Genomic DNA, 144,179 nt, shown 5'->3' on the forward strand with positions numbered 1-144,179 from the left:
AGTAGTGCAGAACAGAGGGAGCTGATGGAATGAAGATAACAGTCAGAAAGTCAAAGTTGAGTTTATTAACATCTGCACTAGTGCACATACACATAGGCACACAACAAATCAAGCATCAACTTTACTACCACACACATTTACATGCATTAGGAATTTGCTGTGGTGTGTTGGTCAGGGTGCAACATGCAACAAAAACAGCAACAGTCAACAGTTATAAAGAATCAATAATTCTATATGTAAAAGTTGGAGATTAAAGTACGGATATGGAATAAAATGTGTATAAACACATAAATGCCAGCATGTAAGTAACACTATGAAAAGTGGTTTCATGTGTTTATAGTACAGTGCAGTGAGGGGGGTAATGGATAGAGGGAGTGTAGGGGGCTAACTAGAATGGTTGATCAGATTAAATGTCTGGGGGAAGAAACTTTTATGATGGTGTGAAGCTTTTGTTTTAATAGCCCTACAGCTCTTTCTAGAAGGAAGCTTTTGGAAAAGGCAGTTTGCAGGTTGGGTATTGTCTGCAATGAATTTACATACCCGCTTCTGTGTCCTGGACAAATACATAAATTGTACAAAATATTATTCACAAGGACATAAAGAGCTATCATGCTCAATCTTCCTTCCTTTCTCCTCCAATTACTCCAGAAGAGTCGATACCTTAATCAACATGCCTTCAGGGAATGCCCTTTGAGAACCATTAGTTTGGCCACTTGACGTGAGGGGGCAAAGTTTCCAAAGTCTGAGGTTTAGCTGTTTTAACTTGAAATTCATATTGCGGTCCATTCTACATCATAGACTCCAATTTACAAAGGGAACTTGGACGCACGCCTCTGCCTTCACAGCCAGATTCTTGGCAGTGAACAAGAGGATGAGCAACGAAATGTAAACAACATGAGGCAAACATTGGATGTGTTTCTAGAGAGATGGCGGTTAGGCTTGTCCAGGCCTTTGGGGGATGCGGAGGATATGGGCTGTAAGAACGTCAAAGATGATTGGCATGGAGTATTCCGAAGCTGCTGGAGAAGATACCCTTAGAACCCAGAGGGTGGCTATTTCAGAATGCATAATAATTAATTCTAATAGAGGAAAATGGTTCCCCGCTAGAGGGTCAGTGATAAAAAGGTATTAAACTGGGTCATTGTGTAAAGAGCCAGAAGAGAAGAAAATATTTTTACAAGGGTAAATGCACTCAGTGGCCACTTTATTAGGTAACCTATACACCTGCTCGTTAATGCAAATATCTAATCAGCCAATCATGTTGCAGCAACACAATGCATAAAAGCATGCAGACATGGTCAAGAGGTTCAGTTGTTGTTCAGACCAAACAACAGAATGGAGAAGAAATGTGATCTAAGTGACTTTGACCATAGAATGATTGTTGGTGCCAGATGGGGTGGTTTGAGTATCTCAGAAACTGCTGATCTCCTGGGGTTTTAACACAGATTGGTCTCTAGAGTTTACAGAGAATGGTGAATTTTTTAAAAAAAAACATCCAGTGAGCAGCAGTTCTGTGCGTGTAAGCACCCAGTTATTGAGGGAGGTCAGAAGAGACTGGTTCAAGCTGACAGGAATGGTACAGTAACTCGGATAACCACGTGTTACAACAGCGGTGTGCAGAAGAGCAGATCTGAATGCACAACACATCAAACCATGAAGTGGATGGGCTACAGCAGCAATAGACCATGAACGTACACTCAGTGGTCCAGGAGGTATCTAATAAAGTGGCCACTCAGTGTAGTTGCTGCAGTGTAAAGAAAGATCACCAAACTGGGGCAAATTTGAAAGTTCTTCCAAACTGGGGCTAAATCAAAAGCTCCTTCAAAAACAGTAGCATGGACACTGTGGCTGACACCCAGATACCTCAGCTTCCCTACTAGTCACAGAGTCAGGGATGGTGGAACACAACAAAATTCCTTCCATCAAATGCTTCCATGAAGACTCATTGTCATCATGTGCCGTGTTGTATGACATGGACAATCATGGTCTTTCCATCACCATGATAGTTCTTGGCAAATTTTTCTACAGAAGTGGTTTGCCATTGCCTTCTTCTGGGCAGTGTCTTTACAAGATGGGTGAGCCCAGCCATTATCAATACCGTTCAGAGATTGTCTGCCTGGCGTCAGTGGTCACATAACCAGGACTTGTGATCTGCACCAGCTGCTCATACGACTGTCCACCATCCACTCCCGTGGCTTCATGTGACCCTGATTGGGGGCTAAGCAGGTGCTACACCTTGCCTAAGGGTGACCTGCAGGCTAGCGGAGAGAAGGAGTGCCCTACACCTCCTTTGGAGAGAGATCTCCACCCCACCACCAATGCCATGAAGACTATTGAACATTAATAAAAACTGATATTCTATTTTATATGTCTAGTGTAGGCCTCTGTTAGTCTCAATAGACCATGGATTTGCACCTTGGAAAGTTTCCAGGGGGCAAGCCTGGGCAAGGTTTTTTTTATGTTGCCCGAGCTGCAAGTCACCCCTCTCCACACCACCGATGTTGTCCAAGGGAAGGGCATTAAGGACCCATACAGCTTGGCACTGGTGTCGTCGCAGAGCAATGTGTGGTTAAGTGCCTTGATCAAGGACACACATACAGACTCAGCCAAGGCTCGAACTAGCGACCTTCAGATCACTAGACGAACGTCTTAACCACTTGGCCATACGCCAACACTCTACTTTATATAAACAGATGCTGGAAATCTAGACCACCACACACACACACACACACACACACACACACACACACACACACACACACACACACACACACACACACACACACACACACACACACACACACACACACACACACACACACAATGTTGGAGGAACTCAGCAGTTCAGGCAGTATTTATGGAAATGAATAAACAGTCGACGTTTTGGACCGAGACCCTCCTTCAGGAATCTATTTTACACTTTGTTTAGAGCTATAGCACAGTAATAGTTCCAGCCCAAAGAGTCCGTGCTGCCCTATTCCACCCACGTGACCAATTAACTTACTAACCCGTACATCTTCGGACCGTGGGAGGAAACTGAAGCACTCAGAAGAAAGCCACGCAGTCATGGGGAGAATGTAAAAACTGCTTACAGACATTAGTGGCATCGAACCTGGCTCACTGGTGCTGTAACAGCATTACACTAACTGTTACACTACCAAGCCGCCCCATCTGCTTGTCCATCATCTTCACTTCCAAATACAACTCACTCCCTATCCATGTCTCCAGCGTCAATCTGAATCCAAATGAGACTGCTGACAATCTTGGTGTTACATCCAGTCCAAACATTCTCTCTCCTCTCCTGTCAGGCAGACGATACAAAAGCCTGAATGCCCATACTACCAGGCTCAAGAAAAGCTTCTAGCCCACTGTTACCAGACTCTTGAACAGGCCTCTTGTACAATAAGATGGACTCCTGGCCTTATGTTGATCATTATGAAGTTACACTTGATCGTTTACCTTCCCTGCACTTTTTTGGTCGTTTTTACACTTCATTCCGGCTTTGTTATTGTTTTACCTTGTTCTAGCTCAGTGCTCAGTGCAATGATTTGATCCGTATGAACAATGTACAAGACAAGCTTTTCACTGGATCGTGGCCCAAGCAACAATAACCAAACAATTCCACTCCCATTAGCTGCAAAAATGATGGATCTCAGCACGCCCCAGCACATCCTTCTCTGTTGACTGCTGACGCAAAACAACGCATTTCTCTGTATGCTTCGATGTAGCTGTGACAAATAAAGCTAACCTTTAATCTTTAATATAGAAAGAAAAGAACTGCTGTGGCCTAAAGTCTAGATCTTCTTTTCTTCCGACGAGCAGAGACTGTGTAGGCTGCTGAATGGAAAATGACACATTTCACGTAATGTTTCTGTATTTTGATGTACGTGATATCTAAATCTAATTTTTGATGGTTTATTGCTTTTATAATCATACATGCCCAGGGTATAAATGCCACAAGAATTAGCTTTCTGCAGCAGCAGCAGCACAGTACTTTACAAACATGAATTGACATCAACTTAAATTAACATAAATTACACGAAACTGTATAATGAGATTCCTGACTCCGTGATAGCCTACACATGCACAATGATAACAAACTAAACATAATCACACAGGTGGAAGGATGAAAGAGTGTAAAAGAAATGTAGTCAGAAGTAGTGTTCAGGGTTTTCTGGGGGGGGTGGGTGGGAAGAGAGTGATGGTTCTCTTTGAACAGGTTCCATGGTGCTTCTTTGTTTTGTGGCTGTCTGTAAGGAGGATGAATCTCAGAGTTGCCTGCTTTGATAAGAAATGTACTTTGTAACTGTGGGCGAATCTTTGGATGCCAGTAGGGAAGAAGATGTTGTTGAACCTCAAGTTATGGGTCTTCGGGCTCCTGAACCTCCAGCCCGATGGCAGCATGGGGAAGAGAGCACGGTCCCGACGGTGGGGGTCCCTGATAATTGGTGCTGCCTTCCTCAGGCGTTGCCTCTTGTAGAGGTCCTTGACCATGGAGGGAGCTGCACCCATGATAGAACCGGCTCAGTCCCACTATTCTCAGCTTCCCCTTTGCATCATGTGCATTGGAGCCCTATTGCGGGCCGCCATGCAATACATCCCGTTGTGTTTGGATTAGATTAGCTTTATGTGTCATACACACGTTAAAATATACGGCACTGTGCAAAAGCCTTAGGCACATATAGGGTATCTAGGACTTGGGCACAGTTCTGTATTTGTCATCGAGGGGTGCAGAACAAGTTTCTAAATCTGGCGGGAGCAAAAGATGCAAAGAATGTTGGGAATGGTGAGGATGGAGCACTGCAGGAGGGGTGTGGACAGGTGGCAGAGAAGGAGTGCCTGGGGCCGGGGGGTGGGAGGGGGCAGAATGGCACAGGCACAGATACACCCAGCCCTGAGACACCAGGCAAGGACGTTTGATTCCAAATTATTGGTTTATTGATCTTTACAGAATGTTGAAAGAACTAAATAAGGTGGCTGTAGAGAGCATGTTTTTTTATGGTGAGAGTATCCAGAACTAGAGGGCACAGCCTCAAGAGTGAGGGGCGACCCTTTAGAACAGAGGTAAGGAGAAACTTTTTCAGCCAGAAAGTGGTGTATCTGTGGAATGCTTGGCCACAGACTGCGGTGAAGTGCAAGTCTGCGGGCACATTTAAAGCAGAAGTTGATTGTTTCCTGATCGATCAGGGCATCGAAGGATATGGCGAGAAGGCAGGTGTTTGGGGTTGAGTGGGGTCCGAGATCAGCCATGATGGAAAGGCAGGGCAGACTCGATAGGAGCCAAATTCTGCTCCTATTTCTTATGGTTATGTGGTCTTCCTGGTGCTTCCTGCTCCCTCCCCTCTCTTCCCCTTTTCCAAACCATGATTCCCCCTTCCCTCTCTCAGTCCACAACAGAGACCTGTATCAGAATCAGGTTTATCATCACTCTCGTATGTCATGAAATTTGTTTATTTTTGTGGCAGCAGTACAGTGCAATACATAAAATTACTACAGTACTGTGCAAAAGTCTTAGAAACCCTAGATATATATGTCTGCCTAAGGCTTTGCGCAGTACCGTACAGTGAAAGGCCTCACTCTGTTAACAACCTACTCAGTCTGGGGGTGTGCTGGGGGCAGCCTACAAGTGTCACCAAGCTTCTAGCAACAACAGAGCATGCCCACACTCACTAAACCCGAAGCCGTATATCTTTGGAAGGTCAGAGGAGACCTGTGACCTTTACAGACAGCAGCGGGTTTGAACCCGGCTCACTAGTGTTACGCTAACCATTATCATGCCATCACCATCATCATTATGTGCCATGCCATATGACATGGGTGATCACAGTCTCTCCATGACCATGATTGTTCTTGGCATATTTTTATACAGAACTGGTTTGCCATTGCCTTCTTCTGGGCAGTGCCTTTACAAGATGGGTGACCCCAGCCATTATCAATACTCTTCAGAGATTGTCTGCCTGGCGTCAATGGTCACATAACCAGGACTTGTGATATGCACCGGCTGCTCATACGACCATCCACCCCCTGCTCCCATGGCTTCACATGACCCTGATTGGGGGCTAAGCAGGTGCTACACCTTGCCCAAGGGTGACCTGCTGGCTAGCGGAGGGAAGGAGTGCCTTACACCTCCTTTTGGTAGAGACGTATCTCCACCCGACACCCACCACAATGCCACCCTACACTGAACTCCTGTCTCTCTTGACTTTGAATGTCAGGGGAAATTTAGTGAATGTGTAGAAGCAAATGCTTAGAATACAGATACTTATCAATTTTGATATAAATGTTAACACTTGGAAAAAAATCAGTAAAAATTAGTTTTTAAAAATCTCTTTCCAATGAAGGTAAGCCAAACGGATGTTTTTCTTTATTCCTGTTCTCTGAACTGGAAGGGTATTTGCACCACTAAGTACATTTTTTTTTTCCTTTTTATATTTGTGATGCTTGTGCTAGGTTTTTAAATGATGTGTCAGACGTGACGGCACTGAAGTGCTGACTGCATCTCACTTGGAGAATGATTATCTCAGTTACATCAGCTCAGAATTAACCATCCATGGAGATATTACCTGTAATAGGACTGACCCTGGTGTCAGCTCATGCTCTGTATTTGCTGCAGAGAACCCTGGTCAGTTGCTTCCTTCTCCCCAACTGCCCGTGACCAGAGATTGATTCACCTGAGACTTCACGCACTGGAATTCAGGATGAGAGGAGATCTGATGGAACCACATAAAATTATGAAAGGGGTAGATAAGGCAGAAGGATGGTGAGGTGGAGATACGTCTCTACCAAAGTGGGTGTAAGGTGCCCCTTCCCTCTGTTAGCCTGCAGGTCACCCTTGGGCAAGGTGTAGCACCTGCTTAGCCCCCGATCAGGGTCATGTGAAGCCATGGGAGCAGGTGGTGGATGGTCGTATGAGCAGCTGGTGCAGATCACAAATCCTGGTTATGTGACCACTGACACCAGGCTGACAATCTCTGAAGAGTATTGATATTGGCTGGGCTCACCCATCTTGTAAAGACACTGCCCAGAAGAAGGCAATGGTAAACCACTTCCGTAGAAAAAATTGCCAAGAACAATCATGGTGATGGCAAGATGGAGGCTGAATGGAGAACATCTTTCCCCAGCTCACCTCCATCCCACAGGGTGGTGCAGTAGTGTAGTGGTTAGTGTAATGCTATTTTAGTACCAGTGGCTCACACAAAATGCTGGGGAACACAGCAGGCCAGGCAGCATCTATAGGGAGAAGCACTGTCGACATTTCCGGACGTCAGGACGAAGGGTCTCAGCCCGAAACGTCGACAGTGCTTCTCCCTATAGATGCTGCCTGGCCTGCTGTGTTACACCAGCATTTTGTGTGAGTTGTTTGAATTTCCAGCATCTGCAGATTTCCTTGTGTTTAGTACCAGTGGTATGGGTTCAAATCCTGCTGATGTCTGTAAGGAGTTTGTACGCTCTCCCCATGATTGTGTGGGATTCCTCCAGGGGCTCCCACATTCCAAAGGTGTATGGGCCAGTAAAGGATACTAAGTGGTGAGCATGTATGTTGGCACTGGAAGCTTAGCGACATTTGTGTCTGCCTCAGCACATCCTCAGTCTCTGTTGTTTGCTGACACATTACACTATGTGCTTTAATGCTTCAGTGTAAAAGTGACAAATAAAGCCAATTTTTCTTTTAAACCTGACACATGTGCGCTGGGGTGGTGCTCAGAACCCTGCTAACCTTGTCACTCTGCAGACGTTCCGTGGAGAGCGTTCTGCCCTCCGCTCTGGAGGCAGAAATCTCCGGAGAGAGCGTTCTGCCCTCTGCTCTGGAGATAGTAATCTCCGGAGAGAGCGTTCTGCCCTCTGCTCTGGAGGTAGTAATCTCCAGAGAGAGCGTTCTGCCCTCTGCTCTGGATGCAGTAATCTCCAGAGTGGACAAAGCTGTAGAGCGTTGTAGACACAGCCAGCTCCACCACAGACACAAACCTCCTCACCATCAAGGACACCTTCAAAATGCGATGCCTCCGTCTTTACAGGTGCCCTCCTCCCGGGCTGTGCCCTCCTCTCGTTACTAGCAGGGTGAGGAAGTACAGGAGACTAAAGACCAACGTGAAACAATTCTGGAACAACTTTCTCTCCTTCTGCCATCAGACTTCTGATCGGTCCGTAAACCTCTGAACACTACTTCGTTATTCCTTTCTGTGCGTTGTTTCTTTAATTTGTAATCTATATAGTAACTTCTATGCTTTGCTCCATTCTGCTGCCACACTGCCTTAGCGTAGCGTTATTACAGCGCCAGCGACCCGGGTCCAGTTCCACCGATGTCTTCAAGGAGTTTGTAAGTTCTCCCAGTGACTGTGTGGTTTCCTCCGGCTGTTCTGGTTTCCTCCCACATTCCAAAGATGCGAGTTTATTGGTTGTAATTGGGGTGTACGCGCTCTTGGGCCAGAAGGGCTTGTAACCATGCTGTATCTCTAAAGAAAACAACTCATTCCGTGATAATAAATCTGACTCTGACCATTCCAAAAATGGTCCTGTCCTAAAGCTTGAACTACTCTCTGTCCTGAAACACATTGCCTTGGCAATGTAATGAGTATTCCAGTGTGAAGTAAGGAGGTTTGCATTTCTGGTATATCCATAAGACATAAAAGCAGAATTAGTCCATTCAGCCCATCGACTGTGCTGATTTAATATCCCTCTCAACCCCATTCTCCTGCCATCTCCCTGTAGCACCCTGACTAATCAAGAACCTGTCAACCTCCGCTTTAAATATGACTTGGCCTCCACAACTGTCTGTGGCAATGAATTCCACAGATTCACCACCCTCTGGCTAAAGAAATTCCTCCTCATCTCTGTTCTAAATGGATGTCTCTTTATTCTGAGGCTGTGCCCTCTATTCCTAGGCCCACCACCGCCCACACACCATAGGAAACATCCTCTCCATGTCCACTCTACCTACAATACACTCCACAATAGGTTTCAATGAGCTACCCCTTCATTCTTCTAAACTCCAGCGAGTACAGGCCCAGAGCCATCAACTATCCACTCAGCTAGTTTACAGAGTAATACGTTTCTTCATGGCCAGAGAGAGCAGCATTAGTGAAAAGCAAAAATAAAGAATGCAGGTTGGTAAATTGTCATGAACTGAGGTATAATGACAAACTTTGTTTTGCATGCCATCCATACAGATATTAATCACAACAGTGCATTGAGGAAGTACCAGGGAAAACAATAACAAAATACAGAATAAAGTGTTACAAAGAAAGTGTAGTACACTGAGGTTTCAGGCTTTTGTATATTCTGCCCAATGAGAGAAGGGAGAAGAGAGAATGACCAAGTTGGGTGGGGTCTTTGATGATGCCGCCTGCGTTAGACAGAGTCCATGGAGGGGAGGCTGGTTTCTGTGAGTTGCTGAGGTGTGTCCCCAACCCTCCGCAGTTCCCTGTGGTCTCGGGCAGAGCAGTTGTCACATCAAGCTGTGATGTGTTATGATAGGAGATGGGAAATAAAAGCAAAGAATTCCTGTAGAGTCCAGTCCTGATGAAAGGCCCCTGACCCAGAGATTAATTCTCTCTCTCTCTCTCTCTCTCTCTCTCTCTCTCTCTCTCTCTCTCTCTCTCTCTCTCTCTCTCTCTCTCTCTCTCTCTCTCTCTGTCCCTGTTGCTGTCTCTATCTCTCTGTATCTCTGGCTATCTATCTCTGTCTCCCTCTCTCTGTATCTCTGTCTCTGTATCTCTCTCTGTGTATCTGCCTCTCTCTCCCCCTCTCTCTCTGTCTCTGGCTGTCTGTCTCTGTCTCCCTCTCTCTGTCTCTGTCTCTGTCTCTGTCTCTCTCTCTCTCTCTCTCTCTCTCTCTCTCTCTCTCTCTCTCTCTCTCTCTCGCTCTCTCTCTCTCACTCGCTCTCTCTCCCCCCCTCTCTCTCTGTCTCTGGCTGTCTGTCTTTGTCTCCCTCTCTCTGTCTGTCTCTCTCTGGTTTTCTCTCACAACAGACTCTGCCTGATTTGCTGATTTCCAACATTTTCCATTGGGTCTGATGCTGTGCTGTTCCAATCTTCATTATCAGTGACCAAATACCTTTCCAGCCGCGAGCTGTATTTTATCCAGAGTAAACAGGAAGACAGGTGTCTTTGACCTTGCTTGCTTTCTGTGCACTTCAGTCATATCAATGTCTCCTGCAGACTATGTGACAACTCCTCAATAACCCTGAAGCTGTCACTTTTGATTGTCCATGGAGTATTATCCACTCCGTGGATGCATTTGCCAGAGGCAGTCCTGTGGACATTAAAATTAAATATATGGCCATTACCTATCATAAAATTGGAGTTCATAAAACACATCAAATAATAAGACATTTATAAGGGGAAGAAAAATAGAGACACTGCACCTGTATCCAAGCAGGAGATAAAATTGTGGATTAAATGAAACACGTAGAAAGAAAAAAACAGTAATGATGAAATTACTCCAAGGAAAAAAGAAACCAATCACAGAGCGCTGATTTCTCCAGTGTCTGGTAATTACTCCCTCCTCCCCCTTCTCTCTTTTTCCATTCCCCTTTCTGGCTCCCCTCTCCTCCAGCCCTTCTCTTCTCCTTACCTGCCCATCACCTTCGTCCTTCCATTTCTCCATGGTCAACTCTCCTCTCCAGTCAGAATCCTTCTTCTTCAGCCCTTTACCCCTTCCACCTCTCACCTCCCAGCTTCTCACCTCATCCCCCCCTTCTGCCTCACCTGGTTTGACCTATCACCTGACAGTTCATACTCCTTGTCCTTCTCCTTATTCAGACTTCCTGTCCCTTCCTTTCCAGTCCCTGCTTACCTAAGTGTCTATCTGAGCACATCTTCAGAGCAGTAATTGTGAGTGATTCCACCACCTCTGAGAGTACGTTCCGGATGAGAACCCTGATCCGTGAGGTAGTCATGGACTGAGTGCCGATGAAGGGTCTCGGCCCAAAGCATCAGCACTTTATTCCTGTCCATTGATGCTGCCAGACCTGTTGAATTCCTCCAATATTTTGTCTGTGTTAGTCCTCAGGGTCCTCTTTAGAACTCTTACCCCTCACCTTAAATCTATCCACCATTGTTACAATACACCTACTTTCAGGAAAGTTCTGACTAACTGCCTCACATGATCTTAGGACATAAGAACATAATAAATAGGAGCAGGAGTAGGCCACCTGCTGCACCATTCAATAAGATTGAGTCTGATCTGTCCATGGACTCATCTCTACCTACCTGCCTTTCCCCATAACCTTTAACTCCCCTACTATGCAAAAATCTATCCGACCTTTTCTAAAATATATTTCCTGAGGTAACCTCCACTGTTTCATAGGCAAAACAATTCCACAGATTCACCACTCTCTGGGAAAAGCAGTTCCTCCTCATCTCCATCCTAAATCTATTCCCCCGAATCTTGAGGCTATGTCCCCTGGTTCTAGCACTAGGACCATAAGACATAGGAGCTGAATTAGGTCAACCAGCCTAATGAGTCTGCTCTGCCATCTGATCCATTTCCCTCTCAACCCCATTCTCCCTGAAACCTTTCATGCCCTGATTTAACAATTGACCTCTGCCTTAAATACACCCAATGACCTGGCCTGTAGCAACAAATCCCACATAGACATTCCTCTATTCTGTGTCTGTGTCCTCTGGTCCTAGACTTCCCCACTGTAAGAAACATCCTCTCCATGTATACTATAGCGAGACCTTTCCATATTCAATCACAAACAAGAGAAAATCTGCAGATGCTGGAAATCCAAGCAATGCACACAAAATGCTGGGGGAACTCAGCAGGTCAGACAGTGTCTATGGACAGAGTAACACACACAAAATGCTGGAGGAACTCAGCAGGTCAGACAGTGTCTATGGACAGAGTAACACACACAAAATGCTGGAGGAACTCGGCAGGTCAGACAGTGTCTATGGACAGAGTAACACACACAAAATGCTGGAGGAACTCAGCAGGTCAGACAGTGTCTATGGACAGAGCAACACACACAAAATGCTGGAGGAACTCAGCAGGTCAGGCAGTGTCTATGGACAGAGTAACACACACAAAATGCTGGAGGAACTCAGCAGGTCAGACAGCGTCTATGGACAGAGCAACACACACAAAATGCTGGGGGAACTCAGCAGGTCAGACAGTGTCTATGGACAGAGTAACACACACAAAATGCTGGAGGAACTCAGCAGGTCGGGCAGCATCCATGGAAGAGAGTCAGCTGAGCTTTTTTTTTCCATAGATGCTGCCTGGTGTGCTGAGTTCCTCCAGCATTTTGTGTGTGTTGCCTTTCAATATTCGACAAGTTTCAATGGGTTCCCCCCTCATTCTTGTGAATTCCAGTGAGTACAGACCCAGAGCCATCAGACGTTCCTCGTATGATAACCCTTTCATTCCTGGAATGATTCTTGTGAAGCTCCTCTGAACCACCACCAGTGTCAGCACATCCTTTCTTAGATAAGGGGCCCAGAACTGCTCACAATCCTCCATCAGTGCCGTATGAAGCCTCAGCATTACATCCTTGCTTTTATATTCTAGTCCTCTTGAAATGGATGCTAAAAATGCATTTGTCTTCCTCACCACTGATTCAACTTGCAAGTTAACCTTCAGGGAATGCTGCACAAGGTCACCCAGGTCCCTTTGCTCCTCAGATTTTAAATCTTTTCCCCGGTTAGAAAAATAGTCTACCCTTTTATTTCTTCTACCAAAGTTCATGACCGTACACTTCCCGACGCTGTATTCTACCTACCAATTCTTTGCCCATTCTGCTAATCTGTCTAATTCTTCTCACTCTTTGCCTCCTGCCAATCAGCCATTGATAATCCATGCTAGAATCTTTCCTGTAATACCATGGGCTCGTAGCTTGTTAAGCAGCCTCGTGTGTGACACCTTATCAAAGGCCTTCTGGAAATGCAAGTACACAACATCCACCAATTCTCCTTTGTCTATTCTGCCTTTTATTTCTTCAAAGAGTTCCAACAGATTTGTCAGGCAAGATTATTCCTTAAGGAAACCATGCTGACTGCGGCCTATTTTACCACGTGCCTCCAAGCACCCTGAAACCTCATCCTTAACGATCAGCTACAACATCTTCCCAACCACTGAGGTCAGGCTAACTGGCCTAGAATTTCCTTTCTTCTGCCTCCCTCCTTTCTTGAAGGGCAGACTGACGTTTGCAATTTTTCAGTCCTCGGGAACAATGCCAGAATCTAGTGATTCTTGAAAGACAATTATTAATGGCTCTACTATCTCTTCAGCTACCTCTTTCAGAACCCTGGAGTGCAGTCCATCTGGTCAAAGTGACTTATCTACCTTCAGACCTATTAGTTTCCCAAGCACCTTCTCCCTAGTCATAGCAATTGCACTCATTTTTGACCCCTGGCACTCTTGAATTTCTGGCACACTGCTAGTGTCATCAATAGTGAGGACTGATGCAAAATACTTCTTCAGTGTGTCTGCCATTTGCTTGCCCTCCATTGCTACCTCTCCAGTGTCATTTTCCAGTGCTCTGATATCTACTCTTTCCTCCCTTTTACTCTTTGTACACCTGAAGAAAGACTATGGCATCCTCTTTGATATTATCGGCTAGGTTACATTCATATTTTATTCCCCCCCCCCCCATGGCTTTTTAGTTGCCTTCTGTTGGTTTTTAAAAGCCTCCCAATCCCCTAATTTCCCTCTAATTTTTGCTCTATTATATGCCCTCTCCTTTGCTTTAATGTTAGCTTTGACTTGTCAGCCACAGTTGTGTCATCCCGCCTTTAGAATCCCTCTCCTTCTTTGGGTTGTATCTATCCTACACCTTCCAAATTGTTCCCAGCAAAGGCAGCTATTGCCGCTTTGCCATTATCCCTGCTAATGTCCCCTTCCAATCAACTCCTCTGTAATTCCCTTTACTCCACTGTAATACTGATACATCAGACTTTAGCTTCTCCCTCTCAAATTCCAGGGTGAATTCTATCGTATTTTGATCACTGCCTCCTAAAGATTCCCTCATCTTGGGCTCCCTAATCATTGCACAACACCCAATCCAGAATGGCTGACCCCCTAGTGGGTTCGACCACAGGCTGCCCTGAAAAGCCACCTCACAGGCATTCTACAAATGCTCCCTCTTGGGATCCGGCACCAACCTGATTTTCACAATCTACCTATATATTGAAATCCCTCATGACTATTGTAACACTGTCCTTTTGACATACCTTTACTGTCTCCCATTGTAATTTGTAACCCACATCCTGGCTACTGTTAGAGATCTGTATATAATTACTATCAGAGCCTTTTTCCCTTTGCAGCTTCTTAACTCTATCCACAAGGACTCTACATCTTCTGCTCCCATGGCATCTCTTTCTAAGGGGTTGATTCATTTTTTACCAACAGAGCCACCCCACCCCCTCTGCCTACCTGCCTGTCCTTTCGATACAACGTGTATCCTTGGATGTTCAGCTCCCAACCATCATCATCTTTCAGACATGACTCAGAGATGCCCACAACGTCATACCTGTCAATCCCTAACGGCGCCTCAAGATCATCTACCTTATTCTGTATTCTGTGTGCATTCAAATATAACCCCTTCAGTCCTGTATTCATCACCCTTTTCAATTATGTCCCCCTGTTACACTGCATCTTACTCCACTGACGGCGTTTGCCCTATCATCTGCCTGTCCTCCCTGACAGTCTCACTACATTCTGAATCAAGTTGGAAACCATCATCCCAGCACTCCGGTTCCCATTCGATTACCAAATTAGTTTAAACCCTCCCCACCAGTTCTAGCCAACCTGCCCACACGGACATTGGTCCTCCTTGGGTTCAGGTGCAACCCGTCCCTTTTGTACAGGTCATACCTTCCCCAGAAGAGATCCCAATGATCCAGAAAGCTGAGACCCTTCCTCCTGCACTAGTTCATCCGTGACACATTCATCTACTTAAATAAATCATCCCATTCCTATCCTCACTGGCAGCGGTCAGAGATTGCTACTTTCTCACTGGCTGCGGTCAGAGATTGCTACTTTCTCACTGGCAGCGGTCAGAGATTGCTACTTTCTCACTGGCTGCGGTCAGAGATTGCTACTTTCTCACTGGCAGCGGTCAGAGATTGCTACTTTCTCACTGGCTGCGGTCAGAGATTGCTACTTTCTCACTGACAGCGGTCAGAGATTGCTACTTTCTCACTGGCAGCGGTCAGAGATTGCTACTTTCTCACTGGTAGCGGTCAGAGATTGCTACTTTCTCACTGGCTGCGGTCAGAGATTGCTACTTTCTCACTGGCTGCGGTCACAGATTGCTACTTTCTCACTGGCTGCGGTCACAGATTGCTACTTTCTCACTGGCTGCGGTCAGAGATTGCTACTTTCTCACTGGCTGCGGTCACAGATTGCTACTTTCTCACTGGCTGCGGTCAGAGATTGCTACTTTCTCACTGGCTGCGGTCAGAGATTGCTACTTTCTCACTGGCAGCGGTCAGAGATTGCTACTTTCTCACTGGTAGCGGTCAGAGATTGCTACTTTCTCACTGGCTGCGGTCAGAGATTGCTACTTTCTCACTGGCTGCGGTCACAGATTGCTACTTTCTCACTGGCTGCGGTCACAGATTGCTACTTTCTCACTGGCTGCGGTCAGAGATTGCTACTTTCTCACTGGCTGCGGTCAGAGATTGCTACTTTCTCACTGGCTGCGGTCAGAGATTGCTACTTTCTCACTGGCTGCGGTCAGAGATTGCTACTTTCTCACTGGCTGCGGTCAGAGATTGCTACTTTCTCACTGGCTGCGGTCAGAGATTGCTACTTTCTCACTGGCTGCGGTCACAGATTGCTACTTTCTCACTGGCTGCGGTCAGAGATTGCTACTTTCTCACTGGCTGCGGTCACAGATTGCTACTTTCTCACTGGCTGCGGTCAGAGATTGCTACTTTCTCACTGGCTGCGGTCAGAGATTGCTACTTTCTCACTGGCTGCAGTCAGAGATTGCTACTTTCTCACTGGCTGCGGTCACAGATTGCTACTTTCTCACTGGCTGCAGTCAGAGATTGCTACTTTCTCACTGGTAGCGGTCAGAGATTGCTACTTTCTCACTGGCTGCGGTCAGAGATTGCTACTTTCTCACTGGCTGCGGTCACAGATTGCTACTTTCTCACTGGCTGCGGTCAGAGATTGCTACTTTCTCACTGGCTGCAGTCACAGATTGCTACTTTCTCACTGGCTGCAGTCAGAGATTGTTACTTTCTCACTGGCTGCAGTGAGAGATTGCTACTTTCTCACTGACAGCGGTCAGAGATTGCTACTTTCTCACTGGCTGCGGTCAGAGATTGCTACTTTCTCACTGGCTGCGGTCAGAGATTGCTACTTTCTCACTGGCTGCGGTCAGAGATTGCTACTTTCTCACTGGCTGCGGTCAGAGATTGCTACTTTCTCACTGACAGCGGTCAGAGATTGCTACTTTCTCACTGACAGCGGTCAGAGATTGCTACTTTCTCACTGGCTGCAGTCAGAGATTGCTACTTTCTCACTGACAGCGGTCAGAGATTGCTACTTTCTCACTGGCTGCGGTCAGAGATTGCTACTTTCTCACTGGCTGCGGTCAGAGATTGCTACTTTCTCACTGGCTGCGGTCAGAGATTGCTACTTTCTCACTGGCTGCGGTCAGAGATTGCTACTTTCTCACTGACAGCGGTCAGAGATTGCTACTTTCTCACTGGCTGCAGTCAGAGATTGCTACTTTCTCACTGGCTGCGGTCAGAGATTGCTACTTTCTCACTGGCTGCGGTCAGAGATTGCTACTTTCTCACTGGTAGCGGTCAGAGATTGCTACTTTCTCACTGGCTGCGGTCAGAGATTGCTACTCTGAAGGTCCTGCTTTTCAGCTTTCTACCGAACTCCCTATCTTTTCTCTCAGGACCTCCTCCCTTTTCCGACCTACGTCATTGGTGCCAATATGTCCCAAGACTTCTGGCTGCTCACCCTCCCCCTTTAGAATGCCATGGACTTGGCCCCTGGGAGGCAACATACCATCTGGGTGTCTCTATCACAGCCACAGAACCTGTGATAAAGTATGGAATCCCCAATCACTAACTCAGTCCTCTTCTCCCTGCTTCCCTGGTGAGGCACAGCACGACACTCAGTCCCAGTGGGTCATTCTCCCCCAGCAGTATGCAAAGTAGGAACAGCCTCAGGGGTACTTAGCACATGCTGCCCATTTCCTCTCCCTCTCCTGACAGTCACCGAGGTACTTGCCTCCTACAACTTAGAGGTGACTACCCCCCTGTAGCTCCTATCTATCATTCCTCATTCTCACGTATGAGCTGAAGATGATCAAGCTGCAGCTTCAGTTCCTTAATACGTTCTCCGAGGAGCTTCAGCTCAGTGCACCTGGTGCAAGTGTGGTTATACTGGAGGACTCTGGGAATTCCCACATCCCATACAAAGAACACAACACAGGCCCTGGAGCCACCCTCAATGATCTAACTGTGTATTGACAGATGAAGAAGGAAGAAGGAAGAAGAAGCTTACCAGATACTTACCGCACCCAAATCTGTTGAGCCAAACCCTTCCCCACTCTAACACTGGTCCACTCACACAATGGCCACTCCAGCAATGGCTGCTCTGCTTATCCCTGCCATATTTTTATTTGCCATTGCAAATGAATCTTATGTACCTCCATCTGGTTATCCCCGAACCTCCTTTGTTCCAAGGAAAACAAGCCCAGCCTCTCTAAACTCTCCCCAAATGTAAAGTCCTTCATTCCAAGCGAATCTCATCTGCACTCTCTCCAGCACAGTCACATTCTCCCTTTACTGTGGCAGCCACAGATGCACACTATACTGCAAGTGCAGCTGAACCAGTGCTTGGTAAAGATACAACTTCTATGTTCCAGGGAAGCTGGAAAGTAAGGATCACTTGACTGAAATAAAGAATTCATGAGGCTTAATAGAGTCGACCTTCATGGAGAAATGCTTTGAATGGGAATGTTGAGACTGAGGTTTGGATTAAGTTAGTGGGACCATGCCGACAGTATTTAGGAGAATATAATTTTCCAGAAAGAAAGTAATTCAAGATTCAAGGTTGGTTTGTTTTTTGTCATTCTTCAGTACTCGAGTGTAAAGGAGAACAAGATAATTGTTACTCTGGATCTCCTGCAGCATAAAAACACAATAAGCATAAAGAACACAATTAAAAAAACACAACCAATATAATGAAAAAGGGATCCTATAAAACACAGTGTACAAGTAATTGTTACAACTGATTGTATGCACATAAAGTGACGCTAGGTGATGTGGATGTAGTGGGGGTGTGGAGAGGTGGGTTAGTGGGTGGAGGTGCTTGGGGAAATGAACTGCTTTTGAGTCTGGTGGTTCTGGTGTGGATGTTATGTAACCTCTTCCCCAATGAAAGTGGGACAAACAGTCCATGATCAGTGAGGGTGGGATTCATCATAATGTTACTGGCCTTTTTCAGACAATATTCTGTATATATGTTGTTTTTAGCCTGTAGACTAGTGCCGGTGATGTGTTTGGCTGTTTCGACTACCCATTGTAGAGCCCTCCTGTCTGCCACAGTACCACACAGTGACACGACTCTCAGGTGCACATTTGTAGATGTGAGTATTGATATGCATCGTCCAGCTCTCTTCAGCCTCATCAGAATGTAGAGGCGCTGGAGAGCTCTCTTGACTGGGGAGAACGTGTTCTGGGACCACTGGAGACCGTGTGAGATGCACCCTCCTAGGAGTTTGAAACTGCTCACGGTTTCTACTGCTGAGCTGCCAATGCAGAGAACCTAACACAGGCTACTTTGTAAAGGTGGTCACATTTACGAAGTGTATTGGGTGAGTTAAAGTGGATCAGAGTTCAAGAGTGCCTACTGTGCTATCCCACGCCCTCACTTCGGGAAGTCCGATCACCTGGCTGTACTTCCACTCCCTGAGTACAGGCAGAGACTGAAGACTACAGCACCGGTAGTGAGGACCAGCAATATACATTTGGACCAGGAGGCATAGGAGCACTTACAAGACTGCTTTGAATCGGTGGACTGGGCTGTATTCAGAGCCTGGATGAGTATGCCACGGTTGTCACTGACTCCATCAAGACCATGAGTGTGTGCCTATGAAAACTTACTGTACATTCCCAAACCAAAAGCCATGGATGAACCAGGAGCTTCGTAGCCTGTTACTCCAGATCAAAGGCAGCACAAAACAAACCCAATAAAATAAAGGACATAATAATTAAAAACAGTAAGTATAAATACATAACGATAGCTTATAAACATTGATTGTATGTCCATAAAGTGACACTAGGCACAGGAGTGTCTGTACATAAAGTGACTGACAGGAAATGATAGAGTAGTGGTGGTTGGGGGTGGGTTAGTGGGTGGAGGTGTTGATCAGCCTCACTGCTTGGGGATGGTAATTGTTTTTGAGTCAGTGGATGCTACGTAGCCTCTTCCCTGATGGGAGTGGGACAAACAGGGTGGATGAGATCCTTCGTGATATTGCTGGCCAGTTTCTGCATATAAGTTCTTGGTGGTGGGTAGGCTGGTGCTGGCAATGCACTGGGCAGTTTTGTTTACCCATTGTAGAGCCCTCCTATCCGTCCCGGGAAAGACTGAATGCCCTAGGTTAAATCCTGTTAAACACAGATATGTTCTTTTCATTTAAGGGAAGAATGTTTCTACCAAAGTGTAAAAGGCCTCAATGTTTAGATATTAAAAACGATTGCAGTGAGGGCATTTAGAAAGTTAACGAGAGAGTGTAAGGTGATGATTAACTGGGTGGGTGCCACAGTAGTAATACAGTTAGCTCGGGGCATCGGAGTTCAGAGTACAGTCCTGGCATCCCCTGCAAGGAGTCTCTGTACGACTTCCCTGTGGGCGCATGGTTTGCTCCAGGTCCGCCATTTTACTCCCACAGTCCAAAAACGTACCAGGTGGTCGTCTGTGGGTAAGTTAGGGTTAAATTGGGGTTGTCAGGGGTTGCTGGGCGACACGGCTGGAAGGATGGGAAGAACTTATTCCACGCTGTACCTCTAAATAAATCGATCAATAAATAAATAACTGTAGGCTTTAACAAGATTATTGTACACGTATATGGAGCTTGTGAGTAAAGTCATGGGACTGGCTTGAGAAGCTCTGTGGTCAACATGGACAATGCGGACCGAAGAGCCTGATTCCACGCTGTATGACTCAATGACTCTAAAACAGGTTTCAATATTATGTCATCCAAGAGTACGGTACGGTAAAGTGGCACGCCGGCTAGCGAAACGCTTTACAGCACCAACTATCAGTATCCAATTACAGCCGCTGTCTGTAAGGAGTTTGTCACTTTCCCCCGTGACCATGTGGGTTTCTGCCAGTTCCTGCCACATTCCAAGGACGTACGGGTTAGGGTTAGAGAGTCGGGCATGTTGGCACAAAATGCTGCCCCCAGAACATACTCGGACTGTATTGATCATTGACGCAAACAAACGTGTTTCACTGTACGTTCCAAAGTTCAAAGTAAACTTTATTATCAAAGTACATATATGTTACTATATACAATCCTGATGCTCATTTTCTTGGGGCATATTCAATATATCTATAGAATAGTAACTATAACAGAATTAATGAAAGACTATCCAACCAGGACGCTCAACCGGATTGCAGAAGACAACACTGTGCAAATGCAAAAAGCAGAAACAACAATATAAAGAAAGAAGCAATAAATATTGAGAACATGAGACAAAGAGTCTTTGAAAACGAGTCCATAGCTTGTAGGAACATTTCAACGAAGGGGCAAGTGAAGTTGAGTGAAGTTATCCCCTTTGGTTCAAGAGCCTGATGTTTGAGAGGTAATAACTGTTCCTGAACCTGGTGGTTTGGGACCTGATGGTTAAGGGGTAATAACTGTCCCTGAACCTGATGGTGTGGGACCTAATGGTTGAGGGGTAATAACTGTTTCTGAACCTGGTGGTGTGGGACCAGATGGTTAAGGGGTAATAACTGTTTCTGAACCTGGTGGTGTGGGACCAGATGGTTAAGGGGTAATAACTGTCCCTGAACCTGATGGTGTGGGACCTGACAGTTGAGGGGTAATAACTGTTCCTGAACCTGGTGGTGTGGGACCTGATGGTTGAAGGGTAATAACTGTTCCTGAACCTGGTGGTGTGGGACCTGATGGTTGAGGGGTAATAACTGTTCCTGAACCTGGTGGTGTGGGACCTGATGGTTGAGGGGTAATAACTGTTCCTGAACCTGGTGGTGTGGGACCTGATGGTTGAGGGGTAATAACTGTTCCTGAACCTGGTGGTGTGGGACCTGATGGTTGAGGGGTAATAACTGTTCCTGAACCTGGTGGTGTGGGTCCTGATGGTTGAGGGGTAATAACTGTTCCTGAACCTGGTGGTGTGGGACCTGATGGTTGAGGGGTAATAACTGTTCCTGAACCTGGTGGTGTGGGACCTGATGGTTGAGGGGTAATAACTGTTCCCAAACCTAGTGGTGTGGGTCTTGAGACTCCTGTACCTTCTTCCTGATGTAGCATTAAGAAGAGAGCATGTCCTGGGTGGTGGGATCTCTAATGATGGACGCTGCTTTCCTACAACAGTGTTTTGTGTAGATGTGCTCAATGGTGGGGAGGGCTTTACCCGTGATGGGCCAAATCCGCTGCTTTCTGTAGGATTTTGTAGGATTTGTTTCGATGCATATGCAACACATAAAACAGATTAAGGCAGATGAATTTAAAACAGAAAGAGCTGAAAATTCTCATCAGGTCAGGCAGCATCCTTGGAAACGGAAACATTTGCTAAGAATTGATGAAAGGTCATTGACTTGAAACACTACTTGTGGTTTCCCTTCTATGGCTGCTGCCTGATTTCTAATGTATTTCTAACACTTTTCGTTCCTCTTTCACCTGTTCATAACTTGTTCACAGAGATGCTGCACCTTTTACTTTTCACAATTGTTTCCAATCGCCCTAATGCAGGATTCCTGTAAAATCTTTCTCCTGTATGGAAGCACTGAGAGGTTCAAGCCCATAAGACATAGGAGCAGAATTAGGCCATTCAGCCCATCGAGTCTGCTCCTCCATTTCATCATGGCTGATTTATTTTCCCTGGTAACCCCATTCTCCTGCATTCTCCCCGTAACCTTTGAAGCCCTTACTAATTAAGAACCTATCAACTTCTGCTTTAAATAACCCAATGACTTCACCTCCACAGATATCGGTGACAGATTCACCACCTTCTGGTTAGAAAAATTCCTCTTCATCTCTGTTCTAAAGGGACATCCTTGTATTCTGAGGCTGTGACCTGTGGTCCTAGTCTGGATCGGAGGCCTCTGTCAGTTAGGATTGTCCATGGATGTTGCATTGTGGTAGAGATTGATGCAGTTTGGCGTGATCAGTGTTGCAGAAGATGGTCAGCATTAAACTCAACATGGAACTGCCTGAGGGCCTCCAGCTCTGAATCTTTCCCCGGGGTTTACTCCTGAAGCCTTCTCCATGAGCAGGTACAGCCGCAATGCAGCAGACATTTGAAATCAGAGTTTTCCTTCTCCTAGATGAGCTGCCAACCACGGCTAATGAGCCCCATCTGCCTGAAGCAACTGGTTTTAAGGTGCCTGTAACCTGCCTTTGCGTCTTGTCCTGTCAGTAGAAACCATTCTGCTGAGCTTAGTAACACACGTCAAGGCCAGGAGCTGGACTTGGTTAGCAGAAGCTATTTGGGATGGACGACATTGGGAGCATTTAATAGGTAGTGGGAGCTTATCCCCACCACCACCTCCAGCTATGACAACCTTAAGGAACCTAGAGAACCCCACTATATATTTAAAGGTTTCTCCAGCATTTGAAGTTCTTTGTGTCTCTGTTCGGTTAATGTCTCTGCCCTCTCCTTTTCTGTTCATTTCCTCCCTGTCTGTGCTTGCAGAAGATTCACACTTAGAACCATAGAACCACAGAAACAGGCCTTTTGGCCCTTCTTGGCTGTGCCGAACAATTTTTCTGCCTGGTCCCACTGACCTGCAACTGACCCGTATCCCTCCATACACCTCTCATCCATGTACCTGTCCAAGTTTTTCTTAAACGTTAAAAGTGAGCCCGCATTTACCACTTCATCTGGCAGCTCATTCCACACGCCCACCACTCTCTGTGTGAAGAAACCCCCCCCCCAAATGTTCCCTTTAAACTTTTCCCCCTTCACCCTTAACCCATGTCCTCTAGTTTTTTTTTTCTCCCTTAGCCTCAGTGGAAAAAGCCTGCTTGCATTCACTCTATCTATACCCATTATAATTTTATACACCTCTATCAAATCTCCCCTCTTACACTCCAGGGAATAAAGTCCTAACCTATTTAACCTTTTTCTACAACTCAGCTTCTCAAGTCCCAGCAACATCCTTGTAAACCTTCTCTGCACTCTTTCAACTTTATTAATATCCTTCCTGTAATTTGGTGATCAAAACTGCACACAATACTCCAAATTCAGCCTCACCAATATCTTATACAACCTCACCAATGTCTTATACAACCTCACCATAACATTCCAACTCTTATACTCAATACTTTGATTTATAAAGGCCAATGTACCAAAAGCTCTCTTTACTACCCCATCTACCTGTGACGCCACTTTTAGGGAATTATGTATCTGTATTCCTAGATCCCTTTGTTCTAATGCACTCCTCAGTGCCCTACCATTTACCTTGTATGTTCTACCTTGGTTTTCCTTCCAAAGTCAATACCTCACGCTTGTCCTCATTAAACTCCATCTGCCATTTTTCTGCCCATTTTTCCAGCTGGTCCAAATCCCTCTGTAAGCTTTGAAAACCTTCCGCACTGTCCACTACACCTCCAATCTTTGTATCATCAGCAAATTTGCTGATCCAATTTACCACATTATCATCCAGATCATTGATATAGATGACAAATAACAATGGACCCAGCACTGATCCCCATGGCACACCACTAGTCACAGGCCTCCACTCAGAGTAGCAATCCTCCACTACCACTCTCTGGCTTCTCCCATTGAGCCAATGTCTAATCCAATTTACTACCTCACCATGTATACCTACCGACTGAATCTTCCTAACTAACCTCCCATGTGGGACCTTGTCAAAGGCCTTACTGAAGTCCATGTAGACAACATCCACTACCTTCCCTTCATCCACTTTCCTTGTAACCGCCTCGAAAAACTCTAACAGATTTGTTGAACATGACCTACCATGCACAAAGCCATGTGGACTCTTCATACTAAGTCCCTGTCTATCTAAATTCTTGTAGATCTTATCTCTTAGTACTCCTTCCAATAATTTACCTATTACTGACATCAAATTTACCAGTCTATAATTTCCCGGATTACTTTTAGAGCCATTTTTAAACAACGGAACAACATGAGCTATCCTCCTATCCTCCGGCACCTCACCCGTCGATACCAACATTTTAAATATATCTGCAATTTCAACACTAGTCTCCTTCAAGGTCCAAGGGAATACCCTGTCAGGTCCTGGGGATTTATCTACTCTGATTTGCCTTAAGACAGCAAGCACCTCCTCCTCTTCAATCTGTATAGGTTCCATGACCTCACTACTTGTTTGTCTTATTTCCATTGACTTAGTTTCCTTAGTAAATACAGACACAAAACCCACTTAAGATCTCCTCAATTTCTTTTGGTTCCACACATAACCGTCCACTCTGATCTTCAAGAGGACCAATTTTATCCCTTACTGTCCTTTTGCTCTTAATATACCTGTAGAAGCTCTTTGGAATATCCTTTACATTGATTGCCAAAGCAACTTCATGTCTTCTTTTAGCCCTCCTGATTTCTTTCTTAAGGATTTTTTTGCACTTTTTGTACTCCTCAAGCACCTTACTTGCTCCCTTTTTCCCATACATGTTATACATCTCTCTCTTCTTCTTTATCAGAGTTCCAATATCCCTCGAGAACCAAGGTTCCTTATTCTTATTCACTTTGCCTTTAACCCTGACTGAAACATACAAACTCTGCACTCTCAAAATTTCTCCTTTGAAGGCCTTCCACTTACCAATCACATCCTTGCCAGAGAACAACCTGTCCCAATCCACGCTTTTTAGATCCTTTCTCATTTCTTCAAATTTGGCCTTTTTCCAGTTTAGAACCTCAACCCAAGGACCAGATCTATCTTTATCCATGATCAAGTTGAAACTAATGGTGTTATGATCACTGGAACCTGTTACGTATTCAGGCAACAATAAATATATATGAGTTAGGCAAGGGTTTTTATAACAAATAACACATTTATTAAACACTGAAAACAAACCCCCCAAAAGTAAACAAACACTAGTGTAACCGGAAAACAGCTGCTGTGCTGCAGATTCACAGTTCGTAATAGCGTTGCAGTTCAAACAGTTCTTAAAGCGGTATTGAAAAAAAACAGTTCTTTAAAGCGGTATGCCGAAAGTTCAAAAGCTCACAGTCCATTTAAAAGGAGAGACTTTTTAAGGCGATTTAAATTCTCTTCCACGTCGTTGTCCTTCGATCCCCGGCGTCGAACTCTTCCCACGTCGAATTTTTATGAAACGTAATGGTTTAATGGCACTAACCTCTTCTTCCACACTCTGTCCTCAATCTCCCGCTATCCCAACAGAGATTAACACGAGAACAGTCAACGAAATCCTTCCGAATGAGGATCAAATAAGGTCGAAACCAATCCACCGTCGAAAATCGATTCTCCTCGATCTTTATCTTCCAAATTCTTATCTTCACTCTCCACCAGCAAAGAAACTGCTGGCAATGACCTTTTAAACTTTAGGCATTATATAAAACTTCATTTTTCAACTAAACTGCGTCATCACATTAAATCACGCAGTGACATGAAGTCAGCTTGGCAAACCCAGCCACGAACTGCCCCACCTGACAGGGTGGGTCTTCCTTTTATACCCTGTAAAAAAAACCTGTCACATGACCTCTACTGGCGGGAAAATGACGTCACTCCACCATCACAAGACCATTACCTCAAGTCCAGTATAGCTTCAACCCCAGTCACGTGACAAGGGTACCACTGTCACGTGTCACGGGTACGTAACAAACCAAAGTGTTCCCCTACACACACTTCCGTCACCTGCCCTAACTCATTTCCTAATAGGAGATCCAATATTGCATCCTCTCTAGTCGGTACCTCTATACATTGATTTAGAAAACTTTCCTGAACACATTTTACAAACTCTAACCCATCTAGACCTTTAACAGTATGGGAGTCCCAATCAATATGTGGAAAATTAAAATCCCCTACTATCACAACTTTATGTTTCCTGCAGATGTCTGCTATCTCTCTGCAGATTTGCTCCTCCAATTCTCACTGACTACTGGGTGGTCTATAATACAACCCCAGTAATGTGGTCATACCTTTCCTGTTTCTCAGCTCATTACTTAACTTCATTAATCTTATTGTTTCTATTATTGGACACTCTCCTCATGATGTATTTATTTCTTAAAGGATTTACCGTGAATTTCTTCAAGGGTCAAGGATCAACTTTATTCACCATATACTTTTACATGTATTAGAAATCTGCTGTGGTGTGTTGGTCGGGGGGTGGGTGACATGCAACAAAAAACAACAACATTCAACAATTATAAAGAATAAAGAATTATATAAAAAATAAAGTTAGAAGTACAGATATAGAATAAAATATGCAAAAAACATAAATACCAGCATGCATTTACAAAAAGTGGTTTGAAGGGTTTGCAGTGCAGTGACTGAGATGATAGATAGAGGGGGTGATGGGGGGGCAATTAAAATGGTCAATCAGATTAACTGCCTGGGGAAAGAAACTTTTAAGGTGGCGTGAAGTTTTTGTTTTAATAGAAATTTCCAGAAGGGATCTTTGGGAAAAGGCAGTTTTCAGGATGGGTAGTTAGTGCCCGCAATGATTTTCCCTCCCGCTCCTTTGTCCTGGACACATACAAGTCCTACAGTAATGGTAGGCTGCAGACAATGACCTTTCCTGCCACTGGCATTCAGATAATATTAGCTAATTTAATAATATAAGCTACAGTATATGATAAATATTAGTTTTTCTGCCTAGCTACCTTGGCAGAAAATTGTTTGATCTATGATTGAGAACATTGTTGGCTTGTTCGAATTATCGCTAGTCTAATACTTCCATGAATCACTCCCTAAACATTCTCCACTGCCTGTGTGGAGTTACTACACTCTCCCAGTGACCGTGTGGCTTTCCTCCAGATGCTCCAGTTTCTTCCCACAGTCCAAAGATGTAGCAGTTGGTAGTTTAATTGGTCATTGTAAATTGTCCCATGATTTGGCTAGGGTTAAATGGGGGAATTGCTGGCCGGCATGGCTCAGAGGGCCAGAGGCCTTCTCTGTGCTTTATGTCAATAAATAAATATTATACCTGTATATTCTTCAGCCCATTTAGCTCTGTCTCTCTCTCTCTCTCTCTCTCTCCACAAATGCTGCTTGATCTGTTACTTATTTTGAGAATTTGCTGTTTTTTTTTAACACTTCCAGCATACAAAATATATACTTTTTGTTTCGAAAGCCTGACTCTACACTGCCACTTGTAGTTCTCCCCACGTAGAGCGGTCTGCGAATTGTCTGTTCAAGCAGTCTGGCAGTGTATAAAAGAATAGGTCCTCTAGGCATAAACACATGAGATTCAGACAGATGCTGGAAATACAGAGTAACACACACAGAATGCTGGTCAGGCAGTATCTATGAAGCTGGATACACAGATGATCTTTCAGGCCAAGGCCCCTCATTGGGACTGGAAAGGAAGGGGGCAGTAAGAAGGTGGGGGAGTTTCTCTGGGCAGCAGTGTACGGTTTTGTTAGTGCATACTTGTGTTTATTGGTTAAGGTGAGAGTCCGCAGTGGAGGCGTGAATTCTGATATTTGGTCCAATCTATATTCCGTGCTCTGTAAGTCAAGCACCTTTCATAATTTACACATGCAGTGGGTCAGAGGTACCTCAGCTTGTGTTGTGAGCTGCCGACTGTAACCAGTTCATTAAGGACACAGCACAGATTCCCTGCCAGATTGTCTAGGCAAGACAAAACTGACAGAGGACTGGAAAGCCTTCTACTTCCATTCAACCTAATGGAGATCAGAGGAATTCAGTCTACAAATTTACTAATTACCAAGCCAGCAATGAACATACAGTCAGTGGCAACTTTATGAGGGGCCTCCTGTATCTAAAAAAGTGGCCACTAAGTGTATATTCATGGTCTTCTGCTGCTGTAGCCCAAGGCTTGACATGTCGTGCATTCAGTGCACACCACTGTGGTAACGTGGTGACTGGTTATTTGAGTTACCGTCACCTTCCCGTCAGCTTGAACAAGTCTGGCCATTCTCCTCCGACCTCTCACAATAACAAAGCATTTTCAGCCACAGAACAACCAGTCGCTGGATGGTTTTTTTTTTCATACCATTCTGTATAAACTTTAAAGACTGTTGTGCATGAAAATCCCAGGAGATCAGCAGTTTCTGTGATATTCAAGCCACGCTGTTTTGCCCCAACAACCATTCCACGGTCAAAGTAATTTAAATCACATTTCTCCTGCATTCTTGACCACGTCTGCGTGCGTTTATGGATTGAGTTGCTGCCACATGATTGGCTGATTAGATATTTGCATAAACAAGTAGGTGTACAAGTGCACCTAAAGAGTGTATTTTAGGTTTACTGTGAATTGCAGCTATTAATTGCTGCTTGAACTGATCTTGTATTGCAGATTCCATATTGCACACAACTTCCTTTGAATGCAAACGCTGTCTTACTTTGCCTTGGGTCTTTTATGAGAGATGAATTTGAATCACAATATTCTGTATGCTTGCAAGCATTTGACAAAAAAGCAATAAAATCTTTGTTCCCTCAAAGGACCAACGTGATACCTTTGGTCTAACCACTACTGGCCAAGTCCTCCCTTTGATCCCCTCATTCTGCCGCATCTGATCTTCAGAAAGTCCCAGACTGTGTTGAGTTTAAATAGTTTCTCTCTGGTACTGAACTGCTTTATTACACAGAACATCACAGAGTCAGAGTCAGGTTTAATACCACCGGCATATGTTGTGAAATTTATTGTTTTGCAGCTCCAGCACATTGCAATACATAATCATAAAAACTGTGAAGTACATTAGGAAATATAAAATTTAACTTATCTAATTTAACTTTTTAATATATATAATACATATCTTAAAAAGTTAAATTAAATAAGTAATGCAAGAAACGTAGTGTGATAGTGTTCATGGGTTCAATGTCCATTCAGAAATCTGATGGCAGAGGGAAAGATACCACTCCTGAATCATTCACTGTGTGTCCTCGGGCTTCTGTACCTCCTCCCTGATGGTAGCAATGAGTGCAGTACAGGTCCTTCACCCACAACGTTGCTGGGACCTTTTAATCCACTCTAAGATGAATCTACCCCTTCCCTCCCACATAACCCTCCATTTTTCTATCATCCATGTGTTCTTAAATGCTTCAAATGTACCTGCCTCTACTATAACCCCAGGCAGCACGTTCCACACACCCACCACTCTGTGTAAAAAAGCTACCTCTGACATCCTCTCTATTCTTTCCACCAAACACCTTACAATTATGCTGCTTCCTTTAGCCATTTCTGCCCTAGGAGAGTCTCAGGCTGCCCACTCGATCTATGACTCCATTCATCTTACACATCTCTGTCACGTCACATTTCACCCCCCATCTCTCTAAAGAGAAAAGCCCCAGCTCACTCAACCTACCCTCATAAAGTATGCTCTTTAATCCATGCTACATCTTGGTACTCTCTCTAAACCTTCCAGATTCTTCCTAGAATGAGGCGACCAGAACTGAACAAAATGTTCCGAGTGTGGTCCAACCAGGGTTCTGTAGAGCTGCAACATTACCTCATGGCTCTTAAACTCAATCTCCCGACTACCGAATGCCAACACACCTCTAACCACCCGATCAACTTATGCAACAACTTGGAGGGATCTATGGACGTGGGCCCCAAGATCTCTCTGTTCCTCCACACTGTTAAAAATCCTGCCATTAACTCTGTATTCCACCTTCAAGTTCGCCCTTCCAAAGTGAATCACTTCACACTTTTCTGGGTTGAACTGAATTTTCCACTTCTCAGCCCATCTCTGCATCCTGTTAATATTCCATCGTAACCTACGACAACCTTCTACACTATCCACAACACCGCCAGTCTTACTAACCCTCTCGTTCACTTCCTCATACTCTTCCAGGATCCTCACCTACCCTTAACACTTCCTAGGAGGACAATGACATCAGGAAGACCAATCCACCTGGTGATCAGCCAATCAGAACATAAGAAGCTACAGAGAATGGTATCTGCCCAAAACGTCACAGACACATCCCTCCCTCCCATCAATCACATCTACAGGTGGGGCTGCCTGGAGAAGGCAACGTCCATCATCAAAGATCTCCAGTCTTCAGCATCTGGGCCATGCCATCTCGTTGCTGCTACCATCGGGCAGGAGGTACAGAAGCCTTAAGTCCCACACCACCAGCTTCAAGGACAGCTACAATCCCCTGAACATTCAGTTCTTGAAATAGCTGTGTTCACCGGAGTTCAGCAACTTTCTGACCGCTTTGATCACTTTGAACTCAAACCAATTCCTTTCTTGTTCCTTGTTTTAAGATATAGCACAGTAACAGATCCTTCCAGCCAAATGAGTTGACACTGCACAATTATTTATTCAGTAATAATTTTTATTTATTGAGATACAGCCCGGAGTATGTCCTACCTGCCCTTCGAGATATGCCACCCAGCAACCCCAATTTAACTCCAGCCTAATCATGGGACAATTTACAGTGACCACTTAACCTACGACCTCGTAGGTCTTTGGCCTGTGAGAGGAAACCCACATGGTCATGGGAAGGACGTACAAACTCCTTACAGGCAGCAGCGGGATATACCCAACCTGACCAATCAACCTACTAACCTGTACATTTGAAAGTAAATAACTTTGACCACAAAATGGTGAATTTAGAATTAATGTCAACAATATCACACACAAGGTCATGAAGTGGGCAAACCATTGCCAAGGAACACTTCTAGCACTTACCGTGAGAGCTGTGGGCTGAGGGTTGAGTCCTGAAGCAGCCAGGTGCCTGAATGTAAATGAATAAAAAGAATGAATACTGTCAGATATTGTGTTGGACTGCAGACTTCTGCAGCATTCATGGACTCAGGGTCTTGGGTTATACGCTTTGTGTGACTGTATTTTACTGATATCATATACGTGCTCTACGTGCCTTGTGCTGTGTGTGATTGTTGGTTCTGTGTTTTGTGCCTTGGCTCCGGAGGAACACTGTTTCGTTTGGCTGAACTGATGGGGTTTCATGTTTGGTTGAATACCAATTAAACTTGAACTTGACCTGATTCCGAGTCCATCCCCAATGTGTCGTTGATTCTGTGCAACAGGTCCAGGAATCTGATTCAGGACGCCTTTCTGGAGAATGACTTCATGAAGAACTTGGAGATGTCCCAGATCCAGGAGATTGTCGACTGCATGTACCCCGTGGAATACACCAAAGACAGCTGCATCATCAAAGAGGGAGACGTGGGCTCGATGGTTTACGTGACGGAAGGTACGATCAGAGTCTGAAAGTTGAAGTCAGTTAGCTAAATCCCGTCCATTTGCTGCTGCTCAGCAGATTGTGAAGTACATATTGCAATAAAATCAGGCAATGTCATGGAATTCTTAGTATGTAGTTTAGTGTGGAGCACAACATAGAACATAGAGCATACAACATACAACATTTATTCTGACTAATCTGGGATCAGGTAATGGGGGAGACAGTTAGAGCAGTGGTGTGCTCCGTATGCAGTATGTGGGAGGTCAGGGTCAACACAGTTGTCCCTGATGACCACACCTGCAAAAGGTGCATCCAGCTGCAGCTCCTATCAGACCGAGTTAGGGAATTGGAGCAGGAGCTGGATGAACTATGGATCATTCGGGAGGCAGAGGCAGAGATAGATAAGAGTTATCGGGAGGCAGTCACACCGAAAAGACAGGAGGTAGGCAAATGGGTGACAGTCAAGAGAGGCAGGGGGAGCAGACAGAGAGAGAAGAGCACCCCTGTGGCCGTTCCCATCAACAATAAGTATACCGTTTTGGATACTGTTGGTGGGGATGACCTACCAGGAACAAGCTGCAGTGGTCCTGTCTCTGGCACTGAGGTTGGACCCGCGACTAGGAAGGGGAGGAGGGAAGAGAAGAGATCAGTAGTGATAGGGGATTCTATAGTCAGGGGGGCGGATAGGAGATTTTGTGGGGAAGATCAGGAGTCTCGGATGGTACGTTGCTTCCCTGGTGCCGGGGTCCGAGACATCTCAGATCGGGTGCAGGTTATTCTCGAGAGGGAGGGCAAGAATACAGATGTTGTGGTCCATGTAGGGACCAATGACGTGGGTAGGATGAGTGAGGGGGTCCTGCGTAGGGAGTTCAGGGAGTTAGGTGCGAAGCTGAAGAGCAGGACCTCCAGGGTAACAATCTCAGGATTGCTACCTGTGCCACGTGCGAGTGAGGCAAGGAACAGAAGGATTATACAGATTAATAAGTGGCTGAGAGGATGGTGCAGGAGGGAGGGCTTCAGGTTTGTAGATAATTGGGCCTTGTTCCAGGGAAGGTGGGATCTGTTCCGAAGGGACGGTTTACACCTGAACTGGAGAGGTACTAACATTCTTGCAGGGAAGTTTGCTAGTGCTTCTTGGGGGGGGTTTAAACTAAATTTGCAGGGGGCGGGGATCCAGAATGTGAGAGAGGATAGCGAGAGGAAGAATAAAGCACAGGTGGGGACTACACGGTTCCGGAATATTAAGTGTGTAGTAGAGGAAGGTGGGGCGGAACAAGTGATAAGGAGGACTCGTGTACAGAGGGATGGTCTGACGGACCATGGAGTTAAATGTGTTGAAAGAATAAGTAAATGTAGGAAGGACAACAAAATTCTAGGGGCGTATAGCCTGATGGGAGTTCGGGGAGCTGGGTTAAGCACAATAGGCAGCGATTCAAACAGAGAGAGGAGAAATGGGTTAAAAATTCTATATCTGAATGCACGAAGTGTCAGGAATAAGGCGGATGAGCTTGAAGCCCAGGTGCGAATGGGTAACTATGATGTTGTTGGGATAACGGAGACATGGCTGCAGGGAGATCAGACCTAGGAAATGAATGTACAAGGGTATACGTGCTATCGTAGGGACAGAAATGTCGGCAGAGGGGGTGGGGTGGCCCTGTTGGTGAGGAATGAGATTCAGTCCTTTGCAAGGGGGGACATAGGGTCAGGAGAAGTAGAGTCTGTGTGGATAGAACTGAAGAACAGTAAGGGCAAAAGGACCCAAATGGGTGTTGTCTACAGGCCACCAAACAGTAGCATGGATATTGGGTGCAAGTTGAATAGGGAGTTAACATTGGCATTTGGCAAAGGTAATGTCGCAGTAGTTATGGGGGATTTCAACATGCAGGCGAACTGGGAGAATCAGGTTGGTGCTGGACCCCAGGATAGGGAGTTTGTAGAGTGCCTACGGGATGCATTCTTGGAACAGCTTGTACGAGAGCCGACCAGGGACAAGACTATTCTGGATTTAGTGTTATGTAATGAACAGGATTTGATAAGTGATCTCGCAGTAAAGGAGCCATTAGGAGGTAGTGATCAGAATATGATAAGCTTTTATCTGCAATTTGAGAAGGATAAGGGCAGCTCGGAGGTGTCAGTGTTGCAGTTGAACAGGGGAGACGATGGAGCCATGAGGGAGGAGCTGGCCAAAGTTGACTGGACGGATAGCCTAGCAGAAAAGACAGTGGAACAGCAATGCTAGGTATTCTTGGGAATAATGCACAAGGTGCAAAATCAGTTCATCCCCCAGAGAAGGAAGGATTCAAAGGGGGGAAAGGGGCCACAGTGGTTGACAAAGGAAGTCAGAGATTGCATAGCATTAAAAAAAAGGAAATATGACAGAGCTAAGGTGAGTGGGAGGACAGATGATTGGGAAGTTTTTAAGGAACAACAGAACTTAACTAAAAAGACAATACGGGGAGAAAAAATGAGGTACGAACGCAAGCTAGCCAGGAATATAAAGGAAGATAGCAAAAGCCTTTTTAGGTATGTGAAAAGAAAGAAGATAGTTAAGAACAATGTTGGGCCCTTGAAGAATAAATTGGGTGAAGTTGTTATGGGAAACAGAGAAATGGCAGAAGAATTTAATGAGTACTTTAGATCTGTTTTCACTAAGGAAGACACAAGCAATCTCCCAGATGCATGGATGGGCCAAGGACATAGGGTAACAGAGGAAATGAAACAGATTGACATTAGGAAGGAAACGGTGATGAGAAGACTGATGGGACTGAAGGCTGACAAATCCCCAGGTCCAGATGGTCTGCACCCTAGGGTACTAAAGGAGGTGGCCCTGGAAATTGCGGATGCATTGGTAATCATTTTCCAATGTTCCTTAGATTCAGGATCAGTTCCTGAGGATTGGAGAATGGCTAATGTTATCCCACTTTTTAAGAAAGGAGGGAGGGAGAAAACAGAGAACTATCGACCTGTCAACCTGACATCGGTAGTGGGAAAGATGCTAGAGTCCATTATTAAGGATGAAATAGTGGCATATCTAGATAGCAGTGATAGGATTGGGCCGAGCCAGCATGGATTTACCAAGGGTAAATCATGCTTGACTAATCTGTTGGAGTTTTTCGAGGATGTAACCAGGAAGTTAGACAGGGGAGATCCAGTGGATGTAGTGTACCTCGATTTTCAGAAGGCATTTGATAAGGTCCCACATAGAAGATTGGTGGGTAAAATCAAAGCTCAGGGCATTGGGGGGAAGGCATTGACATGGATAGAAAACTGGTTGGCAGATAGAAAGCAAAGGGTAGCGGTGAATGGGTGTTTCTCGGAATGGCAGGTGGTGACTAGTGGGGTGCCACAGGGCTCGGTATTGGGACCACAGCTGTTTACCATTTACGTTAACGACTTGGATGAAGGCATAGAAAATAACATCAGCAAATTTGCTGATGATATTAAGCTGGGTGGCAGTGTGACATGTGATGAGGATGTTAGGAGAATTCAGGGTGACTTGGATAGGCTGGGTGAGTGGGCAGATATTTGGCAGATGGCGTTTAATGTGAGTAAGTGTGAGGTTATCCACTTTGGGAGTAAGAACAGGAAGGCAGATTATTATCTGAATGGTATAGAGTTAGGTAAGGGAGAAATACAAAGAGATCTCGGAGTCCTTGTTCATCAGTCACTGAAGGTGAATGAGCAAGTGCAGCAGGCAGAGAAGAAGGCTAATGGAATGTTGGCCTTTATTACAAAGGGAATTGAGTACAAGAGCAAGGAAATCCTCTTGCATTTGTACAGAGCCCTGGTGAGACCACTCCTGGAGTATTGTGTACAGTTTTGGTCTCCAGGGTTAAGGAAGGACATCCTGGCTGTAGAGGAAGTGCAGCGTAGATTCACGAGATTAATTCCTGGGATGTCTGGACTGTCTTACGCAGAGAGGTTAGAGAGACTGGGCTTGTACACGCTGGAATTAAGGAGATTGAGAGGGGATCTGATTGAAACATATAAGATTATTAAGGGATTTGACAAGATAGAGGCAGGAAATATGTTCCAGATGCTGGGAGAGTCCAGTACCAGAGGGCATGGTTTGAGAATAAGGGGTAGGCCATTTAGGACAGAGTTAAGGAAAAACTTCTTCTCCCAGAGAGTCGTGGGGGTCTGGAATGCACTGCCTCGGAAGGTGGTGGAGGCCAATTCTCTGGATGCTTTCAAGAAGGAGCTAGATAGGTATCTTAATGGATAGGGGAATCAAGGGATATGGGGACAAGGCAGGAACTGGGTATTGATAGTAGTTGATCAGCCATGATCTCAAAATGGCGGTGCAGGCTCGAAGGGCCGAATGGTCTACTTCTGCATCTATTGTCTATTGTCTATAACAGCACCGTACAGACCCTTCAGCCCATCATGCTATACCAGCCCTTTAACCTCCTCCAAGATCAATCTAACTCTTCCATTCCACATAGTCCTCCATGTTTCTGTAATCTATGCCCCTATCAAAGAGTCTCTTAAATGTCCCTAATGTATCTGCCTCTACCACCAACCCTGGCAGGGTGTTCCACACACCCACCAATCACTTCTGACATCCCCCTATACTTTCCTCCGGTCACCTTAAAATTTTGCCCCTTCGTATTAGCCATTTCCACCCTGGGAAAAATGCCTCTGTCAATCCACTCTATCTATGCCTCTTATCATCTTGTACACCTCTGTCAGGTTACCTCACATCCTCCTTTTCTCCAAAGAGAAAAGCCCTCGCTCACTTAACTGCGCTCACGAGTGCTACGTGTTATGAAAAATGCACGAGGCTTATTGACATTTGTGTCACATCTAAGCAGGCCTCTGGGTTGTGAGCACAGCGATAATGCTGCTATGTCTGCATTCGCATGTTGAAGGTCAAGTGCACCATCGGCGAATGGTAACGGGCAAAAGCAGAAAGCCGAGGCCACACTCCTGAGGGCTTCATCGGAGCTCTCACAGCAAGCTGCAGAAAAGTTTTACAATGACGTTACCAGGACTGGAGGATCCGAGTTATTAGGAGAGACTGGACAGACTGGGGCTTTTCTAAAATTTATTTTTATTTATTGAGATACAGCGTGGAACAGGCCCCACCCAGCAACACTCGATTTAACTAACCTAATCACAGGACAACTTACAATGACCAATTAACCTACGAACTGGCTTGTCTTTGGACTGTGGGAGGAGCCTGCAGCATTCGGAGGAAACGCACACGGTCATGGGGAGAACGTACAAACCCCTCACAGACGTCTGCAGGAATTGAATCTGAGTCACTGGGACTTTAAAGTTTTATGTTAACCACCCCCAGTACCCCAGAGCATGGGAGGCTGCTGGGGGGATCTTATATAGGTTTCTAAAATCATGATGGCACAGTTAAGGTCAATGGCCAAAGCTTTTTATCCCCAGGGTAGAGAGTTCCAAAACAAGAAGGCAGAGGTTTATGGTGAGAGTGGGAAGAATTTAGAGAGAACTTAGGGGTAAGTTCTTCATACAGAGGGTGGTGGGTATAGGGATGGAGTTGCCAGAGGAAGTGGTAGAGACGAGCACAGTACAATGTTTAAAAGGCGCTTAGACGGGTATGCGGCTAGAGAAGGTTTCGAGGAATATGGGCCAAAATGAGCCAAACAGGACAGTCTCAATGGGCAACTTGCCGACGTGGAAAAGTCAGGCTAAAGGGTCTGCTTCCAATCTGTGTGACTGTGACTCTGTTACGGTACGCACCCGACCGACCGCGCCATTCTCCAGGGATTAGGGGCTCCAATTCGCCAAAGTATGGATAGCCAGCACTGTCCCTTTAAACATTCTGGCCCGGGAATTGGCGGCCACGCTTTGTGCCAAGATTTGGGTATTTAAAGAGCGCCTGAACTCAGGTCAGTGTTTAATCGTCAGTTCAACGTTGGTTCCGTCTGCGATTGCGTTTAGGATTTCTGTCTCATTTGGATTCTCGTCTAGTCACGGCAGGTTCTCTCCAGTATCCAATCAAGAACTCCGTTCTCATCTCAGTCTGAAAATCATGTCTCGATTCTAGTTTCGGATACTCTAGTACTTGGGTCCTTATCATCCTCACCTAGGCCTCTTGTCACACACATACCCCGCTTACCGTCCTCACCTAGGCCTCCCGTCACACACATACCCCACTTACCGTCCTCACCTAGGCCTCCCGTCACACACATACCCCGCTTACCGTCCTCACCTAGGCCTCCCGTCACACACATACCCCACTTACCGTCCTCACCTAGGCCTCCCGTCACACACATACCCCACTTACCGTCCTCACCTAGGCCTCCCGTCACACACATACCCCGCTTACCGTCCTCACCTAGGCCTCCCGTCACACACATACCCCGCTTACCGTCCTCACCTAGGCCTCCCGTCACACACATACCCCACTTACCGTCCTCACCTAGGCCTCCCGTCACACACATACCCCACTTACCGTCCTCACCTAGGCCTCCCGTCACACACATACCCCACTCAAAATGACAGGACAACAATTACACGTTCAACAGAATTACCTATTAAAGGGCAAGTTATTCAATTCTAAGGCATTTAAGCCATTTAGGTCTTTAGAGTAGAGAAACTGAATCAATATTTCCCTCAAAGAGCTCTAGCCACTTTTTCTAATATCTTAAAAGCATCTGGTAATCATGTTTGTAGTTTGAAAGCACTGGGTCAGAGTAAATGTGGTGTTTCACATCCCTGGAGAGGGGTTTTATCAAACAGAGATGTATTTTCAATTCCCTCCATTCTCTGATAAAAGAAATTAAAGGGATTAACTTCACTCGTCACGTACGTCAAAACATGTGCATCAATGACCAACTCAGTCCGAGAGACATGCCGGGGGCAGCCCCATGCATCCAGGGCCAGCATAGCATCCTCGTAATTTACTAATTGTTACCAATCTGTACGTCTTTGGAATGTGAGTGGAAGCTAGAGAACCTGGGACAAAGAACCCGGAACGTCAAACTCCTTACAGACAGGGGTGGGAATTGAACCCGCTGCTGCTGTAAATTGTTACTCTAACCACTCCATTCCCGTGTCATCAGATAGGGAGCTGGGGCTTGAATGGTGTTGATAATGAATGAAATGGCCAGTTGGAAGCCAACAAGATGTAAGGAGATGGACACAAGTTCTTCCTCTATTTTTGTATAAACACAAGAGATTCTGCTGACGCTGGGAATCCAGAGCAACACACACAACTTGCTGGAGGAACTCAGCAGGTCAGGCAGCATCTATGGAAATGAATAAGCAGTCGACGTTTCTGTAAAGAGCTCTTAAGGCCTGGACAACATTGGACTCCAAGGGTTTCAGAGCATCTGAATTGGTTAATTGTTGCTTAATGTGAATCTTTAATTGGTGGGAGTTCCTTGTGTTTTTTTCTCAGTCGACTTGCTCTCTGTAACGCGGCCTTGTTGTGCTTTCTGTTTAAGCTTGTTGAGTTTACTTTGATGGGCTCAGGGACTCGTGTTACTTGTATTATTTAAGTGGACGCCCGATCAGCACGAATTGTGAGGTCCTAGTTTTGAGAATGTTACTTCTCGGGGTATCGCTCAGCTGAGCCACCGATGTTCTTTTGGAATTAATACAAATAAACTTACTTTGTTGTTCCACACGGAGTTGGTCTTTCCTCTGGATGGGTTCTGATATTGCCAGCACATGTTGTGACTGCTTCAGTCTAAGACCCAGGACTGGGAAGGAAGGGGGAAGATCCCAGAGTAAACAAGGGGGGGAGGGGAAGGAAGACGGCTAGAAGGTGATAGGTGAAGCCAAGTGGGCTGGAAAAGCAAAGAGTTGGAGAGGAAGAAATCTGACAGGAGGGGAGAGTGGACCATGGGAGAAAGAGAAGAAGGAGAGGCACTGGGGGAGGTGATAGGCAGGTGAGGAGAGGTAAGAGGCCAGAGAGGGGAATAGAAGAAGGGGGAGAGGGAGGGATTCTTTTACTGGAAGGCGAAATTGATATTCAAGCCATCAGGTTGGAGGCTACCTGGGTGGAATATGAGGTGTTGCTCCTCCACCCTGAGAGTGGCCTCATCTTGGCACATTAAGGAGGTCACGGACCGTCACATCAGAACGGAAATGGGAACTGGAATTAAAATGTTTGGCCACCGGGAAATTCTGTTTTCCTCACAGATGCAGCCTGACCCGCTGAGTTCCTCCAGCACTTTGTGCACATGGCTGGGTTTTTACTATTTCTATTTGACAGTGTCGGTCCCTTGCCCAGGGAGAGAGACATGTGAAGCTGTGGAACGGATAAAAGTGCAGGCCAGCAGAGTCAGAGTAACAGGAAGTAGTGGTCAGCATGGAGTAGTTGGGCCGAATGGCCTGATTCAGTGCCGTGTTGCTATGACTCTATGGAGGTGGGAGAGAGGACTTACCATACACACATAGAACAGCAGGGGGCAGCAGGGGGTACACCTTTTATTTCAATAGGCAATAGGTGTAGGAGTAGGTCACACAGACCTTTGAGCCAGCACCGCCATTCAATGTGATCGTGGCTGATCATCCACAATCAGTACCCCGTTCCTGCCTTCTCCCCATATCCCTTGACTCCGCTATCTTTAAGAGCTCTATCTAACTTTTTCTTGAAAGCATCCAGAGAATTGGCCTCCACTACATTCTGAGGCAGAGCATTCCGTAGATCCACAACTCTCTGGGTGAAAAAGTTTTTCCTGAACTCCGTTCTAAATGGCCTACCCCTTATTCTTAAACTGTGCCCTCTGGTTCTGGACTCCCCCAACATCGGGAACATGTTTCCTGCCTCGAGTGTGTCCAATCCCTTAATAATCTTATATGTTTCAATCAGATCCCCTCTCATCCTTCTAAGATCCAGTGTATACAAGCCCAGTCGCTCCAATCTTTCAACATATGACAGTCCCGCCATCCCGGGAATTAACCTCGTGAACCTACGCTGCACTCCCTCAATAACAAGAATGTCCTTCCTCAAATTTGGAGACCAAAACTGCACACAATACTCCAGGTGGGGTCTCATCAGGGCCCTGTACAACTGCAAAAGGACCTTTTTGCTCCTATACTCAATTCCCCTTGTTATGAAGGCCAACATGCCATTAGCTTTCTTCACTGCCTGCTGTACCTGCATACTTACTTTCAGTGACTGATGTACAAGAACACCTAGATCTCATTGTACTTCCCCTTTTCCTAACTTGACACCATTCAGATAGTAATCTGCCTTCCTGTTCTTGCCACTAAAGTGGATAACCTCACATTTATCCACATTAAACTGCATCTGCCCACTCACCCAACCTGTCCAAGTCACCCTGCATTCTCCTAACACCCTCCTCATATTTCACACTGCCACCCAGCTTTGTGTCATCCGCAAATTTGCTAATGTTACTTTTAATCCCTTCATCTAAATCATTAATGTATATTGTAAATAGCTGCGGTCCCAGCACCGAGCCTTGCGGTACTCCACTAGTCACTGCCTGCCATTCTGAAAAGGACCCATTAATCCCTACTCTTTGTTTCCTGTCTGCCAACCAATTTTCTATTCATGTTAGTACCCTGCCTAATGTGCTCTAATTTTGCCCACTAATCTCCTGTGTGGGGCCTTAGCAAAGGCTTTCTGAAAGTCCAGGTACACTATATCCACTGGCTCTCCCTTGTCCATTTTCATAGTTACATCCTCAAAAAATTCCAGAAGATTAGTCAAGTATGATTTCCCCTTCGTAAATCCATGCTGACTCAGACCGATCCTGTTACTACTATCCAAATGTGCCACTATTTCATCTTTTATAATTGACTCCAGCATCTTCCCCACCACTGATGTCAGGCTAACTGGTCTATAATTCCCCATTTTCTCTCTCCCTCCTTTCTTAAAAAGTGGGATAACATTAGCTACCTTCCAATCCTCAGGAACTGATCTTGAATCTATAGAACGTTGGAAAATGATTACCAATGTGTCCACGATTTCTAGAGCCACCTTCTTAAGTACCCTGGGATGCAAACCATCAGGCTCTGGGGATTTATCAGCCTTCAGTCCCATCAGTCTACCCAACACCATTTTCTGCCTAATGTGAATTTCCTTCAGTTCCTCCATTACCCTAGGTCCTCTGGCCACAATTACATCTGGAAGATTGTCTGTGTCTTCCCTAGTGAAGACAGATCCAAAGTACCTGTTCAACTCGTCTGCCATTTCCTTGTTCCCCATAATAAATTCACCCATTTCTGCCTTCAAGGTCCCAACTTTGGTCTCAACTAATTTTTTCCTCTTCACATACCTAAAGAAGCTTTTACTATCCTCCTTTATATTCTTGGCTAGCTTACCTTTGTGCCTCATCTTTTCTCCCCATATTGCCTTTTTAGTTACCTTCTGTTGCTCTTTAAAAATTTCTCAATCCTCTGGCTTCCCACTCATCTTTGCTATGTTATACTTCTCTTTTATTTTTATACTGTCCTTGACTTCCCTTGTCAGCCACGGTCGCCCCTTACTCCCCTTAGAATCTTTCTTCCTCTTTAGAAAGAACTGATCCTGCACCTTCTGTATTATTCCCAGAAATACCTGCCATTGTTGTTCCATTGTCATCCCTGCTAGGGTATCTTCCAGTCAGCTTTGGCTAGTTCCTCCCTCATGACTCCATAGTCCCCTTTGTTCAGCTGTAATACTGACACTTCCGATTTTCCCTTCTCCCTCTCAAATTGTAGATTAAAACTTATCATATTATGGTCACTACCTTCTAATGGCTCCTTTACCTCGAGTTCCCTTATCAAATCCGGTTCATTACACAATACTAAATCCAGAATTGCCTTCTCCCTGGTAGGCTCCCGTACAAACAGCTCTAAGAATCGATCACGGAGGCACTCCACAAACTCCCTTTCTTTGGGTCCAGTACCAATCTGATTTTCCCAGACTACCTGCAATTTCAATGGGAATTAATCAGAATAAAGAGTTTGAAAATTTAGTTTGACTCAGGAAAAGCTGAGTCACATTTCTAAATTATTTTCTCTTTTCAGCTATTCCATCATGGCTTATTTAAAATTCCTCTCAACACTACTCTCCTGCCATCTCCCTGTAATCTTTGACACCTATAATTAATCAAGAACCTATCAACCTCTGCTTTAAATATACCCAGTGACTTGGTCTCCACAGCCATCTGTAGCAATGAATTTCACAGATTCACCAATGTTTAGTTAAGGAAACTTCTCTCTGTCTCTGTTCTAAAGGGACATCCTTTTATTCTGAGGCTGAGCCATCTGGTTCTAGACTCACCCCCTGTAGGAAATATTCTCTCCACATCAACTCTAGGACTTTCAAAACTCACTAGGTTTCAATGAGTACAGGCCCAGAGCCATCAAATGCACCTCACTGGCCTAATTCTGTTCCTGTGTCTGATGGTCTGAAGCATCACCTTTGTATAGGATTTCAGTTACTTTTCTCTAAACTGTATAAATCAATTTTTTATTAGATTACATTTTAGTAACTTGCAAACAACTCAGAATAACTGTAATAATAAACACAAAGGATTCTGCAGATGCTGGAAATACAGTGCAACACACAGAGAAATGCTGGAGGAACTCAGCAGGCCAGGCATCTCTGGAGAGGAATGAACAGCCGACATTGGTCGGTGACACTAACAAGACATTTCACTGTAAGTTTCGATGTACATGTGACAAGTAAAGCTAGTCTAACAGCATGAACACCAACTTTTACAACTTCTCATCTGGCCATCGCCTCCCCCTGGAGCTCCTCCTTCCCTTTCTCCTAGGGTCCACTGTTCTCTCCTTTCAGATTCCTTCTTCTTCAGCACTTTACCCCTTCTGCCTATCACCTCCCAGCTTCTTACTTCACTCCCCCTCTGCCACCCAACAAACTTCCCCCTCACCTGCTCTCACCTATCACCTGCCAGCTTGTACTCTTCCTCCTCTTCCTAATCTTCTTAATCTAGCTTCTTTCCCCTTCCCTTCTAGACCTGGTGAAGGGTCTCACCCAGAAACATTAGAAGTTTATTCCTCACCACAGACACTGTCTGACCTGCTGAGTTCCTCCAGCATTTTGTGTGTGTTACTCTGTCCATAGACACTGTCTGACCTGCTGAGTTCCTCCAGCATTTTGTGTGTGTTACTCTGTCCATAGACGCTGTCTGACCTGCCGAGTTCCTCCAGCATTTTGTGTGTTACTCTGTCCATTGACGCTGTCTGACCTGCTGAGTTCCTCCAGCATTTTGTGTGTGTTACTTTGTCCATAGACGCTGTCTGACCTGCTGAGTTCCTCCACCATTTTGTGTGTGTTGCTCTGGATTTCCAGCATCTGTAGAATCTCTTGTGTTTAAAATAAAGCAAATCTTTATCTTTAAAAGGACAGTCAGCATTTTAGGTCGAGACCTTACAATAGGATAAGGGCCAGTCCAAAAGAAGGTCCCAACCAGAAACCTTGATTGCACATAATAGAGGGATGTCCATTTAGGACGGAGATGAGGAGGAATTTCTTTAGCCGGCATGTGATGAATCTGTGGAACTCATTGCCACAGGCGGCTGTGGAGGTCAAGTCAAAGATTGGCCGATACTTAATTGATTGGTCAGGGCATGAAGGGACATGGAGAGAAGGCAGGAGATTGGGGCCGAGAGGAAAATTGGATCAGCCATGATGAAATGGCAGAGTAGACTTGATCGACCAAATGGCCCAGTTCCGCTCCTAAATCTTATGATCTCCACTGCACAGGAGCTGCCTGACACATTGCGTTCCTCCTCCATTTTGTGTGTTGCTGCTGGTATCAACAACACCCTTCATTGTTCCTCCAGGTTCAAAGTAAATTTATTATCAAAGTACATTCATGTCACCATAGACAACCCTGAGATTCATTTTCTTGTGGGCATTCACAGTAACTCCATAGGGACACAGTAGAATCAATTATCGACCGCACTCAAAGGCAGCCAAACAACCAGTGTGCAAAAAGACAGTGAGCTTTGCAGATACAAATTCTCAGTGAATATTGTAGCCCCGTCCTTAAAAAGACACATGAAATTGAATTGTTCTGTGTGAGATCATGTGTAAATCCTCCTGGAAATTATAGTTCATTCGTCTGATTAATCCAGGAATGATTGCAGTCTCCTCTCTGTCACACAGAACATTTGTTAGTGACAGCCCTGGGAGTTGGCTGCCACCTGTACACAACAACAGTTCAGACTGCCGCTTTCTGCGGTGAGACTTGTCTGTGCTGAGTCGAGGATCGAGTAGCGGTGATGGACCCTGAGTTGATCTTCAAAGTTCAAAGTTCAAAATCCAAGGCAAATTTATTATAGAGGACATATGCTCAGTAGCTGCTTTATTAGGTGCCTCCTGTACTGAATAAAGTAGCCACTGTGTTAATGTTTGTGGTCTTCTGCTGCTGAAGCCCGTCCACTTCAAGGCTCAATGTGTTCAGAGAAGCTCTTCTGCCCACTGCTGTTGTAACCTGTGGTTATTTGAGTTACCATCACCTTCCTGTCAGCTTGAACCAGTCTGCCCATTGTCCTCTGACCTCTCATCAACAAGACAATTTCACCCACAGAACTGCTGCTCACTGGATGATTATTTTTGTTTTTCACACCATTCTCTGTAAACGCTAATGACTGTTGCGTGTGAAAATCCCAAGAGATCAGTGGTTTCTGAGATACTTAAATCACCCCACCTGGCACCAACAATCATTCCACGGTCAAAGTCACTCAGATCCCATTTTCAAAGGTACACTCAATGTCAGAGAAATGTATACAGGTTTACAAATGTTCGCTTTACGCCACTTTGCTTTTACAAAAGGCCTATTTTAGTAACCTGTTCTCACATTACAAAGAGGATTCTCGCTTTTACGAAAATTTTTCCCATATAAATTAATGGTTAATCGCTTTACGCCATTTCGGCTTAAGAAAGGTTTCATGGGAACGCTTTACCTTTGTGAAGGGGGGGAACACTTGTACATATACACTCTGAAATGCTTTTTCTTTGCAACCATCTGTGAAAACAGAGGAGTGCCTCAAAGAATGAATGACTGTTAAATGTTAGAACCCCGAAGTCCCCCCCAGCTCCCCCCCACACGTAAGCAGCAGCGAGCAACAATTCCCCCTCCTCCCCCGTCGTTGTCATGGTCGCATCTGGAATTTCCAGTTGGCGGGCGATTTCCCTCCAGGCCGCTCTGACATTGGGAAATCATGTACTCGCAGGTTACCACAGTGGTTTTCCTTTGCCTACTGCCGGGGGAGTTTAAAGAGATCACCACCTCTTGCAGTGGATGACCAGGACGTCTAAGAGTCTTGTCGTGCTCTTGGTGCTCCACAGCACCTGCTGGCCTGCCTTCTTGACCGCTGGGCCATTAATCAGTCTCCTCTGCTCAGTCCGCCAGGGCCAGACTTCACACGCTGGGAAAGACAGATCCCCTACCTCACCGAGGGTCGAAGACCCATTGGCTACCCTCACCTGGTTTGGCCCGTCCGCCGAGACGGTTAACCGGGGTGTGGCCGCTGCGCGTGTTACAGCTACTTGGAGCCAGAGGTGAGAGCTGAGCGCCAGATGGGGACCAAAGGTGGACGAGCTGCCCTGAAAAAGGGCACGGCAGGTCCCCCCCCCCCACCAGAGGTGCTACCCCTCCCCAGACCCCCACACTCCAGTAAAAAAAAGCATTGGAACCCGTCACCGAACACTCAAGCGTGCAGCAAAAGCAACAGCAAAGACGCAGACTTGCAGTACGCAAAGACTACATTGAATATATACTTTACATGATTCAGTGATGGCCACAACATCATACCTGGCAATCTGTAACAGTGCAACAACATCATCCACCTTATTTCTTATACCACGCACGTTTAGGTACACCTTGAGTATTGTATTTGCTATCCTTTCTGATTCTGCATCCCTAATGTTTTGATACTCAGCCTGCTGGCTGCGGCTAAGTCCCATCAACTTCCTGCCCTTCCTGACAATCTGACTGCACGCTATCTTTACTCTTTTACCATCTGTCCTATCCTGAGTCCTTTCACTCCGGTTCCCACCCCTCTGCCAAGTTAGTTTAAACCCTTCCCAACAGCTCTAACAAACCTGTCTGTGAGAATATTGCTCCCCCTTGGGTTCAGGTGTAACACATCCCTTTAGAACAGGTCATACCTCTCCCAGAAGAGATCCCAATGATCCAAGAACCTGAAGCCCTGCTCCCTGCACCATCCTCTCAGCCACGTACTTATCTGCCAAATCATCCTGTTTCTACCCTCATTGGTGCGTGCCACAGGCAGCAATCCAGGAATTACTACCCTGGAGGTCCTGCTTCTCAGCTTTCTACCTAGCTTTCTATATTCTGTTTTCAGGACCTCACTGCTTTTCCTTCCTATGCCATTGATACCAATATGTACCAAGACATCTGGCTGCTCCCCCTCTCCTCTCCAAAATGTTGTGGACACTATCTGAGACATCCCTGACCCTGGCACCAGGGAGCAACGTACTATCTAGATATCCCGTTCACATCCACAGAATCCCCTGTCTGTTCCTCTCATTATCGAGTCCCCGATCACTACCACTCCCGTCTTCTCTCCCTTCCTCTTCTGCACCATGGACCCATGGTCAGTGCCTGTAACCCGGTTGTTGTGGCATATTCCCAGGAGGTCATCCCCACAAAAATATCCAAAGCTAGTATACTTGTTTTTGAGGGAATGGCCACAGAGGTGCTCTGCTCTAACTGTCTATTTCCATTTCTCCTGACGGTCACCCAGCTACTCACCTCCTGCAACTTCAGGGTGACTACTTCCCTGTAACTCTGATCAATGATCTCCTCACTCTCCCGTACAAGCCAAAGGTCATCCAGCTGCTGCTCCAGATCCCGAACATGGTCTTCAAGGAGCTGCAGCTGGATGCTCTTCAGGCAGATGTAGTTCCCCGGGAGACGCTGGGTCTCCCAGTTCTCTGACATCCAGCACAAAAAGTACACCACAGCCGTTTAAATGGTACAGTAAGAGAGGAAAAAAAGAAAAAGGAAACCTTAACAGATGCTTTACAGAGAGCCAACGCCTCTTCCAACCTGAGGTCTCCTTTCAGCCAAAGCCTGTTGCTTCTACTCTTACCACTCCATTGAGCAACAACTTTCTACAGTCATAAAGAATGAAGATTATCAGCACACCATCACCAAATATCACAAGTCACCTTGATTGAAAAATTCCTTCATGTTCTCCCCAACTCAGTTCTTCATGTCCACAAGAAGATTTTCTCCCCGACTCAGTTCCTTCCTTCATGTCCACCAGGAGATGTGGAGATGTTCTCCCTGACTCAGTTCCTTCCTTCATGCCCACCAGGAGATGTTCTCCCTGACTCAGTTCCTTCCTTCATGCCCACCAGGAGATGTTCTCCCCAACTCAGTTCCTTCCTTCATGTCCACCAGGAGATGTGGAGATGTTCTCCCTGACTCAGTTCCTTCCTTCATGCCCACCAGGAGATGTTCTCCCCAACTCAGTTCCTTCCTTCATGCCCACCAGGAGATGTTCTCCCCAACTCAGTTCCTTCCTTCATGTCCACCAGGAGATGTTCTCCCTGACTCAGTTTCTTCATGTCCACCAGGAGATGTTCTCCCTGACTCAGTTTCTTCATGTCCACCAGGAGATGTTCTCCCTGACTCAGTTTCTTCATGTCCACCAGGAGATGTTCTCCCTGACTCAGTTTCTTCATGTCCACCAGGAGATGTTCTCCCTGACTCAGTTTCTTCATGTCCACCAGGAGATGTTCTCCCTGACTCAGTTTCTTCATGTCCACCAGGAGATGTTCTCCCTGACTCAGTTTCTTCATGTCCACAAGAAGATTTTCTCCCCGACTCAGTTCCTTCCTTCATGTCCACCAGGAGATGTTCTCTCCAACTCAGTTCCTTCCTTCATGCCCACCAGGAGATGTTCTCTCCAACTCAGTTCCTTCCTTCATGCCCACCAGGAGATGTTCTCCCTGACTCAGTTCCTTCCTTCATGCCCACCAGGAGATCTTCTCCCTGACTCAGTGTTCATTTATACTTTGCTTCCTTGTTTTCTTTCCATAGTGTGTTTGCTGAGAGTCACTGTCACTCCATCTGTGCATGCAAGCCATTTAGCAGCAATTACAGCAAGAAATAGGATTAGGTGCCAGGGTGACAAATGCGATTCATAGCTGTGTCTAAAGGATTAAGTGGAAATTTGAGGCAACTCATTTCAAATCTGATTGAACTGTCATTACAGGCAGGCAAGAACATTTGTCACTAGGGCACCCTCTTTCCAGGTCAACTAAAATATCTTTTGTTCTGTTCACTTAGAGTGCCCAAATGTATTGCTTTCAGTGACAGGGTGGAGATATATCTCTAGCAAAGGAGGTGTGAAGTGCTCCTTCCCTCTACTAGCCTACAGTCTGCAGGTCACCCTTGGGCAAGGTGTAGCACCTGCTTAGCCCTCTGATCAGAGTCACGTGAAGCCATGGGAGCAGGTGGTGGATGGTCGTATGAGCAGCCGGTGCAGATCACAAGTCCTGGTTATGTGACCATTGACGCCAGGCAGACAATCTCTGAAGAGTATTGATAATGGCTGGGGTCACCCATCTTGTAAAGACACTGCCCAGAAGAAGCCAATGGCAAACCACTTCTACAGAAAAATTTGCCAAAAACAATCATGACCATTGAAAGACCACAATCGCCCATGTAACATGGCATGGCACATAATGATAATGATGATAGAAGTAACTATGTTTGGCATGACCTGTATGCTTCCATTGTTAAAGACCCTCACCATCTGGGACATGTCCTCCTCTCATTAACACCATCAAGGAGGAGGTACAGGAGCCTGGAGACCCACACTCAATGTTTTAAGAACTGATTCTTCGCCTCCACCATCTGGTTTCTGAATGGACCATGAACCCATCAACACTTCCTCACTATTCTGCTTTTGCACCATTTCTATCTTTATTTATGGTGTCATGTATAATTTATGTATTCTACTGTACTGCTGCCTCAAAGCAACACATTTCAGAAGCAGAATCAGGTTTATTATCACTGACAGATGTCATGAAATTGGTTGTTTTGTGGCAGCACTACAGTGCTATATGTTAAAAATTTCTTTACAATCGAAAAGATACAAAAAGAAGTACAAAAGAGAGCAAAAAGTGAGGTGGTGTTCATGAGTTAATGGTGCATTCAGAAATCGAATGGCAGAGGGGAAGTAGCTGTTCCCAAAAAGTGTTGAGTGCATATCCTCAGGGTCCTGTATTTTGACTCTAATGGTGACAATGAGAAGATGGCATGTCCTGGATGGTGAGGACCCTCGACAATGGAAACCACCTGTTTGAGGCAATGATGTCCTCAATGGTGGGGAGGGGGTTGAGTGCCCTTGAGGGAACTGGTTGAATCCTTGAGCTGTGCCTGTGTTGACTGTCAGCAAAGAGGAGATACAATTTTCGATCTGGACTGACTGTGGTTTCTCAATAAAGAAGACACAGATTCTGTCTACAAGAATTTTGGCTGGTATCCATGCAAAAGCTCAGGAACTCTCTTTGAAGAGGGTGAGTGGTACACTTGAATTTTGCACAGGGCTTCCAGAGTTTCAAGCCTTTTATGGATCTGAGATGATATAACAGGGCTCCAGTGAAATGGGCTGTTCTGGGATGAGGTGAATGATTGTCTGTGTCTCTCCACAGAGGGCAAGGTGGAGGTGACCAAAGAGGGCGTGAAGCTCTGCACAATGACGCCAGGGAAAGTGTTCGGAGAGTTGGCAATTCTCTACAACTGCACGAGGACAGCCACTGTCAAAGGTGAGTGAGGGTCAGCTGCCGAGGAGGGGTGCGGTTGGGAGTGTGATGGCCTGGGGGAGAATGGGAGGGGAAGTAGTGGTAGAAGATTGGCAGAGACTGAACAAATAGCAGACACCCTGGGGAGGATTGCTGTGCGAGGGGTCATTCCTCACTATGTACACTGGCAATGTCAGCCACCCAGTGAGGAGGAAAGACAGACCTCGATGTAGCGACGGTGACCAGAGTTTATTCATAATAATTCCAAGAGAACACTGCTGGCTTGGCCAAGTGACACTGCAAGACGTAACTTTCTCAAAACTAGGACCCCACTATTAGCTCTAATCAGGAGTCCACTTAAACAATAAAAATAACACAGAATCTATGAGCCCATCAAAATAAACTTAAACAACAAGCTTAGACAGAAACATCAGGAGACCACAATACAAAGAGCAAATCTCTTGAGAAAAACACAAGGAACTTTAAATGATTAACAACTCTTGTTAAGTTACAATTAACCAATTCAGGAGCTCTAAAAGATGAAGATTACAATGCTCTCTGATGCCCCCACACAGGCCTGAAGAGCTCATTCCAGTAGACCCCTCCCTATAGGTGGTACCTGACAGCTGAGAAAGACCTGGGAATTTTGAGAGAGACTTAGAAACCTCGAGAGAAACTTGGGAACCTTGGGAGAGAGACCTGGGGAATTTCAAGAAAGATGGGAACCTCAAGAAGGGTTTGTGAATCTGGACGAGGTCCTGGGGACTATTGAGAGAGACTTGGGGAACTTGAAAGAGACCCGGTGAACCTCAAGAAAGACCTGGGGACCTCAAGAGAGACCTAGGGAACCTGGGAAGCTCATTACACCTACTCTCTGGTGAACATAATCCCACCCTTTCCGAAATGTCCATTAGGATAAGCCCCCTTCCCAGTGAATCTCTTCTGCACTCTTTCTAGTGTGACCATATATCTTCTCGTTCTGGAAATGAGAACTGCACACAATATTCCAACCATGTTGAATCCAAAGTCTTGTACAACTGAAACATGATGTTCTTCATTGATTTTCATCAGGAACCAGTTTGATGTGTCCCCTTCTCTGCTGTGAGTCTCCAAAGCAGAGTCTGTACATGATAATTTAGTCCTCAGCTTCAACAGGCAAGCTTCAGAACTGGGACATTGGAAACCAATGCATTCTTTTCCGAACCAGAGTTCTACGGAATCCAAAAGGGTGACAGGAATACAAATCAGCTCCAGGTTCAAGCCTCGCTCTGCCTTTCCATAGGGATTTGTGAGGCATCTGTACTGAGGTAACAAAGGCAATAGCACCTTGGTTACCATAGCAACAGTACTCCCTGAGGGGCTTTATCAAACCTGGAAACTGAATGGAAAGCCTAATAGGAAATGCTTTCATATCAGGAGACATGGAGGACTGGGGATAGACTAACATTTATGGAGCTTGATTTAAGCTTCTTGACACACCAGGATTTTAAATCTGTCCTTATCATGGGAGGATTCTGGGCGCTAACTGTGCTGAACGTGTTCCAGCATAGAGCCTGGCGTTTTGAGAGAAAAGACACACCAGTCTGCATGTCAGCATCGTGTTCAAGGCCACTGCCAAGTCTGCAGCCTGTGTGTTTTGTCACCTGCATGTCACACTGGAGATTAGCGACCCAGCAGACACTCTTCAATGTTCAAAGCAAATTTATTATCAAAGTCATCATATACTACCTTGAGACTCACTTTCTTGCGGGAATCTACCGGAAAATGAAGAAATACAACAGATGGTTGGGTTGAGTTCTCCAATCCTGGCCATTGACTTGCAAATGTTTTGTTGCCATACAAGAAGACATCTTCAGTGAGCTGTTACTTGTGGCATGCAAGAGAGTTCCCTGAAGCATGGTTTAACACAAACAATTCAGTAAACAGACATGTGGACCTCAATCCTATTTGTGAGCTGATGCGGGAGAAATCACAGACCACAATGCACGAAGTTCACCACACAGCCCAGAGCAACAAAAGCTCTTCCCCACATCACAACTGCGTTTCCATAGTGATAGCCAATCAGCTGACTGAAAAGTATATAAGGACCAAGCATTTGGAGGACACACCACAATCAACATTGCATTGATGATGTCTCCTCGTGTGGTGATGAAACATTTGCAAGTAAATTGCCAAGGTCAGAGAACCAAACACAACAGAATTTATGAAAACTATAAATAACAATGACTGACAACCGATGTGCAAAAGAGGACAAATCGTGCAAATGATAAGTGTAAAAGAGAAAATAAATAATACTGAGATCACGAGTTAACACAGAACATAGAAGTTTACAGCACATTACCGACCACTCGGCCCACAATCTTGTGCCGACCATGTAACCTACTAGAAACTGCCTAGAATTTCCCTAACGCATGGCCCTCTATTTTTCTAAGCTCCATGTATCCATCTAAGAGGCTCTTAAAAGACCCTATTCTATCTGTTTCCATCACCACTGCTGGCTGTGCATTCCACGCACCCACTACTCATCCAGCAGGCTCCTGAACTAATGTGAATAACTTCACTCAGCTCAACTCTGAACAGATTCTACAAACTACAGACTCACTTTCAAGGACTCTACAACTCATATTCTCAGTATTTTTGTTTGTTCGATATGTCTTCTTTAGCACGTTGGTTGTTTGCCAGAATTTGTGAAGTGGGTCTCGAGCTCACAAACCCGCTACCCTGGAGGTGTGCCGAGGATGAGTGTGTTTACACACAATTGTTGACTCATGATCAAGCTCTCTCGTTCACGTGGAGTCCAGAAGCTGGAGAACTGGAATCGGAATTGGAGTTGGATTGTCATTGTTGGTTTTGTAGCCAAGCTTGCGGACATTATGAAGATAGGTGGAGGGGCAGGTAGTGTTGAGAAAGCAGAGAGACTATAGAAGGACTTGGACAGAATAGAAGTACAGGCAATTGGCAGATGGAATATAGTTTTGGGAAGTGTCATGGACTTTGGTAAAAAGAATAAAGTTATAGACTATTTTCTAGACGGGCAGGAAATTCAAAAATTTGAGGTGCAAAGGGACTTGGGAGTCCTTTACTGGATTCCCTAAAGGTTAGCTTGCAGGTTGAATCAGTGGTAAGGAAGGTAAATGCAATGTTAGCATTCATTTTGAGAGGATTAGAATATAAAAGCAAGGATGTAATACTGAGGCTTCATAAGCCATTGGTCAGACCATACTTGGAGCATTGTGAGCAATTTTGGGCCCCTTATGTAAGAAACGATGTGCTCACATTGAAGGGGGTTCAAAAGGAGATTCACAAGAATGATCCCGGGAATAAAAGGGTTAACATTGTGTATTGTGTACAGTTCTGGTCACCGAATTATAGGAAAGATATCAACAAAATGGAGAAAGTACAGAGGAGATTTACTAGAACGTTACCTGGGTTTCAGCACCTAAGTTACAGAGAAAGGTTGAACAAGTTAGGTCTTTATTCTTTGGAGCGTAGAAAGTTGAGGGGGGACTTGATAGAGGTATTTAAAATTATGAGGGATATAGACAGATAGAGTTGACATGGGTAGGCTTTTTCCATTGAGAGTAGGGGAGATTCAAACAAGAGGACATGAGTTGAGAGTTAAGGGGCAAAAGTTTAGGGGTAACACAAGGGGAAACTTCTTTACTCAGAGTGTGGTAACTGTGTGGAACGAGCTTCCAGTAGAAGTGGTAGAGGCAGGGTTGATTTTGTCATTAAAAGAAAAATTGGATAGGTATATGGACAGGAAAGGAATGGAGGGTTATGGGCTGAGTGCAGGTTGGTGGGACTAGGTGAGAGTAAGTGTTCGGCGCGGACTAGAAGGGCCGAGATGGCCTGTTTTCATGCTGTAATTGTTATATGGTTATATGGTTATAACGTATGAGGTGTGTTTGATGCCTCTGGGCCTGTACAATTAGGGGGAATCTGATTGAAACCTGTTAAATATTGGAAGCCCTAGATAGAGTGGATGTGGAGAGGATGTTTCCTCTATTGAGTGGGGGGTGGAGGGTGTGAGTCTAGGACCAAACTGCACAGACTCAGAATAGAAGGACGTCCCTTTAGAACAATAAGATATTTCTTCAGCCAAAACATGATGAATCTGTGGAATTCATTGCCACAGACAGCTGTGGAGGCCAAGACATTGAGTATATTTAAAGCAGAGGGTGATAGGTTCTTGATTCATAAGTGCATCAAAGGTTACAGGGAGAAGGTAGGAACATGGGGTTGAGAGGGATAGTAAATCAGCCATGACTAGATGGGCCAAATGGCCTAATTCTTCTCCTATGGCTTATGGTCTTATTATTGCTACAGGTACTGAGTTACAGTGAAATGCTTGTCTTGCTTACTGTTCATACAGATCAAATCTGCATGAACATTGAGCTAGAATAAGGTGAAACGATAACAATAAAGTGTACAAGATGCAGGGAAAGAGCAGTGCAGGTAAACGATAAGGTGCAAGACCATGACGAGGTAGATAGTGAGGGTGGTACGGCGGTGTAGTGATTACTGTAACACTTCACAGAGCCAGCAACCCGGGTTCAATTGCCACCGCTGTCTGTAAGGCGTTTGTACGTTCCTGGTATGCTGCAGCTGGAAGTACGGTAACACGTGTGGGCAGCCTCCAGCACATCCCCAGACTGTGTTCATCATCGATGCACGCAACGCAGGTCATTGCACGTTTTGATGTACATGTGACAAATAAAACTAACTCTCAGAAACGGTAGCGGGGGCTCGACCCAAACGCAGAACAACGGAGACGATTTAGCGAAAAGTGATAACTTTAACAATAAACTGCAAAATACCAAGCCACACATGGCCACAAGACAAGGGAGAGTGGGTACCACATGAGGTAGCTGAAAGCTAAGAGCCACTGGCTGAGGGTGGCTGGTTCATATGAGTGAATAAGTTCAAGTTCAATTGTCATTCAACCATACGTGAACACAGACAAACGAAACAGCGTTCTTCCAGGGCCAAGATGTAAAGCACAGTACCAAGTCATACACAGCACAAGGCACACCAAACACATACAAGATAGCAGAAAAATACAGTCACACAAAAAATATATCGTCCTAGTTCCTGAGTCCATGACTGTTTCAGCAGTCTGCAGTCAAACACAATTCAGCTTGTCTTCTATCAAGTGAACAGTGGGGGGCAGCACTGCCTCCAGCTTGGATGCTGCGCCACACTGTCCCCCGTGAAGCTCAATGACGCCAATCACAAGGATTGTAGATGGGAGCTGGGTTTAAATAGGCTGCAGGTGATGAAGTTGGAAATGAGTGGCAGGTGATGCCTGTTGGTTGGGTGGAGACTGGGAGGAGCCTGCCTGTGCAGGTCTCACATTTTTCTTTAATCATTAATCAAGTCTATTTTATTGTACTAGAGAGTCATGGAACTGTTCAATAGTCCTCTAACAGTGGGTTAGTGGCTGTCTTTGTGACAGATTTGCCTCAGGTGGCTGATCTAAGACTTTCCTCCCTTTGTCTTTGGCAGCTCTCACCAACATTAAGCTCTGGGCCATCGACCGACAATGCTTCCAAACGATAATGATGCGGACGGGGCTCATCAAACACATTGAGCACACGGAACTTCTCAGGAGGTGAGTGGCAGCTTTCTAACACCCCTCCCCAACACCCACTGACCAACTGCTTGGTCCAAAAGATCTTCATGAAGTGTCATCCTAAAGAAGGAAAGTGAGAAGGAGCTGTTTAAGAAGAGAATAGCTTAGGCCCACACTAGCTGAACTCGTAGCTGCAGGCAGAGGAGGGGTTAAGTTTGGGGATGAACAAGAGGCCACAGTTGGAAGAATGCAGTTACCCTGAAAGCTCCCATTGACTCTACAGGGTAGCATCTGTGTGCCCTGGTTTCCTTCCCCATCCCAAAGGTTTGGTAGGTTAATTGGCTGTGGTAAATTGCCCTTAATTTGCAATAAGGAAGGCAAATGTAACATTAGCAGTCATCTTGTGAGGACTAGAATATGAAAACAAGGATGTAATGCTGAGGGCTTATTAGGCATTGGTTAGACCATACTTGGAATATTGTGAGGTGGGTCCCTTATCTCAGAAATAATCTATTGGCATTTTAGAGTATCCAAATGAGGTTCATGAGAATTATTCCAGGAATGAAAGGGTTAATGTATGAAGACCATTAGGTGGCTCTAGGTCTGTGCCTGTTCGAGTTCAGAAGAATGAGGGGGGAACTCAGTGAAACCTATCGAATGTCTGCCTACACGAGGAAATCTGCAGATGCTGGAAATTCAAGCAACGCACACAAAATGCTGGTGGAACGCAGCAGGCCAGGCAGCATCTATAGGGAGAAGCGCTGTCGACGTTTTGGGCCGAGACCCTTCGTCAGGACTAACCGAAAGGAAAGATAGTAAGAAAGTAGGAGGAGGAGGGGAAAATGCAAAATGATAGGAGAAGACGGGAGGGGGTGGGGTGAAGCTGAGAGCCGGAAAGGTGATTGGCAAAAGGGATACAGAGCTGGAGAAGGAAAAGGATCATGGGACGGGAGGCCTCGGGAGAAAGAAAGGGGGAGGGGAGCACCAGAGGGAGATGGAGAACAGGCAGAGTGATGGGCAGAAAGAGAGAAAAAAAAAGGAGGGAAAAACTAAATATATCAGGGATGGGGTAAGAAGGGGAGGAGGGGCATTAACGGAAGTTAGAGAAGTCAATGTTCATGCCATCAGGTTGGAGGCTACCCAGCCGGTATATAAGGTGTTGTTCCTCCAACCTGAGTGTGGCTTCATCTTGACGGTAGAGGAGGCCATGGATAGACATATCAGAACGGGAATGGGACGTGGAATTAAAATGTGTGGCCACTGGGAGATCCTGCTTTCTCTGGCGGACAGAGCGTAGGTGTTCAGCGAAACGTCTGCCTACTCTATCTATGCCTCTGATGATCTTTTAAACCTTTATCAGATCTCCCCTCAGTTCTCCGGCGCCATGGAGAAAAGAAACCCAAGTGTGTCATCCGGTCTGATCCAATCAATCTAACCCTTCCCTCCTACACAGCCCTCCATTTCGCTATCCTCCCAATTAATTTGCCAAGGAAATAACTTTTTAAAAGGGAAGAAATTTTAGTCATATTTCCTCACATTCTGTTCCTCTGCACCTGCCAGCCTTCTTCCTGCACTCCATCCCCATCGGACACAGGAGCAGAGTTAGGCTAATCAGTCCATTCCATTGAGCCAGGCTGATTTATTATCCCTCTCAACCTCACTCTCCTGCCTTCTCCCTGTAATCTTTGACATCGTTACTAATTGAGAACCTGTAATCATCCACTTTAAATATACCCAATGACTTGGCCTCCACTCCTGCCTCTCACAAGTTCCACCTAAAACCAGAGGCCGTTACAAACTGGTGCAGGAGGCTGGCAATGTTCATTAACACATGAGGTCGCTCTGCTAGGGGGAGCTGGCTTCTTGCCACACCATTAAATATTGACATCTTTAAAAAATGTACCATTTCTGATTCAATGGTTTTGTTATGGAGTATCTTTTGGTTTTTTTTCCCACTTGACTGCGTGTGACATCAAGCTGTACTGATAAGACTCTCATACCCGGCCTCTTCCTTCTCCTTCCAGTGTTCCTACGTTCCAGGATCTCCAGGAGGATGTACTCAGTAAGCTTGCTGACATGTTGGAGGAGGTACTGACGCTCTGACGTTCCACTGTCTTCCTCCCCGTGCTCTGTCGAAGTTCAAAGCAAATTTAGTTATCAAAGTACATATATGTCAGCATATACAACCCTGAAATTCATTTTTCTGCAGGCTTACTAAGCAAGTCTATAGAATAATAACTGTAATAAAATCAAAGAAAGATCAATCAGAGTGCAAAGGACAACAAACCGTGCAAATAGCAATAAATAACAAGAATATGAGATAAAGAGTCCTTAAAGGGAGATTATTAGTTGTGGGAACATCTCAATGGATGGGCAAGTGGGTGTAGTTATCCCCTTTTGTTCAAGAGCTGATGGTTGAGGAGTTCTTGAACCTGGTGGCGTGAGTCCTGAGGCTCTTGTACCTTCTAGCTGATGGCAGCAGTGTGAAGAGAGCATGGCCTGGGTGGTGGGGTTCCTGATGACAGCAGTGAGAAGAGAGCATGGCCTGGGTGGTGGGGTTCCTGATGGCAGCAGTGTGAAGAGAGCATGGCCTGGGTGGTGGGGATCCTGATGACAGCAGTGTGAAGAGAGCATGGCCTGGGTGGTGGGGATCCTGCTGGCAGCAGTGTGAAGAGAGCATGGCCTGGGTGGTGGGGGTTCCTGATGACAGCAGTGAGAAGAGAGCATGGCCTGGGTGGTGGGGTCCCTGATGACAGCAGTGAGAAGAGAGCATGGCCTGGGTGGTGGGGATCCTGATGACAGCAGTGTGAAGAGAGCATGGCCTGGGTGGTGGGGATCCTGATGACAGCAGTGTGAAGAGAGCATGGCCTGGGTGGTGGGGTTCCTGATGACAGCAGTGTGAAGAGAGCGTGGTCTGGGTGGTGGGGATCCTGATGGCAGCAGTGTGAAGAGAACATGGCCTGGGTGGTGGGGATCCTGATGGCAGCAGTGAGAAGAGAGCATGGCCTGGGTGGTGGGGATCCTGCTGGCAGCAGTGAGGAGAGAGCATGGCCTGGGTGGTGGGGATCCTGCTGGCAGCAGTGTGAAGAGAGCGTGGCCTGGGTGGTGGGGGTCCTGATGGCAGCAGTGTGAAGAGAACATGGCCTGGGTGGTGGGGATCCTGCTGGCAGCAGTGTGAAGAGAGCGTGGCCTGGGTGGTGGGGATCTCTGCTGGCAGCAGTGTGAAGAGAGCATGGCCTGGGTGGTGGGGATCCTGATGGCAGCAGTGAGGAGAGAGCGTGGTCTGGGTGGTGGGGGTCCCTGATGGCAGCAGTGTGAAGAGAGCATGGCCTGGGTGGTGGGGGTCCCTGATGACAGCAGTGAGAAGAGAGCATGGCCTGGGTGGTGGGGATCCTGATGACAGCAGTGTGAAGAGAGCATGGCCTGGGTGGTGGGGATCCTGATGACAGCAGTGTGAAGAGAGCGTGGCCTGGGTGGTGGAGATCTCTGCTTTCCTACGACAGTGCTTCATGTAGATGTGCTCAAGGGGCCTATTTGTGCCCCAAGCTCCTTCCAGTAACCCAGAGAAAGAAGTCCCCCACCTTCACCCACTGATCGTCTGCAGAACCCGTGGGGAGTAAGAAAGCTCCTGCCACAAAATCACTGGATCACCCTTGAGTAGAATAATATTTGTAATCAGCCCCCCTCACTCCATGTGTGATCTGGAAGAGTAACGTAATTTCTTATTCACGTTGATTGCCCCCTTAATGATTAGCTTCATTTGTCATATGCGTATCAAAATCAGCTTTACTATCACCGGCAGATGTCATGAATTAAGGGTGAAAGTTAAAGGGGAACAGGAGGGGAAACTTCTTCACTCAGAGGGTGGTGAGAGTGTGGAATGAGCTGCCAGCACAAGTGGAGCATGTGAGCTTGATTTCAACGTTTAAGAGCGGTTTGGATAGGTACATGGATGGGAAGGGTATGAAGAGCTCTGGTCCCAGTGCAGATCAATGGGGGTAGGCAGTTTAAATGGTTTGGCTCAAGGGCCTGTTCCTGTGCGGTATTTTATGTCGCAAAATTTGTTGCTTTGAGGCAGCAGTACGGTGCAATATATTAAAAAACACTATAAGTTACAATATGAAATATAAGCGAAGTCAAGTTCAAATTTATTGTCATCTGACTGATCGTATGTTCTACCAAACAAAACAATGTTCCTCCAGACCACAGTGTACCCACAAAGTATTACCATAAACAAGTTAAAAAATATAATTTAAAATGCATGGTGTGCAGCACAGGTAAACAGTAAATAGCTCAGAGTCCTTGTAATGAGACCTCGGTGCTGCTGACGGGGTATTGATTAGACTCAGATCCTGAGGGAACAAGCCGTTACCCAGCCTGGCAGACCTAGGCCTGATGCTCCTGTACCTCCTTCCCGACGGTAGTGGGTCAGAGATCGTGGGATCCTCAATGCTTCAGGCCCTTCGTCTACAATGGTCCCAGTGAACGTCACAAATGGTGGAGGGGTGGGAGACCTCAGTAATCCTCTTGCTGGCTTTTGCTATCTTCTACAGCAGGGATTCCCAATCTGGCGTCCCGTCAGTTAATGGTGGGGGTCCATGGCATAAAACAGGTTGGGATCCCCTGTTCTGTAGGGTCTTGTGGTCCAATACCTTGTGGCTTATGTACCACGTAAAGGTGCATCCATTAGGACAATCTCGGTGGTGCTTCTACGGAAAGTTGTCAGAATGAGGGTGTGGAGCCTTTCACGCAAACTCCTCAGAGAATGTAGGCACTGCTGTGCCTTGTTGAGAAGGTGTTGTGGGTCCAGTTTGGATTGTTTGCAACGAAGAAGGTTCAGGGAACTTTGTGCTCTTCACTCTCTCCACGGCAGAGCCATTGATGTGGAATGCAGAGTAGCTGATCTGCGCGCTCCTGAAGCCCTTTTGTCTTGTCCACACTCAGGCTCGGGGTGAAAAAGGTTAGTGTAAAACGAGAGTATGGCAGTGTTTGTGGACTGTTCAGAAATCTGATACCTGTTCCTAGACCATTGAGTGTGGGTCTTCAGGCTCCTGTTAATGAGGAGAGGGCACGTGCCAGATACCCTGGATATCCTGCGTCGAAACATAGAGCAAATTGGGTCGATGACCAGCATAGTCCAAGGATGTGCTGGGGGCAGCCCGCAAGAGTCATCTTAGCATGGCTACAGCCTATTAACCCTAACCCATACCCCTTCGGAATGTGGGAGGGAACTGGAGCTCCCAGAGGGAGCCACGCAGTCGCAGAGAGAACGTGCAAACTCCTTACAGACAGCGGCAGGTATTGAACCCGGGATGCTGGCAGTGCACTAACCACCGCGCTTTCGTGAGGAGACTCGGCACGTCCAGACTGAAGACGGGACATAGTGATAACATTGCAGAGTCACGCCCAGAGGCTGCCCCTCGTCACACAGTACCGTGCGGAATTCAGAACTCGGCACTGTGCTCGTGTGTGATGCCGAGGTGTATGAGCTTGTAGAAGATCAGGAGGGACGTGGATAGGCTGGTTACGCGCAGCCTGTTTCCCAGGGTGAGGAGTGGAGAACGAGAGCTCCACTCTTCCCTCTAAGCTGTGCGGGTGCGCGGTCACGCAGCAACTGAAATATCCCGTGAACATAGCCTTCATTGCTAATGTTAATAAAATTTTGAAATTATGCAAATATTTATTTTTATTTGTTGAGATACAGCACTCATTTTAATCATGATGACGGGGACGAGGGAATTTGTCACCAAGGAGAGTAGGAATGGAACATATCCCCTCGTTTAAATGATGGTTCCTGTGACAATATCAGACTGTCATCTCATTATTTCACTGTCTTTTCGATTGTTCACATGTTTGTGTGTTCATGTGCACGTGTGTTTGTACACGTGCATGTACATTTGCATCTGTGCAGGTGCACGTGTGCATGTGTGTGTGTGAAATGAGACTGTCATGCATGTAATCCAGTTATCTTACCAATTTACACGTGTGTGTCAGTTTAACGTCACGAGCCACGACTGCTTTGAAATGCTGAATCACTGTTTAAGCCATTTCATTTTCTGGATGATTGTACCCAACACATGCTCTCTACCTCACAAGATCCAGTTCTTAATCACCCCACCTTTCACCATGACATTGATGCCCACACAGTTCCACCATGGGCACTCTCCACCATCAAGGTGACCTTCAAAAGGCGATGCCCCGGAGGGGTGGTGTCCATCATTAAGGACCTTCACCATCCAGGGCACACCTTCCCTTCATCACTCCCATCAAGGACGAGGTACAGGAGCCTGGAAGTACTTTACAAACTCAATCTTTCAGGGGCAGCTTCCCATGAACACTACCTCACCATTTTTTTGCTCTTTTTGTATTATTATTTAATCTATATTTATTTCTTATGTGTATATAAAGTGACACGGAAAACACTGGAGGACCTCAGCAGGTCAGACAACATCCATGAAAGTGAACAAACTGTTGATGTTTCAGGCTGAGAACCTTCTTCCAGGAGGGGCAAGACAGCAGAATAAAAAGGTGGGGGCAGGGTAGCTAGAAGGTGATATTTTTTGTTTATTGCAATGTACTGTTGCTGTAAAACAACAAATTCCGTGACATATGCCAGTGGTATAAATCTGATTCTGATTCTGAACCACCTGTATCCTTCTTCGATCCTCCCTTTCCATCCCTTCAAGATGAGCACGTTGACCAAGGTGGGTGCCTTCATCCATTAAAGCACCAAGTAATCTCAGCCCAGTTCATTTGTTTCATTCTAACATTGCCTTCCAGACTCATTACGAAGAGGGTGACTACATCGTCAGGCAAGGAGCCAGTGGAGATACTTTCTTCATCATCAGCAAGGGAAAGGTGAGTGTTGCAACTGGAGCAACGCTACCACACCTGGGCCAATCACAGAGACACTTACGCACACATAGACCAATCACAGCAGATACCAGCTCACTAATGGACCAATCACAGCAAATACTAACTCACATTTTGACCAATCACAGCAGACACTAGCTCACAACACACAAAATGCTGGAGGAACTCAGTAGGTCTGGCAGAATGTATGGAGAGAATAAACAGTTGACATTTCAGGCCGAAACCCTTCAGCAGGACTGAAAAGGAAGTGACCAACAGCTAAATTTCCAGTATTTGCTGAACTTCTTGAGTTTCTGAGTAACTAGCTCAAAGCTAACCCAGTCATAGCCGGTACCAGCTTACACGGACCAATTAAAATAGGTATCATCCAATACCTGGACTAATGACAGCAGGCATCATCTTATTCCTGGACCAATGACAACAGACATTAGCTCACGGCTGAACCAATCACACCTGAGCAGCTCAGTATTGATAGTAACTCACCCCTCTGCTCACACAGCACACCCCTAAACTGCATGATTAATGGGTCTGGGTAGTTTCTAAACAAGGGAATACCAGCTGATGTGTAATAAAAGGGTGCTGAGCGTAACTGAGAAGTTGAGTAATTTATTCATGATAACACTGGTTATGGGTGGTGGGTGGAAATGCGTTCCTACTAAAGGTGGTCTAAGGCACTCCTACCCTCCGCTAGCCTGCGGGTCACCCTTCGGCAAGGCGTAGCACCTGCTTAGCCCCCGATCAGGGTCATGTGAAGCCATGGGAGCAGGTGGTGGATGGTCATATGAGCAGCCGGTGCAGATCACAAGTCCTGGTTATGTGACCACTGACACCAGGCAGACAATCTCTGAAGAGTATTGATAATGGCTCTACCCCTAAGAAGACAATGGCCAGACCATGATCACGTGGTACAAAACAAAGTAAACGACCTCTAGCTTGTTGCTCTACACATCTTGCTTTGCCTGCCTTCAGTGCTTTTACTGGACTGCATCAGTTTAACAAGGGCCTGGTCTTACCCTAATTTCTTCTGCCTTGACTTGACTCCAGGTGAGAGTGACACAGGAACAATTGTCAGACGAGGAGGCAACATCTCCCAGTTTCCTGTCGCAAGGAGACTGGTTTGGGGAGAAAGCTCTTCAAGGGTACGTCTTCCTTCCATTTCACTGGAACAGTGCAGGCCCTTTGGCCCGCAATGATGTGCTGATTTTAACCTACTCCAAGATCAATCTAATCTTACCTTCCATTTTTCTTCATCTGCTTCTACCACCACTATAGCAGCGTGTTCTATGCACTCATCACACTACGACATCTCCTCTCTAATTTCCTCCAATCACCTTAAAATTATGCCCCCTCATATTAGCCATTTCCACCCTTGATTTATGCTTCTTATCATCTTGTGCACCTCTATCCGGTCACCTCCCATCTTCCTTTGTTCCAAAGAGGAAAGCCCTCGCTCGCTCAGCTTATCCTCCTCATAAGACTATTTGGGATTGTGCATCCTGTTCCCAGTCAGGATATCCTGGACTTTACTTACCTTCCAATACAGTGGCACAATGGGCAAAGCCAGTGCCTTACAGCCCCCTGCCCTCTGGCACTGTCTGGGTGGAGTTTGCACGTTCCCTTTGTGGATGCATGGGTTTCTCTGAGTGCTCCGGTTTCCTCCCACATCCCAAAGGTGTGCCGGATAATTGACTGCTGTAAATAAGACCAAAGCACACAGGAGTTGAAATAGGCCATTTGGCCCATCGAGTCCGTTCTGCCATTCGATCATGGCTGGTTTAATTGCCTCAAGTGTGTGTATGAGAAGGGTAGGATCTGGGGTTGCATGGGTGGGGATGGGAATGTAGTGAGAATAGATCCCTAAGGAAGAGGTTCCCAACCTTTCTTAATGCCATGGATCCTTACCACTAACCAAGTGTTCTGTTGAGAACCCCTAATTTAAGGTGAGACAGGGGTACGTTTAATGGGGATTTGCAGAGCAAACATGTTTTAGTCAGAGTGGTGAGTGCTGGGGAAATGGGGGAATCAAGGCATGAAGGCTTAGCAGTTAGCGTAACCTCCTGCAGACAATTAATCTACTAAACCACACGTCTTTAGGTTGTGGAATTCCTTCCCACAGACGCTGTGGATGCCAAGTCATTATATTTCGAGCAGAGGTTGATAGGTTCTTGATTAGTCAGGGTGTCAAAGGTTACAGGGAGAAGGCAGGAGAATGGGGATGAGTGATAATAATTAGGCTGAATAGCCAAATTCTGCTCCCTTGTCTATGAAAACCAAAATACCTGGAGGAAGCTCATATGGGCACAGGGAGAACTCCTTACGCACAGCAGTGGGAATTGAACCCAGTTTGTTGGCGTTGTAAAGTGTTATGCTAACTGCATAGCTTCCACATCGCCCACATTAAACTGAAGTCTAGAAATTTCTTCTGACCTGTCAATAGTTTGTTAAGAATACTTAAGGTGGAGCAGATAACTTTTTGAAAATTTGAGGGAGGGATGGAGATTATGGGGCTTCCAGCCCAGGACGGGGGGCTGAGGCCAGTTATAGATCAGACATGATTACATTGAATAGGGGGCTAGGCTTGAGGGGACAAATGATCTACTCCTGCTCCTTCTTTCTCGTGTTTCGTGTGCAGAGGGGAACCTGTGCCGTGTACCAGTTCTCAGAGAAATCTGCTTCTGCTGGAGGGGCAAAACTGACAAGGTGGTCAGGGGGCAGGAACCTTCACAACTCCTCCCCTCCGGCAATGTGCGGGTGATACTGGAGGAAATGATCCTACCCAACAGACCTAAACTCTTCTTTCCTCTTTGATATGGGATGGTTTAGCATGGAGATTTAATATGTCTCCAAAAACACCCACACATTTCTACAGATGTATCATGGGGAGCATTCTAACTGGCATGGGGGTGGGGAGCTACTGCACAGGATCGAAGGCAGCTGCAGAGAGTGGTAAATGTAGTCAGCTCCATCATGGGTACTAGACTCCAAGTATCCGGGACATCTCAAGGAGTGATGCCTCAAAAAGGTAGCGTCCATCATTAAAAGACCCTACCACCCAGAACATTCCCTCTTCTCATTGCTACCATCAGGGAGGAGGTACAGAAGCCTGAAGACACACACTCAACGATTCAGGAACAGCTTCTTCCCCTCTGCCATCTGATTTCTGAATGGACATTAAACCTATGAACACTACCCCACTACTGTTTAATTTCCTATTTTTGCACTACTTATTTAAGTATTTTATTTATATATACTCACTGTGATTCAGAGTTTTTCTATTATTGTGTACTCTATTCTACTGCTGCCACAAAGACAGCAAACTTCACAACATCTGCCAGTGATATTAACCTGATTGTGGTTCCTCTCAGGGAAGACGTGAGGTTGGCCAGTGTGATAGCGGCAGAGGAGGTCACCTGCCTGGTGATTGACCGAGAGTGAGTACCTCTTACCTGGGATGGTGAGTGTGCATTAATCGTAAAGTTGCTGCAAGCTCCCAGCCTGCAGCTCAGGGATGGGGGGGGGCACTTCTGCCCCTCACCTCAAAGTCAAACCCTTGAGTCTTGGGATACGTGCTTTCAGGCTTGTATCTTCTGCCCGATAGGAGAGGAGAGAAGAGGGGATGTCCCGCAGAGAGAAGAGAAGAGGGGATGTGGGTGGGGTCTTTGATCACTTTTGCTGCTTCACTGAGGCAGTGAGAAGTATAGACAGAGTCGAGGGAGGGGAAGCTGGTTTCTGTGATAGACTGAGCTGTGTCCACAACTGTCTGCCGTCTTACAGGGGCAGTTACAAGCTGTCACATGGGGTCTTTGCTGATGTGCTGAGTGCCAAACCACTGCTTTCTAGAGAAAAGGAAGCAAAGCGCATGCATTTACGAATCATTTTGTCCTACCACCCAACCCTTCCAGCACCATCTAGGTCATGCAGTCTTCTCACTACTATTACCAGGAAGGAGATACGGGAGGTCCTACACCACTAAGTTCAGGAACAGTTATTACCCCTCAACCATCAGGTCCCACACCACCAAGTTCAGGAACAGTTATTACCCCTCAACCATCAGGTCCTACACCACCAGGTTCAGGAACAGTTATTACCCCTCAACCATCAGGTCCCACACCACCAGGTTCAGGAACAGTTATTACCCCTCAACCATCAGGTCCTACACCACTAAGTTCAGGAACAGTTATTACCCCTCAACCATCAGGACTCACACCACCAGGTTCAGGAACAGTTATTACCCCTCAACCATCAGGTCCCACACCACCAGGTTCAGGAACAGTTATTACCCCTCAACCATCAGGTCCCACACCACCGGGTTCAGGAACAGTTATTACCCCTCAGCCATCAGGTCCCACACCACCAGGTTCAGGAACAGTTATTACCCCTCAACCATCAGGACCCACACCTCCAGGTTCAGGAACAGTTATTACCCCTCAGCCATCAGGTCCCACACCTCCAGGTTCAGAAACAGTTATTACCCCTCAATCATCAGGGTCGTGTGAAGCCATGGGAGCAGGTGGTGGATGGTCGTATGAGCAGCCGGTGCAGATCACAAGTCCTGGTTATGTGACCACTGACACCAGGCAGACAATCTCTGAAGAGTATTGATAATGGCTGTGGTCACCCATCTTGTAAAGACACTGCCCGGAAGAAGGGAATGGCAAAACACTTCTGCAGGAAAATCTGCCAGAAACAATTATAGTCATGGAAAGATCATGATCACCCATGTTAGAGACATATCCACTCCGTCACCCCCAGGGGGAACTACAGAGCAACATACCTGGCTGCAGTGAGAGATAATGCCCTCGACATCAATACAACACTCTCTGTGTCAGTAGCGTTGAGTTCAAATACTCAATGGCTTTGTGGACATCACAGGCTGGACCAAACCTTACCCTAAAACAACACACAAAGTGCTGGATGAGCAGAGCAGCATCTATGGAGGGAATAAATATTTGACATCTCAACACAAACCCTTTGTCAGGACAGGAAAGGAACAGGGCCATAATCAAAAACAGAAGTTGGAAGGAAGGGGAGGGGTACAAGTTGGCAGGTGATAGGTGAAACCAAGTGAGGGGGAAGGTGGCTGGACTGAGGAGGGGAAGTGTGAAGCTGGGAGGTGATAGGGGGAAGGGGTAAAAGGTTGGAGAAGAAGGAATCTGACTGGAGATGAGAGTGGACCATGGAAAGGGAAGGAGGAGGGGCACCACAGGGAGGTGATCGTCAGGTGAGGAGACGGGAAGGGATGAGAGGGGAGCCAGAATGGAGAATTGAAGCAGGGAGAAGGGAGAGGGGAGAGAAATGACCAGATATTTGAAAAATCAACTTTCATGCCGTCAGATTGAAAGTTACCCTGATGGAATATTATTGTGTGTATGATTTGGTTACCCTACAATAGTTGGTTGCAGTTGTTGGAGGCTGATTATCGCTGGGCATTACTCGAGCCCGGATCTCTCGCTGTTTCCTTGCTGACTTTCCCTCGTTATGAAATTGGGTCTAAGTATTTTCTTTCCCTCTGCCTGCAGTTCATTCCGGCAGTTAACCGGAGGCTTGTCAGATGTTCCCTCTGAAGAGTACGAGAGTGCAGAGATGCGGGCAAGGTGGGTGTGAAGATTGGGAGCGCACAGTAAGTACACCTCACATGTGTGGTCATTTCTCTGAGCCACAGTGGACACGGAGGATTGTAGAGATCCTGCTCGTCAAGTAGACAACCTGTCCTTACCTGGGAACTCACTGGTCCTGAACTCTCACTTGTTCACTTCTGAATGACTCCCTCTTCTCAGATGTAACCTTTCGTGTAATATCTGCAATCATTCCACTTGAAATGTCTAACATAGAACAGTACAGCTCAGTACAGGCCCTTCAGCCCACAGTGTTGTACCAACCTTATAACATACTCCAAGATCAATCTACCCCTTCCTTCCCACATAGCCCTCCATTTTTCTATCATCCATGTGCCCATCCAAGAATCTCTTAAATGTCCCTGATGTATCTGCTTCTACCTCCACCCCGGCAGGGTGTTCCACACATTCACCACCCTCTGAGTAAAAAACCTACCTCTGACATCCTCCCTATGCTTTCCTCCAATCACATTAAAATTATGCCCCCTCATATTAGCCATTTCCACCCTGGGAAAAAATCCCTGGCTATCTATGCGATCTATGCTATATCATCTTATACACCTCTATCAAGTCACCTCTCATTCTCCTTCACTCCAAAGAGAAAAACCCTTGCTCATTCAACCTTTCCTCATAACACATGCCCTCTGATCCAGGCAGCATCCTGGTCAATCTCCTCTGCACCCTCTCTAATCCAGGCAGCATCCTGGTCAATCTCCTCTGCACCCTCTCTAATCCAGGCAGCATCCTGGTCAATCTCCTCTGCACCCTCTCTAATCCAGGCAGCATCCTGGTAAATCTCCTCTGCACCCTCTCGAAAATAGTGAGGCTACTAGAACTGAACACAATAATGAGGCACCCTCTCATGTGGAGATGCTGTTTCCTATAGTGAGTGTTGTCAAACCAGAGTCTCATAGAGCTGCAACTTTATCTCACGGCTCTTGATCAAAATCCCCTAACTAATCAAGGTCAACACACCATATACCTTAACCACCCTATCAACTTGCACAGCAACTTGGAGGGATCTATGGACATGGACCCCAAGATCCTCCTGTTCCTCCACACTGCTAAGAATCCTGCCATTAACCCTGTACTCTGCCTTTATGTTTGGCCTTCCAAAGAGAATCACTTCACACTTATCCGGATAGAACTCCACCTGCCACTTCTAAGCCCATGGACTGTGTGTGTTGTTGAAGATTTTCTAGTTGTTATTTTCTGGGGTTCTCCTGACAGTTTGGTTTGGTTAGAAGGAAAAATAGAGCATTACGTGGGAGGGAAGAATTAGATTGATCTTAGAGTCGGTACCACATGGAAGGCCTGTACTCTTCTATGCTCTATTAGTGCACAGTCTCTGGAAATCATACCTGTCTGGAAGCTCTGCTCCATTCTTCCTAAGCTTCCAATCCCTCCCCCAAATTCCCTGGAGTACGTAAGACCCCACAACTGTGGAAATCTACCAAATATTGAAAGGCCTAGATAGAGTGGATGTGGAGAGGATGGTTCCCATCATAGGTGGAGTCTAGGACTAGAGGCCACAGCCCAGAAAGAGGGACATCCATTTCAAACAGAGATGAGGAGGAATTTCTTTAGCCGGAGGGTGGTGAATCTGTGGAATTCATTGCCACAGATGGCTGTGGAGGCCAAGTTATTGGGTACCTTTGAAGTGGAGGTTGATACATTTTTGATTAGTCAGGGTGTCAAAGGTTCCAGGAGGCAGGAGGATGGGGTTGAGAGGGAATGGTGGCGCAGACTCGATGGGCTGAATGGCCTAATTCTGCTCCTGTGTCTTATGCTCTTATGGTCCGGAGTCTCCCTCAATGTGATTCCAGCCCCCCACCAACATTCAGCAAACTAGGGAAGCCAAAACCCCTTGGGTGGCAATCCCCTTCTACCGTGTGCTATCTGGCCCTCCTATCCCCTACCCCATGCTCTACCAACACCGTGGTTCTTCCACGCTCTCTCTCTCCACAGCTCCACTCTCTCCCAATGATGGTCATAGGCTCAGGCCCCTCTTTGCTCTGCTCGTAAGGTTGGATCTCAGGGGACTGGCCTGCACCCCCTCCATGGGTGACCAGCAATTCATCTCCTCTCGTGTTTCCAATCTTTTCCAGCTTTGAGTTGGAAACTGCGTTCTTTGCCAACCTAAACCGTATGGACTTCACCGTCTGTGGTACTCTTGGAGTTGGAGGATTTGGACGTGTTGAGCTGGTAAGGTCCCTGGTATAAGCCATTTCCTCCCTAAGAGAAACTCTCTAGCTATCCACTCGATCGACCCCTCTTATCATCTTGTACACCTCTAGCAAGTCACATGTCATTCTCCTTCACTCCAAGGGGAAAAGCCCCAGCTCGCTCAACCCATCCTCACAAGACATGCCCTCTAATCCAGGCAGCATCCTGGTGAATCTCCTCTGCACCCTCTCTAAAGCTTCCACATCCTTCCTATAATGAAGAGCTTTGAAGTTTATGATCTGTGTGTAGTGTTGAATAAGGACTGCTTCATCAAACATTTCCTCTCCATCCGCCAAAAGGAGCCAAGCACCTTAATTCCCATTCCCATTCCCCACGGCCTCCTTTTCTGTCCAGTTAAGGCCTTCATCAGGGTAGATGAGCAATGTTTTATATTTCAATCTGACGGCATGAATATCAATCTCTATTTCTGGTTAAAAAAAATTCCCTCCCCTGCCCCCCTTCTTTTTCCCACGCTGGTGTCTTACCTCTTCTCACGGGGGTATCACTTGCCTGTGGGTCCCCTCCTCCTTCCCTTTTTCCTATGGTCCACTCTTCTCTCCCATCAGATTCTTTCCTCTCCTGCCCTTTACCTTTCCACCCACCCGGTTTCACCTATCCTCGTTCCCCCCACCCCAGCTTCTTATCCTGACATCTTCCCTCTTCCTTCTCAGTCCCGATAAAGGGTCTCAGCCCAAAACATCGACTATTTATTCCTTTCCGTAGATGCTGCCCGACCTGCTGAGTCCCTCCAGCATTTTGTGTATGTTGCTTTGAATTTTTGCGAGTGCTTTTTCCCTCTCTGTGGCTATCCTGACAGGTTGAATTTGGATGGAGTTTTGATTCCTTCCTCAGGTCCAGCTGAAGAATGAGGACTCCCGGAGCTTTGCGATGAAGATCTTGAAGAAGCAGCATATCGTCGACACGCGGCAGCAGGAACACATCCGCTCGGAGAAGCTGATCATGCAGGAGGCTCACTGTGACTTCATTGTCAGGTACCCGCGCCCCCCCACCTCGAAACCCTGCCCCACTTCCCCTGAGATCTCCTCAAAGCCAGCTCCCTCGCCTCCCTGTGCAGGAAGGTGGGTGGGGGAAGCATTGCCTCTGGGACAGATACTAGATACAGTCTTGATCAGGGTGGGGGAGTCTAAATCTAGAGGCCGTAGATTTGAGGTGAGAGGTGAAGGGGTTAGAGAGGATCAAAGGAGAAATGTTTTCACACAGAGGGTGGCGAGGTGTTGAACAAGCTGCCAGTGGCAAAGCAGGGCACAGCTACAATGTTTAAAAAGCAGTTAGTCAGATTTAGATGTTAATGGGTCAAATACAGATAAAGGGGACTAGCTCACCTAGACACCACCACGGTACATTTTACGCGACACTGTAGCATAGCGGTTAGCTCGATCAGTTTACATTGTCGTCAATCGCCAAATGGGGAATATTCCCCCTGCATTCTGTAAGGAGTTTTTACGTTCTCCCCTTGACGATGTGGGTTTCCTTTGGGTGCTCCAGTTTCCTCCCGCAGTCCAAAGATGAATAGTTGGGGTTAGTCACTTGTAGGCATGCTATGTTGGCACTGGAAGCACGGTGACGCTTGTGGGCTGCCCCCAGCTCATCCTCGGACCATGTTGGTCGTTGACACAAACGATACATTTCCCTGTATGCCTGGCATGCTGAGTTCCTCCGGCATTTTGTGCGTTGTTCTCGATTTCCAGCATCTGCAGAATCCCTTGTGTTTAAAATAAAGCTAGTATTTAATCTTCACCTTGGTCATCATAGACTAGGTGGGCCGAAGGGCCTGTTAACATGCTGTTCAACTCTGTGACTGTGAGAAGGATCCTGGTGCACGTGAGCTACATCGGCTGAACAGATAGAAGTGGGATTTAGAACATAGAACAGTACAGCACAGTACAGGTCCTTTGGCCCATGACCTTTTAACCTACTCTAAGGTCAAACTAGCTCTTCTTCCCACATAACCCCATAATCCTACATCAGAGTCCCTAAAATGCCTCTAATGTTATCTGCCTGCACCACCACCCTAGTCCCCTACCTCTGACATCCCAACCCCATGCTTCCCTCCAACCACCTTAAAATTATGCCCCCTCATATCAGCCATTTCCACCCTTAGAAAAATGTTCTTTGTCTGTTCATTCTATCTAATCCTCTTATCATCTTATACACCTCTGTCAAGTCACCTCTCATCCTCTTTCATTCCAAAGAGAAAAGCCCTCGCTCACTCAGCCTCTCCTCATGAGACATGCTCTCTAATGCAGGCACCATCCTGGTAAATCTCCTCTGTACCCTCTCTAATCCAGGCAGCATCCTGGTAAATCTCCTCTGTACCCTCTCTAATCCAGGCAGCATCCTGGTAAATCTCCTCTGCACCCTCTCTAATACATGCAGCATCCTGGTAAATCTCCTCTGCACCCTCTCTAATCCAGGCAGCATCCTGGTAAATATCCTCTGCACCCTCTCTAATCCAGGCAGCATCCTGGTAAATCTCCCTCTGCACCCTCTCTAATACATGCAGCATCCTGGTAAATCTCCTCTGCACCCTCTCTAATCCAGGCAGCATCCTGGTAAATATCCTCTGCACCCTCTCTAATCCAGGCAGCATCCTGGTAAATCTCCCTCTGCACCCTCTCTAATCCAGGCAGCATCCTGGTCAATCTCCTCCGCACCCTCTCTAATCCAGGCAGCATCCTGGTAAATATCCTCTGCACCCTCTCTAATCCAGGCAGCATCCTGGTAAATCTCCTCTGCACCCTCTCTAATCCAGGCAGCATCCTGGTCAATCTCCTCCGCACCCTCTCTAATCCAGGCAGCATCCTGGTAAATCTCCTCTGCACCCTCTCTAATCCAGGCAGCATCCTGGTAAATATCCTCTGCACCCTCTCTAATCCAGGCAGCATCCTGGTCAATCTCCTCTGCACCCTCTCTAATCCAGGCAGCATCCTGGTAAATCTCCTCTGCACCCTCTCTAATCCAGGCAGCATCCTGGTCAATCTCCTCCGCACCCTCTCTAATCCAGGCAGCATCCTGGTAAATCTCCTCCGCACCCTCTCTAATCCAGGCAGCATCCTGGTCAATCTCCTCCGCACCCTCTCTAATCCAGGCAGCGTCCTGGGAAATCTCCTCCGCACCCTCTCTAATCCAGGCAGCATCCTGGTCAATCTCCTCCGCACCCTCTCTAATCCAGGCAGCATCCTGGTAAATCTCCTCCGCACCCTCTCTAATCCAGGCAGCATCCTGGTAAATCTCCTCTGCAACCTCTCTAATCCAGGCAGCATCCTGGTAAATCTCCCTCTGCACCCTCTCTAATCCAGGCAGCATCCTGGTCAATCTCCTCCGCACCCTCTCTAATCCAGGCAGCATCCTGGTAAATATCCTCTGCACCCTCTCTAATCCAGGCAGCATCCTGGTAAATCTCCTCTGCACCCTCTCTAATCCAGGCAGCATCCTGGTCAATCTCCTCCGCACCCTCTCTAATCCAGGCAGCATCCTGGTAAATCTCCTCTGCACCCTCTCTAATCCAGGCAGCATCCTGGTAAATATCCTCTGCACCCTCTCTAATCCAGGCAGCATCCTGGTCAATCTCCTCTGCACCCTCTCTAATCCAGGCAGCATCCTGGTAAATCTCCTCTGCACCCTCTCTAATCCAGGCAGCATCCTGGTCAATCTCCTCCGCACCCTCTCTAATCCAGGCAGCATCCTGGTAAATCTCCTCCGCACCCTCTCTAATCCAGGCAGCATCCTGGTCAATCTCCTCCGCACCCTCTCTAATCCAGGCAGCATCCTGGTAAATCTCCTCCGCACCCTCTCTAATCCAGGCAGCATCCTGGTAAATCTCCTCTGCAACCTCTCTAATCCAGGCAGCATCCTGGTAAATCTCCTCTGCACCCTCTCTAATCCAGGCAGCGTCCTGGTCAATCTCCTCTGCACCCTCTCTAATCCAGGCAGGGTCCTGGGAAATCTCCTCTGCACCCTCTCTAATCCAGGCAGCATCCTGGTCAATCTCCTCCGCACCCTCTCTAATCCAGGCAGCATCCTGGTAAATCTCCTCCGCACCCCCTCTAATCCAGGCAGCATCCTGGTAAATCTCCTCTGCAACCTCTCTAATCCAGGCAGCATCCTGGTAAATCTCCTCTGTACCCTCTCTAATCCAGGCAGCGTCCTGGTAAATCTCCTCTGCACCCTCTCTAATCCAGGCAGAATCCTGGTAAATCTCCTCTGCACCCTCTCTAATCCAGGCAGCGTCCTGGTCAATCTCCTCTGCACCCTCTCTAATCCAGGCAGGGTCCTGGGAAATCTCCTCTGCACCCTCTCTAATCCAGGCAGCATCCTGGTCAATCTCCTCCGCACCCTCTCTAATCCAGGCAGCATCCTGGTAAATCTCCTCCGCACCCCCTCTAATCCAGGCAGCATCCTGGTAAATCTCCTCTGCAACCTCTCTAATCCAGGCAGCATCCTGGTCAATCTCCTCCGCACCCTCTCTAATCCAGGCAGCATCCTGGTAAATCTCCTCTGCAACCTCTCTAATCCAGGCAGCATCCTGGTAAATCTCCTCTGCACCCTCTCTAATCCAGGCAGCGTCCTGGTCAATCTCCTCTGCACCCTCTCTAATCCAGGCAGCGTCCTGGGAAATCTCCTCCGCACCCTCTCTAATCCAGGCAGCATCCTGGTCAATCTCCTCCGCACCCTCTCTAATCCAGGCAGCATCCTGGTAAATCTCCTCCGCACCCTCTCTAATCCAGGCAGCATCCTGGTAAATCTCCTCTGCAACCTCTCTAATCCAGGCAGCATCCTGGTAAATCTCCTCTGTACCCTCTCTAATCCAGGCAGCGTCCTGGTAAATCTCCTCTGCACCCTCTCTAATCCAGGCAGAATCCTGGTAAATCTCCTCTGCAACCTCTCTAATCCAGGCAGCATCCTGGTAAATCTCCTCTGTACCCTCTCTAATCCAGGCAGCGTCCTGGTAAATCTCCTCTGCACCCTCTCTAATCCAGGCAGAATCCTGGTAAATCTCCTCTGCACCCTCTCTAATCCAGGCAGCATCCTGGTAAATCTCCTCTGCACCCTCTCTAATCCAGGCAGCATCCTGGTGAATCTCCTCTGCACCCTCTCTAATCCAGGCAGCGTCCTGGGAAATCTCCTCCGCACCCTCTCTAATCCAGGCAGCATCCTGGTCAATCTCCTCCGCACCCTCTCTAATCCAGGCAGCATCCTGGTAAATCTCCTCCGCACCCTCTCTAATCCAGGCAGCATCCTGGTAAATCTCCTCTGCAACCTCTCTAATCCAGGCAGCATCCTGGTAAATCTCCTCTGTACCCTCTCTAATCCAGGCAGCGTCCTGGTAAATCTCCTCTGCACCCTCTCTAATCCAGGCAGAATCCTGGTAAATCTCCTCTGCAACCTCTCTAATCCAGGCAGCATCCTGGTAAATCTCCTCTGCAACCTCTCTAATCCAGGCAGCATCCTGGTAAATCTCCTCTGTACCCTCTCTAATCCAGGCAGCGTCCTGGTAAATCTCCTCTGCACCCTCTCTAATCCAGGCAGAATCCTGGTAAATCTCCTCTGCACCCTCTCTAATCCAGGCAGCATCCTGGTAAATCTCCTCTGCACCCTCTCTAATCCAGGCAGCATCCTGGTGAATCTCCTCTGCACCCTCTCTAATCCAGGCAGCGTCCTGGGAAATCTCCTCCGCACCCTCTCTAATCCAGGCAGCATCCTGGTCAATCTCCTCCGCACCCTCTCTAATCCAGGCAGCATCCTGGTAAATCTCCTCCGCACCCTCTCTAATCCAGGCAGCATCCTGGTAAATCTCCTCTGCAACCTCTCTAATCCAGGCAGCATCCTGGTAAATCTCCTCTGTACCCTCTCTAATCCAGGCAGCGTCCTGGTAAATCTCCTCTGCACCCTCTCTAATCCAGGCAGAATCCTGGTAAATCTCCTCTGCAACCTCTCTAATCCAGGCAGCATCCTGGTAAATCTCCTCTGTACCCTCTCTAATCCAGGCAGCGTCCTGGTAAATCTCCTCTGCACCCTCTCTAATCCAGGCAGAATCCTGGTAAATCTCCTCTGCACCCTCTCTAATCCAGGCAGCATCCTGGTAAATCTCCTCTGCACCCTCTCTAATCCAGGCAGCATCCTGGTGAATCTCCTCTGCACCCTCTCTAATCCAGGCAGCATCCTGGTAAATCTCCTCTGCACCCTCTCTAATCCAGGCAGTGTCCTGGTAAATCTCCTCTGCACCCTCTCTAATCCAGGCAGCATCCTGGTAAATCTACTCTGCACCCTCTCTAATCCAGGCAGCATCCTGGTAAATCTCCTCTGTACCCTCTCTAATCCAGGCAGCGTCCTGGTAAATCTCCTCTGCACCCTCTCTAATCCAGGCAGAATCCTGGTAAATCTCCTCTGCACCCTCTCTAATCCAGGCAGCATCCTGGTAAATCTCCTCTGCACCCTCTCTAATCCAGGCAGCATCCTGGTGAATCTCCTCTGCACCCTCTCTAATCCAGGCAGCATCCTGGTAAATCTCCTCTGCACCCTCTCTAATCCAGGCAGTGTCCTGGTAAATCTCCTCTGCACCCTCTCTAATCCAGGCAGCATCCTGGTAAATCTACTCTGCACCCTCTCTAATCCAGGCAGCATCCTGGTAAATCTCCTCTGCACCCTCTCTAATCCAGGCAGCATCCTGGTAAATCTCCTCTGCACCCTCTCTAAAGCTTCCACATCCTTCCTATAATGAGGTTTCCAGAACTGGACCGGTAACGTGAATCAGAGCAAGGTGGTCCGGCGGGTTGGGGTCGGAGCAAGGCGTTCCGGCGGGGTGGGGTCCGAGCAAGGCGATCCGGCGGGGTGGGGTCCGAGCAAGGTGTTCCGGCGGGGTGGGGTCGGAGCAAGGTGTTCCGGCGGGGTGGGGTCGGAGCAAGGCGGTCCGGCGGGGTGGGGTCCGAGCAAGGTGTTCCGGCGGGGTGGGGTCGGAGCAAGGTGTTCCGGCGGGGTGGGGTCGGAGCAAGGCGGTCCGGCGGGGTGGGGTCCGAGCAAGGTGTTCCGGCGGGGTGGGGTCGGAGCAAGGTGGTCCGGCGGGGTGGGGTCGGAGCAAGGTGTTCCGGCGGGGTGGGGTCGGAGCAATGGCCATCCCATTCCAACAGATTGTTTGTCACACCAGGTTCTCTCAGACTGACAGTAGTGTGTGTGTGTGTGTGTGTGTGTGTGTGTGTGTGTGTGTGTGTGTGTGTGTGTGTGTGTGTGTGTGTGTGTGTGTGTGTGTGTGTGTGTGTGTGTGTGTGTGTGTGTGTGTGTGTGTGTGGTGTGTGTGTGTGGTGTGTGTGTGTGTGAGTGTGTGTGTGTGTGTGATTTGTGTTTCTCAGGCTCTACCGGACCTTCAGAGATGCCAAGTACCTCTACATGCTGTTAGAGGCCTGCCTCGGAGGGGAACTGTGGACCATCCTCAGGGACAGGTAACTGACTGTCTTCCCCACCCCCACGCTTAGAGAGTCAGGCAATGTATCCACTCCACGGGCCCCATCCTGACAAATAGACCCTGCAGTAAGCTGAACCTCTCCTCCTATGTAACCCTGACAGGCCGCCCCCTTTCCAACAGGACATGAAACGGAATCTCCATTCACTCCCCCCACCCCCCTCAGCTGGGTGTAAAAATCCCTGGTAAATACAGGAAAAGAGGATGTCTTTCTGTTCTCAGGTTGTGTTTACTACCCTCCCTTCTCTCTCCAGGACCCCAGTTCACTCATTTCTAGTAGACCATCAGACTCAGGAGCAGAATTTAGGCCATGCAACGTGCCATTCCATCTTGGCTGATTTACTATCCCTTTCAACCCATTCTCCTGTCTTCTCCCTGTAACCTTTGACAGCCTGACTAATCAAGAACCTAGCAACCTCCATTTTAAATATCCTCCACAGTTGCCTGTGGTGATGAGTTCCACTGATTCACCAGCCTCGGCATGAGCCTATTTAACGACGCTGGTTTACCATAAGGTTTTCTGTCCCCACCGTGTAAGACTGTCCATTGAAACGGTGTTAATAGAAGTAGCATTCCCTGGTGCAGAACACCTGCCGGTCAGCAACACCAGATTCCTGCCAAAGTCAGAATTGGGTGTATTGTCAGTGACGTATGTCTGTGGCGCGGTACAGAGCAAGGCATACAGTTACTGTGAGTTACACTAAATAATAAACAAATCCAATAAAAGAGGGAATTGTGAGGTAGTTGGTGCAGCATAATAAATGTAAGAAGCTGCGCAGAACCCAAAGCAGCTGGAGAACGCATCTGCGGCTCCTGCACCGACGTCTGCGGGCTCACGGCCCATTCACAAATCTGATGGTGGAAGCTGCTCCTAAAAACGTTGACTACAATCTCAGGCTCCTGTACCGTAAGAACATAAGATAAAGGAGCAGAGTTAGGCCATTTGGCCCATCGAGTCTGCTCCACCATTTCATCATGGCCGATCCATTTCCCTCTCGGCCCCAGTCTCCTGCCTTCTCCCCGCATCCCTTCATTCCCTGACCAACGAAGAATCTATCAACCTCTGCCGTAAATATACTCAATGAATTGGCCTCCACAGACGCCTGTGGCAAAAAAATTCCTCAGATTCACCACTCTCTGGCTAAAGAAGTTCCTGCATTCTAAATGGACGCCCCTCTATTCTGAGGCTGTGTCCTCTGGTCTTAGACTCCCCCATCATAGGAAACATCCTCTCCACATCCTCTCTATGGAGGCCTTTCAACATTTGATATGTTTCAATGAGATCCCCCTCGCCCTTCTGCATTCCAGTGAGTACAGGCCCTGAGCCAACAAACGCTCTTCATGTGACAAGCCATTCAATCCCAGAATCATTTTTGTGAACCCTTTGTACCTCCTCCCTGATGGTAGTAATGAGAAGAGGGCAATTCCTGGATGATGGGGGTTTTTCAAGATGGATGCCGCCTTCTTGGGGCATCTCCATTTGAAGCTGTCCTCTATGGTGGAGAGGCTAGTGCCCATGTAGCTGGTTGAGTTTATGTCCCTCTGCAGGTTTTCCAATCCTGCGCACTGAGCCTCTACACCAGACGTTGAGGCAACCTGACAGAACTCTCTCCATGGTACATCGGTAGATGTTTACTAGAGTAAATAGTAAGAAATATATATTTAAAATAAGATAAATAAGTGGTGCATAAATAGAGAGATGGTGTACACGAGTTCACTGTCTGTTCAGAAATCTGATGGCGAAGGGGAAGGATCTGTTCCTGAAATGTCGAGTGAGTGTCTTCAGGCTTCTGTGCCTCCTTGCTGATGGTAGTAATGGGAGGAGAGCATGTCCTTGGTGGTGTGGGTCCTTAATGATGGACGCTGCAGTTTGAAGATGTCTCGGTGGAGGGGAGGCTACTGTCCTCGATGGAACGGCTGCGTCTACAACCCTCCGCAGCCTTTTCCAGTCCTGTGCAGTGTCCTCCCCCCTCCCATACCAGACAGTGACGGAACCAGATAGAATGCTCTCCACGGTACGTCTGTAGAAATCTCCCAGACTTCGGTGACATACCAAATCTCCTCAAACTCCCAATGAAGCGTAGGCACTGGTGTGCCTTCTTCATGATTGATCAGTATGATTCATTTGTTCATTCTCTCTCCCTTTCTCATTTCCACACACTCACCCTTGTGCTGTCTTCAAGATGGCCTACCTTTTGTTTTGATACATCCTTCTGCAGCCCAGAGTCAAACTCTGTGATAACAGCACCGCAGGCGCCTTGGGACATTCCAATGGACTGGAAGTCCTTAGCTGTGGTTCTGTTGCACTGTGAGACCAGGGATTCTGCCCCCGTGCAGAAACCCACCCAGGTCTGAGAGCGGCAACCACTCCTTGTGTGTGACGCTGAGATACTGATTGTGTGGTAAATTGCAGAGGCTCTTTCGATGATGCTACAACCCGGTTCTACACTGCCTGTGTGCTTGAAGCTTTGGCATACTTACACTACAAAGGGGTCATCTTCAGGGACCTCAAACCGGAGAATATAATCCTCAACCACGGAGGCTATGCTAAACTGGTAAGCAAGGGTGGACTGGTCACCGGGCGTTTTGGTGGGCAGGGGCTGAGTGAGATCAGATCCCTAGTTTTCCCACACAGACACACTCACATATAGTGGCAGTCATCCAGAGACAGGAGGCACAGGAACCCAGACAGAGACTCACACAGAGGTACAAACGCCAACTTGGGCATCCAGAATCTTATTTCCCGAGAGAACACATCTCACTCACTAAAGAAATGCACGGACACACATGCATGTTTCCATAGTTAGACACGCATGCACACAGGCACACGCACAGGCATACAGGCACACGGGCTCACACAGACACATTCAAGTTTACACAAATGTTCTCGTTCACACAAACATTGTCAAACATGCATAAACTTTCCTGTCCACAAAATGCTCTCGTTCACACAAATATTCTCAAGCATACACAAATATTCTCAAACATACACAAACACTCTCACTCATACAAACAATCTCAAACACACACAAACTTTCTCTTCACACAGTTTCAAACATACATAAGCTTTCTCATCCACAGAACAGTCATGTTCACTCACACAATCTTAAACACACACAAACTTTCTCATTCACACAAATGGTCTTGTTCACACAAACACACACAAACTTTCTCTTTCACATAAATGGTCTTGTTCACACAAACACACACAAACTTTCTCATTCACACTCCTGAACACACACGGTCTCGTCCACACACAAACACTTGTTCACACAAGCACTCTCATTCAAACACTCTCAAACACAAACTTTCTTGTTCACACAAACACTCTCAAACACACGAACTTTGTTGTTCACACAAACGCTCATTCATTCACACATTCTCAAACACACAGGTACTCTCATTCACATACATTTGCTCTGACCACACACACGTTCTGCTTCACATAAATGCTCTTGCACACATGCACGCTCTCGAACCCCCACAAACACCCTGGTTCACACACTCCTGTTTGCTCAGATCTGGGCATAGACGGACAGTCTTCAGAATGTCAGATCAAAAACAGATTTAATATATTACTGTCATATGCTGTGAAATTCATTGTTTCGATGCTGGCCTTTATAAATCAGAGCATTGAGTATAGGAGTTGGGATGTAATGTTAAGATTGTACAAGGCATTGATGAGGCCAAATTTGGAGTATTGTGTACAGTTCTGGTCACCAAATTATAGGAAAGATGTCATCAAAATAGAAAGAGTACAGAGATTTACTAGAATGTCACCTAGGTTTCAGCACCTAAGTTACAGAGAAAGGTTGAACAAGTTAGGTCTTTATTCTTTGGAGCGTAGAAGGTTGAGGGGGGACCTGATAGAGGTATTTAAAATTATGAGGGGGATAGACAGAGTTGACGTGGATAGGCTTTTTCCATTGAGAGTAGGAGAGATTCAAACAAGAGGACATGAGTTGAGAGTTAAGGGGCAAAAGTTTAGGGGTAGCACGAGGGGGAACTTCTTTAATCAACTCAGGTTGGAGGAACAACACCTTATATACCGGCTGGGTAGCCTCCAACCTGATGGCATGAACATTGACTTCTCTAACTTCCGTTACTGCCCCTCCTCCCCTTCTTACCCCATCCCTGACATACTTAGTTGTTTGCCTGTTCTCCATCTCCCCCTGGTGCTCCCCCCCTTTCTTTCTCCTGAGGCCTCCCGTCCCATGATCCTTTCCCTTCTCCAGCTCTGTATCACTTTTGCCAATCACCTTTCCGGCTCTTAGCTTCATCCCACCCCCTCCGGTCTTCTCCTATCATTTCGCATTTCCCCCTCCCCCCTCTACTTTCAAATCTCTTACTATCTTTCCTTTCGGTTAGTCCTGACGAAGGGTCTCGGCCCGAAACGTCGACTGCACTTCTCCCTATAGATGCTGCCTGGCCTGCTGTGTTCCACCAGCATTTTGTGTGTTTTGTTAATCAGAGAGTGGTAGCTGTGTGGAATGAGCTTCCAGTAGAAGTGGTAGAGGCAGGTTCAGTATTGTCATTTAAAGTAAAATTGGATAGGTATATGGACAGGAAAGGAATGGAGGGTTATGGGCTGAGTGCAGGTCGGTGGGATTAGGTGAGAGTAAGCGTTCAGCACGGACTAGAAGGGCCGAGATGGCCTGTTTCCGTGCAGTAATTGTTATATGGTACAGTACATCAAAAATATATTATGTGACAATAAGACATACATAAAATATATAAATTAGTACAAAGAGAGTAGAATAATGAGTTAGTGTTCATGGTCAGAAATCTGATGATGGAGATTTGGTCAGCCTGTTCAGGAGGACTCTGATGAACTGCTCTAATGAGCTAGCAGGAAAACTCCAGGATATTATTGGGGAGAGTTAATAGATGTTTCTGTTGTGACTTTGAGGTGGATTTTGGCTTTGCTAAAAAGATTGGTTTTGGGAAGAAGACCTGGACATTTTGCGGCACTCCGGAATACGTGGCCCCTGAGATCATCCTGAACAAAGGTCACGACAGCTCGGCTGATTACTGGTCTCTCGGCATCCTGATGTACGAGCTGCTGACAGGCAGGTGAGCTGCGCTCTGAATCAGAATCAGCTTTACTATCGCCAACGTGTAGTGAGATTTGTTGCTTTGTGGCGGCGGTACAGCACGAGAACGCCCCAGTCTGTAACAGAATCCCGCTAACCGCTGCGGTGCCGTGGCGCCCCAATGCTTTCACCTTTACAGTTGTCTGCGGCAATGAATCCCACCGATTCTCCTCTGGGTAAAGAACTTCCTCCTCATCTCTGTCCCAAAGGTACTAAACTTCCCCTCTAATGGAAAGTTCCTCTCCACGTCCTCTCTGTCTTGGTCTCTCGGGTCCCTGAAACAACCCAGACTGGGTGTTCAACAACGCAGTGTCCATGCTACAGGTAGTTGAGGCAGAAAGGGACTCTGCACCGTAAGAATTGCATGTAGTCACCAATAACCACAAGATGTGGCTCGGTAATTACACGCAGTGAGAGTAGGCGGTGGAGCATGATTGAAGAAATCTACCTTTTCCACCTATCCTCTCCTACCTTCTCAACACAGCACCCTCTCCACCCACCCACCTTCCCCTCACCTGACACCTACGAGCTCGTACTCCTCTCCCTCTCCACCCACCCACCTTCCCCTCACCCGACACCTACGAGCTCATACTCCTCTCCCTCTCCACCCACCCACTTGCCGACTGTTTTCTGGTTTGGACGTCCCTCGGGTGAAGGAGATTATTTCTGCAGTTTAATGGGCAACGAGTTATCCAACTGGTGGGGAATCTTCATCCTCTTGTCATCCATTGCCTTCACAGCCCCCCGTTCTCAGGGTCTGACCCAATGCAGACGTACAACATAATCCTCAGAGGGATTGATATGATTGAGTTCCCGAAGAAAATTACCAAAAATGCAGGCACACTGATCAAAAAACTGTGCAGGTGGGTGTTGCAGGTATATGTGTTTATTTATTGAAATTGTTTGTTAGTTATGTAACGTGCTGAATGACGTGGGCGATCGCCGTCTTCCCCGACCCATGAATGAACCTGGCAGATTCTTCTACAGAAGTGGATCGGTCTATGTTTCTTAAACACCTCATGTCGAAAATGCTGAGATCACTCCATGATAGAGGTACAGAAAGTATCCTGATGGTGATGAAAAATCCAGGGGAGAAGGGAGAGAGCAGCCTAAAACAATGACTATTGTTGGAGAAAATCTACGAAGACGCCCAATCTCCCGGACCTGATTGAGATGGTAGTGGTGATGTCCCAGTGTTCTCTAGGTTCAGGCAGATTAGGAAACTGCAAATGCACTGTAACTTCTTCATCGGGGGACAGAAAGTAGGAACCTGAGGTTTGTATAGCCCAAAGTGTCACTGGAACAATGCTGAACTCCGGTAGTGAGGAACTGGCAGTGAATCTTTGCACAACTGTAGTACGTCCAAGGAAATTCAATGTGATTTTATGGAAGTAAAACATATTTAACAAATTTATTAAGTTGGTTAGGATGTAACAAGCAGGATGGATAAAGGGGAAGTGGTAGATGTAATGTATTTGGATTCCTATCTGTGTGGGTGTGAGTGGGCAGGAAAGGGCTTGTTGATTTTGTTTCTTGGGTTGTTCTGCTGAACACTGGGGATGTTGGTGCTGGAATGTGAGGCGATGCTTGCGGGCTGCCCCCAGCACACTCTTGGGTGTGTTAGTTATTAGTACAAAAATACATTTCACTGAATGATTCCATGTAGATGTGATAAACAAATGAATCTGAATCTGAAATGAATACAGAATGTAGCTATAGCACACCACAGCAGAGTTCAGGCCCTTCGGCCCGCAATGGGCAACGTGGCAACGTAGCGGTTGGAGCAACACCTTACAGAGCCAGCAATCACTGATTGGGATTCGATCCCTGCGTCTGTCTGTACGTTCTTCCTGTGGCCGTGTCAGTTCCACTAGGTGCTCCTATTTCCTCACAAGTTCCAAAGATATATGAGTTGGGGGGGGGGGAAGTTTAGGGTTCATAAATTGAGGGTATGATACATTGGTGCTGGAAGCATGGTGACACTTGCAGGCTGTCCACAGCATGTTCCTGCTGATTTAACACATATACATATGAACTCAAGATTCACACCACCAGGTACAAGAACAGTTATTACCCCTCAACCATCAGGTCCCACACCACCAGGTACAAGAACAGTTATTACCCCTCAACCATCAGGTCCCACACCACCAGGTTCAGGAACAGTTATTACCCCTCAACCACTGGGTCCCACACCACCAGGTTCAGGAACAGCTATTACCCCTCAACCATCAGGTCCCACACCACCAGGTTCAGGAACAGTTATTACCCCTCAACCATCAGGTCCCACACCACCAGGTTCAGGAACAGCTATTACCCCTCAACCATCAGGTCCCACACCACCAGGTTCAGGAACAGTTATTACCCCTCAACCATCAGGCTCTTGTAATAAATGGGATAACTTCACTCAACTTCACTTGCCTCATTATTGAAATATTCCCAAAACCATGGACATTTTCAAAGGCTCTTCATCTCATGTTCCCCATCTTCATTCCTTTTTTATTGTTTATTATTGTTTCTTCTTTTTGTATTTGCACAGCCTGTTGTCTTCTGCACTTTGGTTGAACCCCCTCATTGGGCAGTCTTACACTGATTTTGTTGAAGTTATTATTCTAAAGATTTGTTGAGTATGCCCACAAGAAAATGAATCTCAATATTGAATATGGTGACATATATGTACTTTGATAATAAAATTCACTCTGAACTTTGACAAATAAAACTAATCTTAATCTAAAATGTGGCTATACAGAGAGATCGAGGTGTCCTTCACGGTACATAATTAGGATTGCTTATGGTATGTTGGCCTTTAAGGACAGGGGCAGCTCCCACAAGGAAACAGAGTGACATCTAGACCAGGCATCAGCAGTGAGTTCAGTTCTCCTCTCCTTAGAGAGGATACACCTGCAGTGGAGGAATTCGAAGAAGATACGTTGGGTTCATTCCAGGGATAACCTGATAGAGGAAGTTGAGCAAGTGGGTTTAAAGTAGGGTTTCCCAACCTTTTTTATACCATGGACTAATACCATTAATCAAGGGGTCCATAGTCCCCAGGTTGAGAACCCCTGGTTTATAGCTTGGGAGATTGAGGGACAAACTTACTGTAACATGCAAGTTTTTGACATGCAGAAGCTGAGACGATGTTTACCTTATAGACGGATAAAACAGATGACCACCAAAGGTTCTGCAGGTGATGGAGATCTGGAACAATGCACACAACATGCTGGAGGAACTCAAAGCATCTATGGAGAGAAGTGCAGTGTCAAGTGTTCAGCCCGAGAACATTTATTAGAAAATATCCTCATAAAGCCTGAAAAGTTGACTCATTATTCGCCTCCATAGATGCTGCCTTACTTGCTGAATTCCTCCAGCACTTCCTCCAGCATTTGCTTCAAGTCAAAGTCAATGTAAATTTTATTATAAAGATATTTACATGCTACCATGTTACTTTGAGATTCATTTTCTTGTAGGTATTTACACAAAAATAAAGAAATACAATAGAATTTACAAAACACTATACACAAAAGAACATAAATAGCCAATTGTGCAAATAAAAGAATACTGAGAAGAGTTGTACACTCGTGGCCACATTATTAGGTATGCCTGTACACCTGCTCATTAATGCAAATATCTAATCAGCCAATTGTGTGGCAGCAACTCAATGCATAAAAGCCTGTAGACATGGTCAAGAGGTTCAGTGGTTGTTCAGACCAAACAACAAAATGGAGAAGAAATGTGATCTAAGTGACTTTGACCATGGAATGATTGTTGGTGCCAGATGGGGTGGTTTGAGTATCTCAGAAACTGCTGATCTCCTGGGATTTTCACACACAACAGTCTCTGGAGTTTACAGAGAGTAGTGTGAAAAACAAAAAAAAAAACATCCAGTGTGCAGTTCTGTGGGTGAAAACACCTTGTTAATGAGAGAGGTCAGAGGAGAATGGCCAGACTGGTTCAAGCTGACAGGAAGGTGACAGTAACTCAATAAATGCACGTTACAACAGTGGTGTGTGGAAGAGCATCTCTAAATGCACAACACGTCAAACCTTGAAGTGGATGGGCTACAGCAGCAGAAGACCACAAATAGACACTCAGTGGCCACTTTATCGGGAACAGGAGTTACTTATTCATTAATTGAGGTACTGTGCAGATTAGGCCCTTCCAGCCCTTCGAGCCTCACAGCCTAATCACGTGACAATTTAAAATGACCAATTAACCTACCATCTGGTACATCCTTGGACTGTAGGAGGAAACCGGAGCACCTGGAGAAAACCCAGCCTCCTCACGGGCAGCAGCAGGAACCTAATAAAGTGACCACCGAGTTGTGGATCGCTTAGTTGTGGTTGAATAAGGTTGCCCTTTTAAGGGGGAAGGTATCTTCTGTCAGAGGTTGTGAGGCTTTGCATTTCCCTGCTCATGGGTGGTCCAGAGAGAGAGAGAGAGTCACTGAACGTATATTTAAGGTTGGTATTTGGTCTACAGGGGAGCCAAGGGCGATGAGACACAGAGAAGTGTAGATAATGCCAAGCGCAGTCTATCTTTGCCATACTGTATGACAACAGGGCCAATACCTGCCCTCATTTCTTACAGCAATTAGACGTGATATGCAAATTGCAAACAAAGCAAGGGGTAACTAAATTACTGATAATATTTGGAGCTATGGGCCTACACAATAGTAGATCTCAACCTGTGGAATTCAGCATTAATATTAGGAATCCCAGAAGCATATCCTTTTCTCATGGTGGTGAGGCTAGTGCCCATGATGGAAGCTGGATTTACAATCCTCTGCAGCCTTTACCAATCCTGTGCCTTGTCGGCAGTGATGCAATCAGAATGTTCTGTAGAAATTTGCCAGATTCTTTGATGACATACCAAATCCCTTCAAACTCATAAAGAAATATAGCCACTGGCGTGCGTTCTTCATAATTCTTCTTTTGCCCGGTATGCTGCTGATGTTTAGGGCAGCAGTGAAGGTCCTCCATCTCTGATGGTGTTCACAGCTTCATTCATTGTGTCAGTAGCGTCCTCTCGGTTTACCGTGAGGGATGCAAGTCCCGGGTGGAATCTCAGGAATACCATTGCATTCAAAAGTAGAAAGATTTTCATTAAACAGTTTTGTTTAACTCTCAGGGTTATTATCCTGAGCTGACCCTGGACCTGGAGGACTGGTGGAGCACTCTTAGTTTGGCCTCTACATTTTGATCTATTTAGCATGGGTGACCCTGCCAAGAGCCAAACCCATAAAGCCCTGACTCCAGCCAGCGTAGCTCTCTGGGTCATTGATACACGCAAGCCTCCAATCCACGACCAGGTTACAGTCCTGTTGGAGGTTCTTCATTCTTGAATCAATATACTGGGCCCAGGGCAGATCTTCGGAGATGTTGACAGCCAGGAACTTGTAGCTGCTCACCATTTCCACTGCTGTTCCATCAACTTCCTCTTCCTGAAGTCACAAATCAGTTCCTTAGTCTTACTGACATTGAGTGCCAAGTTGTTGTTGCAACACCTCTGACCCAGCCGATCTATCTCATTCCTCGTCACCTGAGATTCTGCTGACTACAGTGAATATTTCCTATTGTAATTTATAGTATTTTATGTATTGCAGTGTATCACTGCCACACAACCATAAATTTCATGATATGTCAGTGATATTAAACCTGAATCTGATTCTTTGTGTCTGAACAGGGACAATCCTTCTGAGAGGCTGGGAAACCAAAAGAACGGAGTTAAAGACATCCAGAAGCACAAGTGAGTGGTGTGGAGAAGTTCAGATGGAGTGCTGGGAGAAACGATGGAACTGGAACCACACCAGCAGCAGTGTGTGAACACCAGCCTCGGTGTCAGCTCCATGCTGAGGTTCTGTGCCTGGCGTCCTCGTCCCAGCCTCAACTGGACGTCTCCCTTCGATAGACGGTCTTGGACATGAAATGGAGTTAGTGTCGGCAGAGCTGTGCCCCAAAACAGGAAGTTGGAGATGGGTTAGATTTCAGGTAGTTTTAACTCTGCATGAAAAGCAGAAGGAAAACCACAAGCAGGTTTTTTCCACTGTGGTTGGTTGAGAACAGAACTAGAGGTCATCAGTTAAGGGTGAAAGGTGAAATGCTTCAGGGAAAACCTCTTCACTCAGAGCGGTACGAGCGTAGGATGAGCTGCCACTGGAAGTGATGGATGCAGGTCCAACTGCAACGGTTAAGAGAAGTACCTGAATGGGATTGGAGTGGAGAGCTGTGGGACAGGCGCAGGTAGATGGGTCAAGGCAAAATAAGAGTTTGACAGGAACCAGACAGGCCAAAGAGCCTGTTTCCATGCTGTAATTCTCTATGGGTCTAAGGGAGGGTGGGGGTGAATCAAACCAAGGCAAGTACAGGTAATCTGAGACAGGAAGTCAGTGCATAATTATCTGTAATGTGCTTCAACAATGTTCCTGAATGGATTACAGTATGAAAATAGGTCCTCCAGCCATTGAGTCCATGCTGGCCCTCAAGCACAAACGAGGTCAACTACGGATGTTGCGTACCAGCTGTATACTTGATTGGTAGATACTTTTTTGATCCCATTGGAAACTACAGTGTCGCAGAAGCATTACAAGTGCACAGATATAAATATTAGAGAAGTAGAAAGAATAAAATAAAAGTTACTACAAACAGTCTAACAGGAGGAGGTCATCGCTTCCCCGGCTATAGGTTGACTCACTATAGAGCGTAATGGCCAAGGGCAAGAATGACCTCATATAGCGCTCATTGGAGCAGCGCAGTTGTCTAAGTCTGTTACTCGAAGTGCTCCTCTGTTCAGGTAAGCAAGCCAGGGCAATACAATATGGAGAGCGAGCTGTTGCCCGTGTAGCAGGCTCCCTCTCTCCAGGCAGCTGATGAATCCAAAGGAACGGCAGAGACTGGTACAGTTTGGCACCAGCAACATCGCAGGAGTTGAACCCAACATTAGACTGTGTTAGGGACTCCAGCTCTGGAGATTTCCCTCAGGGTTTACTTCCTAAGCCTTCCCCATGAGTGGGAATAGCCGCAGGGAGCGGAGTTTTCTTTCTCCTAGATAATCTGCCAACCACGGCTGACCATCTGCCCAGAGCCACTGGTTTTAAGGTGCAAGTAACCAGCCTTTGTCCCTTCTCCTGTCAATACAAATGGTTCTGCCAGGCTCAAGCACAGCAGTTATACTGATCCCATCTCATTTTGAAATGTTTAAGGGGAACATGCGGGGAAACTTCTTCACTCAGAGGGTGGTGAGAGTGTGGAACCAGCTGTCAGTGGAAGAGGTGGATGCAGTTTTGATTTCAATGTTTTAAGAGAAATCTGGATCAATACATGGATGGTAGGGGGGAATAGTCTGGGTGTAGGCCAATGGGACAAAGAAGTTTAAATGATTTAGATGGGCCAAAAGGCCTGTTTCTGTGCTGTACTTTATGACTCTATAATCCTCACTATCTCAGATTATACCACTCACCTACAAATTACCAACCTGCTCATCACTGGGGTGAGTGTGGTAGCGTGGTAGTGTAGCAATTAGCATAACGCTATTACAGTGCCAGTGACCCAGGTTCAGTTTCCACTGCTGCCTGTACGTTCTAGTCATGACCATGTGAGTTTCCTCCCATTTGCAACGTCGTATGGATAAGTGGGTTAATTGGTCACCTCGTATTGGTTACCGTTCCTTAGCTCTAAATAAAACAGCATTAAAGGGAGCCCACATGGTCAAGGGGAGAACGTGCAGGCTCCACATGGCCAGCTTCACAGATGAACATCGAACCTACAGCACAGAACCTGTGAGGCAGAGGTTCTGTCAGACGTTCCATTGTGCGGGCAATGTTGTCCACATGACAATTTCTCAGCTACAAGCTATTCATGAAGGATAGGGGTTGAAAAACAGAGGTGGGATTATGGCACTGAAGGGAAAATCTAGTCTAACTCTGATGAAGGATCATGTGTTTGGAATAGAAAAGGAACAAATGTGCCAATTAACCGCTAGGTGAGAGGAGAGATGGGTCCCCCATCTTCCTCTCTGAACACCCCAACATGACTCCCCGACCTCAGTTTGAATCTCTGCTGTACCTTCACCATCCCCACTGACCTACCCTCTCTGAGGCAGAACGTTCTGTCTTCAGCAAGGGTCTTAACTTTATCCCCTGCGCCTGCACCTCTGTGAGTTCCACACCCGCCACAACATTACCACCGTCTCTGAGCCTACCTCCTTGCCAAGGATTTCCGAAGCAACACCGATGACCCCCCCCCCCCCCCCTCTCCTGTCTTCAGCCCTCCTCCTCTTCTTGGATGCTCTGCTCTGGATGTTTTCATCTCTAATTGCCAACAAGACATCAGCTGTCTCAACTTCAGAACCTCTCTCTCCTATTTGAACCTCAAGCCCTCCACTCTCTCTACAGCAATCCGAACCTCATCATCGAGCTTGTAGATACAGGGAGTGTTGTGGTCTGGCAGACCGTCCTCTGACTCTGAGGCTGGGTGGCAACTTCCAGACATGTTCTACTTTCCTGTTGAAAAGGACCCCACTAAGAGTCATCAGGATATTGTCTTCCACTCTATCACCAACCTCATCAACCCTGGAGATCTCCCATCCCCTACCACTAACTTCATAGTTCCCTAACCCCACACTGTTGGTTTCTAGCTCCTACCCAAAATCCAACCGGTTCTGATGAAGGATCTTGGCACAAAATGTCAACTGTTTCTTCCTGTCCATAGAAGTTGCCTGATCTGCTGAGTTCCTTCAGTGTTAGCCTGGGTGAAAGGAATGTTTGGGAAGAGATCAAACACTGGAGACCAGTGCAGATGGAGGGGCTTCAGTCATTCCAACGTACAGAGTGCAAACGCAACAGTCTAAAGGGCATTCATTCTTTGACCACCTCACAGGTTGACTAGCTCACTCATTCTGAAATTCACTTGTGTACAGAATCACTCAGTATAAAGGTTGCTTGTTTCTTCTGTTCCAGGTGGTTTGAAGGCTTCAACTTTGAGGGGCTAAGGAAAGGAACACTCTCTCCGCCTATTGTTCCAAGTGTAAGTCATCTCAGATGTTGGCTTGGATTAGAGTTGTTTTTCAGTCATTGCTGGTGCAAATGGACTTTCCCAAACAGAGGTGAATGTTTTCATTTGATTTTTCTTTTCCTCTGGTTTAATGGGGAGCTCCAGCAACCATGTTCTGTCTTATCCATGTCCTGTCCTCCAGTGACCACATTAAAGGATGTGTTCTTCTGAACGATGACACCTCACACATGCTAACAGCAGCCTAACAAATAGCCCCTCGTCCACTTGCCCCTCCCTCCTGGCATTTATCCCTGCAAGTAGGCCACTTCCTCCCTCACCACCGTCCATGGCCCCAATCAGTCCTTCCAATACTTCACCTGCGAGTCTGTTGGGGTCATCTACTACATCCGGTGCTCCCAGTGTGGCCTTTATATCAGTGAGACCTGACGTAGAATGAGGGACTACTTCATTGCTTTGTTCTGTCAACCATAAAAAGGTAGGATCTCCTGGTGGCCACTCATTTCAATTCCAACTCCCATTCCGACATGTCTGAACATGACCCCCTCTACTGTCATAATGAGGTCACACTGGTTGCAGAACCAGCACCTCATATTCTCCAACCTGATAGCATCGCTTTCTCTAACTTATGGTATTTTCCTGCCCCTCCACTTTCTTTTCTTCTTTCCCCATTCTTGATTGCTCTCTCAATCTTTCTCTTCTCCTCACCAGCCCATCTCCTCCCTCTTCTTCAGCCCTTTAACTCTTCCACCTATCACCTCGCAGCTTCCCACTTCATCTTTCCTCCCTCACCCAACCTCCCACCTCCTCAGCTGGCCTCCTGCCAGCTTGTAATAATTCCCCACCCCATCAACTTATTCTGGCCTCTGCCCCCTTCCTGATGAAGGGTCTTGGCCCAAAGCTTTGACTGTTTATTCCTCTCCATAGATGCTGCCTGACCTGCTGAGTTCCTCCAGCATTTTGTGTGTGTTGTGACAGTTTGTGTGGTTTTGTGCAACCTAATTGTTGTAGACTGGGAAGTTGGACTAGTGTAGCAGCTAAGTGAATGTATCCAGGGAAAGCTCAGCCACACATAGCGAGACCTTCCAGAATTTGTGGAGTTTAATTTGCAAAAGTGTCAAGGGGAGAATCCCAAGGATCAGTATATGTGCTTTTGGACTAGTTGTGTGGGCTCCCTTGTCAATAGACAAAAGCTGGTTCTCCAACACTCCCATGAGTGTGGACATTCAGTTAACTCCATCCCAGACTCTCACCTTTCACATCCATCAACTAGTATCCTGATTTACATCAAATTGTTGAGAGGAACGGTGTGGAAATCAGCCCTCAGCTAACCATTTGGGACACGGACAGAAAGCAGAGCAGTCATAGGGAAACATGCAATCGCACCCGGAGAACGGTACGGTCCCTTCAGCCCTCTATGTTGAGCCTACCCCAAGATCAATCTAGCATCTCCCTCCAGCATAGTCCTCCCTTTTTCTATCATCCATGTGCCTATCTAAGAGTTTCTTACTGTATCTGCTTCTACTATCACTCCCACCCCCATACTTTCCTCTACTTGTCACAAAAGGACAGCATGATAGCACGGCGCAGAGCGTAACATTTCCCTGTGCCAGTGATCCGGGTTCAATACTGCTGCTGTCTGTAAGGAGCTTGTAAACTTTCCCCGTGACCACGTGGATTTCCTCTAGGTACTCCACTCTCCTCTCACACGACAACAGACAGACAGACAGACATACTTTATTGATCCCGAGGTACAAAGGATACAAGGATTAGGATTGGTAAATTGTGGGCATGCTATGTCGGCGCTGGAAGCATGGAGACATTTGGGGGCTGCTCCCAGCACGATGCTCGGACTGTGTTTGGTCATTGACACAAACGATGCATTCACTGTACGTTTCAATGTACATGTGACAAATAGAAGTTAATCTTATCTAGATCCTTTTAAAATGTACCTGCCTTTGACATCACTCCCGGTAGCATGTTCCACGTACCCACACCACTCTGTGTAAAAGAAACTTACTTCAGACATCTTTTCTATACTTTCCTTCAACCGCCTTAGAATTACCCCTTCTCATATTATTCTGCCCTGGGAATAAAGGGCTGGCTTAGAGACACTTTAACCGCCCACTGGCTCGTTTGCCCTTCTGTCCCTGACCCGCCTATCCATGTTTCTCTCAATTCTAGGTGTCAGGGCCCTTAGACACCAGCAACTTTGACACATTCCTCGAGGACACAGAGGGGGAGCCACCCGATGAAGAGTCAGGGTGGGATGCTGATTTTTAAACTCTGTTCCTTTCTGACTGGCCTGATCCACTGACGAGAAGGGGAAGCAGAGAATAATGTATCCAGAAGTGCAGATGGAATGTGGTCAACGCAACAACTTGGACACTTACAGCATTTATAAAGAGAAATGGACTGTAATCTATGTAAACAATTTAAAACTGACTGCAGACTGAATAAATGGAAAAGTCTGGTAGGGTGAATGCTTGTTATTTAAAGGTGCTATTTCATCAGTGGAAAAACCACAAAATCATCTTTAGTGGGACAAACTCCAAATCAGTCTGTTGGAGTGTTGTAAATGCCCTTGAGATACCAAAAAGGCAGGTATAAATTATAGCACGGGCAACCACACATACACTCACACAAATATACATGCAGCAGGCAGATCATGATCTTGAAGCTCAATCTCCGAGAAGTTGCAAGGTGGCAGTGGCGATATGCCAATTGCCAATCCTACTTACAAACCATGCTCCTGGGCAGGCTAAGTTGGCACTGAATGTGTGCCAACACTTGCCAGTTTCTCCTAGCATATCTCTTGGTGTGTTGGCGATTAATGCAAATGACGCATCTCACTGTATGTTTCAACATACATGTGGTTAATAAATCTGAATCAGAATCTGTGCTTGTGCATCCTATCTTAAAGAAATTTCTCTCAAATTACTGAATGGATTTATTATCTTTTATGATACCAAATATACTCCGTTTCCAATTTATTAGGAACACCTATATACCTGCTCATAACGCAAGTATCTAATCAGCCAATCACATGGCAGCAACTCAATGCATAAAAGCCTGCAGACATGGTCAAGTTGTTCAGACCAAACATCAGAATGGGGAAGTAATTATAGGAAAGATTTATAGGAATTATAGGAAAGATGTCAACAAATTAGAGAGAGTACAGAGGAGATTTGCTAGAATGTTACCTGGGTTTCAGCACCTAAGTTACAGAGAAAGGTTGAACAAGTTAAGTCTTTATTCTTTGGAGCGTAGAAGGTTGAGGGGGGACGTGATAGAGGTATTTAAAATTATGAGGGGAGTATAGATAGAGTTGATGTGGATAGGCTTTTTCCATTGAGAGTAGGGGAGATTCAAACAAGAGGACATGAGTTGAGAGTTAAGGGGCAAAAGTTTAGGGGTAACATGAGGGGGAATTTCTTTAATCAGAGAGTGGTAGCTGTGTGGAACAAGCTTCCAGTAGAAGTGGTAGAGGCAGGGTTGATTTTGTCATTTTAAAAAAATTGGATAGGTATATGGATGGCAAAGGAATGGAGGGTTATGGGCTGAGTGCAGGTCGGTGGGACTAGGTGAGAGTAAGCGTTTGGCACGGACTAGAAGGGCCGAGATGGCCTGTTTCCATGCTGTAATTGTTATATGGTAATGTGATCCAAGTGACACTGACTGTGGAATGATTGTTGGTGCCAGATGGGGTGGTTTGAGTATCTCAGAAACTGACCTCCTGGGATTTTCAAGCACTACAGCCTCTAGAGTTTATAAAGAATGGTACAAAACACAAAAAAAAACGAGTGGCAGTTTTGTGGGCGAAAACTCTTTGCTAATGAGAACTCAAAGGAGAATGCCAGACTGGTTCAAGCTGTCATAATGTGACAGTAACTCAAACAAGCACACGTTGCAACAGTGAATGCACACTATGTCAAACCTTAAAGTGGATGGGCTAAAACAGCAGACCACAATCATACTCTCAGTGGCCATTTTATTAAAGTAGCTACTGAGTGTATATATGAACCCTTTCTTAAAAGAAATCTCTCTTAGTGAACTGATTTCTTGTCTTTTATGAGACAGCAGGCCTTTCTTTACAGTTGCTGACGGTTTTTGCTCGTTCAGTATCTGGAAATCAATCTGCATGATTTGTTGCAGATGCCACTGTGTCAAGAAGTCATCCAGAGGTTGAGTGGGCAGGAGCATGTGCCTCTGCCCATGTGAGGTGTTTTGGGACTCTACCCATTTCTGAGGGTGGAGGCCACAGAAACGAACATGTCTTTTCACCTATGGAGTTAGTGTAGAAAGTCAGGCCACTGGCAATGCACGTTTGCCAAAACCCTTTAACTCTCTAACTATAGTAGTGTGAGCAGTTTTGGGCCTCTCATCTAAGAAAGGATGTGCTGACATTAGAGAGAGCCCAGAGGAGGTTCATGGAAATGAAAGGGTTTGGTGGCACCGTGCTTGTACTCGTTGAATGAATGAGGAGGACCTCATTGAAACTGATCGAATATTGAAAGGCCTAGATAAGAGAGCGTATCTGACAGTTGAAGAGTCTAGGATCAGAGGACACAGCCTCAGAATATTTGTCCCTTTAGAACAGTGATGGGGAGGAATTTCCTTAGTCAGAGAGTGAGCCTGAAGAATACATTGCCACAGATGGCTGTGGAGGCCAAGTCATTGGGAATATATGAAGTGGAGCTTAATAGGTTCTTGATTAGTAAGGGCATCAAAGGTTACAGGGAGAAGGCAGAATAGGATTGAGAAGGATAATAAACCAGCCATGATGGAATGTCCGAACAGACTTGATGGACCAAATAGCCTTATTCAGTCCCTATGTCTTATGGTGCAATAACCTTAAATAAAACATTATTTTTATAAGGTCAGAGGCCTGAAATGTTAACTCATTTTCTCTTTCAACAGATGCTGCCTAACCTGCTGAGAATTCAGCATTTTGTGAATTCACTTTTAGTCTCTGGTTTTGATTTCAAAAGCCAATAAAAATACAGAGCAAGGGAGTGTTTCTAACAGTTAAAATGAGAACGACAGATAGTTGGTCATGACCAAAGGCTTGGTCAGAACAGCTTAAGAAGCACCTTTAATACAGAGGGAGTTAAAGTAGGGAGAGGTTCCACTCACCACAATTACTTGTCAGAGACCTGAAGGATGTTAAGTTCCCATCAGTTCCTTAGCTTGGTGGACAACAAAGATCCAGTTGGTTGAAGGACCCCTTCCCACACTGTATTACTTAATGACTACCAACAGACTTTCCCAAATAGGTTCCAAACAGTGCAAAATCTGTGTGTGTAGCCAACCTCTGACAATCATAAAACCATCAGACGTAAGAGCAACATTAGGCAATTTGGCCTATCAGGTTTGCTCTGGTATTCAATCATATCTGATTTATTCTCCCTCTCAACCCCATTCTCCTGTCTTCTCCTTATAACCTTTGACACCTTTACTAATTAAGAACCTAGCAACCTCTGCTTTAAACATGACTTGGCCTACACAGCTGTCTGTGGCAATGAATTCCACAGATTCACCACCCTCTGGCTGAGACTGTGGCCAGCCTTGGGTTTCGTGTCTGTGGACTCACTTTTGTTCTGAATGCCACTTACTTACTTTTATTGTTTGTGCAATTTGTCTTTTCTCTCTCCGCACATTAAGTGTTTGACAGTTTTTTTTTTAAATGGGTTCTTTTGGGTTTCTTTGTTTTGTGGCAGACTGTAAGGAGACAAATTTCAAAGTTGCATATACTATACATACTTTGACAATAAATGTACTTTGAACTTTTGAGAAGAAATTCCTCATGTCTTTCTAAATCAGGGGTTTCCAACCCAATATCCAATGTCGGTTAATGGTAGGGGTCCATGGCATAAAAAAGATTGGGAATCTCTGTTCTAAAGGGATGTCCTTCTATCCTGAGGCTGTACCCTCTGGTCCTAGACTCTCCCCCATTTGGATACATCCTGTCACGTTCACTCTGTCTAGGGCTTTCAGATTACTAAACAACCCAGACTGGGTGTTCAGCAAAGCAGACACCATGCTTTGTTGAGGAATAGGGCAATGCAATGTAAGAATTGCACGTGGCCACCAATAACACCAATGCATGGCTTTGCAATCTCTCACAGTGAGCCTAGGCAGTGGAGCATGTCAACGAACGACAAAGCTTCCAACAAGGCAAAAACTGAGAAACGCAATTAATTCCTTTTATTTTTCTTTAAATGTGCAATACACAGTGATTCAAAGTTGGCCATGAGACTCTTTACACATACACAAAAAGAAGATAAATTATTGGTTGTGGATTTGCGTATGATTTGAAGCTGAATTATTTGGGAAATAATTTAGAATGCTCGTATTCGGCATGACGCAACCTCCACCTGCTATTAGCTGGGAGATCAATCAAGTACCGAGGACTGACACCCAAGCTTCCTATCTCCCAGTGGAAGAGGCAGGAACAAACATCAGACAATTAAGGCCAAATATTATCATGATTCTTCTGCGCCTTGTCCATGGAGGAGTCTTTTTAATTTGGAGATTTTTGAATAGCAGCTAACCAGAAGTTGCTCCATTTCTCTCCGCAGAATTATGCTTCAAGCTCAAAGCCCATACCGACCTTGTGACCGCCAGCATGGATATTCTTGGCATCTATCAGCCCTGATAATGTCAATTTCACACCTGTGCGGGGAAGGAAAGGGAGAGGAGTCAGGACACTCGAACATTGTAGGTTATCATGTTCCCATCATGGGATCCTCGACCACAGGGTATCCCAACCTGGGGTTCACAGACCACTCAGTTAATGGTGGGGATCCACGAGTTTTGGAACCTCTGCTTTACTCATGTGATGCTATGGGTGCCAGGACTCTGCACCAACACAGCATGTGTTGGTCACAACGATCAGAATACATCTTACTTTGGAAGTAACATTTCACTCCTGTTCTTCTCACTCCCTCGTCAGGCAGAATAGTTTGATGCATCTTCTACAAGTTAGAGTGCTCAGGCACTAAACAGCATACTGAGGAAAGAAGAAAACTGTCCCCACGCATTTAACACTCACGCCTACCCAAGTTGTTCACAATCTTCTCTATCTAGCTTCACTTAAGCAGGCAGCAGAGTGATTCTCTGCTGAGTCCCTGCGATAATCATGCAGGAATGTATTACACACACAAAATGCTGGAGGATGCAGGTCAGGCAGCATCTATGGAGAGGAACTGGGCTGAGACCCTTCATTAGGACTGGAAGGAAAGGGATTTTATTCCGGCTTCTTCCCCTTTCCTTTTCAGTCCTGATGAAGGGTCTTGGCCCGAAACATCAACTATTTATTCTCCTCTGTAGATGCTGCCTAACCTGCTGAGTTCCTCCAGCATTTTGTGCGTGTTGCCCTGGATTTCCAGCATCTGCATTATCTCTTATGTTTACAATGAATTAAATATGATTTATAATAGTGTTAAATTTCCTAATGCATAGCCTGTTAATCCCAGAAAAGATTAAGAGATTTTAGCTCAGCTGTAAAACTATCCATGGCCTGCTATACATCGATAAGGTGCACAGATTTCGATCAGACAAATGGATGAAGTCAGATGTATCACTTCCTTTCCTTCTAAAATGAGGAATGGCAATTAATTGACACTGTTGTGTTACAGAGCAGAGCACAGATCACAGAGATATATTATTAACAAACGGTGAAGCTAAGATGGGCGTCCATACACACCTGGTCTAAGAGTGTGGGTATATCCAAGTCCAATCAGGGTAGAATTGTTCACTTTGGCCTGAAACAGAACAAAGATTTAAATTAAGTGGACAAACAACCACAGTAACAGAGGAAAATTTACCATTATCCTGAAATATATCTTTTCTCTTGATCCCATCTTTAAATAAATTTGAGATTTTTAATTACTATTTAATTTTAACAGCTAAATGGGCTGCTTTCAGTTGAATTCTAGAATAAGTGAATCACAGAAAAGTCTCGGCAGCCATTCCTTCCATTATCCTTTGTTTTCACTTGGAAAGATGTCCTTCACTAGCCTCCCTAACCATTGAGGAATCTTAAGAGATTTTGCCTCAAATAGGACCCCCACTATCTAGGACATGCCCTCTTCTTAATGCCAACATCACAGAGAAGGTACAGGAGCTTTAACACACACACTCAATGCTTTAGGAACAGCTTTACACCCCCTCCACTATCAGAGTTCTCAATGGACAATGAACACCACCTCTCTATTTCTGCTCTCTTGTTGCACACTTATTTAATTTTTATACACATTTATTGCAATTTATAGTATGTATATTTTATTTTTTGCACTGTACTGCTGCAAAACAATAAATGTCATGACATACACTTAGTGGCCACTTTATTAGGTACACCTACTTGTTAAAGTAACTATCTAATCAGCCAATCATATGGCAGCAACTCGATGCATAAAAGCACGTAGACATGGTCAAGAGGTTCAGTTGTTGTTCAGACCAAACATCAGATTGGGGAAGAAATGTGATCTAAATAACTTTGACCATGGGATGATCGTCCTGTGTGAAAATCTCAGGAGCTCAGTTTCCGAGACACACAAACCACCAACAGGCTGCAGAGTTTAAAGCGAATGGTGTGGAAAAACAGAAAAACATTGCCTGGCAGTCCTGTGAATAGAAATGCCTTGTTAATGACAGAGGACAGTGGAGAATGGCCAGACTGGCCAGCTGACAGTAACTCAAATAACCACATGCTACAAGAGGGATTTTGCAGAAGACCACGGACATACATAAATACATGCAGTGACCACTTTATTAGATATCTCCTGTATCAGTATGCATCAGTGATAATTAACCTGATTCTGATTTAGTCTCAATCTGCATACTATTTTCCCAAAATTGTTTACCTCTTCCCCCTTTCCAACTGGATCCTTGAAACCAGAGCATTTAGAACTAGCTTTCTTCTCTGTGCTTGTCTTAATGCCTGGATATAAATTCCTGTCAATGATATCAAGTCCGGACGTTACTCACCGATATATAGGTGTCTTTGTCTAGCTGGTACTTGGTGGCAATTCCAAAGCGAGTGTTGTTGCTACCAGCAGTCCAGGCAAGGTTGACTGCAGTCTCCACCTTGTCGTTCACCTTCTGGTAAATGGACCCTCCAAACTCTGCACCATCGTTTCTGAAGGACAACAAGGGAAAGGAATTCAAGATTGAAGCTTAGTTATCATTTGTACATTGAAACATGCAGTGAAATGCATTGTTGGCATTAACAACTAACACACCCAAGGGTATGCTGCAAGCGCCCTACGAGTGTTACCACACATTCAGGCACCAAAGCAGCACGTCTACAATGCTCAGCAGAACATTGGGCAATACTCATTGTATCAAAATTGATTCCAGAAGTCTAATGACACAGCAGCCAATTCACCAATATTTCCAAATGGCTAGTAATACCAAGAATTGTCTTCCATAAATTAATCCAGGGTTTCCCAACTTGGGGTTCACAGACCCCTCAAGGAGTCCATGGCATAAAAAAAGATTGAGAACCCTTGAATTAACTTGATGCAACCATCATTTTCAAGCTTTCTATATCACTGCCCGCTGGCTTCACATTATAGGCAGTCAGGAAATGTTTGATTAGGTTTTCTGTTGAAAAATCAGTATACTATAGGAAAAGGTGTACAACTGATAACTCAGAAGAGATTTTTAGACAGGTACACAGATGAGCGATATGGGCCAACCCAGGTCGAAGTGGCACAATAACGTAGCGGTTAGCGCGACACCTCACGGCGCCAGCAACTCAGGTTCAATTCCCTCTGCTGTCTGTAAGGAGTACCAACATTCTCCCTGTGATTGGGTGCTTCCTCCGGGCACTCTGGTTTCCCCCCACACAGGTGTAATCGGGCAGCACAGGCTCACTGGGCCAGAAGGGCCTGTAACCATCGAACTCAAAGGAAAGGACTAAGTCAGTTAGACTACTTAATTGCTCTGCACAAGCTGAGTTAGTGGGCCTCTTGCTGAACTGTATAACTAGAATTCTAATTTCATTCTTGTGAGCTTTGGGGCTGGGGAGCCAAGAATTGAAGGGCAAAAGTTTACAGTGAAAGGGGAAAGATTTCATCGGAATCTGATGACCAACCCTTCCCAGAGAGGCTCATATTATGGAATGGGGAAATGGCTGAGGTAGATGTAATAACAATATTTAAAGACAGCTGGACAGGTACATGGATAGGAAAAGTTTAGAGTTGGGGTTCCTAACCTTTGTTTTAATGCCATGGAGCCTTACCATTAACCGAAGGGTCTGAGGACCCCAGGTTGGGAAGGATATGGGCCAAATGGGTCTAACGTAAGATGGCACAGTAGTCCAGTGGTTAGTGAAATGCTTTACAGCACTAGCTGCAAGATCAATTCCTGTTGCTGCCTGTAACAAGTTTGGTACTTTCTCCCCATGACTGTGTGGGTTTCCTCTGGGTGCTCCGGTTTCCTTCCACATTCCAGACGTACGGGTTAGTAGGTTAATTGGTCACATGGGTGCAATTGGGCAGTGCGGACTCACTTGGGCCAGCTACCATGCTGTAATTTAGTCTCAGAAAAATACAGAACAGAAACAGGCCATTTGGCCCATCTAGTCCATGCCAAACCATTTATATTGCCTGTTTTTAAAAAAAAATTCCTACAAAAGACTACCTGTGACTTTTTATTTTAAAAGAGGTACAGCACAGTAATAGGCCTTCCTCACAGAGAGTGGCCGAATCGAACACAGCTTGTTGAAGCTGTAATCGCATTACACTGTAGGCAATGTTCTGTTGGCACAAAGCATTACAACACATGTGGGCTGTCCCCAGCACATCTTCAGACTGTAACACAAATGACGCATTTCACTATATGTTTCGATGTACGTGTGACAATCTTTAATCTTTATCTCAGATGGCCAGTTCTCTGCCACACGGCTTTGAAGCAGCTGACCTCTGACCAGGCTTTCATAGGGTTTACGTGCAAAGCTCCCAAACCAGAACCACAATATGCTGCTCCTGACTAAGACTGAGCAGGTAAGGTACATAGTCACTGGAAATGACAGTCAATGAGTAGACAAAATCTGGTCCCCTGTTCTTAGATGTACTTACACATGGGTATGCAACTGGAAATCCCCAGCCCGATAACCCAAAGAGAAGTTGTTCTGCGCCAGCTTGGACTTGGCCGTGTCGAAGGCCATTTGGTGGCCGATAAGCCAGCCTTCGTACCCAAAGACTGCTGCACTGTGGATGGTGGGGCCAGCAAAGTCAAAATCGATATCGCAGCCCAAGTTAATGTAGTCTCGCTTATAGGCGGTCTTCAGCTTTCCACTCTTCTTTCTGCAAAGCACAAGATCCACATCACTTACATTAGATGCATCATAACAGAGACTTAGTACTAATTCAAGATCCCAAATGAGGTTCTGACTCTCCCAACAGGTGGAATTTCACAGATACATCAGGCACCCATGTTAGGAGTCCATTCTACATGGGCAAATCTAAACAAAGCATGAAATTGATGGGCTGAATGGCCTAATTCTGCTCCTGTCTTATCCAATCACACCAATACAGTACTTGTTGGCTAATGAGCTAGTTGTCATGAACACCCCAGCGCCTAAACTTTGCAGCAACTGTTAACGGGTTGTTAATGCAAAAAGTGCAATTGACTGTATGTTTCAATGTATATGTGATAAGTAAACTTGTAAGCCCCGGCATGAACCTTTACATTCACGTCTATACTGATGGCTCCCTTTAACCAGAGGACCCAGCCTTCAAATTGAGCGGTGTCTACTTAGAACAGAGATGAGGAGGAATTCATTTTGTCAACAGTGGTGAATCTGTAGATTCATTGCCATAGACAGCTATGCAGGCCAAGCCATTGGGTATATTTAAGGCAGAGGTTGAGAGGGACAATAAATCAGCCATGATGGAATGGTGGAGCAGACTCGATGGGCTGAATGGTCCATTTCTAGTTCTGTGTCTTATGGTCTTAACCCAGTGAATTTGATTCCTGTTCTCTTTTGGAAGCCTCTAAAATGCACTCAATACTCTGCAACGAGCAGGGCTTCTGCCTATGTGATCTTGCTCACTGTCCTGCTCTTAGACACTGACCAAACTTTCTACTTATAATCAAACTTTATCTTCTGATTACAAGATGTACGGTATGAGGGGGTGAAATTTTAAGTGTTTGGAGCAAAGTGTAGGCATGATGTCAGAGGTAGGGGTTTTTTCTAGAGATTGGTGGGTGTGTGGAATGCCCCAATAAAGGTAGAATTAGAGGTAAATACTTTAGGAACATTTAAGAGACTCTTAGATAGTCACATATCTGAAAGAAAAATGGGAGGGCTATATAGGAGGGAAGGGTTAGATTGATCTTACAGTAGGTTAAAAGATTGTGGGCAAGGCCTGTACAGAAAGCTCTAAGCTATAGGAAACTATACACACTGCAGAACAATGGGGAAAGGGCAAGGGACAGTCGCCATCTGGATTGCTTTTGCATTGAGTTAGCATGGACCCAATTACACAGAGTAGTGGGTTCATGGAACGCCCTGCCAAGGGTGATGGTAGAGGTAGGTATATTCGGGGTATTTAAGAGATTCTTAGATGGAGAAATGGATGATAGAAAAACGGAGGGCAATGTGGGCGGGAAGGGTTAGATAGAAATAAAACCAAGGGTAACAATGGCAGTTAACTTTACCTGCACTCTGCTGTTTTATGTTCTAATTTGTATATCACAGAAAATGCTCTCAAGTTCCATCAGTAATGCTCAACAGTGCGTAAAATGCCTTCCAGGCAACCTCTGTACACTAGCCTCACTGCAAACAAGACATATAGGTTGAATAAGACTCAAATGACTGTGGCAGTATTGGAGATGCTTCTTCTCAGCCACCTTGCTTTCAGTAAAAGTATAAATGGCCAGTTGAAGCATTACCCAAAACTAGGTAACAACCACTGTAATACCCATCCAAGTCTCTTAAACACTGTAATTGTACCTGCCTCTACAGCTCCCTTGAAAACTCATTCCACATACCCATGCCTTCCATGATATAAAAGTTGCCCCTCACGTTCTCTTTAAATCTTTTTCGTCTCATCTTAAAACCTATGCCCTCGAATTTTAGAGTTTCATACTCTGAGAAATACACTGTCCAGAAGTAGACAATGATAAACCACTTCTGTAGAAAAATTTGCCCAGAGCAATCATGGTCATGGATAGAGAAAAGAACAGCTTGCAGGAGGTCTCCCCACCCACCCCCCAGGCAATGAGCCTTCACAGATTAAAGACTTATGGAAGTCCATGATCGCTCATGCCATACATAACGATGACCTTGGGGAAAAGACAGTCCACCTTATCTATTCCCTTCATGATCTTACGTATTTCTATAAGCCTCCTATGCTCAAGGGGAAACAGTCTCAGCCTATCCGGCCTCTCATAATTTCCTCTCCTGGTAACACTCTCTTGAATGAAAATGGTGCTGTTAAACGAGATAAAAAATTCAAAGACTGAACGCCATCCCATCAGCCCCACCTTAGTCAAAAAACATGCAAATTTTACCCTGTGTTTGGTACGAATGTTGTATCAAAGGTCAACTTCAGTCCTTTTGCAAGCTGTGGATAAATCAGAGATATAATGCTTTATGTGCATAGTGAATAAAGCAGTCATATACACCACCTTTGAACAATAACTATTATAAGCAGCAGATGCTGGGGGATTGCTTTTTGAACTATAAACTGCCTTTTCTAAAAGCCTGCTTCTAGAAAGTGCTGTAGGGGTATTAAAACAAAAGCCTTGAGCCATCTTAAACCTCTCTTTCCCCAAGCAGCTAATCTGATTAACCATTCTAGTTAGCCCCCCAACAACCCCCTCTATCTGCACTGTAAACATTTTAAACCACGTTTTATACAGCTGCTTACAATGCAAGTACATGCTGATATTATTTATTTACACACATTCTATTCCACTCTGCTTCACTCATGTTAATCAGAGCACTGTGCCAAGATACATAACCCCATTTCCCCCATGTCGTCTTAAGGCTTCTATTTCCAATTCAGCATTTGGGTTCCTGGGGATTATTATTTCACAGGACAGCATGTCTGGTGAACACCATTCCTTCATTAACAAAAAGCACAACAGGTTGAAGCTGGAAGTGGATGGGCTGAGGCAGCAGAAGTCCACTCCTGTACCTAATAAGATGGCCGCTGAGTGTATATGGTGAATAAAGTCAACCCCTGATCCTTAAACAGAATGCAACAATGGTCTGAGCTCTGAGTCACTGTCGCTAAGATTCATTGCCCAATTTATTTCACATCTGTCAGTGAGGCAATCAGAAAGCCATGAATAAGAATCTAATTTAAAATGAATAAACAAACTGGTAATGTTACCAGGCTGCACTGGGAAGAAAATTACTAAAGCACAGTCAGCAATTATTGAACTAATTGAAATGTTTGACAGTTGACACAATCTGTGCCTAACAACAGTAAATAGTGGCCTGAAAAATGCCTCTACTGATAAAGGAACAATCTGTGAAAGCAGTACACATTAAGGGAATCAGGGAGTTGCATGCTCCATTGCAACATTAAAGAGCTGCAGGAGTAAGTAGGATAATGAAATTAGATAAACTGGTCAACTGGAAAACAAGTGGGCAAATATATCGCTTTGGTGACGGGAACATATACCCACAACCAATTACTTTTACACCTTGGGATTGTGTATGCAAACGTGCAGATCAGTTAGCAAGTCATTTTTATCATACAAGGCATACTCTGTATGCGACATGCCAGACAACTCTGCTTCCAAATAATAAAAATTAAAAGGAACCTGATGCAATTGCCCAGGGTTCATTTTAGAAGATAGAGATTGATCTGAAGAAGGAGCAAACTCTACCTAGTTTGTGGCTCAGTTTTAGTAGTTTTTTTTAGCATTTTTAAAGCTTTAAGTTTGTGTGAATGGTTCTGGTATAGAGTAGAGCATGTTTAGATGTTCACCAGATAAATGAATAAACTTGAATCTTGAACAGAACATTGAACAGTGTAAACCCTTTGGCCCACAATCCTGTGCCAACCTTTTGGCCTACTCTAAGATCAACCTAACCCTTCTCTCCCACTTAACCTCCATTTTTAATCTTGGACTGATTCAACAGGCACTGCAATGAGTTAATAATCTAAAAAAGTTTCCTTTATATAAACATGAAATACTGCAGATACTGGAAATTCAGAACAACAAACACAAAGTGCAGGAGGAACTCAGAAGGTCAGGCAGCATCCATGGAGAGGAACAAACAGTTGACATTTCAGGCTGAGACCGTTCATTATGGCCTCATTCCAAAATGTTGACTGTTTGTTCCCCTCCGTAGACGCTGCCTGACAAAGAATTTCTCCCGCACTTTGTACTTGTTCCTTTATACCAATTTGTGTTTGCGGACCCCTCCCATTCTACACCACCAGCATTCTGCACTGCATACCTGATCTTCGATGGTGACCTCGGAAGCCACGGTGTTTTCTGTAGTCCATTTCTTGGTGAAGGTGATGCCATAGTCCTTCATTTTATACTTGCTTTCCAGGCTGCCAGTAGCTTTACCTGTGTCGGTGTTTGAAGTTCCAGAGATATTAAATTCCTAAAAGAGAACACAATTTTCAAATCTTTCCTATCCCCTTATCATCGCTTTGTCTGTCCAGGGCAAATAAGGTAGATTTTTCAATTTAGTTAAAAAAAATTCTTCAACAATTTCATCACAGGAAATTAAAATCGAACCATGTTTTCAGTAAACAGTGAAAGCACGCAGCTGGTGTACCGGGCAGAGACCTCGACAGCCAGTCACGATGTAATTCCACATGCTCCTCCAAAACTTGCTGAAATGGCTCTTCACAAGTTACTGAATCAGAACCAGGTTTATCACCAACATACATCGTGAAATTTGCTGCTTGTGGCAATATAGCACAGTACATAAAATATTACTGTAAATACATTAAAAATAATACAGAGCAAAATAGAGAGGTAATGTCATGGATTCAGAAATGTGATGGCAGAGGGGAAGTAGCTGTTCCTTCAGGCTCCTGTACCTCCTCTCCAACGAGAAGAGGCCATGTCCTGACTGGGTGGTTAGGGTCCTTAATAATGCCTTCTTGAGGCATTGCCTTTTGAAGATGCCCTTAATGTTGGGGAGGCTGGTGCCCATGATGGAGCTGGCTGAGGTCACATCTTTTTGCAGATTTCTCTGATCCTGCGCAGTGGCTCCTCCATACCAGACGGAGATGCAACCAGTCAGAATGCTCTCCATGGAACATCTGTAGATATTTGCCAGTCTTTGATGACATAACAAATACGTTAGGCCCAGGATAGATCTTCAGAGATGTTGACACCCAGGAACTTATGATGCACTAAGTTAGATATTAATTGGGGGGGGGGGGGGGTGTGTGTGTGTGTGTGTGTGTGTGTGTGTGAAAGAGAGAGAGAGACATGGGGTTGCAGAGTGCATATGCAAGAGGGGCAGGCACAGTGTCTGTGGACAGGGACAGAGAGAAAATTATTCTTCAGTTTAAAAAGTCCAAACTAAGGAAGAAATTATCTTACAGAAGGACTCATTGGTAGTTCCACTGAGACCTAACACAAGACTAAAAGCTGAATACAAAATGCCATTAAATCTAATCAGCTGCTTAAAAATTTATGGGAATATACAACTGGAACACAGGTCTGAATAAGCACCAATGCTGAGCTCCTGCCATTGAATAGCATACTTACAACAACAGAATCTTTTACAGGCACAGGCTCACCCATGGTACTGTGCAAAAGTTTTAGGTACATATATATAGCTAGGGTGTATATATACCCACTACCATGGGAGTGGTGTGGAACATGTGACAGGAGTGTCAAGGCCGGAGGGGTTGTCACAAGTGGACACACACCCAGCCCCGAGACACCAGGTAAGGCCATTTGATTCCAAACGATTGGTTTATTGATCATTACAGAATGTCTCTCTGGTGCTTCCTGCTCCCTCCCTTCTCCCTTTCCACAACCATGATTCCCCTCTCCCTGCCCTTTTCCCATTCTCAGTCCAAAACAGAGACCCATTTCAGAATCAAGTTTATCATCATCCACGTTATGGAAGTGCTGAAGATGGCACCAATGAACAACACAACTAAAGGCAACGTCCTTAAAACCGTACATGAAACTAATTCTTTTACTACTACTACTTTCAAATATGATTCTGTTACCATTGGAACCTGTGATTTACACTTTGGTGTGTTTTAGGGCCGATTGAACGATCTGGAGCTTTGCTATTTCTAGGGAGATCGGTGAGGTTGTGAACGGAGTGTGCAGCCTGAAGGTGGGGCACAAACCCATGATTGACTCCATTTCTCACTGAGCAAAACGTCGGGCAAGAATGAAATCAACGACGATGAGAGTGGAAGGTGAGCTGATACTTAGCACTGGTTGCCTGCGTTTGACCGCTCTCTCTCACCCTCTCGCTCGATGCTGCCTGACGATGATGTTGAAGTCTTCGGTCTTGGACAAGCACAGTACAGGCCCTTCAGCCCTCGATGTTGTGCTGACCCATATAGACCCTAAAAAAGTACTAAACCCCACACTACCCTGTAAGCTTCTATTTTTTCTTTCATCCATGTGCCTGTCCAAGAGGCTCTTAAATACCCCCTAATGTTTTAGCCTCCACCACCATCCCTGGCAAGTCATTCCAGGCACCCACAACCCTCTGTGTAAAAAACTTGCCCCTGATGTCTCCCCTAAACTTCCCTACCTTAACTTTGTACAGGTTAACTACGTACAGGTTTGTGGATTGCACTCTGTAGTTCATGTTACGATGTGCTTCTGGTTACTTCCTTTTCATTGCTATTTTGTGCGATTTTGATTGGGGCGGACTGGCTCTGCTGCCTGTAGTCAACAAACGACAGCGCTAAATTAAACTGAACTGAACTAAAATTAACTTTCCTAGACTGTTTCAATGACTGTGATGTTTTATACTCTGTGTTTCTCGCACGATTTTTGGCATCTGCACAATTTGTTCTTTTTTTGCGATTTGGGGATTTGATGCTTTTCTTTAAACAGTTTCTTTGTTTTGTGGCTGTCTGTGAGGAAGACGAATTTCATTGTTGTATACTGCATGCTTTGTAATAAATGTACTTTGAATCTTTGAAGTTACTTTTTTTTACAGCAGTACAGTGCAACACAAAATTACTGCAGAACTGTGTAAAAGTCTTAGGCGTCTTAGCTATATATATGCGCCTAAGACCTTTTACACAGAATTGTTCACACAGCAGTTAAATGCAAATAAAAGTGGAATCCAATCTATTAATGTCTTTGGAAACAGTTTCTTCACTCCTGGCATCAGATTTCTGAATGGACCATGAACCGATAAACATGACCTCACCTTGTTGCTCTCTGACTGTACTATTTAATTTTATACAGCTCTTATTATATAATTACAGTAGTATTTATGTATTGCATCGTACTGCTGCTGCAAAAAAACAAATTTCACAACATATGTCAGTGATATTAAACTTGATTCTGATTCTGCAAGCACTGTAAGGAAATTCTAAGTAGAATTTGATGCAGAAAATTATAAATATGATATATATTTGGTAAGAAAAATCAGTCAAATTAATATGATCGATTCTCTGAGTTAAGAAAGTACTCCCTACATGAATTCTATCAATTAGCCTTTGCTAGCAAACACTTCAATCCTTAATTCTTCCTCTTCTAATAAAACAAGAGCTCTGCATGGTACATATTCCAAAGATTAATTATTTGCCATCATGACACAATTGTTCAACCTCACCTTACCCAAGAAACATTAATGCAGAATTATCTGGTTCTACCATGGCTTGGTCTTATAGCTGCTCTGCAAGAAACAGCAGAGAGTTGCAGACATCACTCAGGACATTATGGTGCCTAGTCTTTCCTCCAAGGGGACTATCTACACTTCTCACTGCCTTGAGAAAGCAGCCAACATTATCAAAGACCTCAGTCATCCCTGACATTTTCTCTTCTACCCCCTCCCATTGGACAGAAGATATAGAAACACAAACCACTGGGCTTCTAGCTTCTAGCTCACTGTTATGAAACTATCGAATAGTCCCTTAGGATGAGTAAATGGACTCTGGACTTCACAATCTACCTCTTTATGACCTTGCACCTTATTTACTGTACTGCACTTTCTTTGTAACTGTAACACCGTATTCCTCATTGTTATTGCTTTCCCTTGTACTGCTTCATGCACTTTGTAGGAGCCATGCATCTATTTCAAAATCAGCATCAGAATCAGACTTAATGCTGCCAGCATATGTTGCAAAATTTGTTAACTTAGTGGCAGCAGTGCATTGTAATACATAATATAGAAAAAACATCAATTATAGTAAGCATATACAGTGGTGCCAGAAAGTTTGTGAACCCTTCCAAATTTTCTCCATTTCTGCATAATGACCTAAAATGTGATCAGATCTTCACGCAAGTCCTGAAACTAAAGAAAACCTAATTAAATAAATTCCTCAAAAAAAATTATACTTGTTCATTTATTTATTGACAAAATGTGTCCAATATTAAATGCATTTGTTGGAAAAGGTATGTGAACCTCTAGGATTACCAATATATTTAATAGGCAAATTAGAGTCAGGTGCTTCAATCAATGGGAGGCCCTGCCCTATTTAAAGAACACAAGAATCTGCCTCTTCATTTTCAAAGTCTGATCTTCACCACACAGGCTTTTGGAAGTATGCAATGCCCTGATCAAAGGGCACTTCTGATGACCTCAGAGAAAAGCCTAACTGGGCTGGAAAAGAATACTAAATCATTTCTAAAGAGTTTGGGCTCCACCAACCCAGTCAAGCAGATGGTGTACAAATGGAGGAAATTCAACACCATTGTTCCTCTCCCCAGGAGTGATCAACCAACATAAATCACTCCAAGAGCAATATTCTCTTGCAATATCCGGAGTGTAATATTCCAGGGAGGTCATAAAAGAACCCTAGGGTAACATCTAAGGAGTGACAGGCTCTCTTGCATTGGCTAATGTTAGTGTTCATGAGTCTACCATCAGGTAAACACTGAACAACAATGGTGTGCATGGAGAAAGCCACTACTCTCCAAGAACATTGCTGCCCACCTAAAGTTTGCTAAAGACCACGTGTATAAGCCAGAAGGCTATTGGAAGAATGTTCTGGGCACGGATGAGTGTAAAATAGAACTCTTTGGCTTAAATGAGAAGCACCATGTTTGGTGAAAAGCAAACACTGCACTCCAGCACAAGAACCTCATCTCACCTGTGGAACATGGTGGTGGCAGTGCCATGGTTTAGGCCTGCTTTTCTGCCTCAGGACTAGGCCGGCTTACCATCATTGATGGAGCTATGAATTCTGAACTATACCAGTAAATTTTACAGGAAATTGTTAGGGTATCCATCCGTGAACTGAAGCTCAAGAGAAAGTGGGTAGTGCACCAAGTCAACGGCCTTAAACACACAAGTCAGTCTACCAAAGAAAGGTTAAAGTCGAAGAAATTTCACATTTTGGAATGGCGGAATCAAAGTCCTGACCTTAATCAGAACCAGAATCAGGTTTATTAGCACCGGCATGAGTCGTGAAATTTGTTAACTTAGCAGCAGCAGTTCCATGCAATACATAATATAGAAGGGAATAAATAAATAAAATACAGTATACATATATTGAATTGATTAAAAATCATGCAAAAAGCAGAAATAATTTCTATTAAAAAAGTGAGGTAGTGTTCAATGTCCAATGGCAGAGGGGAAGAAGCTGTTCCTGAACCACTGATTGTGTATCTCCTACCTGATGGTAACAGTGAGAAGAGGGCATGCCCTGGGTGCTGGAGGTCCTTAATAATGGACGCTGCCTTTCTGAGACACCGCTCCTTGAAGATGTCCTGGGTACTTGTAGGCTTGTGCCAAAGATGGAGCTGACTAAATTTACAATCTTCTGCAGCTTCTTTCAGTCTTGTGCAGTAGCCCCTCCATACCAGACAGTGATGCAGCCTGTCAGAATGCTCTGCACGATACTTCTATAGAAGTTCTTTGAGTGTATTTGTTGACATACCAAGTCTCTTCAAACTCCTAATGAAGTATAGTCGCTGTCCTGCCTTCTTTATAGCTGCATCGATATGTTGGGACCAGGTTAGATCCTCAGAGATCTTGACACCCAGGAATTTGAAATTGCTCACTCTCTCCACTTCTGATCCCTCTATGATGATTGGTATGTGTTCCTTTGTCTTACCCTTTCTGGAGTCCACAATCAGCTCTTTCGTCGTACTGACGTTCAGTGCCAGATTGTTGCTGTGACACCACTCCACTAGTTGACATATCTCGCTCCTGTACGCCGTCTTGTCTCCATCTGAGATTCTACCAACAATGGTTGTATCATCAGCAAATTTATAGATGGTATTTAAGCTGTGCCTAGACACACAGTCATGGGTATAGGGAGAGTAGAGCAGTGGGTTAACCACACACCCTTTGGGTGCACCAGTGTTGATCATCAGCGAGGAGGAGATATTATCACCAATCCGCACAGGTTGTGGTCTTCCAGTTAGGAAGTCGAAGATCCAATTGCAGAGGGAGGTACAGAGTCTCAGGTTCTGCAACTTATCATTCAGAACTGTGGGAATGATGGTGTTAAACGCTGAGCTATAGTCAACAAACAGCATCTTGACTTAGGTGTTTGTATTGTCCATGTGATCTAAGGCCATGTGAAGAGCCATTGAGATTGTGTCTGCCATAGACCTGTTGTGCTGTAGGTCTATGTTGTGTCTGTCCGGATTGTATTTTATGTTTATTACGGGTCATGGTAATTTGTCTCATGAGTTTGGGCATGGTAGAAGCAAATGAGTATAGTGGCGTATTCCTGCTCTGTTATCATTAGTTAGTTTAGGTGTTAATTAGAAGCAGCCAGGAACCAGGATGATTTTTTTTGGACCACTTTAATATGCTAATTTGAATGCTAATTACTGATTCCACTATATCGCTAATTTAATTTTGTTTATTTCTAATATCGCTACAAAATCATTCATCTTTGCTGGTTTTGTAAATAATTTTCCAAGAGGCCCACAACTTTGTCATGGTTTGGAGACTTGTGTGCGTCAATGACCTGGAGAACTACATTAGCTGGAGTCAGGCTCTTGGCTCTTGGTAGGGTCACCCATGCCAAACAGGTCACAGGGTAGAGGCCAGACTAAGAGTGGTCCACCGGCCCTCCAGATTCAAGAGTCCTGCTCAGGGTTAACACCAATGGTCCAAAAAAAATTCTTACAGAAAAAGCAATGAAGAATCCCTCTACATCTGAGTGCAATGGTATTCCTGAGTCTCCGGTAGGACTTGCATAACTGACAGAAGTGAAATGTGAGAGGAAGCTACTAACATGATGAAGGAAGCCTTGAACACCACCAGAGATGGGGTCCTACTGCTGTCCTAAATGCCAATAGCATAACAGGCAGTAAGTATTAAAGGATCATAGAACAACGAACACAGAAGAGAACAGCACAGGAACAGGGCCCTCAGCCAACAGTGTTGTGCCGAACCAGTTAAAAAGCAAATCAAAAACACCCAAGCACTAATCCCTGCTACCTACACCCTGTGTTCATATCCCTCCTCCTTCACTACATCAATGTGCCTATCCTAACTTCTCTTAAAAGCCTCCAATGTATTTACCTCTACCACCATTCCTGGCAGTACATTCCAGGAATCCACTTCTGAGTAAGAAAAACTTAGCCCTCACATCCCCCTTGAACCTACTCCCTCTAACCTTCAATGCATCCCCTCTGGTATTAGACATTTCAATCCTGGGAAACAGATATTCCCTGTCCACTCTATCTATGCCTCTCATAATTTTATAAACCTCTATCAAGATCTCCCCTCAGCCTCCACTGCTCCAGAGAAAACAACCCAAATTTATCCAGCCTCTCATGATCGCGCACCTGGTAAACCTCTTCTGTAGCTTCTCCAAAACCTCAATGCGGTGACCAGAACTCTACGCAATACTCCAGATGTGGCCTAACCAGAGATTTATAAAGTTGCAACATAACCTCTTGACTTTTCAAATCAATGCCTTAACTAGTACAAGCAAGCATTCCATAAGCCTCTTTAACCACCTTACCGACCTGTGTAGCCACTTTCAAGGAGCTATGAGCTTTGATCCCAAGATCTCTCTGCTCAGCAACACTGTTAAGGATCGAATGTACTTTTTTTCATCTTGGAACTCAGTTATTTGGAAGCATGTCAAATAGTATCAATTCCCTCTCTCGGCAGTTTTGGCTTGTTTTTGAGTAAGCACTGTAGCATTGTGTAATGGAATGATCTGTATAAATGGCAGACAAAAAGTTTTCTGCTGTATCTCAGTATATGTGACAATGATAAACCACCTTATGTATGACACAGGGAACGTAGCACCACAGCCAGTGCCAAGAAGTCACAACATTCATTACATCAGAAGAAATTAATCAAATATTCTTCAACCCAGACACGGCAGTTAATTAATGTCAAAAAGAGGAAGACAAAGAGAAAAAGGGCGTGAGCACACAAGGATTCAGCAACATTCTTACCATCTGATTGCACAATCCAGCGCAAACAAGGCCATGCAGCAGGAGAGGAAAAGTAAAGAGCAGAAAAAAAAGAGTATGTTAGAATTCAGCTGCAAGATCAAGTGTGAATAATCTGACAGATAACAGATGGAACGGTAGAAGCCTTTACTGCCAGGACTCAAGATCTGGAACAAAGCAAAGCTTTGCCAAAACTGGGCACAGTTTATGCGAAGCTCCATTTTGCCTACCCCTTCCAGCTAGATTAAAGTGCCACTGTTCTGAAAGGGCAGTCAAGCTTTAGACTATTGTGGAAAAGCTTAGACGAGTCATGAGATCAAAGACAAGAGTACATTAGCAAAGGCATCTGCAGAAGACCATTCTCAAAGGTTACTGCTGGTTCAGTTAATGAACCAAAGTCAACCAACTGATCCAAACTAACTCAGATTCTGTTCAATTTGCCTCCATTGAAACTATTTTAACGTATAACCATTAAAGCAATCTGCTGGATCACCAATGTCCATAAGACCATGAGATATAGGAGGAGAATTCAGCCATTTGGCCTATCCAGTCTGCTCCGCCATTTCATCATGGCTGATCCAATTTTCCTCTCAGCCCACTTGGAGTTGTTAAACAACTCCAATTCTTGCTCACTCATTCTTCCCAGGACTTTATGGAACACAGAACATTACAGCAGTACAGACCCTTCAGTTCACAATATTGTGCTGACCCTTTAACCTACTCGAAGATCAATCTAACCCTTCCCTCCAACATAGTCCCCATTTTTCTATCATAAATATCTTAAATACCCTTGCAAGGATTCCTAACCTGGTGCCCATGGACTACTTGCTTAATGGTATTGGTCCATGGCATAAAAAAAGTCAGGAACCCTTGCCCTAATGTATCTGCCTCTGTCACCAACCATGGTAGGCATGACACACACCCACAACTCTGAGTAAAGAACTTGTCTCGGACCCCCCCCCTCCCCGCATACTTCCCTCCAATCACCTTAAAATTAGCCATTTCCACATTGGGGAAAAGGGTCCTGGCTATCCACTTGATCTATGCCTCTTATCTAGTACACCTCTATCAAGTCACCTCTCATCTTCCTTTGCTCCAAAGAGATAAGCCCTAGCTCCCTCAACCTATCCTCATAAGAGCCCTCAAGTCCAGGCAGCATGTTAGAAAATCTCCTCTGTACCCTCTCTAAACCTCCCACATCCAATGTTGGTATCAATTCTGCTTCCTAAGCACTTTCTTGAACGGACCTTTGTTATGATGAGACTCTTGGCCTCACCATCTATCTCGTTATGATCTTGCACTTTATTATTTACCTGCAATGCACTTCTTCAGTGGCTTTTACACCTTATTCTGCATTGTTATTGTTTTAGTTAATTCTAGCTCAGTGCACTGTGTACTGATTTGATCTGTATGAACAGAATGCATGACAAGTTTTCAGTGTATCTTGGTACACGTAACAATAATAAACCAATAATCCTCAAGATATGCAAAGCTGTAACCTGAAGTAATTCACCTCTCTTGTGGAGTAGAAGAGGAAGATTGTAACTACTAACCCAACCATTATCAAAATGTCTGTGTATCTGCATTAATCCGATGGCTCCCTTCAAACACTGTTGTCCTTTGCACATAGCACATACCGCTATTCCTAAACAGACTCATTAACACTCACCACTCCAGTCGATGATTTGGTCTTGAGATCCAGCTTCACCAAACCGAACCCTGATGAATGAGAACAAGAGCACTTTAGAATGGACAGCACAGAGAACACTGTTGATATTGTAGAGGGCTTGATGTCAAAATCAAACTCCCATCTACCATTTCCACTGGCAGCTTGTTCCACGTTCTCAGCACCCTGAGTGAAGAATTTTCCACTCATGCTTCCTTTAAACCAGGAGTTCCAGACCCCTTGCTTAATGGTACTGGTCCATGGCATATAAATAAAAGTTGGGAACATCTGCCTTCAGCATTTCACCTCTCACCCTAAACCCATGACCTTGTTATAGTCCCACCTAACCTCAATGGAAAAAGCCTGCTTGCATTTACTCTATCCATATTTTGTATACCTCTATCAAATCTCTCCTCATTTTCCTACACTGCAGGGAATAAAGTCCCAATCTGCAAGAAGTTTTGTCTCTGTACATTCTCCCCACGGAATGTGTAGCTTTTCTCCAGGTCCTCCAGTTTCCTCACACTTTCCAAAGATGTACCAGGTAGGTTAATTGATCAATGTAAGTTGTCCCATGATTAGGTTAGGGTTAATTGAGTTCGTCAGGACGGTGTGGCTCCAAGGGCAGGAAGGGTCTAATCCGCACTGTATCAATAAATATTAAATAAGATTCTATACCCTTTCAACTCGAGTCCTCAACTTCTGGCAACATCCTTCTCACTTTTCTCTGCACTCTTTTAATCATATTAACATCAAGTGAATTAAATGTCTTAAATGAATGTCGGAATCACTTTTATTACCAATGGCACACTATTTGAGATTTGGTTTGCATCAGTACAGTGAACGACATGAAAATTACTACAAGTTAGAAAAATAGCGCCAAAATGAGGCAGTGTTCACGGGCCATTCAGAAATCTGAAATGTATCAATGACTGCTTCTGCTATTATCAAGCAGTACCGGGCTCACTCTCCTGTCCAAATTAATATTCACGCCTCTCACTCACTCAAAGGCCACAAAGGAGTCTCTAAGATAGTGCTCAAAGCAAATGACAGCAAGAATACAGAGAAAGTAAGACAGTATTTTCCTAGTCAGGATGACTCAAGATGTTTTATTACCTAGGATATCTTGAATTTCTGGGGGGAAAAAAATTTGCAATGTTCTAAAAACCACCCATTCCCATCCATGCATAAAGTTTGGAACTGTTGGATTGAGGTGAAGAATTATCATTTTTCTTGTAGTTTGACTTCCCAGTGCTTACTTCATTTTTAAAAAATATAAATACAGTCACCTACAGGTAATTTTTCAGTGAATTACGATACAGTTGTTTCTGTTAAGTTGCTATGGAAACACTATTGCCCTTGAACAGAATATCCATACGGCCCAGTCCATAACGGGAAAAGCCCTCCTAACCACTGAGCACATCTGAATGAAACGCTGCCACAGGAAAGCAGCATCCATCATCAGAAACCCCCACCACCCAGGACGTGCTCTCTTCTTGCTGCTGCCATCAGGAAGGTGGCACAGAAGCGTCAGGACCCACACCACCAAGTCACTCAACTTCACTCACCCTATCGCTGCACTGTTCCCACAACCAATGAATTCACTTTTAAAGACTCTTCATCTCAGGTTCTTGAGACTTATTGTTTATTTATAATTATTTCTTCTTCTTTTTGTATTTGCACACTTTGCTATCATCTGCACTCTGCTTGAACACCCTGGTTAGGTGGTCGTCCATTGATCTGTTGTGGTTATTACTTTATAAATTCATTATGTCCACAAGAAAATGAACCTCAGAGTTGTATATGGTGTCATAAATGTACTTTGATAATAAATTTACTTTGAACTTTAGTAACAGATTCACTACTTGAATCTAGCCATTTTGTAAGTTAATTATCACTGGAATGTTGTTATCCCTAGGAATGAGATCACCACAACTGCTTTTTTTTACTTCTTTTTTATTCTCTCAGTTCCTATTTCTTGTTTTCCACTCTTGTAAGACTTAATAGGAAAGCACCCTTCCCAAAGTGCTCATTTGCTGACATGTCCAGCAGAGCTCCTCCTCTGCCTTGACTTGTAGCCACAGAATAACCTGGGGAAAGATCACTGACCATCTACTGAATTATTAAATTACTTTCCATTCCAGGGCAAATGCAAGCCTTCCTAAAGCAATCGGGAAAAAAATCAAGACATGATATAACTTCCAATTCAAATCTTACTTGAATAAAGTCTCCTACTCTCCACCCATGAAGATCGAGAGGGGCATAAGTTCGACTTGGTGTCAATGAAAGTCCAGGCGCAAGCAAACACGCGGCATGTAAGAGAATCTCTAGAAGCGTGGTTTTCTGCAACAATTCTATAAACAGATCTCGATCCCACTTATAAAGCCAATGCCAGCAAAATTCCAGACAACGCAGAGCTCACCACACAACCAATCAGAGACAAGGTCCCATCGTTGCTGTAATGATGAACCAATCAACTGATTGATAAGTATATGAAGGCCAAGCACTTGGAGAGGACACAAGTGAACAGCGCACTGATGATGACTACTTGTATGGTGACAAAACATTTGCAAAAGGATTGCCAAGGCTGGAGAACAACTCAACCCAACTATTTGAATACATAATTAAACAAACATATCAGCAATTACTTCAGCAGTAATCAATGAGCCTTACTGGATGTATTTACAGAGCCACGGCATGCTGTAAAAAATATAAATCAATTTTAAATCATAATAAGGCAAGGTGCAAAAATAATCCACAATCAATTTGCAACCACATTTTCAAAGTCCATTTCTTACTTAATATTTGGAACAAGTTCGAAACTCAGATAAAAAGATACCTACCATATCCTTTGCTGAAGAGGTCCCTGCTGGATTTCCCAAGGTCTGCGTATGAAGGTGGCACAGACATCTTGCCTTTGAAAAGGAGATAAACCATTATTCAGCAAACAGGAATTCAATACATTACCAGCTGTAAATTCTTACTCTCCCCAAATATCAGAACAATTTGTTGCCACAATTGGTGAACTTATCATTTGCCAGAAAGGTTCCAGAGTCCATGTTAAACAAACTTTAACCAGTTTTCGATAAGTAAGCTTGTGAGGTACTTTTACACTGTTTTAGATTAGTTACAGTTCACTAGGTACCGATGCTGGATGCTTTAAATGGCATGACACTTTGCCAACTTTCATGACAAAACAAATAAATGTTTGAATCAATGTTCCAAAGCGAGACATATCCAAAACACAACTGAATGTCTTCTACATACTAATCCTCTGGTTATACGTGTTCTAGCCTCATGGTCATTTTTCCTTAATACACTGAGCGACAATAATGCACATAGAGCTCCAGTGGGTAAGATTTTGGTATGGAAATATGTCTCTACCACAGGAGGTATTAAGGTAATCCTTCCCTCTGCTAGCCTGCAGGTCACCCTTGGGCAAGGTGTAGCACCTGCTTAGCCCCCGATCAGGGTCAGGTGAAGGCATGGGAGCAGGTGGTGGATGGTCGAATGAGCAGCCGGTGCAGATCACAAGTCCTGGTTATGTGACCACTGACACCAGGCAGACAATCTCTGAAGAGTATTGATAATAGTTGGGGTCACCCATCTTGTAAAGACACTGCCCGGAAGACAGCAATGGCAAATCACTTCTGTAGAAAAATTTGCCAAGAGCAATCGTGGTCATGGAAAGACCACAATCACCTATGTCATACGACACCTCACATAGCGAGCGAACAAGGTAAGATTGTTTAATGCCATTTCCAGTACATAAGTGTAAAGGAGAATTAAATAATTGCTACTCCAGACCTGATGCTGCACAAAAAACACAATAAAAAGAACAATAAATACAAATACATAAGATACCTTACATAAACAGGAAAAATTTTGCAGATGCCAGAAATCCAAGCTACACATACAAAATGCTGGAGGAACTCAGGTCAGGCAGCATCCAGTATTTTGCGTGTGTTCCTTTTTCATATAGATTGATTGTATGTCCATAAAGTGATGCTAGGCAGACGAGTATCTGTACATAAGGTGACTCTGACAGAAAATGAAAAAGTAGTGATGGTGGGTGTGTGCAGGGGTGGATTAGTAACTATTCTGCTCTCTCTCTCATTTTAAATTCATAAATGTCAATTGTGATCATTTTGAAATATAGCGGCCAATCCTGTCTGACTCATATTACTGAATTTTTTGAAGAGATACAAAGTGTATTAATAAGTGCAGAGCAGTAGATGTAGTTTACATGGACTTCAGTCAGGCCTTTAACAAGGCCCAATATGGGGATCTGATTCAGAGCCCATAAGATCCGGTACGGAATTTTGTCCTAGGTGGCGAGATAGGAAGAGAGAGGGTGATGGATAGAGGGTGGTTTCAGTGGATGCTTGTTATTAGCGGTGTTCCTCAGGGATTGGTGCTGAGACCCTTGCTGCTGGGAATAAACAGGAACAATTTGCATCTAGATGGAGCTGCACATGCAGTAAATTTGCTGAGGACACATGATCTATGACTACTAATCTTTGTACGTGTCCGCAGGTTGTGATATTGATGTGTTGGTATTGACTGCAGATAGAATTCAAACCAAACAAAATGCAGGATCGTGCTTTTCGCTAGACTAATGGGGCTAGGATTTATACTAGTCTTAAGGAGCATTAATGAATAGAGGGAATTTGGATGATGTCCAGAGATCCTTGAAGATGGCAGTGCAAGTAGATGACCTGATTAAGAAAGCAAATGGGATACTACTGAAAACACCTGGGCATGAAGATCCAACTTTTGCAAAACTTTGGTTATTCTTCAACCAGAGTACTGCATGCAATTCTGGTCACCTCTCACTAGGAAGGATGTGTTAGCACTGGAGGTGATACAGGAAGTTTCATTTGATGGAACACTGCAGATATGTGGAAACTGGAAAAGCTAGCTCCCTTCTCCCTGAAGTTACGCAAGTGGAGGACACACAATTTGGGTACATAAAATTATGAGGCGCAAAGTAAGGGTAGACTGCGGGAAACCTTTCCCCATTTCAAAGATAGAACTTGAAGCGGCGATGTTCGCTGAGCTTGGCAATTAACTTGCAGACATTTCATCACCAGTCGAGGTGACATCTTCTGTGTGCAGTTGTTGGTGTTTCTCTCTGGGAGTGTTCGCATTTATATGGGACCCCTGGCTCCGCCATTCGCTTGCCTCAGTCTGATTGGCTACCCCCTCAGTTGATGATTGAATCCTAATGACTCGTATTTCTTTACCTCTTGGGGGTTCGCAGATGGCGCCTATTTTGATATGTTTGTTTACGGAGTTATCAGAACTTAACCATTCTTCTAAAAATTCTTGTGTCTGCTTTGTTCGCCTGCACCAGAGCCTCCATGGTGCCCCAGTTAAAATGGTGTCTTTCTCGGTTTACATGTACTGAGATCAGTGAAGGATGATCATGTGTCCATACCGCCAGTTTGTGTGCCCATAAATGAGTTGAGAGTTTACGTCCTGCCTGGCCAGATGTAGTTTTTGTTGCCATCTCCACAGGTGATTCCATACACCACATTGCCTACGTCGGTTGTCTCTACATGGTTCTTCAGACAAGATTCCTTAAAGTCGCCGTTGGTTTGTGAGTGATTGTGATGCTATGAGGATCGGGCCATTGAGCTGTCATTTCTGAGAAATTCTTGATGTACAGCAAGGTCGCACATTGAGTAAGGTCTGCGTGACTTTCTGTCTTTAGTAATGAGCTAATTGCCAACCTCAACTAACACAACATGAAATGCTTCAACTCAAGCTACCAATATTGACCATCATCCTAAACAGATAGAACTAGCGGACATAAAACAAGAGGTTAAGCATAAGGAAGAAATACACTAAAAACACAATGACAGCTCTGCACTAAAATGGATTTTGTTGTCTTGTGCTTTTTTCTCATGAAGAATTGAGTACAAGTTATGTTTAATTGTTTTTTTTGCAATGCTGCTCATCTGATGCTCCGTGCCTGTGATGCTGTTATAAGTTTTGCATTGCACCTGTGCACATCACAATAAATTTGACTGTGACTTTTGACAGAGGGTACAAGAGCTTTTTTCACACACAGAGTGGCAAAAGCAGTCCATATTTTAGATCCACGACCTGACTGATAAAAGGACCTAGATCATCTCTTAACATAGATAATTGCATTTTTTCTACAATATCAATCTTTCTTCCAGATTTCCAGCATCTGCAGTTTGATGTTTGATTTCCACCTAAAAGGTTATCACCATAAAAGCTTCCCTCAGTAACTTGAGTGATATGGACCAGGAAGCACAAGAGGTCCTGCAGATACTGGAAAACCAGAGTACCACACACACACTGCTGGAGGAACACAGGTCAGACAGAATCTATGGAGAGGAAGTTCCAAACTCCAAGGTGCAAAAGGAATTTGGGAGCTCTCATGCAGGATTCCTTAAAGGTTAATTTGCAGCTTGAGTCAGTGGTGAGGAAAGCAAATGTGATGTTAGCATTCACTTCAAGAGCATTAGAATATAAAACCAAAAATATAATATTGAGGCTTTATAAAGAACTGGTGAAGACTCACAGAGAACTGAGAGTGGTTTTGGGCCCCTTATCTAAGAAAGGATGTGATGACATTGGAGAGGGTTCAAAGGAAGTTCACAAAAATGATTCTAGGATTGAAAGGCTTGTCATATGTGGAGCTTTTGATTGTTCTAGGTCTGTATTCACTGGAATTCAGAAGCACCAGGGGTGACCTCGTTAAAAACTATCGGATGTTGAAAGGCCTCAACAGAGTGGATGTGGAGAGGATGTTTCCTATGGCGTGGGAGGACAAAGCCTCAGGATGGAGGGACGTCCATTTAGCATGGAAATAATGAGGGTGGTCAATCTGTGGAATTTGTTGCCACTGGCAGCTGTGGAGGTCAAGTTATTGGGTATAGTTAAGGCTGAGGTTGATAGATTCTTGATTAATCAGGGCGTGAAGGGATATGGAGGAGGAGGCAGGAGATGGATCAGCCATGATGAAATGGCAGAGCAGACTCGATGGGCCAAATGGCCTAATTCTGCTTCTATATCTTAGTCTTTTGGGACAAGAACCATGTTGGCTTTTCATTCTTTCCCCCAGATGCTGCCTGACCTACTAAGTTCCTCCAGTACCTTGTATGTGATTACAGACCAGATGAACGTGACAGCAAAATTTGAAATTCTTTTTACAATAATTTTACACGTTTGCCCTGAACTCCATCCTCTAACAGCAAGGACAGAAGTATAAATTCCACATGCCCCCGATGAAGAACCTCAACTGTCACTGTCTTTTTCTCTCTGTAGATGCTGCCTGACCCAGAGTTCCTCCAACTTTCGGTGTCTTGCTGCAGATTCTAGCATCTGCAGTCCTGCGTTTCTATAAATTTCACACTACACTCTGTACAAGCAGTTTTCCTTCTCCTAGATGAGCTACTAACCACAGCTTACTAGTAACCCACCTCTGCCTCTTCTCCTGTCAGTAAAAATGGTTCTGCCAGGCTTAGAAGCTAACTCACACGTGAAGGCCAGAAGAAGGACTTAGTTGTCAGAGGCCCCCCAAACCCCTGCTATTACAACCTTAACCACCATTAACTATGTAGAAGTTGTTTAATTACTAGATTTCTTTTTAGATTATTAAAAATCAGCCCTCTTATTTCCATTCACCCTTCACTTATCTTCGGGTCTCAGCACGGCTACCTTCAGCAAATTTCCTTTGCAAAACAGATCGCCACTATTTCCCTCCACGGATGCTGCCCGGCCTACAGGAATTCCCCCAGCTCCTCACTAGGTCTGCTGAGTGTTCCCGTCACCTCCTGACGACCCCAGTGGTTCCCACTGGGCTGAAACCCCGCTCCCCCTGCCAAACAACAGGCTACGTGCACGACTCTCCGAGGGGCAGCCAGGGCTGAGCAGTCATTAATGGCAGAACCCAACAGTGCAGCCCTGAGGGAGGGTAAGGACGGGCCGGGCCAGGGAATGGTGGACTGGATGAAGGAGGGGGCGATCCCGATTCCCTTGTCCAAAGGCGGGGCTCGGTCAGCCTATACCCGGCCTGCCTCCCTCCGCGCTGCCCGGTCGGTCGGTCGGTCTTTCTTCTCCGCCGATCGGGACCCTGCACCTACCCGCCGATCGGGACCCTGCACCTACCCGCCGCCTCGATGTCTCCCTTCGCTCGGCGCTGATCGATGCGAGAGGACAGCGTGAAGGAGACAGCCCGCCACACTGCGCCTGCGCCGGAGAGCTAGGGCGCCTGCGCAGCGGCCGGGAGCGCCGGCGGTACTGCGCAGGCGCCCTGAGGCGGATCGGCCGCTGCCCCGCTTCCGCCCGGTGGCTCCCCGGGGTCGGGCCCGCCAGCCTCGGATAAAACTTCAACTGCATAAAATCCAAACCGTAATCGCCAACTATCCCCTGCCACTCAATATCCTACATTCACAAAGTAATGCTGGGCAGAGAGAAGCAGTATTCCCCTCCTTCCCTTTCATCCACGTATCTATCTAAACGCAACACCACACACACAAAATGTTGGAGAAACTCAGCAGACCAGGCAGCATCTATGGATAAAAGTATAGTCAACGTTTTGGACCGAGAAAGCCTCTACTACCTGTGGTGAACTACATATACCTGTCTGGACTGCTCCTGTGGCTCCTCCCACAGACCCCTGTATAAAGGCGATTGAGGCCTGAGCCCAGCCTCATTCTCCAGGATGTAGTGTTGTTCATTCTTCCAGTCAATAAAAGCCGATATCTCGCTTCTTACGTCTCAGAGTGAGTTATTGATGGTGCATCACTACCACACCAGGCATTCCATCACTCTCTTGAGTGAACAACTTACCCTCACATCCCCCTTGAACCTATCCCCTCTCCTTAAGTGCATGCTCTCTGGTAATAGACATCTCTATCCTGGGAAAAATAGTTACTCCCTGTATCTATCTATGCCACTCATACTTATAAACTATCAGATCTCCCCTCAGCCTCTGCCGCTCCAAAGAAAACATCCCAAGTTTGTTCTGCCCCTCATGATAGCACATGCCCTCTAAAACAGCCAGCGGCTTCTTCAGCCCTTTACCTCTTCCACCAAAACATCAACAATTTATTCCCCTGCTTGAGTTGCTGAGTGCCTCGAGCGTTTTGTGTGCTTTGATTAAGGTTCCCAGCAGCTGCAGTCTCATGTGCTTATGAAGGTGCCGAGGTTTTGGTTTGGAAGGGCTGAGGCATGTTGGGAAGGTCTAAAAAAAAAACCGGGTTTGTGGAATTGGCACGCTTTGTTCATGGCTGGGAAGGCCTTGGTTATCAGTTGCAGTGTGGACTCAGGGCTGGTGTACTTGGCACCAATGTGGCCTGTTCCTCGTTTCTCAGCCACGGTGGTAAACTGGCTGCCATCCCATTTCTCTGGGGATCCAAGATGGAGCAAGTCCAAGGGCTCATGATGCACGGAGAATGGAGACAAAACTGTACCCAAGGTTGTCCTCCCGATGACCACCAGTTGGTGTGTGGACCCTCAGCATGTGGGCACCAAGCGTCACTACATACAGAGGTTCTGCCTGCCCCTGGTGTTGCGGAAGAGAGGCCTGGAACCTGTACTGTGAAGCGCCACAGTCAGCTGGACATGACACACTCCGTGGAAGAGTTCTATCAAGTAAGCGGCTTTGAGCATAAATCCATCGGGCAGAGGTCAGACACTGCAGGACAGAGACACTTTGAAGATGGTTCATGGAGTGGTTCCTTAAGGTTATCTGACTTTGACATGGAATGATGCGTTCACTGAGTGTCTCGTTGTTGCGATGTACGTGCAACCCAGTGTTTGGACAATTTAAATTCCAGGACCATATGGACTGAAAAGGCAAGATGTCAGGACTGGAGGCAAGGGTCGAGCAGGTTCTGCTCTGCGACATTTTACTCCGAGCTCCTCGGTGCTGAGGGTGAGACCGCGCCGAGCTCGGGCAGCTCCAGGCTCCCTTGATTCCCCTATCCATAAGATACCTATCTAGCTCCTTCTTGAAAGCATCCAGAGAATTGGCCTCCACTGCCTTCCGAGGCAGTGCATTCCAGACCCCCACAACTCTCTGGGAGAAGAAGTTTTTCCTTAACTCTGTCCTAAATGACCTACCCCTTATTCTCAAACTATGCCCTCTGGTACTGGACTCTCCCAGCATCTGGAACATATTTCCTGCCTCTATCTTGTCAAATCCCTTAATAATCTTATATGTTGCAATCAGATCCCCTCTCAATCTCCTTAATTCCAGTGTGTACAAGCCCAGTCTCTCTAACCTCTCTGCGTAAGACAGTCCGGACATCCCAGGAATTAACCTCGTGAATCTACGCTGCACTTCCTCTACAGCCAGGATGTCCTTCCTTAACCCTGGAGACCAAAACTGTACACAATACTCCAGGTGTGGTCTCACCAGGGCTCTGTACAAATGCAAGAGGTTTTCCTTGCTCTTGTACTCAATTCCCTTTGTAATAAAGGCCAACATTCCATTAGCCTTCTTCTCTGTCTGCTGCACTTGCTCATTCACCTTCAGTGACTGATGAACAAGGACTCCTAGATCTCTTTGTATTTCTCCCTTACCTAACTCTACACCATTCAGATAATAATCTGCCTTCCTGTTCTTACTCCCAAAGTGGATAACCTCACACTTATTCACATTAAACGTCATCTGCCAAGTATCTGCCCACTCACTCAGCCTATCCAAGTCACCCTGAATTCTCCTAACATCCTCATCACGTCACACTGCCACCCAGCTTAGTATCATCAGCAAACTTGCCGATGTTATTCTCAGTGCCTTCATCTAAATCGTTGATGTAAATCATAAACAGCTGTGGTCCCAATACCGAGCCCTGTGGCACCCCACTAGTCACCACCTGCCATTCCGAGAAACACCCATTCACCATTACCCTTTGCTTTCTATCTGCCAACCAGTTTTCTATCCATGTCAATATCTTCCCCCCAATGCCATGAGCTCTGATTTTACCCACCAATCTCCTATGTGGGACCTTATCAAATGCCTTCTGAAAATCGAGGTACACTACATCCACTGGATCTCCCCTGTCTAACTTCCTGGTTACATCCTCAAAAAACTCCAATAGATTAGTCAAGCGACCTGTTCACTGACTTCTGATGTCCCAATGTGCTGGTACTGTCATGGTACTTCCATGATCTTCTACCCTCTCCTATCAGATTCCCCCTTCTCCAGCCTTTGTCTCTTTCACCCCTCCCCCCTCCCAGTTTCACCTTTCACCTGCCACCTTGTACAGCTTCCTCCCCTTCTTACTCTGACTTCCCATCTTTTTTCCAGTCCTGATGAAGGGTTTCTCTCTTCCATTGATGCTGCCTGGCCAGCTGAGTTCCTCCAGCATTTTGTGTGTGTGTGATGGGGTGGTTTGAGTATCTCAGAAATTGCTGATCTCCTGGGATTTTCATGCACAGCCGTCTCTAAAGTTACAGAGACTGGTGCAAACAATGGGAAAAAAATCTGGCGAATGGCCGTTCTGTGGGCGAAAATGCCTTGTTAATGTGAGAGGGGAATGGCCAGAATGGTTCAGGCTGAGAGGAAGTTGACAGTAGCTCTGACAACCACGTGTTACAACAGTGGTGTGCAGAAGAGCATTTGTGAATGCACAACACACCGACCTTGAAGTGGATGGGCTACAGTAGCCAAAGACTATGAACATACACACAATGGTCACTTTATTAGGTATAGGTCGGTTTGTTCGTTCTGTGCTGTGTCGTATGACGTGCGTGATCACGGTTTCCGTGACCATGATTGTTCTTGGCAAATGTTTCTACAGAAGAGGTTTGCCATTGCCTTCTTCTGGGCGGTGTCTTTACAAGTCGGGTGACCCCAGCCATTATCAATACTCTTCAGAGATTGTCTGCCTGGTGTCGGTGGTCACATAACCAGGACTTGTGATCTGCACCGGCTGCTCATACGACCGTCCACCACCTGCTCCCATGGCTTCACGTGACCCTGATCGGGGGCTAAACAGGAGCTACACCTTGTCCAAGGGTGACCTGCAGGCCAGCGGAGGGAAGGAGCATCTACAACCTCCTTTGGTAGAGATGCATCTCCGCCCTGATCTTCCATTAGGTGCAGAAGCAGTCTAATAAAATGCAAGCTCCATCATAGGTCTCCATCATAGACCTCACAGACTCTACTGCCAATATTACTTTCTTCTGGAGTTGCCACTGAAGCAAAGACCTCTGTTCCAGACTTCATGCTAACTACAGTGAACAACTATACACAGCCTGCAAGCAACAGAAATAAGTATCTATGGTCTAATATTTTGCCAAGAATGCAATATGATATAGTCTATCCATACTTTGCTGGTTTTGGCAAAGTTCCACAAAGAAAAGTGAAATTAACTGAAGCAAAGAAACCGCAAAAGACCTGACAGAGAAGTTGGAACTGGATCAGAAAGTGGTTAAATATACAAGTTATGCCCCACTGGGAAGAAATAATGGCTGGAGGCTACAACATCAAAAAAGGAACTCAGAAGCTACATAGAAGATGTCAAAATGCCGTGATGTTTTGATCCAAGGGAAACCATAAAAAAGTTAAGTGTAATCTTTATTTGCCATCTATACATCAGAGATTCAAATGAAATACATTGTGCATTAGTCAATGACCAACACAGCCCACAGGTGCCGCCATGCTTCCTGTGCCAACGTAGCACACTGACAACTTACTAACCCTGACCCGTATGCGCCATGAGCCCTACGGGTCCATCACCTCAACTTGTTGTCTTATCTAGAGACGTTAAGCCCTTGTGTTTTCTGTTTAATCTTGTCAAGTTTATCTTGACCAACACGGATTTTCAGCTTACTGTGATCATTTAAAGTGGTCTCCCAATTAGTGCTGATCGTGGGGTCCGCGCGCGCGCGTGAGTGTGTGTGTTGACAATAATTCGTCTCTCAATGCCGCTCAGTCATGCCACTGATGTTCTGTTGGGATTCCTTCACAGAACCTCCTGTTATACATGGGAACCTGCTGTTCCTTTGTACTTTGGTTCAGTCATTGACAGAGCTCACCGTGACAGTACGTCTTTAGGCTGTGGGAGGAAACCTACGCAGTCACAGGGAGAACAATCGAACTCCTTACAGGCAATGGCCTGTATTGAACCCCAACTTCAAGTTCCTGGGGGTTCAATATCGCAGAGGATCTGTTTGGGGACCAACACGGAGACTGCATTCCAGCGGCTATATTTCATTATGAGTGAGGAGATTTGGTATAAGATCATAAGACCATACGATATAGGAGCACAAGTAGACCATTTGGCCCATTGAATCTGTTTTACTGTTCAAGCATGGTGCTGAAACGTATTATGCTAACCACTACACTGCAGCACCACTCGAACTTTACTGAACTGTCCTATTACAATGATTTGAGTGGCAAACAACCTTGCCTTTGCATTGACCTATTTTTGTTGCTGCTTTGATCTGGAACACTAGTTTGTGAACAATTGAACAGAGAGTATCGGCAAAAAATAGTGGACGGGTATAAAATATTTTAGGATGGAGGATCAGACAGCTAGTGGCAGATGGTTTAAGATGGAGCGTGAAGCGTTAAATTTCAAAACACAAGCAAAAAAATTGAAGGAAATGGATAAGTTGAGAAATGTAGATATGATTAATGTAGATTCGTTTTATTTGTCACATGTACATCAGGACATGGAGTGAAATGCATCATTTGTGTCAAATTAAACCAGTGAGGATTATCAGTGAGTTCCAGCAGCATTTTGTGTGTGTTGCGGTGAGTTCCAGCAGCATTTTGTGTGTGTTGCGGTGAGGATTATCAGTGAGTTCCAGCAGCATTTTGTGTGTGTTGCGGTGAGGATTATCAGTGAGTTCCACCAGCATTTTGTGTGTGTTGCGGTGAGGATTATCGGTGAGTTCCACCAGCATTTTGTGTGTGTTGCGGTGAGGATTATCAGTGAGTTCCAGCAGCATTTTGTGTGTGTTGCGGTGAGGATTATCAGTGAGTTCCAGCAGCATTTTGTGTGTGTTGCGGTGAGGATTATCAGTGAGTTCCAGCAGCATTTTGTGTGTGTTGCGGTGAGGATTTTCGGTGAGTTCCACCAGCATTTTGTGTGTGTTGCGGTGAGGATTATCAGTGAGTTCCAGCAGCATTTTGTGTGTGTTGCGGTGAGTTCCAGCAGCATTTTGTGTGTGTTGCGGTGAGGATTATCGGTGAGTTCCAGCAGCATTTTGTGTGTGTTGCGGTGAGTTCCAGCAGCATTTTGTGTGTGTTGCGGTGAGGATTATCAGTGAGTTCCAGCAGCATTTTGTGTGTGTTGCGGTGAGTTCCAGCAGCATTTTGTGTGTGTTGCGGTGAGGATTATCAGTGAGTTCCAGCAGCATTTTGTGTGTGTTGCGGTGAGTTCCAGCAGCATTTTGTGTGTGTTGCGGTGAGGATTATCGGTGAGTTCCAGCAGCATTTTGTGTGTGTTGCGGTGAGGATTATCAGTGAGTTCCAGCAGCATTTTGTGTGTGTTGCGGTGAGGATTATCGGTGAGTTCCAGCAGCATTTTGTGTGTGTTGCGGTGAGGATTATCGGTGAGTTCCAGCAGCATTTTGTGTGTGTTGCGGTGAGTTCCAGCAGCATTTTGTGTGTGTTGCGGTGAGGATTATCAGTGAGTTCCAGCAGCATTTTGTGTGTGTTGCGGTGAGGATTATCAGTGAGTTCCAGCAGCATTTTGTGTGTGTTGCGGTGAGGATTATCAGTGAGTTCCAGCAGCATTTTGTGTGTGTTGCGGTGAGGATTATCAGTGAGTTCCAGCAGCATTTTGTGTGTGTTGCGGTGAGGATTATCAGTGAGTTCCAGCAGCATTTTGTGTGTGTTGCGGTGAGGATTATCAGTGAGTTCCAGCAGCATTTTGTGTGTGTTGCGGTGAGGATTATCAGTGAGTTCCAGCAGCATTTTGTGTGTGTTGCGGTGAGGATTATCAGTGAGTTCCACCAGCATTTTGTGTGTGTTGCGGTGAGGATTACGATGGGTCGCCCACAAGTGTCACCGTGCTTTCGGCAACAATAGAGCATTCCCAAAACTTACTAACCCTAATCTGTACATCTTTGGAAAACCGGAGCATCCGGAGGAAACCCACACATCATGGGATGAATACATGAACTCCTCACAGACACTGGTGGGAATTGAACCGTGATCAGTGAACGCAGGTGCTGTAAAGTGTTGCATTAACCGTCGGGTATTCCTCAGAAGAGAGAATACAGGTGGATAAAACCAAAGAAACTCTAAACCATTGCTATGGATTTGTGTGTAAATGTAGGGCACAAGGTTCATGACAAATGAGTGAATAAGTTCATATCTTGGGAGATATGATTAGTAGATGTCAAGATGTTTCCACTAAATAGATTAATGATTAGATTCTTTTACCATATGTACATTGAAACAAACAGTAAGATGTGTCATTTGCATGAAATCAAGTCAACAAGGATTGTGCTGGGGCAGTCTACAGGTGTCTCCGCACTTCTAACACCAGCATAGCCATACCTAACCCGATCCGTACAGCGTGGGACTGCGGGAGGAAACTGGAGCACCGCGTGGAAACTCACGCAGTCACAGGGAGAACGCACAAACTCCTTACAGGCAGAGGCAGGAATGGAACCCCAGTCTTACAGCTGAAACTGCAAAGTGTTACGCCAACCAGTACGCTACCGCGATCCCCTCTGTTCCGCTCACTCCCCTTTCAGACTGGGGTGACTGTAGCTTCTTCTCTTTCTCAGTCTGCCATGCCATTGAAGCTGTGGAACCTCATGTCTCCGCTGTAACTCAGATCCTTTCCCGTCTATTCCCCCAGTGTCTTTTTACTATTAATCAAAGACCAGCCTTCGTTTTAGAGTGCAGTGTTCTATGTTGCACAGCTGTGAACAATTAGCTCTCATTGCAGATTCTGTGATCTTGAGAGCTCAGTAAATTTGCTGACAATATTTCAATCATCGGCTCTATGATTCTCTCACTCCACTCGTTTGGGTGTCTGCAGGCTATTGAAAGGTTAGGAAAACACTGAAAACAACCAACACAAGAGGGCGCTCCAACCAAGCACGAAGCAAAGTTTTCCATTCAAGATTGTTTAACGTTTCTAGTTCGTTCCTTACGTGCCATGTCATATAACGTGGGCGATCGTGGGCTTTCCATGAACATGGTTGTTCTTGACAAATGTTTCTACAGAACTGGTTTGCCATTGCCTTCTTCTGGGCAGTGTCTTTACAAGATGGGTGATCCCAGCCATTATCAATACTCTTCAGAGATTGTCTGCCTGGTGTCAGTGATCACATAACCAGGATTTGTGATCTGCACCGGCTGCTCATACGACCATCCATCACCTGCTCCCATGGCTTCACATGACCCTGATTGGGGGCTAAGCAGGTGCTACACCTTGCCCAAGGGTGACCTGCAGGCTCGCGGAGGGAAGGAGCACCTTACTCCTCCTTTGGTAGAGACACAACTTCACCCTGCCACCCCAGTCATTTCTAGTAGACAGGTGTAAAGGAGAATGAAATCATTGTTACACTGGATCCAATGCAGCAGAAAAAACACACTATAATATAAACCATCCAATCAAACTAAATACATAAGATAGCTTCCATACATGTCAATAAAGTGACGCTGGGCCCAGGAGTGTTTGTTCACAAGGTGACACTGACAAGAGATGATAAAGTAGTGGTGGCTGGGGGTGTGGGGGGGGGGGTGCTGATTAGCCGTACTGCTTGGGGAAAGAAGCTGAGGATCTTGACACGGCACATAATGACGATGATGATCCTGCTGTGGATGCTACATAGCCTCCTCCCTGACAACCAACTCCTTTTCACATGATCCTCAAATTTTCAGTCCTTTCCAAATATCTTAAACAGTTCCCATGGCTCAGAGAACCCCAGACTGGGGCACAGGGTTGCTCCAGATCACGGTAGTGTCACTGAGACAGAGAGCTATACAGCATAAAACAGGCCCTTCCGCCCAGCCTCTCCATGCTGGCCAAGTTGCCTTCCTGAGCTAGTCTCATTTGCCTGCATTTCAGAATCAGAATCAGGTTTATTATCACTGACATATGTCACCAGATTTGTTATTTTGCAGCAGCAGTACAATATAATACTTAAAATATACTACAAGATACAATAACAAATGTATATTAAAAATTATATATGTTGTGCAAAAAGAGAGCAAAAATAGTCAGTTAGTGTCCATGGGTTCATTGTCCATTCAGAAATCTGATGGCAGAGGGGAAGAAGCTGTTCCAAAAATATTGAGTGTGTGTCTTCAGGCTCCTGCACCTCCTCCCTGATGGTAGTGAAGAGAAAATATATGTCATGGGTGGAAGGAGGTCTTAATGATGAACGTTGCCTTTTTGAGACATCACCTTTTGAAGAGGGAAGGGAGAGGGAATTTTTTGTTCCTTTTATTCCAGGTATGATCTCAGCAGCATCCCACACAGCTGTAGCACGGCGTACCAGATCCTCTGCTCAGTGCCTCATCTGATGGAGGTAAAGCACGTCAGATGCCTTCTTTGTCTACCTGCGTTGGCACCTCTAGTGAACCTTACACCTGTAGCCTTAGGTCTCCCTATCCTACTACACTCCAGAGGGTTTTGTCATTCAATCGGCAAATTGTATCCTGGTGTGACTTTCCCAGTTGATCTTGTAACATGAGACAACCTTCTCTGTTGCCCTGCACACCACCAGTTTTGATGTCATCCACAAACTTCCTAATCAAAAAGTTCAAAGTCAATTTATTATCAAAGCACATATGTGTCACCGTATACAACCCTGAGGTTCGTTTTCTTATGGGCATACTCAGTAAATCCAAAAAACACAATAAAATCAATGAAAGACCCTACCAACAGGACGGACAAATAACCAATGTGTGAAAGACAACTGCGTAAGTACAAAAGGAAAAAAAGGAAACAATAATAATAATAATAATAATAAATAAACAATAAATATTGAGAACGTGGGCCTGATGGTTGAGGGGTAGCAACTGTTGCTGAATCTGGTGGTGTGAGTCCTGAGGCTCGTGTACCATCTTCTTGATGGCAGCAGTGAGAAGAATCAGATCACCAGTGTAAAAGTTCAAGTTCAAATTTAATTGTCATTCAACTGTACATGAATATCCATGAACACCGGCAAACAGCGTTCCCCCGAGGCCAAGATGTGAAACAGTACCAACAGTCATACTCAGCACAAGGCACATATAACTACGATAGCAGTAAAACTTACAGTCACAAAATAATAATAACAATAATGATACTAGAGCCCAAGTCCCTGAGTGTCTTGGCCAGGAGATTACTGGTGAATGGGTTTTGCAAGAACAAACAGCATCCTCATCTTGTATTCGTGCAGCAGCTGATGAAAGCAATCCAGCTTGACTTCCCAGGAGCAAACACTGGAGAGCAGCATCGATGGGAAAGACCAGCGGAGGTTTGAGATCAGAGTTTTTCTTCTTCTAGATGAGCTGCCAACCACAGCTGGCGAGCCCCATCTGCCTGAGCAACTGGTTTTAAGATGCCAGTAACCCGCCTTTGCCCCTTCTGTTGCCAGTAGAGACAATTCCCCTGGGCTTAGTAGTTAAGCCACTCCTGAAGACCAGGAGCTGGACTTGGTTATCAGAGGGTGTTTGAGGCGCACGTCATTGGGAGCATTTAGTAGGTAGTAGGAATTTATCCCCCAGCTATAACAACCTTAAGAAATCGATCTTGATAAAATTGTATAATTTATTTGTAATCCATGTTTTTTATGAATGCTGTTTGTCTGATGCTCTGTGCCAGTGACGCTGCTTTTCTTTCATGGACTTGTGCACATGTAGACTTGTATACATAACAATAATCAAGTTTGCCTTTAGAGGTTTAAGAAATCATTGGTAGTTCCATTTTATTGGTGCATTCTTCTCCAAGTGACTACTTTCCATCTGATAATTGTTTCCAAAAGCTTTCCCATGCCGTGGTTAAACAGATTGGTTGCTGGTTGCTCTAAGTCCTTCTCAGGACTGCGTGTCACTTTCCCTTTTCCAGTTCTTGGTATCCTAAGTAAGACAGATCTAAACTAGGTTTAAGATTATGTCCCTGGTTAAAATTAGGACCTTTGAACCTTTGTTTTAATGCTATCTGCCTGTTATGGGAATTGAAAAACCCTGCAACGGATTGTGAGGACTGCTGAATCATCAGGGTCTCTCTATCGCCCCCTCCCCATCCCGGACATACACCGGAAGCCCTCCCATGGTGAAGGACCCCTCCCCTCCACCCCACAATGTCTTTGACCTCCCACCGTCAGGCAGGATAAGCAAAGGATTGCCAGGCTAGGTACCAGCTTCTTCCCCCGGGCTGTGAGTCTTCTGAACACCCTGTTACCACCCAGCACACGTTACTTGTGACAGTACCAGTAACAGTAAAGCTGTTGTATATTTAACTATGTGTCATGTATGCACTTTATGTCAACGGGTACATCTACAGAATGCTTTTTCATCTGTTATTGTTTTTATTATTTGATGTGCTGTATGTGTAATGTGTTTTGCACATTGGTTCCTGAGGAGCATTATTTCATTTAACTATATACATCTCTACACCTGAATGACAATAAACTTGAACTGTTATTTAATTTATACACACAAAATGCTGGAGGAGCTCAGCAGGCCAGGCAGCGTCTATGGAAAAGAGTAAATGGTTGACATTTCGGGCTGAGACCCTTCGGCAGTTCATTTCAGGCCGAGGCTTTCTATCCGGTTACTTGGATTTCCTGCATCTGCGGATTTTCTCTTGTCTATTATTTAATTTAATATTGTCCCCTTTGCTTCTGTTAATGTTAGTCTCCATTGGACTGGATTAGTTCTATAAGAATGATTGTCCAGTCTGAATCTGCCACATTTGGGGAAATGTCTATCTTTGGAAGATTTCATCTCCTTGATGGGCTGCTCTTCTTTCTATTTCTAATTAAATTATCTTCATTAAAACCAAAACTCATCTTCAGTCAATCAACGAGGTTTTATTAGAGGGGATTTAATGTGGTGGTTCTGTTGGGCAAATGCAGCAGCTCCGGTCTCCCTCAGTACGCTGTGCCTGGTGTGTATTGTAGGCGGTTGATGTCTTTCAAGAAGGGAACTATCTTTCAATTGAAGCCGCTTTACGTATCACAAAAATAATCAGAACAAGGACTACATATTTATTTATTTATTCGGCGACACAGCGTGGAATGGGCTCTTCTGACCCACCCAGCCACACCACCCAGCAACCACCAATTTAACCTTAGCCTAATTTACAATGACCAATTAACCTTCTAACCCATAGGTCTTTGGGAGGAAACCAGAGCACCCGGTGGAAACCTACACACATACAGGAAGAATGTATAAACTTTTTTCCAGAGGATGTTGGAATTTATCTCTGATGCCCTGTAATATCATCATGCCAACTGCTATATTATCATGGCATCCTAGGTTACATCCCAATATTAATTTCTCCATATTAAATCCAAAGGTAGATTGGAGATAATTTGTCTGTTCTATGTTCTATAAGCAAGACTGACAAACAGCCACTGTGCAAAAGAAAACCAACTCTACAAGTAACATCAATACAGAGAATATGAGTTGTAGAGTCCTTGAAAGTGAGCCTGAAGGTCGTAGAATCAGTTCTAAGTTCAGATGCATGAAGTTATTCTTGCTAGTTCCGGAGCCTGATGGTTGAAGGGTAACCGATTCTGAACCTGGTGGTATGGGACCTAAGACTCCTATACTTCCTGCCCGATGGTAGTAGCAAGAAGAGGGCATGGCCTGGATGGTGGGGGTCCTTAATGATGGATGCTGCTTTACTGTGGCAAACATACTCGGTGTTGGGGAGGACTCTGCCTGTGATGAACTGGACTGTATCTACCACTTTCTGTAGTGGGGACCATTCTGTCAAGCAGCTACATTCCATCTGCCAAGAGTGGAACTTCCCGGTGGCCAAACATTGTAATTACAATTCCCATGTCTGTTCTGACATGTCAGTCCATGGCCTCCTCTTGTGCCAAGATGAGGCTACACTCAGGGTGGAGGAGCAACACCTTATATTCCATCTGGATAGCCTCCAACCTGATGACATAAATATTGATTCCTTCCAGAAAATTTTTCTCCCTCCCCTCGATACACCTATTCCCCACTCTGGCCTTTTACCTCTTCTTACCTGCCTATCACCACTCCTTGGTACCCCTCCTCCTTCCTTTTCCCCTATGGTCCACTCTCCTATCAGATTCTTTCCTCTCCAGCCCTTTATCTTTCCCACCCACCAGGCTTCACCCATCACCTTCTCGCTATCCTCCTTCCCCTCCCCTCACTTTTTAATTCTGGTGTCTTCCCCCTTCCTTTCCAGTCCTGACAGGTTACTATCGATGCAATGCTCCTCAGACAGGATGAAGGAGTCAATACTCCCCAATGCCATTAGGCTTTACAATTCAACCACCAGGACTTAAGAACTTTTTAAAAGCTATTATTAATGCTTTTTGAGATAGTGATTTAGATGCATATCATATTTTTTACTGAGTTAAGTATTGTATGTTATTAGTTTTGCTACAACAAGTGTATGGGACATTGGAAAAAAAGTTGAATTTCCCCATGGGGATGAATAAAGTATCTATCTATCTATCTATCTATCTGAAGAAGGATCTCAGTCTGAACCATCGACTGTTATTCATTTCTATAGAAACTCATGACCTGTCGAGTTACGCCAACCTTTCTGTAAGATACTTTCTGTTGTGTATTTGTAACTTGTCTGAGTACTTAATCAGACAATACATATATCATGACTTGACACTTCACGCTCTGAACATGCCTTTATTTCTCATTCTCACTTCCATGCTCCCTCACATCACGTGTTCTTCTGTCCCAGACTGATGACATCATCACTGTAACTCTGGAACTGAAAACTTCACTAACAACTTACAACAGTTTTCATTGTTTCAAACTTTGTTGTCAACAGATTAGAGAGAGTACAGAGAAGATTTATCAGAATGTTACCAGGGTTTCAGCACCTAAGTTACAGGGAAAGGTTGAACAAGTTAGGTCTTTATTCTTTGGAGCATAGGAGGTTGAGGGGGGACTTGATAGAGGTATTTAAAATTATGAGGGGGATAGATAGGGTTGACGTGGATAGGCTTTTTCCATTGAGAGTAGGGGAGATTCAAACAAGAGGACATGAGTTGAGAGTTAAGGGGCAAAAGTTTAGGGGTAACACAAGGGGGGACTTCTTTACTCAGAGAGATAGATAGATAGATAGATAGATAGATAGATAGATAGATAGATAGATACTTTATTCATCCCCATGGGGAAATTCAACTTTTTTTCCAATGTCCCATACACTTGTTGTAGCAAAACTAATTACATACAATACTTAACTCAGTAAAAAATATGATATGCATCTAAATCACTATCTCAAAAAGCATTAATAATAGCTTTTAAAAAGTTCTTAAGTCCTGGCGGTTGAATTGTAAAGCCTAATGGCATTAGGGAGTATTGACCTCTTCATCCTGTCTGAGGAGCATTGCATCGATAGTAACCTGTCGCTGAAACTGCTTCTCTGTCTCTGGATGGTGGTAGCTGTGTGGAATGAGCTTCCAGTAGAAGTGGTAGAGGCAGGTTCGATTTTGTCATTAAAAAAAAAATTGGATAGGTATATGGACAGGAAAGGAATGGAGGGTTATGGGCTGAGTGCAGGTAGGTGGGACTAGGAGAGAGTAAGCGTTCGGCATGGACTAGAAGGGCCAAGATGGCCTGTTTCCGTGCTGTAATTGTTATATGGATATATGTCATATAAAGTATTACTTCAATACAAAATCGTTAAACTTCAGAGGTTGTTTTCTAAAGCTTTGAGGTCTCTCTACCGGTTTCTCTTTACTTTCAATGCCTGGTCATGGCTTTAGCTCACTGTGAACTTGAGTTTGTCCATAACTGTCCATCATATTGTCCTCCTGTCCCCGTACCTCTTTGTCAAACCCTTGAATTTCCTCCTGTTTGTCAAAAGTCTCTCTTGTGTTGAACTTTTTTACATGTGCGCTGTTCCTTGCATGCTGCACTCCAAGTGGAGATTCAACTACCTCTTGATTTCCTGTTTTCTTCACCACTCTGCGTGGCGTTGTGTTGAAAGGTGTGGTCATTTTGTCCACTTTTTCTTGCTGGTTAAGCACCGTGTCCCCAACTTTTACAGTAACCTCTTGTGCTCCTCTGTGATCGCCTGCATACAGATTGTACTTTCCTTTTGAAAGCTTTGGAAAACTAGTCTGTCCGTGTTGAACTGACATTTCGGTGTCAGTCCACACTCTGCGAGTCCCTGAGACAGCATGCAGTTTTTGGTTAGGCGCGTGTACAATCACATCATCGGAGATGTTCTCAACTCCCATTCCCGCTAAAGCATTTGCTATCTCGTGTTGGTTCTGCTCACTGGCTGATGACACTCCAACTATCAGTCTCTTGTACCTAAACACCTCATTATGCACAGCAAATGTGGTTTCCGCTCTAGATTCTGGAGTTAGTTCTAGTTGGTGACAGCCCATTTCAGGTCTAGTTTGCTGAACACCACTGCTCCATTCATACCCTGTAGTATCTCATCTACAGTTAGAATGGGATCCCTCTCTCTCATAATTGCGTCATTTGTCACTCTCAAGTCTAGGCACATCCTGACGTCCTCGTTGGGTTTTGGTAAAATTACTCCCGGGTTAACCCAAGGAGTTGGGCCTTCAACTTTCTCAGTAATATCCAGTTTCATTAGCTGTTCAATTTTTTTTCTCTCAACTTAACTCAATATTAAGTTGTAATGTATGCGTGAGAGTGGGTGCCACAGGCTTTACCGTTCGATCAACGCACAGACTGCTCTGTTGAGTGTTCAGCTTTCCTACCCCTTCAAACATGTTTTCACACTGTGCCGCTATTTCCAGTGTACAGCAATCGTTAGCCCCTGCACGTTCTCCAGCCGTTTTCTCCGCACACAGTCCAAGTTATGTTTTCCCACTGTGGCATCCCTGATTTGGTTGTCTGTGTCCATTCGAAAATTACAGTCTTTTGCTGCCTGCTGAAGGTGAGTGGAGAGCTGCTGAACCGTCTCACCTTGTTTTTGGGCAAGCTGATGGAAGTACTGCTGGGCTAACGTAGTGTTGACCTGGGGAATGGAGCAAGCATTCAGCACATCCACCACTGCTGCATGGCCTGTGACCGGTCCCGTGTCTGGTAGTGTTGAGAATAAATCCCACACTTCTGGTCCTGCAAGGCACACAGGTAGTTCTCTCCATCTCTGTCTTCTATTATCTGTTGTGTTGTCATCCACTATCAGGGCCATACTGTCAGCACAAAGTTCAACTGAGCTCAGCCACCGTGCCCATCTCAGACCTGGTGTAAAACACTGGAAGTGTCAGATCCCGGATTTCTCCATTCCCACCAGATAGCCTTTAACTTACTTTCAAAGTCCATATCCTCATTGCCACAGTTGTGTATTTGCAACCTATCTTAAATAGAGTATATATCATGACTTGATGCTTCACGCTCTGAATGTGTCTTTATTTCTCATTCTTGCTTCCATTCTCCTTCACATCATGTGTTGTTCTGTCCCAGACTGATGACATCATCACCGTAGCTGACAAGTGTCAAACTACATTAACTGACCTTACCATTCCAATAGATGACATTCTGTTGTCTGTTCTTATGTCCATTTATCTAATGAGGTCAACGATTTGCCTTCCAAGGGCTTCAACTTAGCTGACAGTCTCTAAGGATGGGTTTTGAACTTCCCAGGAAGTCTGTATAATACTTACAGACATTTCTCTGTCTGTTACTTTGAACTCTTTGAAAAAAAATTCAATTAGATTCCTCAGGTATAACCTATTCAGTACAAATTTCAAAGCGTGCAGACATCTTTTAATTATAGACAGCAGTGATCTCCTGACAATGGATGTTGTGATGTCTATTGTAGTTCCTTTGTTGTTTGGGTCTTTCCTAGTTATTGGGATGTCTGTGAATTTATACACTATTCAGTGTTGGTATTTCCCTTGCAACCTTTTTGTTACCAGGCAGGGCTCTTGCCCCCGGCAACATTCACTAGTTGTGGGTCACGTGTAATCTTTATTCTACAACATGCCTTTCGTCTTCTGTTAATCTACTTATTTGCATTGGGTGTGTGGGTGTGTGAGTGTGTGAGTGTGCAGATGGGTGAGTGACTGAAAAGGTGAGTGAGTGAGTCAGTCAGTCAGTAAGTGTGTAAGTGAGTGGGTGAATGGGTGAGTGGGTGAATGGGTGAGTGTGTGTGTGAGTGAGTGTGTGAGTGACAAAGTGTGAGTGACTGAAAAGGTGAGTGAGTCAGTCAGTCAGTAAGTGTGTGAGTGACAGAGTGTGAGTGACTGAAAAGGTGAGTGAGTGAGTGAGTGAGTGAGTGAGTGAGTGAGTGTGTGAGTGACTGAAAAGGTGAGTGAGTGAGTGAGTGAGTGAGTAAATGTGTGAGTGAGTGAGTGAGTAAGTGTGTGAGTGACAGAGTGTGAGTGACTGAAAAGGTGAGTGAGTGAGTGAGTGAGTGAGTGAGTGAGTGTGTGAGTGACTGAAAAGGTGAGTGAGTGAGTGAGTGAGTGAGTAAGTGTGTGAGTGAGTGAGTGAGTAAGTGTGTGAGTGAGTGGGTGAATGGGTGACAGAGTGTGAGTGACTGAAAAGGTGAGTGAGTGAGTGAGTGAGTAAGTGTTTGAGTGAGTGAGAGAGTGAATGGGTGAGTGAGTGAGTGAGTGAGTGAATGGGTGAGTGCGTGAGTGAGTGGGTGAATGGGTGAGTGCGTGAGTGAGTGGGTGAATGGGTGAGTGTGTGTGTGAGTGAGTGTGTGAGTGACAGAGTGTGAGTGACTGAAAATGTGAGTGAGTGAGAGAGTGTGTGGGTGTGTGAGTGTGCAGATGGGTGAGTGTGTGAGTGTATAAGTGGATGAGTGTGTGAGTGGGGGGGCTGGGAAAGGGAGTAGTTTTGTCGTTCTCGCTGCAGTGACCACAAGAATCTCACAGGTAGTATATGGTGACATAATAATGTTACTTTAAACTTTGAACTGTAGAGTCACAGTCATAGAAAAGTACAACACAGAACCAGAACCAGGTCCTTCAGCCCATCTAGTCCTACAACCATCTGGCTTCTGAACTGGCGTGAGTAACTTCGTTCACCTCAAAACCGAACTGATTTCACAACCTATGGACTCACTTTCAAGGATTCTACAACTCACCCTCTCAGTATTATTTGTCTTTGTTTATGTAGAGATTTTTCAAAAACGCTATTGTACTTTTTTTATTTTTTATTTCCGTGTAAATGCCAGCAAGGAATTGAATCCCAGGTTTGTATTTGGAGACACATAAGTACTTTCATAACATAATATAATTTACTTTGACTTTGAGATCAGATCTGTATGTTGTCATGCACATCAGGGAGAAATGGAATTCTTTGGTTGCTGGAAACTCAAGGGTTAAACTGGTGGTTGTCCGTCGTGCTGGACAAGGACAGGAAGTCTGTGCGGGTGAGTTTTTTAAAATGGAAAAGCTGTTGCACTCTCTCGACCTCAGGAGTGCAGGTCCAGTGGTATGAGAAGTTGACACAACTGGTCTTCCTTGCTCATGTGGGTGACTGTGGCGTTTTCTCTGTCTTGTCACGCCCATTTGCTTTCCGCACTGAAACGATTATGTCCACCCAGTCTGCCAGAGCTGACTTTGCGTGCCAGGACAGGCTACCTCACTGGGGTATGAGGCCACTGGCTACCCTCACCTTGCTCAGCCTCCCTGTCGAAGCGGTGTACTGGGGTGTGGCCACTGTCACTACTTGGAACCACAGGAGAGGGCTGAGTGTCAGTGGGAACAAACGGTGAGCGAACTGCCCCAGAATGGACATGACAAGCCCCTTCACCAGAGGTGCTGCCCCCTCTCTGGATACCCCACAGAGCAAACAGGTAAAAGAATTTTAAGT

At 45.4% G+C, this 144,179-nt stretch overlaps 2 protein-coding genes across 3 annotated transcripts; one reads left to right on the top strand and one right to left on the bottom strand.

Moving 5' to 3' along the window:
- Positions 1-31,360: 31,360 nt before the first annotated feature.
- On the top strand, positions 31,361-94,767 carry LOC140735943 (cGMP-dependent protein kinase 1-like). Of its 2 annotated transcripts, none has more exons than XM_073061563.1 (17): positions 31,361-31,521; positions 50,111-50,224; positions 55,709-55,814; positions 57,800-57,863; positions 62,556-62,633; positions 63,693-63,787; positions 66,014-66,079; positions 68,168-68,242; positions 70,372-70,468; positions 71,342-71,481; positions 77,857-77,946; positions 80,380-80,521; positions 82,876-83,039; positions 83,800-83,922; positions 88,739-88,801; positions 92,010-92,155; positions 94,246-94,767. In XM_073061563.1, the coding sequence occupies exons 1-17, from the start codon at positions 31,398-31,400 to the stop codon at positions 94,275-94,277; spliced, it is 1,719 nt and encodes a 572-aa protein (XP_072917664.1). In that variant the 5' UTR covers positions 31,361-31,397; the 3' UTR covers positions 94,278-94,767. The 2 variants fall into 2 exon arrangements, with proteins under 2 accessions (XP_072917664.1, XP_072917671.1); XM_073061570.1 differs by having other exon boundaries at positions 92,010-92,076; positions 94,246-94,689.
- Positions 94,768-98,246: 3,479 nt separating this feature from the next.
- On the bottom strand, positions 98,247-125,529 carry vdac3 (voltage-dependent anion channel 3). The gene is made up of 9 exons (XM_073061581.1): positions 125,396-125,529; positions 120,094-120,165; positions 117,254-117,303; positions 107,495-107,647; positions 105,589-105,641; positions 103,149-103,376; positions 101,053-101,203; positions 99,770-99,827; positions 98,247-98,736 (listed from the first exon to the last, which is right to left on the bottom strand). Exons 2-9 carry the CDS (start codon positions 120,158-120,160, stop codon positions 98,645-98,647), a joined length of 852 nt encoding a protein of 283 aa, XP_072917682.1. The 5' UTR covers positions 120,161-120,165; positions 125,396-125,529; the 3' UTR covers positions 98,247-98,644.
- Between the last annotated feature and the right edge of the window lie 18,650 nt (positions 125,530-144,179).

The sequence above is a fragment of the Hemitrygon akajei genome, chromosome 1 (assembly GCF_048418815.1).
Source record: "Hemitrygon akajei chromosome 1, sHemAka1.3, whole genome shotgun sequence".
Lineage (NCBI taxonomy): Eukaryota > Metazoa > Chordata > Chondrichthyes > Myliobatiformes > Dasyatidae > Hemitrygon > Hemitrygon akajei.

Coding starts and splice junctions, on each gene's coding strand:
- LOC140735943 (XM_073061563.1), top strand. CDS start 31,398: ATGAAGAACTTGGAGATGTCCCAGATCCAGGAGATTGTCGACTGCATG. Junction 50,225..55,708: donor GAGGACAGCCACTGTCAAAG/GTGAGTGAGGGT, acceptor TGTCTTTGGCAG/CTCTCACCAACATTAAGCTC. Junction 83,923..88,738: donor CTGATCAAAAAACTGTGCAG/GTGGGTGTTGCA, acceptor GTGTCTGAACAG/GGACAATCCTTCTGAGAGGC.
- vdac3 (XM_073061581.1), bottom strand. CDS start 120,160: ATGTCTGTGCCACCTTCATACGCAGACCTTGGGAAATCCAGCAGGGAC. Junction 117,304..120,093: donor CCTCTTCAGCAAAGGATATG/GTAGGTATCTTT, acceptor CTCATTCATCAG/GGTTCGGTTTGGTGAAGCTG. Junction 103,377..105,588: donor ACATTCGTACCAAACACAGG/GTAAAATTTGCA, acceptor TGTGCTTTGCAG/AAAGAAGAGTGGAAAGCTGA.